The sequence below is a fragment of the Mustela nigripes genome, chromosome 2 (assembly GCF_022355385.1).
Source record: "Mustela nigripes isolate SB6536 chromosome 2, MUSNIG.SB6536, whole genome shotgun sequence".
NCBI classification, from domain to species: Eukaryota; Metazoa; Chordata; class Mammalia; order Carnivora; family Mustelidae; genus Mustela; species Mustela nigripes.
In genome coordinates this window covers 71,274,789-71,418,967 of record NC_081558.1, presented here as the reverse complement: position 1 = coordinate 71,418,967, position 144,179 = coordinate 71,274,789, and the positions used below count along the sequence as shown (strand labels likewise).

Here is a 144,179-nt window from a genome sequence, read left to right as displayed (position 1 = left end):
AAGCAGAATGATGACCCAGTTTGCATAGTAGTCCTAAACTAAGAGCCCAAAGCTGAAGGTAGGCAGCTAAATAGATCAAGGCTCACAGGTGAGGTGGAATTCTTTGTAGTCAAAGTGCTTATTCTCTGATGTTGTGCAGGTCAGTATTTACTTCCCCAGGGGAAGTTACCCATGTGCCGCAGGCGGCATTCCCTACTGCACAAACGCCTCCCGGTTCGGCCAGGAGATGATCAGGACCTACGCAATTATCCAGAATTACTGTAGCCAGTGAGGCAAGTGATTGTTGCTGGGCTGCTAGCGCTTTGGTTGGGGAGTTAGTTAGCTCTCTTAATGTTGGAGAGAGATTTCCGATCTTGCCTTTGTTGCATTTACTCCAATCCATGAGAGAAGGTCTCTGCTTAGGGAGGAAAACCAGAGTCATACATGCCTCATGGAGGCTCAATGGAGTGGACCAGTCGGGAGCTTCTGTCGGGGGCTTCTGACTTGTTATGCATGTTAAGAGGGACAGTGAAATGTTCCAGTAAGCACTGCCCTTCGGTTGGCCAGCTGTCAACATTTGTGTGCCCCCGGGAAATGCTCTCCACAACAAATGCAAATGAAAGCAAGTGGAGCCTGGAGGACTCCAGGTAAGATTACTGATAGATTCATTAGCAGAATGTCCTGATGGACCCTTTCAAGTTATGGGTCAGAGGCACTGAGGTGACCTTCTAGAATGCAGAGATTATCCCTTCCTAAAGGGGTCTTTTCTGAAAACCTCACAAAGGAGTATAGACCTGTTTGTCTTTCCTTTCGGTACAGGGAAACAGATTATATTTTGTTATATTATATTAAGGAAAAGGAGGGGGGCAGAGCGAGGGAAGTAGGATTGACAGAGGTGGAGGTGTTTAGCTGAGCTGGGGGAAAAGTTGAAACAAGCATGGGAACTCCTGGTTGCAACAACCAAAACCCACTAGGTAACCTCCAGAGGCTTGCAGGTAAATCAGCAGTGGCACTGGGGACTAAAGAGAAAATAACAACAGATAAGGCCAAGGGACCTCTGACATCATAAACAGACTGGAGTGCCAGGTGACAGATCCAACATTCAGAGAGGTTTCTTTCTTTTGCACCAGACAGAGAAATGTGGAGAAGAGTACTGTGTTTTCAAGAGAAAGACGGGGGAAAAAACCAAAGTGAGAAACAGCAGTGCCTGGCCAGGCAGTCTTGGGAAAGCTATCTCTTTCCATTGTCATTGGCTTCAGTTTCTGGAAATCTTTCCTTTGAGGTCACCGACTGGTGTGCAGGTCCAGTCGGGTTCGGTGCTTTCTTTAGATATGACAAGTGATTCCAAGGGTCTGTTCCTTGAAGTGTGGTGGCATAAATGTTGGTTAAGAGTAGCTGAGACGGGTCTTTCCAATGGAGTTGAAGAAAGTCTTTCTGGAGATGTCTTTTCTGGTAGCTGACGTCCCTGGGTCATAAGGTGTGAAGTTGAAGGTCTTCATCTCCTGGGAGCGGCTGTGAGGCAACTGCTCGAAGCAAAGCATGGTTATTTTAACAAGCAAGTAGGCCTGTAAAGTATTGAGGTGTATCTCCTGTTATCAGCCGTGGGTCAAAGAAGCAGAGTCCAGGTGCTGTGGGAGTTCTGTTACAAGGAGAACAGATTTTTTTTTTTTTTTTTTTTTAGATTTTATTGGTTTGACAGAGACACAGCAAGAGAGGGAACACAAACAGGGGTGGAGGGAAAGGGAGAAGCAGGCTTCCCACAGAGCAGGGATCCAGATGCATGGCTCGAACCCAGGACCCTGGGTGGGATCATAACCTGAGCCAAAGGCAGACACTTGACGACTGAGCCACCCAGGCGCCCCAGGTGAAAGATTCTTATTGAAATGATGCAAATACATACATTGTCATGAAAAGTGCAGAAGAGTTTCAGAGTTCCAGAGGGATTAGGGAGAAAAAGGTAAGTGTCTCATTCTTTATTGTAAAAGTCCGAGTTTCCAAATTGCCCTAAGTTACAGATAGTTCAAAGGAGAGGTGAATAGCAGTCCTTTAACCCTGGGAAACAGAATACAAAAGCAGCTTACCATTACAGCTTCAGAAATTTTCATGAGTTCAGTGTTATGATCTTCAGTTGATCAAAACCTGTGTTCTAGAGTACTTGTCAAAGTCTTCCTCAGGAATCTCTTTGAAGATGAAACACTTGAAACAACTATTTGTCGCTGACAAATACTTGCAAATAGCAATGGTTAGAGATCTGAGGGGAGTTCTTATGTCATTGATGAAGAAATTTGGCTATTTTTGTGACACACATCTCAAGAAAACTAGAGTTATGACTGATAACACTATATGAGGACATTGAAAATTTTGGAATTTAATTCCCAAAACACTATATGCATCTATAAATACCACATAAAGAAGACTTAGTGTTCTTTATTTTAAAGATTTATTTGTTTCAGGGGGAGAGACAGAGACAGAGTGCACACCTGAGTGGAGGGAGGGGCAGAGGGAGACATTTCAAGCAGACTCCCCGCTGAGCATGAATCGGACACAGGCCGGATCCCATGATCCAGGAGATGATGACCAGAGCCAAAACAAAGAGAGAGACGCTCAACCGACTGCGCCACCAAGATGCCCCTTTTTTAAATTTTATTTTTTTTTAAGATTTATTTATTTGAAAAAGAGAGAAAGGGAGGAGGCTTAATATTCTTATTTAACAATGCTGCCCATGTAATATAATATATCAAATAATGTTCATTACTGTAACATCTCCCCTTTTATATTCTCCAATTTACTTTCAGGTCAAAAAGACTATTTTAGAATTTGATTTTGGGAAGTTCGTCAAAAATATCAAAAGGTTTTGGACACTTAACCAAACAGGATCACATTTTGAAACAATATTTACTTGTCTATTTGATCAAAGTGACAATAAAAGATTTCAAAAGCAAATACAATGGGTTGTTATATCGTTGTAGGTAAACTTAGCTCTCTTAATGTCCAGAGGACTTCGTTTACTTGAGTAATCAAAGACCTGATGATAAAGATTAACGTGGAGTACAAAAAATTATTTTGATAGAACACAAAATATTTGCTTTCTAATTAGATTACTTTAAAAGGTAAAACCTTCACAACTTTTTATTAAAAAAACAAACCCAGTAGTCCAAGAAAACTTTGTCTTTTTAACAGATAAATAATTTTTAGTTTTACATAAGTACATTATTGGTAGTAAGGCTTAATTCCTTAGAATAACAATTTAATTTTTAGCCAACTTGACCATATATAAAATTCCTTTCATGTGATTCTTTTTCTATAAAACTTCCACAACTTTTTATGTCTATTAGGTTTGTCCTAGCTTTCTCCTTATTCTGGAACAATGAATTTGCTTTAGGATAAAATTATCTTTTTTCCTTTCTCTCCCTCCCAAACAGACACACACACACACACACACACACACACACACACACACACACAATGATGTCCTTCATGTCATGTCTTATCCAATCCTATTTTCCCTACTTTTCATATATGACCATCTTCTTTGATCCTTATTATTTCTAGTAGTTCTTTGTTTTTTAAAGTTTTATTTATTTATTTATTAGAGAGAGAGAGTGGGCGTGTGCAAGGAGGGGCAGAGGGAGAGGGAAAAGAGACTCCCCACTAAGCTGGGAGCTGGATGTGGGGCTTCATCCCAGGACTATGAGACCATGACTTGAACTGAAGGCAACCGCCTAACCAACTGAGCCACCCAGGCATCCCTCTAGCCGTTTTGTTAAAAACTTTTTTTGCTGACAGTTTCAACTTGATCAGTTTAAATGTTTTTTTCTAAATTTCAAGAACTTATACAGCTTATCTAGAAATGATGTCCAGTAGTTGTTACCGAGTAATTACAAATTTACTCTTAGAAAATAGCTTAATTGCTTATGCATTATCTTACGTTAATAGAAATTTTTATATAGTTAAAAAAAAAAAAGCGCAGGCTTTTTGGAAGTGACAGTTTGAGATTCACTGGTGTCTGTGGTCTCATCCTGACGGTGCTCTGTTAGAACGGGGATGACAGAACAGGCAAGGACGACAGGATCCCCACATTGTTGCTGAAGAGGCTTCTCTAAGTTACGTAGGCAGAAGAAAGATTTGAAAAATGGGACAACTTCTAAACCGGCGGCAGAGCTATAAATAGTGGGGAAGCTGCTAACAGAATCCCAGCTTTGTAAGTTGTTGTAGGAAATGGGGGAAGTGCCTTTAAACAAAGATTGCTGCCTGGCTGCAAATCTGAAAAGACAGGGCAACAAAGTATGAGGCTCACAGCCTGATGACCTCACAGACCCCTTGTGGCTCAACTTCGGGGATGTAAGAGCAGGGCTTTCGAACATGTTGGGTCGTTCCATAGTGAGAAATGTGTCTATTTTACGGTCTAGCACATTCCTATATAAAGAAAACCATCTAAATAACTGAAATAGGGGTGCCTGGGTAGCTCAGTCGGTTGGACATCTGACTATTGGTTTTGGCTCCCAGGTCATGATCTCAAGGTCGTGGGATTGAGCCCCGTCTGGGACTCCGCACTCAGTGGGGAGTCTGCTTGAGAATTCTCTCTCCCTCTGTCCCTCCCCACTTCCTGTTGCCCCCACACTCACTTGCTCTCCCTCTCGCTCTTTAAAATAAAGAAATAAATATTTAAGTACCTGAACTAAAAGTTTAATAAACCGTATGTATTTCCTATATTCAGTATATGCCACGAATATATTCTGTGTTGCACTTTATGGAATTATATATAATCAATGATATTTATAAATTATAGATAAAATTGAAGATACATTTTCCATTTATCTGCATGGATATACATAATAATACATATATTTCCCACTTAAATAAATTAATCATAATTCATCAATGGCCTGTTTGAAAATGAAGAGGTTGGGGCGCCTGGGTGGCTCAGTCATTAACTGTCTGCCTTCAGCTCAGGTCATAATCCCAGGGTCCTTGTATTGAGCCCTGCACTGGGCTCCCTGCTCAGTGGGGAGCCTGCTTCTCCCTCTCCCACTCCCTCTGCTTGTAATCCTTCTCTCATTGTCTCTCTCTCTTTGTCAAATAAATAAATAACATCTTAAAAAACAACAACGAGACGTTATAATAGACTCTTCCATAGGAGGAGAAAGCTCTCATGGGAACACTGTTGCTTCTCGCCTTCCGAGGGGCACCTGCAGCATTGCCGGCGTTTCCTCAGTACGAATGCACACAGCACAGTTAATTTATGCTTATTACGGTGTGTTCTTTTTGTTGTTCCTTATGTATCCTCAGCTCTTCTTCTGATATTATGCAATATTTGTCATTGTGGTTTTTCAGTGAAAAGTAGGAAACAGGAAATTTTGCACAATCGTAGGTTAGCATCCTGCAGTAGATGAGAAAATCTGTAAATATATTTCCATTTTTTCAAGGTGACATAAAACATGTTTATTAATAGACTCATATTTCTTGTGTCTCTGTAAAAATTAAAGAGCCAAGAGTATAGGTAGTATAGATACTTATGTTTAACATTTAATGTTTACCTTATTTGGAAATGACTTAGCTATTCAATAAATATCTATCGTTCAGTTTAACTTAGTATAATATTTGATCTTATTAACATTTATTGACATTATTTGCTTTCAGCAAATATACTTGGATAAGGCACTAAACAGCTAACCATCATCTTAAATTATTTCTCTTATTGACAAATTCTGTAATAGAAAGATTGCATGAATTTATTTGATTAGTGACCCAGGTAGAAGAAGTTGTTTATCTGCATTATATTTAATCCGGAACTCTGAGTAAGTACCTATTTTTCTTAAACCAACAAATTTAAAGTAGTGTTTATTGATCAGAGATTATCTCAGATCGTATGAACTGAGAAAACATTTGGGTTCACTGCTATATTTTTGAGATGATATTTGACTTATGTAAACACTTAATTTTATTCAAGGCAATGAAATAGAGCTCTGTACTTTAATTTTGGTAGTACTGATACCCGGGTTGGCTAGGAAGCAGTGAGCTAGCTCCATGCACTCTCTGAGTACCAGCTCCTCTGTGCTCACAGGCCTTGGAGCTGTTGGGGGATCTTCTCTGGATCCCGCTTCTCAGACGTCATTTAATATCAACATTAAAGACACAATAGCCAATGATTTTACGAGCAAAATTAATTTCTTCGGGAATACCCAAGGAACTGCAATTCAGGACAAGCAAATTCTGACAAGCCACAGGCAGGTATGAAGCGACAAAGGGAAAGTCAGCTTTTATTAGGATTTAGGAGGAAACAGGGGAGGATTGTTTAAACAGAAGTTCACTGAAGAAGAGTCTTAGATTATGGCAGGTTTTCAGTGGCTATAAGAGCTTATTGCTGTGGCTGGGACAGATCTTCCTTCTTTTTCTTAAAAGCCAGAGATAAAAATCCTATGAGAAAAGCACCCTCCCTTAACAAGAATTTCCTTCTTTCTCTTTGTTGGTTACACGGGATGCAAGGGGTGGTACTTGCATGGGAGCGCCTCCTTCAGGGCTTCCAAACTCTTTAAAATTGTTGTAGTTGTTTTTCTTTAAAGATTTTATCCATTTATCCAGATATCACAAGTAGGCAGAGAGGCAGGCAGAGAGGCAGGCAGGCAGAGAGAGAGGAGGAAGCAGGCTCCCCGCCGAGCAGAGAGGCCGATGTGGGGCTCGATCCCAGAACCCTGAGATCATGACCCGAGCTGAAGGCCCAACCCTCTGAGCCACCCAGGCGCTCCTGTAGTTGTTTTAGATTATATTTATTTGAGGTGGGGGAGTAGCAGAGGGGGAGGGAGAGGGAGAAAGAATCTGAAGCACACAACACACTGAGCCCCACACGGGGCTCCATCCCACGTCCTGGAGATCATGACCTGAGCAGAAAGCAAGAGTCAGACTTAAACAGCTGAGCCACCAGGTGCCCCTCCAGACTCCATTTAAAATGAGATGTCCTTTACTCGTTTTCATACGATGAGATTTTTGCATACTCAAAAGCTCTGACTCACCCAGCAGACAAATTCCTTCTCAACGAAGAGCTTGAGGTGATGCATCTGCCTCAGCAGGGCTTCATCTGAGAAGAAAGCCTTGGGAGGTCGGTTGGCTAAAGAAGCCCCAGAACTCCTCGGGCAGCAAGTCCAGATGGGGAATGGCTGTCCCCCACTGGCAGCTGCCACCTCGGGATGATGCTCAGGGGTTGTCCCCTCCACACTCCATTTAGCAGTTTCTTAGGGCCTGGCCCCAGCTGAGCAGCCAGGTGGTCCCAGGTTCCCTCAAGCTGGCTGAAGTGTTTTGAATGGAGCATGCGCTGGCAGTAGTTTCAGGTGGCCAGGAAATGAAATGAACAAGAGTTGGGAGAGGCCAGGTCTCAGGAACGGAATGATGGGGGTCCGCAGCAGTTGCCTAATTCCAAGATTTACCCTACACAAATGGGTTTATTCCTTCTGAAGGCAAAGCTGGACAAATTTGCGCTTTGTTGCCTGGGACTGGCCTGGGCTAGGCTGACTGACAGGGCATGTTCCAATAAGAGATACCAGGAACTTCAATTACTGATAAATCCGGGACTCCATTAGGCAGCCTATCTACATAGAGACTGACTGTGGCTAGCTTAAAGTGGACACCTCAGAAAGATTTTCAAGGTGGACTTTCTACCCAACCTCCCTCCTGCCCCAACTGCAAAGGTATTAATGGTGTTTTGGAATGGCCTGAGTTCCACAGACCTGCAGGGTGCTGGTAGCCAAGGCCTGGCTGACACAGTATGCTCTGCACATGGGTAAATCCACAGGCTAGGGAAGCCAGAGATCTGGAACAGGGCAAGTGTCAGGACAGGCTGGGTCATGGGTAGGGCCACTGTAGGTCCAAAGGGAGCTGCCTAATTCCAAGCCCTATTCTACGAAAAGAACATAGGGGGCTAAGGGGCAGGGGATGCAAATGGGCCTCATTGGCTGTTTTGAATTAAAATTACTTAAATAGCTTGTGCAAGACAACTCCCTGACCTCCCTTTGTCTCCAAGAAGCAGGAAATAAATCTCCCATGTGGAAGGCACCCTCCCTGTGCCAGGAAGTGAGGAGTCACCCTTATCGCCAGAGAGAGGGAATTCAGTCAAGAAAGCCATAGAAACCAATCTTGTTACTTTTGCTAGTTTACTTCTCCAGCCCAAATTCTGTTAGATTTCCTCACTACTTGAAGCTTCCAAACATAAGTTTTCTTTGGTCTGTCAGACTCCTCACAGGTTGTTTCTTTTCTAAAATGTGAAAAAGCTGCTTGCATTTTGTTTTCAAAGTTAACATTAGGCCTCCATTCACAATAATTAAATTTTGTGTTTTGTCTTCTGTTAATCTGTTTCATATCACTTTAATTCTCAGACCAGCTAGAAGAACCTTGACTAACAGAGGCAAATTTTTCCTCCCCAGCAGTTGGAATAAGCAGCAGGATAAACTTTACTGACTGGACACTGCTGCATCTGAGAAATCCTGTGACATCCGACAAAAGCCGGCACAAAGTAAGAATCTTCACCCCACTTAACACCCCACTCCCCCCAGATCTCTTCCTGCAGGTCTAATAGAAGCAAGAATGGTGAGAGTTGTTTTGGCTCCAAATTTGTAACAGTAAGAGAAACTAATTTGTGGAACTGGTTCCTCGAGCTTAGCAACTCCAGTAAATTTGATAAAGTACTCTAGGCTCTACTGGTCCTGTTCGACCCAGAGACACTCACATTTTCTTTGTAATTGTCTTTTGGGTTGTTTGTCATAAAAAGGAATTACCACATGGGAAGGGCACAGGCATAGGCCGTATTGGCCTGCTGTTGGAGCTGGCCTCACAGACTGGTAAGTTAGTAGTTCTCATCACACTGGACTCTATAACATTTTGCCATGTAGCATTTTATCTTGTTCTATGTCCCACGAGCTTGGCTTTGTGAACAGTAAAACACTCTCTTTGGTGTCCACCATTGGCAGAATGCACTTGCTGGGTGCACCTTGGTGACCTGTAAAGTAAACTAAAAGGACAAGGGTTCAAGTACATGCAGTTACAAGCAAAACTCTCTGTATCCAGCCATGCCACCTCGCAGGAGTTTCTCATAAGAGGCCCCAGGCCAAAAGGACAAAAATCTCTTAGTTGCTTATTAGTGCTAGAAAAGTGTTATTTCATCAGCCCATGTGGCAGGAGCCACGGATTAAAACTGAAGACATTCCATGCTTTTTTGTGAGAACACAGAAACTGTTTTCTCTAAACCAACCTTAACATGTGTCCAATAGAAGCTGTTGCTTTTCGGACTATTTTGGGGAGTGATTTTGGAAATGAGGGCTATAAAAGAATCCCTCCCAGATGGCATATTTTGATCATTCTCTAGGCCCAAAATTGCTGGGGTGGCAGCTTGAAGTCAGCCGTGGGCCTTCCTCATCTCCCTAGGCTGCCTCACCTAGTCTCATTTGGACCAGTTGACCAGGTCCCAGCTGGCGTCTCGTACTGGAGGTGAGCCCCACTTGCCACCCAGGCCAGTCTTGCCAAGGCAGTCCACACTCTTCCACTTCTTTCAGCCCATGGGAAGACGGACGGAGCAAGGGTACATTAGCCCTTGGAAGTGGGCAGCGTCTTTTACGATCCACATACAGATCCCACCACGGGGCTTCTCCACTCATCTGCCAGAGTCCAGGTCCTGGGCTCCCCTGAACCTGCCAGGCCGGTGCAAGTCTGTGTGTACCTCGGCAGCCCCCCTTCGGTCTCCCGGGCCCTCCAGGACCTGGGGGACCCCCAGCAGCTCCCAAAACACCTGCATAGTCTCCGCAAGACAAAACCCACCCCCGAATTTCCCTCTGCCCCACAACTATAATAAGCTGCCACAGTCGGCCTCCGTGCAGACTAGCTCCCCCATAGGGTCCCTGGCTCCTAGAGCAACCAGGATCTCCAGGTGTCACCTGCCTCAGGAAGCCTGGTCCCCTCACCCAGGTCCCACCCTGGCAAGGCAGTCCTCCTTCCTCCTGCCTGGCCTTCAAGGGTAACATAAGCACACTGGTGTCAAACAAGGTTTGAAACTGGACAGACGCCGGCTCCCTGTGGAGCCCTGGCTCCTGGCACCCCACCTTACCCTACAGCTGCCCTGTGCCAGCTCCCAGGTTCCCTGGCTCCCCTGACCTACTGCCAAAGGCCAGAGCCCTGTCCACACCCGGTTCTGCAGGCTTCCGCCGGCAGGGGGCGCCAAAGGCCTCCGAGCAAGGGCCGGGTGGTGGTGGGGAGGCAGGACCCCCAACCGGATTGCTTGGACTCAGGGCACAGGAAGCCCACTGAAGCAGGTGAAATGGACAACAGGTAGTTTCCCTTTGACTCGGCTGACTCATGGGTGTCCCAGCTCTTCCAGCCATCAGAGCTCCCAGGTGTGTGCTATTCCAGGGGCCCTTCCGCCCCCCCCCCCCCAGCCCCCAGCCACAAGCCAATGGGTCCCACCCTGGCAAGGGAGTTTGGGCTCTCCCAGCTGAGAGTCTGAGTCTCTCCCAGCTCTGGCCTCAGGGGGGACACGCGCCCTCCTGAACTGCAGTGTTTGGACTCAGGCACGTGACTTGTACCACACAGCCTGCTCCCTTGACTGGGTCTCACTGCATCATTGTCCTGTGCCAGGTCTCTCACCTGATCCATGTGCTGGGTCTCTCCCTATGCCATCAGCCTGCCTGGGCCAGCTGGGGTCCTCCAGGCCACTGGAGCTCGGGTAGGTCCAGGACCATGTTATCACCTGCGGGGATGTGACAGCCCAACTACCCCCAAAATCCTACTGGGATGACAGCTTGAATTTGGCCATGGGCACACCCCATCTGTAGACTGTCAGATTCTCTGACCAGGTCCCATGCTTACTGGTTACCCAGGGTCCCAGATGGCTTCCCTTGCTGGAGGTGAGCCCCAGTAGCCACCTAGGCTGGTCTTGGCAAGGCAGTCCATACTCCTCCGTCTCTATGTACCTGTAGGGGAAATGGGGCATGTGTGGTTATAATTTAAATTAGGCAGCTGTTTATTTTCCCCAGTTGTCTTCTGCTGAACTGTCCTCTGCAGACTTTGTTAGTTTTTTCATGGCTTCGTGTCCACATATTTCCCACTTATCCTTGGCAATATATGCATTGCTTTTCATATAGGGTCTCAGGTTCTGGGTTAACATGTGATGTTACTGGAAAAGGCATATGTGAGTTACATGGGAAGTTCATAATTGGCAAGATACCTCCTGCCTGATTTTTTTTTTTTTTTTTGAGTTGCTTTCTTTTAAACAGTCATCATAGTGTGAGGAGGCCCAAGTACCTGTCTTTTCTGACATCCCTGGCTCTGTGCCCATTTACTGTCTGGCATCACTCATCTGAAATTAAGTACTTAGTCTTCAACTGTTTTCAAAACATGGCTATCTTGTTACCCCAGTCTTTAGGCCCTCCCAGCCCTCCCAGCTCAGGTCCTAGATATCTTGGATTTGGTATGTTGTGTCTGGTTTTCTTACACACTGAATCCATTGTCATAGGAAAATGAGTATTGTTTTGGGTGCCTGGGTGGCTCAGTTGGTTAGGCGTCTGCCCTCAGCTCAGGTCATGATCCCAGGGTTCTGGTCTCAAGTTCCGCATTGGGCTTCTTGCTCAGGAGGGAGCCTGCTTCTCCCTCTGCCTGCTGCTCTCCCTGCTTGTGGTTTCCCTCTCTCCCTCTGACAAATAAATAAAGGCTTTTTAAAATAAATGAGTATTGTTTTATGTCACTATGTTTGAGGCAGTCTGTAATGCAACAGTAGCAATTGGAAGGAATACTGACTGGTCAGTTTGCTCATTTGATGCTATTTGACCCTGTCCTTGTTCAGACTGTTTCTGTGGCCTGGGCCCTCTTCAGACAGTTATCCTGACACCTCTGTGAGCAGGATTTTCCCCCAGAGAGACTAGCTCTTCTCTCTTACTATCCTGTTTCTCCTGCTCCCAACCATTGATAAAGTATATTTCATTTTAGATTTTGAGTCTAAGCTTCCACTTCTACTGCAGATGAATAATCCATTCCACTGGTTGAAGAATGACCAATGACCAAGGTGCACAGAAAACAGGAATGACAATGAAAGAAAAGGGAGCAACAAGGGATTTATATTAAGTCTTCCAAACAAACTGCCCCCTGGACAACTTCCCTGACCTTTGTACCTATCTCAGGGCTGATACCCAGAGCGGGCGGTTACGACCCCACTTTGCTCGGTCTCAACGTGTCAGAGAATCTGTTTTTTGTTGGACTCTCCCAAAAGGAGACCCTGAGATTAGGATTTGGGCATAAAGAGTTTACTTGGAAAACCATCCCCCAAAAGCATTGTGAAATAGTCCAAGAAAAGAGGAAAGCCAATAGAGAAGATGATCGGATTTTCAGTGGGTACCAGCACTGTGCATAAGTGGGGTAGGTCCTGCCGGGCACCCTCTAAGAAACTGTGCAGAGCCCACTTCCCAAGTGCCCCACCAAGAGGTTGGGAAACTGAGATACTTATGCACCAACTCTTTCTCCTTACTATTGGTAGTTTGCCTGTGGTCAGTGACCCCCTGGAACTTCACTTCTGGTCTGCCCCCCATGCAGACCACACCGTCCTGCAGCCAGAGAATGCCTAGACAGTGGGGTGGGAGCCTCTCAGCATGCCCAAGAACTGTCCGCCCTCCTTTCGGGTGGGCTGAGGAGGCAGGGGCAGGGCACAATCTCACCACGCCCTTGCCTCTACTTAGGAGTTACAGCTTCTGGATTCTTGTGGCTTTTTTTTTTTTTTTTTTTTTAAATAAAGGGTCCATTGACACATCCTTTTTTCCTCTTTGGTAGCCATCATCATTCTACACTATTCTATAGTGCCTCTTGGGGATTTATGAAGTTTATTTCTGAATGGACGAGCATCGCAGCCTCCTGTCCTCACCACCACAGCCAAGTTGGTAGGGGATATAGAAAAACAAACACAGGGGTGCTCCCAGGCCTCGGCAGACATGGTCACTGGACCATCCATCCTTTATTCCTGCTTCCTAAAGTTGCTATAAGAAAGTACCACAATCAGCGTGGCTTAAAACAACAGAAATTTATTTCAAAGCTATGGAAGATGGAATTCCAAAATCAAGATAATAGTAGGGTTTATTTCTTCTGAAGACACTGAGGGACAATCTGCTCCATGCCTCTCTTCTGGTTTCTGGAATGGCTGGCAATCTGTGGTGTTTCCCAGGCATATAGTCGGAGCACTTGAACCTCTGTGACCTTCTTCACCTGGACTTCCTCCCTGTGTGTCTGTGTCTCTGTATCCAAATCTCTTTCTCCATTCTTTTTTTAAAGATAGTGGCCATTGGATTTAGGGCTAACCCTAATCCATTATGGCTTCATTTTAACTCAGTTACATCTCAATAATTTCCAAATAATTTTGCATTCCCTAGCATTGGGTGTTAAGACTTCAACAGATCTTTTGGGGAGACATGATTAAACCCACTACAATCTCTTAGAGGAGTTCATGTCAGCTGTGTTGAGTTCTTGAGGTTGAACCCCCCTGCTCCTTTCTCTTTTGCTAACCCTGTGGATCAAATTGTCCGTACCAGTTAGAGTGCAGTTAGGAAAGCAGCCGAGTACTTAAGTATGGGTTTTAAAGAGATATTTTATTTGTAGGGGATTTGTTGATCAGAGAAAGGATGGAGCGAGAAGCCAAATGCATTGGTGATATAACCCAGAGTGTATCAATAGCAGGAAGCTGTCCACCTTGGGCTGGAAGCAAGTAGAGCCCAGAAGCTGGGTGGCTCCAGGGAAGGTTATCTGGCCAAAGTTGGAGCCATGAGGAATGTCAGTCACTGCTGAAAAGTCCACCTGAGACCGAGAGGGAGAAGGAAGTATTTTCTCCTCCTGCGCCCTTGTCTTCTACCCACTGAGACTGGTTAGAAGCCTGAGAGCAAGAGGGTCTGGAAGATGTGGCCAGCAGGGGAGATACAGAGAAGGTGGAAGGAGGAAGGGCACACAGACCAAGGACCAGCACAACCATTAGCTGGCAGAACAATTGCCTCCTGCTTTTCTTTAAAAATCAAACTTTTTATTTTTATTTTGCGATAATAGATTTTGATGCAGTTGTGAGAAGTTGCACAGAGGGATCCCATGGACGCTTCACCCAGTTTCTCCCAGTGGAACAATCGTCCACTATCACACTATCATAACCTATGAATCATGGTGCAGCTACTGTGGACAATTCTGTCCATTCCAATTGCAGTCTATTGCATTCCTATTTCATGTCCAGTTCCACTTTTAGCCAGTGGGAGACCCTCAAGTTGACACCTAGGTGCCTTTGATAAGATTCCATTAATATTTGACAGCTTCTTCCTTTTCTAGCACAACCACATGTTCGAGGGTCATGTGGTGCCTTTTTTGCTTTGTTGTGCCCAAATTCCGAGACCCCCCCACCCCAAAGACGACCACCAGAGTCCAGAGTCAAAGCCAAACAGCAAGCGTCATTTATTACGAGTTCGAACCCGGACCTCCGCGCGCTCGTTGCCAGTGACGCTAAGAGGTCCTGAGGTCAGGATCACAGCACTTTTTATACTCTATTTTGGGGAAGCAGGGACTTAGCATACATCATAGTATCTTGTAACAAATCACTACATACCGCGGGAAAATAAAAAAGGAACTCTATAATATGACTGGAGCGCTACAGAGCAGGAAAAGGCTAGGAACAGATTATTGGTTAAGTCAAAGGGCTGTCATTCTTCAAACTGCTTGGTTGGCACCACTAGGGTATGTGTCACCTCAGGATTGGCTGGGGTCTCACTGTCAAGCCACGGGATGCCAGATGGTTATTATCTCCCGTACCCAAAGCTGGGTGGGGGTCCAGGGGCAGTCACTTTGTCACATCCAATTCTGGGTGGGGGTTTCCCTGGCACCAGATGGCTGTTATCTCTCGGCCCAGAGCCTGGTGGGGGTCTGGGAGTGGCCACTCTGCTAGGTTCGATTCTGGGCGGGGGTTGTGTGGTTACAGAGGGCCTTTAGAAAGTTTGCTGGTAATTTTCCATCTCCTCATGGGTTAGCAAGCGAAGGTACAGAGCAGAAATAGCGGTTATGGTTATAATTTAGGCATCTCAGCTTCAGGTGTGGATTCAGCCATTTCTCAAGGAGCCCCAATTTCTTTGAGCGGGAAATGGTATTAGAGACTAAAATTCATTGCTACTAGACATTTTCAGCAAACAGCTGGGAAAAACTTCTTTTTAGAAAGAAACATAAGAAATAATAAGTTATTGATATTTCCTATTTAAATGTAAGATTATAGGATTTTTCCATTATTTCTTTGAATGTATCTCTTTCTTCTCATGCCCTCCTAGTTTTTTTCTGTACCCTCCCCCCACTTTGGTTTTATACACCCAAGACCTAAACCCCTAGTAGGTTCAGATTTATCTCTTACGTCCCTCATTTTACTTTCCCATCTGAACACCTTCCAGCTCTGAAATGAGGAGTCTGATATTTCCCCCATTAGAACTAACATTGTGGAAATAAGATGGACTAGTAGGGACATGGTGAAAATCTTCCCAACTCAGGACAGCTCAAGGTCCTATGAGCAATTGGATTCCTTAACACCAACCATTTCCAGGCAAACACTCCCCAGCCTTTCCAGGAAGTTACTCCTGACAGACACACCTCCCCAGGGAATTCACAAGCAACACAATTAAATGAGTATGCTAGTTAAGAGCTGATCACCAGCGATTCTATCTCTGAAAGTCTCCTGAGACAAAGCTGAGTGTTTTTCCATTCTTTCTTTAAAAAAAAAAAAAAAAAAAATCTGATCCAGACTGAATTATGTTCCATGGCAACTTGCACCAGTGAAGTTGTCATGGTTACAGGTGAACCTGAAAGTGAGCTGTGACAGCCTGGGCTCTGAGTTCCCTGAGCTACAGGTCTTAAAGACACATCCATTTGTCTTCTTCTCCAGGCTAGAAACATAGTGAGAATTAGTGAAATTTCCCAGCAAGGTGTAGCCTGCAGACGTATGCATGTTAAGGAAAGGCATAGCCATGGGCCTCTTCATATAAATGTTTCCCTCCATCAGCCAGAGCAGTGTCCAAGGACACATCACACCATTTCCCCATGCTTTCTTCTGCCCACGCATGAGGAACCAGGGAGAATCACCACGTGCCTGCAACTCTCCAAATGAAGAAACCATGAGCCATTCCCAGGAATTCTCGTTAGATGAAAGATAAGAAATAATATCTTCCTTGGTTGTAAGGAGAAATTGTCCTCTAACAATGTCCTGTGCTGCTCTGTGGAGGGTAGACTGGAGGAAAGAAATCAAGGGAAAAGCCAAAAATCTCAGGTAAGAGCTACTGGACCAGCAATTCCTCTCCGTACCACCCATCTGTCACTTGTGGTATCAGCTGAAAGAAACCAGAGTGAACCTGAGAGAAACCAGAGTGGAAACCCAGCAGAGGCCATCCAACCTTTTTTCGATTACCTATGTTAGTGGTCTCCTCTAGCAGCACATTAGAATCACCTGGGAACGTTGGCAGGGAAAATGACACTCGTGATCCCACCCCAAAACAGTTAAATTGATATTTGGGGGTAGGGCCCAGATATGGGTATTTTAGAATGTACAACTCCAGAGGCTGACAACCACTGCGCTGGACCACAGGTCCTCAGACGTAAATGTGCATCAGAATCATCCACTGGGCTGGGTAAAAAAATTAGATTGCTGTTGATCACCGCTTTAGATTCAGTAACTCTGGGATGGCCCCCAAGGACTCAGGTGGTACTGATGTTCCTGGTCAGGGACACATCATCAAGAATCCCTGCTACAGAAAAATACTTCCAGCATCTGGTACCTTTCCCCTTGGCCTTGCCTTGTTCCTCATCTTCCACTGTTTCTGTGGTTACAAGCTCCTGATCACTGGCTTATCCCTGGACCCAACAATCATTTGACTTCTCCATTTTCCCCCTCACTGCAACCTCCTGGAAGTGGTTTTATATTCATCCTCCTCCTGCCCCTTCCTCTAGTCTTACCTCACCAGCCCCCCCCCCACCCGCCCACCCCGCCGCCAGCCTCAGGGGTCCCAATCTGTCATCAGCCCCCATGACCAGAGTTTCCATCGGGGTTGGATGGCTTCCAGTCAAGGGAAGAAGGTTACAGCTGGGGAGGGGGCCTTAAATGGATGTTCACATCAGGAGTCTTTATCTTGTCACAGTGTTACAACACCCTCAGATCTTTCTGGTTATACTATTCCCATGAGATGAAAGCATTTGAAAACTGTACAAGCCATTTCTAGGGTCTTAAGATGTGTCATTTTCCAGACTTATGAATCAAATCCACTTCCATCTATCTTGAACCTCAATTTTCTGACCCATAAGATAAGGGGATTAGACTAAATCATTGCTAGAGTTTCTTTAACTTTAACCTCTATAAAATAATAATTTCTCTAATATCTGAAAGAGTGAGCAATTAGGTCCCATTACTGGCAAAATTAGATTCAGCCCAATGGAATCCAATACATTAAGTAAAAGCATGTACCCATGGAAACAAAGAAAATCATAAGCTTATTAAAAATAGAACATTTTAATTTAAAAATGTCTGCATTAATCTTTAAGACACTTAAAGGAAGATGATTTGGGCCAAGGCAGATGAGTCAGCAACCTCAGAGATTCTTGTGAGAATTGCTGTCATTTCCCGAAGACTCCTCTTATCGAGACACGCTCATGACCTACTAGCAAGTGAAAAAGGGAGGTCACAAAACAGTGTGTACAGTAGGGCTTCACCTTGCATGCTGACATACTCACACAGAGAAAACAGTTTGGAAAGAGATAAAACAAAAGGTGAACTCAAATTAAGGGTAATTTAAATTGCATTGTTTCAGCTTATACTGGTTTTCAGTTTTGCCTGCAGTGAACACGTTATGGCTTCAATAAAGGAAATACAAAAACTTTCACAAAAAACCTTTTACTTCCAAACTTGCACATCCAAAGGAGTATAAGACTCATGGAAGGAGTCTGGGTCACAGATGCGAACTTATCAGCAGAGCTCCCGCATAAGCACATTGGGTTTCCTGGGGACCTGTGTCCAAGCTGTTCTTGCCTGCCCAGACCTCTGCCAACTGCATCTGAAGTCATCAATTTGAAATCTTTCTCTTTTTTTAAGTTTTTATTTATTTATTTGACAGAGATCACAAGTAGGCAGAGAGGCAGGTGGGGGCTATTGGGGGAAGAAGGCTCCCTGCTGAGCAGAGAGCCCGATGTGGGGCTCAATCCCAGGACCTGAGATTATGACCCGAGACGACGAAGGCAGAGACTTAATGCACTGAGCCACCCAGGTGCCCCGAAATCTTTCTTTTTTATTTTATTTTTTATTTTTTTTTTAAATTTTTTATTTTTTATAAACATATATTTTTATCCCCAGGGGTACAGGTCTGTGAATCACCAGGTTTACACACTTCACAGCACTCACCAAATCACATACCCTCCCCAATGTCCATAATCCCACCCCCTTCTCCCAAACCCCCTCCCCCCGGCAACCCTCAGTTTGTTTTGTGAGATTAAGAGTCACTTATGGTTTGTCTCCCTCCCAATCCCATCTTGTTTCATTTATTCTTCTTCTACCCACTTAAGCCTCCATGTTGCATCACCACTTCCTCATATCAGGGAGATCATATGATAGTTGTCTTTCTCTGCTTGACTTATTTCGCTAAGCATGATACGCTCTAGTTCCATCCATGTTGTCGCAAATGGCAAGATTTCATTTCTTTTGATGGCTGCATAGTATTCCATTGTGTATATATACCACATCTTCTTGATCCATTCATCTGTTGATGGACATCTAGGTTCTTTCCATAGTTTGGCTATTGTGGACATTGCTGCTATAAACATTCGGGTGCATGTGTCCCTTTGGATCACTACATTTGTATCTTTAGGGTAAATACCCAATAGTGCAATTGCTGGGTCATAGGGCAGTTCTATTTTCAACATTTTGAGGAACCTCCATGCTGTTTTCCAGAGTGGCTGCACCAGCTTGCATTCCCACCAACAGTGTAGGAGGGTTCCCCTTTCTCCGCATCCTCGCCAGCATCTGTCATTTCCTGACTTGTTGATTTTAGCCATTCTGACTGGTGTGAGGTGATATCTCATTGTGGTTTTGATTTGTATTTCCCTGATGCCGAGTGATATGGAGCACTTTTTCATGTGTCTGTTCGCCATCTGGATGTCTTCTTTGCAGAGATGTCTGTTCATGTCTTCTGCCCATTTCTTGATTGGATTATTTGTTCTTTGGGTGTTGAGTTTGCTAAGTTCTTTATAGATTCTGGACACTAGTCCTTTATCTGATATGTCGTTTGCAAATATCTTCTTCCATTCTGTCAGTTGTCTTTTGATTTTGTGAACTGTTTCCTTTGCTGTGCAAAAGCTTTTGATCTTGATGAAATCCCAGTAGTTCATTTTTTCCCTTGCTTCCCTTGCCTTTTGCGTTGTTCCTAGGAAGATGTTGCTGCGGCAGAGGTCGAAGAGGTTGCTGCCCGTGTTCTCCTCAAGGATTTTGATGGATTCCTTTCGTACATTGAGGTCCTTCATCCATTTTGAGTCTATTTTTGTGTGTGGTGTAAGGAAATGGTCCAATTTCATTTTTCTGCATGTGGCTGTCCAATTTTCCCAGCACCATTTATTGAAAAGGCTGTCTTTTTTCCATTGGACATTCTTTCCTGCTTTGTCAAAGATTAGTTGACCATAGATTTGAGGGTCTATTTCTGGGCTCTCTATTCTGTTCCATTGATCTATGTGTCTGTTTTTGTGCCAGTACCATGCTGTCTTGATGATGACAGCTTTGTAATAGAGCTTGAAGACCGGAATTGTGATGCCACCAACGTTGGCTTTCTTTTTCAATATCCCTTTGGCTATTCGAGGTCTTTTCTGGTTCCATATAAATTTTAGAATTATTTGTTCCATTTCTTTGAAAAAGATGGATGGTACTTTGGTAGGAATTGCATTAAATGTGTAGATTGCTTTAGGTAGCATAGACATTTTCACAATATTTATTCTTCCAATCCAGGAGCATGGAACATTTTTCCATTTCTTTGTGTCTTCCTCAATTTCTTTCATGAGTACTTTATAGTTTTCTGAGTATAGATTCTGTGTCTCTTTGGTTAGGTTTATTCCTAGGTATCTTATGGTTTTGGATGCAATTGTAAATGGGATTGACTCCTTAATATCTCTTTCTTCTGTCTTGCTGTTGGTGTAGAGAAATGCAACTGATTTCTGTGCATTGATTTTATATCCTGACACTTTACTGAATTCCTGTATAAGTTCTAGCAGTTTTGGAGTGGAGTCTTTTGGGTTTTCCACATATAGTATCATATCATCTGCGAAGAGTGATAATTTGACTTCTTCTTTGCCGATTTGGATGCCTTTAATTTCCTTTTGTTGTCTGATTGCTGAGGCTAGGACCTCTAGTACGATGTTGAATAGCAGTGGTGATAATGGACATCCCTGCCGTGTTCCTGACCTTAGCGGAAAAGCTTTCAGTTTTTCTCCATTGAGAATGATATTTGCGGTGGGTTTTTCATAGATGGCTTTGATGATATTGAGGTATGTGCCCTCTATCCCTACACTTTGAAGAGTTTTGATCAGGAAGGGATGTTGTACTTTGTCAAATGCTTTTTCAGCATCTATTGAGAGTATCATATGGTTCTTGTTCTTTCTTTTATTGATTTTAAAATAGTGCTTTTAGTGCTCAAATTTCCCTCTAAGAATTATGTTAGTGACATCTCACAAATTTAGTATGTTGAGTTTTGGATTTCGTTCACTTAATATTTTCTGATTTTCTTTTTGATCCATGAGTTACTTAGAAGGACCTTATTTAGTTTCAAAAAATTGGGGGACTTTCTAGGTATGTTTCCATCATTGATTTTTGATTTAATTGCCCAGAGAACCTACTTTTAATTTGAATCCTTTTAGGTTTATTGAATCGTGTTTTATGTACCATAAGATTGTTTTGGTAAGTGCTCCATGTGCACTTGAAAAAGATTAAACTTATACTATAGTTGGGCAGGGTATTTGAAAAATATCAATTAGGTCAGGTTGGTAGGGTTATTTAAGTCTTCTGTATCTTTACGGATTTTCTGTCCACTTGTCTTATTAATTATTCAGATAGAGGTTTGTGATCTCTCTGCCCTGTGTGAGCTCTGGGCACTCTCTCCTCTAATCCTTTCACATGTTTTTTTCTTTGACCTCTGAGTTTCCTCATACGCCAATCAATACTCAACTGAAAACTTGAGAGGGACCTTATGCAGTGTTCTAGGAACCACACCCCCATCTCTGACTGAGATCCCTCTTTTCTAGTCCTCTGTCCTTTGAACTCTCGCTGCCCTGGCTTCCCAAGTCTTCCAGCCCCGTCTTCTCAACTCAGCTCTCTGCCTGGTTTCCCTCCCCGTGCACTGTGGCCTAGAAGCTCTCCCTATGCAGTAAGCTGGGGTAACTGTAAACTCATTTGTTTTCTTTCTCTCAGGGATCACTCTGCTTTACTGACTGATGTCCAATGTCTTAAAAACACTTGTTTCATGTGCTTTGTCCAATCATATTTCAGGCTGAAGAATAAATCAAGTTCCTGTTACTCTGTTTTGGCCAGAACAGAAATGCTACCATTAACTCTTCTTCCACTCTTACCCACTCTGACCCATTCTCTGCCCAACAGCTATCTTTTCTTCCAAAAAAAAAAAATCTTTTAAAACTGTTAACTCTATCACTTCCTAGCTTAACATTCTTCGATGGGTTCCATTGCTCTAAGAACCCAAAACCTTAAGTATACTTCCAAGGACTGTACACTCTACTTCATGCTTACCTCTTTAACCTTATTTAGCCCCAAATCTTCCTCTTGCTCTCTGAACTCCAATGTCATGACGATGGCCCCTGGTTCCCCAGGGCCTTTGCTCATACTATTTATTCTCTCTTCCCATATCCCCCGAAGCCCTACTTATGTATCTTCCACATCTTCCTCAAACAAGCCCACCATAATTCCTTAAACTAGAGTATGTTTTCCTGCCATCATCTTTCAGAGTTCTCAGTTTTTTTCTTGCACCTTATATGCTCACTGGCTTTATTATATACTGTCATGCTTATTTACTTAACATTGGACTTCTTTGCTAGATTTTAGGCTCCAGAAGATCACAGGTAGTGTCTGTGTTGTTCTCCAGTGCAGCAACAGTATCTGGCTTAGGGCTTCATACAGAGTGATGAATGGTGGATAAAGGAGGGAAACCAGAGCAGAGTCTGTGGTGCTGACTCATATTCCCCTAGTTCCCCCTAATTCCTTTGCACAATAAAGGATTCCTAAAAAAAAGTATCTGGGCTTCTCCATCTGATGGCTTTCTGCACAGGTGTGGGGCAGAAGATGAGACTCTTGGAAATAGTTCCTGCCGGGGCATCTGGATGGCTCAGTTGGTTAATCCTCCCAACTCTTGATTTTAGCTCAGATCATGATCTCAGATTGTGGGATCGAGCCTAGCACCGGGCTCTGTGCTCAGCACTGTTTGTCCCTCTCCTCCTCTGCACCCAGCACCCCCATCATGCACTCTCTATTTCTAATAAATAAATAAAATCATTTTAAAAAAGGAAAAAAGAGAAATACCTCCTGCCACAGTGGATAAGAGCTGGAGCTTGAAATCCTCTGTTTCTCCCCAATTTGGGGACTATAACTCTGAGGAATATTCTATGCAGTCCCCAGATTTCCCCAGTGTGACTGAGCCACTGTTTCTCAATTTGCCCTATATTGGCTTTTTTCCCTTCCCTGTCTTACTTTTCCATTCTCTGGTGGGAACTACCTGGGACCACCTCTGAAATAAATGGCTTGCCCTCAGATTCTTGTTTTGGAGATACCCAGCTTAAGAGAACGATACGATAAATGGGAGTCACAGACAGGTGACAGATCCCTGTGGGTACAGATGAACTGAGTGGTGTTTGTGCAGCATCTTGTGTGTTAATCAGGCTTTGGAGTCCTGGAAATGGGGGAGAATTATGGAGGAAATGCTATGTGCAGACCTTCAAAGGGCAGGTATGGAAAGTGAGCAATCTGTATGGGACTTCCATCCCTCCCCCAGGGAAGGGATGACTCTTCTGCTCTAACAAGCTGTTTTTGGTTTAAGAATTTCCTCCCTCCTCTTCAGGAATAATATTCTTCTTCTGAGCTGGTGAATCTTAATGTGCCAGTGAAATCATTTGTACTTTAGGTCACGTCGCCCAAGTCAGCCTTATTATTATTTCTGCTTTTACAAAATGTCTCTTCCATAAGCCAGGATCAAAGAACAAAATACAGGACACAGCAAGTTCAAGAGTGTGGCTTCCTCCAGCACTCCTCAAAGTCAGGCCAAGGGCTGGCAATTTTTCCAGTGACTAGCAAAGGGGTTATGACAGTCTGATGAGAGTAGGACCAACAGGAGATGTCTTTTTCTTCTAGAATCATCTAGAATGTCTGTCAGATGATTGCCTCCATTCAGCTTGGCTGTGAACCAGGTAGACTCAATCAGACGAGAAGAGTTTTTCCAAAATAAAGGAAGCAAAGCCAGCAAGCCTTCAGTCTTGTCTTTGATAATGTAATTAGGCCCAAATGCCTTCTCTGAAGTTATATAGGCTGAAAATATACATTGAAGATCCCTCAAAATACTGATAAATACCCCCAAATGATATATTGCAAGCAGGGTTTGCTGAATGAAGGAAGCTGTTGAAGCAACAGTATTTCCCCTGTGAAGTAGAAGCCCAGGGCTTCCTCTTGACTTCAGTGGGAGACTTCTAGCAGTGGGCACCGCTGTCCCACACAACATCTGGGGGAATGTCAACTGGCCCACAGCTGGGCCTCCACAAACTAATACCCACAAACTAATACCCTCATAGTGGTACCTAGCAGATTGTTTAGGCTGTGTGAAAAAATAGGTCTCGTTGGGCAACTAAATAACGAAGTATACATTATTATCTCCTAAGCTCATTTAGGGCATCATGGAAGGCAGGGACATTATCCATCTTGCTAACTCTCAGAGATTTCACCTGGATGCAATGCATTCTCTAGTCATGTTGCCTCTGGATAAGAGACCAAAAGCTGGTGAAGGCTGATGGAAATACATGGCAGAAACCAAGTCAGGGACTACAGACAACTCTGGGGTCTTGTGAAGGGGTGGCTGTTCAGAGGTTTCAACAGATAGAGTTGATGCTGAGTGAAGTTCTTATTCTAACAGAATGAAAAGACATTCTGGAAGAAGTGGGATGGGCTATAGGGAGAAAAAAATGTCCAGATCAGTATTTTCCTTAATGGATCTTCCCCCCATCCCAGCCTTTTTGCCTGATCTTCTTAAGCACCGTGAGTTGCAGATCCTCCTCCCACAAACCTTGAAGGGCCAACTGGAAACTACTGATTAGTAGTTAACACACACTGAACACCTACTATGTGACAGATACTGTGCTAATAACTTCAGCCTTATTCTATTCATTTTCACATTGCCATGTAATAAGACAGAGAAAAGGGTCTTAAAAACCTGCCAGTAGAATTCCTCTTACAAAAGGGACTGTCTTTTGGAAAGCAACTACATGAGGTGCTAGGTGAAGATAGCAGACCACAGACTGAAGACCACACTCCTCAGCCAACATCTCCTTCAGCATTGCTCCAGGCCCCTTCTCCCACAGGGTCCACACTGGCTATAGAGAATTATAAATGCCATCTCCCACATGCTTAGGAGCTAGGGATCCATGTGGGACCTGGGGCCCATCAAAAAAACCTTGGAAAAAGGAAAGGCAGCCCATGAGGTTGTACCCCTGCATGGGGAAATGGTGGCAGAGGAGTGTGGTTCTCTGTGGCTGGCCAAGACATTGGTAGGTTCTGGCTCATGGCAGGCAGCATGATCCTGGAGGTGAGGACGCAGCAGTTCCCTTGGCCATTCAGTTCTCAGACACGGTGGTTGTGGGCATTGCTCCTTGGAGCCCAGTTCAGAGTCTCCATCATCCCAGTAAATCTGTGAGTCATCCAATATCCTTTAACAAATCCCATTCTGGGGGTGTCTGGGTGGCTCAGTCGGTTAAGTGTCTGTTTGGCTCAGGTCATGATCCCAGGGTCCTGGGATCAAGTCACCTGTGTCAGGCTCCCTGCTCTGCTGGGAGTTTGCTTCTCCCTCTCCCTCTGCCTGCTGCTCCCTGTGCTTGTGCTCTCTCCCTCTCTCTAAAATAAATAAAATCTTAAAAATCAATCAATCAATCAATCAATCAATCAATCCCATTCTGCCAAAGCCAGCCAGAGTGGATTTCAAAGTCTGCAACCAAGAACCTTTCTTTTTAAAAAGTTTTTATTTTAATTCGAAGGTGGTTAACACACAGTGTGATATTACTTTCAGGTTACAGTACGGTGATTCAACACTTTGGTGTTCATTACAAGTGCCCTCTCCCTCCCCTCTGGTAATCATCAGTTTGTTCTCTATGATGAAGAGTCTGTTACTAGGAACTTCTGATACAGGACAGAAGTTGTGACCTCCAGGTCCTGGGTGCTAACCAGTGCTGAGGCTTCAGAGAGGAGCAGTGACTCCCTTGATTAAGGCAAAGAGAAGAAATGACTGCTTAGAAGTCCAGGGCAGGGGTGGAGGAGGAGGAGAAAAGGAAGAGGGGAGGGGAGAAGAGGCAGGTGGACTGGCGGCAACTGGGGCAGGAGAGGAAAAGCCAAGAGAGGCCCCTGGTGGTTGCAGTCCAAGATCATCTTCTTTGGGTATTGTTTGGATGTGGTGTGTGGCACGTCCTCTTTTATTCTTTTTTTCTTTTTTAAAGATTGATTGATTTTAGAGAGAGAGAGAGAGTGCGTGAGCAAGTGCGGTTGGGGCAGAGGGAAACAGAGAGAGCAACTTCAGCAGACTCAGTCGTGAGCAAGGCGTCCCTCTATCACAGGACCCGAACATCGTGACCTGAGCACAAAACAAGAATCAGAGGCTCAACCGACTATGCCACCCATGTGCCCTGGTGCGTCCTCACTCCTAGTCCTGCTTCTTCAGGAAAGTCCATTCCTCTGTTATGCTTACAAATGCTTTACGTGAGGTGTTATGAGGAGCACTAGGGAAGGGGTGAAATTCCTAGTTTGGACTGACGCAGGAGGGCGTGAGTCCCTCGGTCACATAACAAGCCGATGTTCATGGTTGGGCCTGTCTGATTTCAAAGCCTGAATACCAGCCATTGCCTTCCAACAACTTCACCCATAAACAGCTGCCAGATCGCCACCAAGCTGAATGAGAGCACCAGGAGGGAGCACAGGGTAAACACCAAGCCAGCGATGCTCCCTGAGAAGAGCCCTGTGCCCAGCAGTCCCCACAGGGGGCTCCGCAGAGTTGAAGATTCTCTCCGAGCTGGTTTCCTTGGCCTTCGAGCACACTCTGATATGGCTCTCTGATCTCCTGTCTCATTTTCTCTTGCTCCTCAGGTGAGGGGTCTCTCCTGGTTCTTCCAGAATCTACCAGCAACATTACGGCCCCAGGCATACCCTTGGCTGTGTTCTTTGCTCCCTAGAGCCCTTTGAAGGCAGCTTTTTAAAGGCTGGGAAAGGAGAGAAAGTACCTTTCGGTCCTTTTCCAGTATCCTATCTTTATGGATTACTTCTTTATGGACCATTTCTAACCATAAAGGAAGCCTTACCCTAACTGGATGAAGCAAAAAAGAAAAAAAAGGAGGAAATTGATCGGTTCATGTTTCTGAAAAGCTCAGGACTTGGAGCTTCAAGTCTGGCCCAGGTGGTCAGACCTGGAAAGACTTACTTTCTTTCATTTTTTCCCTCATTTCTTTGCTCCCTCCTTTTTGTCTCCAGTAGCATCCCCCTAATGTACCTTTTGCCATATCCAGGCTTTCCCCCTTAATGACCTCAGAGGAAAGGGCTTCTCTTTCCCAGGAGATACAGCCCAAGTCCTGGAAATGAGGCTCTGTGCTCACTTCTGAACCCAGTCCTGTGGTCAAGGAGTAGACTGTTAGGATTGGTTCATGTGAGTGCCGCCCTTGGCACCCAGGACAAAGCCAGCCGACTGGAACCCCATGAACTGAGTTTCCAGAAGGATATTTTTCCATAAGAACTCCAAGGAGCATATTCAGAGAGAGAGTGGATGCTAGGTGGGCTAAAACAAGAAATGCTCACTGTTCTGTCTTTACTGCCCTCTCCACACCCAGTCTTCTCTTCTCCCTTACCACATATCCTGTTCAAACCATTGCTCCAGTGTTCTGTTGGAGTCTCTCTAAATGCTTGCAGCCTTTCTCCGCAGAACTCTCCAGGCCATAGCTCTGCTGGGGACAATCCAGGGTTTGCTGGCCAGACCTACCCAGCCTTCCCTCATTTTTATCCCCAGTGTTGTGCACAGTGCCTGGCACAAGATATGGTGTTCGGACAGTGTCCATGGTAGGGAAGCGGAGAGGGCAGCAAGCAATTTTGCATAGTTGGAGTGGACCCAGAAAAACCCCACAGTGTTGTCCCCGATACCGCCAGGAGAAAAGCCCCCAGATTCGTCTGACAGAACCATCTGTGTGGGAATTTCACTTGGCTCTGCTTCTTCGAAGTTGTTCAAATTCCTCACCGTAATACATGCCAAAAGATTTCCAAACCATCCCTGCTTCCTTGTAAAGTGTATCCGTCAGCTGAAAAAGAGCCCAGAGCCAGGCCCTAGGGTAGGTGGAGGGAGAGGTCAGAGTGGGTTCTGTCTGAGAGTCAGGTGAAAAGGTAAGGTGGAAAGATGTCCCAGGGGGTGATGTTCTCCCCCACCTGCTGAGGCCTTGGAGGTTCCCATGGAGAGAGGAGGGTGGGGGAAGCACAAGTAATTTTCAGCATGTGTGTTCCCTGCCCCTATGCATAGCGTAGTATGGATTGATAATACTTTATAGGAAGACTCTCCAATGAAAATGTCCAGCCTACAGTGGCTGTTTGAACAGTCGGGGCTATAACAATGACCATTCCTGTCCTCCCGTCCTTCCCTCCTACTGTATCGATAGTATCCCACGTTGAGCCCCTCTTCTTCAAATGCCTCTTTAGTTTGGAGAAAATACAAAGCTGTAGTTAGATGATAACTCGGGCCTTATTCCTCCTTGTAGATGGAGCTGTTCTCGTGCAAATCTCCATCAACTCTTTCCAAGGGTCTTTCAGGTTTTTGCTTAGAAGGAGCCTTTGGTGAAGGGAGCCACCAGGCAAGCCCTTTGCCTTAAGCTACTACTGCTGTGTCTTTACATTTGGGCAGGGCCTCTTCAAGACTCAGCCCAAGTTTCTGGAGGACTGAGCACCCCCATTCATGAAATGCCCACCAGCTGCCCCTCTGAGTGTGGAGTGTGACACTAAGGGATGACTGCTCTTGGTGGAGTAACCGTGATGGCCTCCAAGTGTCTGAGATGATCTCCAAAAAGCAGACCCAGAAGAGTTGCACCCCAAGTGCCCCTGCACCTCCCTCGATCTCAGCTTCCTCCTCTGAAGATGAAGAGCGGACTCAACTGTCTTCAAGAGTCTTGGATGTTAAGAGTCGCCTTCTGAGCCTTGCTTCCCCTGCTTCCTCTACCCAGAAGAGCACAAAAGAAAGACAGTTATTTACAGACACTGAAACAACCCTTTTTAGTCTCAGAGATGATCTGCCTACCCTCTTACTTTCTGTGAAGTGGTTACATTGGGGCATTGCAGGGAGACATCTTTGCTCATCTCCCCACTTTTGTTCCTTGGCTTTAGAGACCCCCGCCCACACTCCTGCTCCCTGTCTCTACCCACTTCCTCCTTGGGAATTGGATGGGTCAGAGCCTGACATTTCCTGAGGCACTGCATTCAGTGAAATGCATTTCCATGAATTGCTTCCTGCTGCAAGTAACGGCTTGTAGTGTGTAAGCATATGCTTGTATGTGAGAACACATCTCCAGGATAAATTACTAGCAGGGGGATTTGAGTCAAGAGGTAATTGCATTTAAATTTTTTTTTAAAGATTTTATTTATTTATTTGACAGAGAGATTACAAGTAGGCAGAGAGGCAGGCAGAGAGAGAGAGGAGGAAGCAGGCTCCCTGCTGAGCAGAGAGCCCGATGCGGGACTCGATCCCAGGACCCTGAGATCATGACCTGAGCTGAAGGCAGCGGCTTAACCCACTGAGCCACCCAGGCGCCCCTGCATTTAAATTTTTTAAAAAGATTTTTTATTTGTTTAAGAGAGAAAGAGACAGTGAGAGAGAGAGAGAGAGAGAGAGAGAGAGAGAGAGAGAACACAAGCAGAGGGAGTAGGAGAGGGAGAAGAAACTTCCCACCAAGCAGGGAACCTGATGCGGGCTTGATCCCAGAACCCTGGGATCATGACTTGAGCCGAAGGCAAACGCTTAATGATTGAACCACCCAGGCACTCTTGCATTTAAATTTTTAATTTTTGATAACTATTTTTAGATTGTCCTCCAAAAAGCTTGAACTTCATGGCAGAGGGTGTTAGTAATCTACCCAATATTCATTATTCCCTTACTCTCTCAATAATGAAAAAGCTTCATTTCTGCAACTCCCTGGCAGATATGGGTGGCCAACAAGACATAAGTGGAAGTTCTGAGTGAGACTTCCAGGAAATTTCCAGTCCTTCCTCCACTTCCTACATGGGTCTCTGTTGTATGGCAAGCGCTGCAGCAGTCTTATTGTGACCTGGAGGATGAAAGCCATGCACTAAGGAGAGGGGAGCAGGAAGGCCAGTTAAGTCTGGGCCATTGAAAGTCCTCTTAGAGCTTTCAAACAGCTCTGGGCTATTTCTCAGACAGGAGCAAACAAAGTCCTAATTGATCTAAGCTACCTCAGGCAGCCTTCTTTTATTTTTTTTCTTTATTAATTTTTAATTTTTAATTTTTTATAAACATATATTTTTATCCCCACGGGTACAGGTCTGTGAATCGCCAGGTTTACACACTTCACAGCACTCACCAAAGCACATACCCTCCCCAATGTCCATAACCCCACCCCCCTTCTACCAACCCCCCTCCCCCCAGCAACCCTCAGTTTGTTTTGTGAGATTAAGAGTCACTTATGGTTTGTCTCCCTCCCAATCCCATCTTGACAGGCAGCCTTCTGATGCTAATAGTCCAACACAGTCCTCCATTCACACTAATCCACATTCTCACCAATAGCACCTTTCCCCTAATATTCTCATCAGCATTACATATCACAAAGTATCTTATGGTTTTTAGCATTTATTTTTTATTGAGGTATAACTGACATATAACATTCATGTGTACATGATTCGATGTTTATAGATATTATGAAACAATCATAATAAGTCTAGTTAATATCCATCATTATGCATAGCTACAGAATTTTTTCTTGCAATGAGAACTTTTGAGATCTGCTCTCTTAGCCACTTTCAATATGTAATACGGTATTATGAACTATAGTCAATGTGCTGTACATTACATACAGTGACTTATTTATTTTATAACTGGAAGTCTGTGCCTTTTGGACTCCACCCATTTGCCCACTCCCTACTCCCAGCCTCCGGCAACCACCAACCTGTTCTCTGTACCTATGATTTATTTTTTTAGATATGATTTTTACCTCCGTAGATATGAGATCATACAGTATTTGTCTTTCTCTTTATAACCTACTTTACTTGGCCATTGTACTCCATTTTTGACCATCAATGTTTCCCATGGAATTATCCTCCAAGAAATTCAAGATGTGAGGCTGCAGAAAGTGAAACAAATACTGAACTGGAGGTTTCAGAAGCAGCTGCATTCAGGAGGTAGTTGCATCTATTTGAGTAAGAGAACCAACAGAGATAGAGAAGCAAGGGACAGAACATGGTCCTGCAGGGTCTGGGGAGCCCAGGTCAGTGTTTTCCATGATATATTTCCCAGGTATGTGTACCATATGCACTATTTTTTTTTTTTTTCGCTGTAACTTGAGCACTTCCACTAAAGGATGTGCCTTACTTTTCTCTCACATTTAGAGTGAAATCATCTTCCACAAGTCTGCATAGGCAGGACAAGCCAAATAATGGTCCCTGGCAGGAGAAAAGGAAAAGGACAGTGTTGGGGTGATGAGATAAGGAATGGGGTGACTTTGAATTATGTAAGTTTTAATCCTTCCTCCAAAAATTAAGGTTTGTTAAAGACAATGCGATCATTTAAGCTTCAGTTTCAGGAAATGAATGTGTCTTTTATAACTATCCTTTTCCCTAGGTAGCATTTAGTTATCTATACAAGCCAATGCATAGTGGGGAGCCTTAAGAAAGCCCTGATGACATCTCCTGCTTATGCTGGCTCTGAGTGCTCACCACAGGAGGAAAAAGGGAGCACCCCCATGGCAAACAGACATGGTAAGCGCAAATGTTAGCAAAACTGCCTATCACACCAACAGGAAGATGGACAAATATAACCTTGAATTAAAAACAGACAATAAAGTCTTACAGACATTAAAGTTTCTTAACAATAATTATTAAGTTTTAGAAAGCATATTTGTAAAGCCCTTCTAAACTTCATTCTGTTGCCATATCTGGAGAAGGCAGCCCTGGACTGATGGCAGGCCAAAAGGGCTCTCATTCTCTGCCTCTTCTCTCAACTCAGCTCTTCTGGGCCTTGCCTCATTTTCTGGTCTGGGCACAGAGGTCACTGAGATTATCTGGCTTCCTGTTTCTCCATTTGAGTTGAGTCTGAGGATTCCTTTTGAAGGTGCTAATAAATGCATAGGGTTCTTTCTTTCTTTTTTTTTTAAGATTCTATTCATTTACTTGACAGCAAAAGATACAGCAAGAGAGGGAACACAAGCGGAGGTAGTAGGAGAGAAAACAGGCTTCCCGCTGACCAGGGAGCCCAATGTGGGGCTCAATCCTGGGACTCTGGGATCATGACCTGAGCCGAAGGCAGACACTTAACGCCTGAGCCACCCAGGCGCCCCAAGTGCATAGGTTTCAAACCAAGTAGTTATACTAGGTTTCTGGAGGACCGGCCTGAATGAGGACAGCGGAAGCAGGGTTAGAAGAGGGTGGGGGTAAGGAGGATAACCACTGCAGGAATTTCTACGACTTGAGGAGAAGAGAGAGGGAGCAGAAGAGGTGAAAGTGGTCTGGGAGAGAATAGAAAGGTTGGTATGGAGTTGCCTCAAGCTAGGTTTCATCTTTCCATTTGCTAGCTCCATGGCCTAGGACAAGATACTTAATGAACACTTCCAAGCTGCAGAGTTTCTAGGCACAGGGCTTGGTGCATACTTTGTTTGGGAATTCCTTGTTTTAAGGAATTGGCCCTGAGGAAACAGTCCTTACAGCTCATGTGGAATTTAAGAAAACAAATGAACAAAGGTAAAAAGAGGGAGAACAAGAGAGACAAACCAAGAAACAGACCCTTAACTATAGAGAACAAGTATGGTCACTAGAAGGCAGGTGGGTGGGAGGGATGGGTAAAAGATGTGTCGGGGATTAAAGAGTACACGCATCATGATGAGTTCTGAGTAACTATAGAATTGTCAAATCATTATATTGTACACTTGAAATTAACATAACACTGTATGTTAACTACACTGGGATTAAAATTTTTAAAAAATGGGTGGAGGACCTCAATAGACATTTTTGCAAAGAAGACATATAGGTGGTCCACAGATACACGGAAAGATGTTCAAAATCACTAATCATCCGGGAAATGCAAATCAAAATCATAGTGAGGTGTCACCTAACACCAGTCTGAGTGGCCAGTGTCAAAAAGACAAGAAACAACAAGTGCTGGTGATGATGTGGAGAAAAAGAAATACTTGTTAGAAATGTAGAAATGTAATTGATGCAACTACTGTGGAAAACAGTGTGAAGACTCCTCAAAAAAATTAAAAATAGAAAAACTGTATAATTCAATAATTCTACTACTGGGTATTTGCCCAAAGAAAATGAAAACACTAATTCAAAAAGATACATGTACTCCTGTTTATTGCAGAAATAAATAAATAAATATATATATATATAATAGTCAAGGTATGGAAGTAACCCAAATATGCACATCCGGGGATGAATGGATAAAGATATGTCATAAATACACACACACACACACAAAATCACACACATAATATACATATACATATATATGAGAGATTTATATATATGTAGTATTGTTCAACCTATATATCTATTTTACATACATACATTACACACACACACACACACACACACAGAATATTACTCAGCCATAAAAAAAGAACGAGATCTTACCATTTATGACAACATGGATGGATCTGGAGGGTACTATGCTAGGTGAAATACGTCAGAGAAAGAAAGGCAAATGCCATATGATTTCTCTTACATGTAGAATCTAAAAAGAAAACAAGTGAACAAACAAACAACAGACTCTTAAATACAGAGGTCAACGTGATGGTTGCCAGAGGGGAGATGGGGGAGAGGGTGATGGACAAAATAGATAAACAGGATTAAGAGGTAAAAATTTCCAGTTATAAAGTAAGTCATGAAGATGAAAAGTACAGCATGGGGAATATAGTTCATAATGTTGTAATAACATTGTATGGTGATAGATAGTGATTACACTTATTGTGAAAATAAAAGGCATCCATAATCTTACCACACAGGGTCTATGCTAAATATCCTTTCTATGCACAAATATACTCTTTTTAGAAAGGGATTATATTGACTATTTTGGTATTTTTCTCATTAAATGATAGTAGTGTGAGCGCCTGAGTGGCTCAGTCAGTTAGGCAACTGCCTTCAGCTCAGGTTATGATTCCAGAGTCCTGGGATGGAGCCCCACTTCAGGCTCCCTGCTCAGCAGGGGAGTCTTCTTCTCCCCTCCCCCTGCTCATGCTCTCTCTTTCATTCACTCTCTCCCTTTCAAATAAACAAATAAAATCTTTAGAAAACATAAATGATATAGTGTGAAAAATCTTTCACAGCATTAAGTATTATTTTGCAACATCCTTTTAGTGATTTTTTTAGATGGTCCATGGCTTTATTTAACCAATTCTGTATGGCTAAGGAATTAAGAAGTTTCCCTGTTTTTGTTTGTTTCTTCTTTTGAGCATTTTTATTTTGGAATAATTATAGATTCACAGGAAGATGCAAAGATGGTACATAGAAGTCATCCTGTTTCCCTTGATGGTATATCTTTCATGATTATAGTAATAGTACATTATCAAAACCAGGTATTTGACACTGGTATAAATTGGTGCATAGTTCTCTATCCTCGCAACACATGTAGGTTCATGTAACCACCACCACATACAAGATACAGAACTATTGCATCCCCTCAAAGGTCTTCAGCTTGCTACCCTTGTACGGTCTACATGCCACTGTCCTCTCCACCCCATCCTGAACTCCTGACAATCACTAATCTATTCTTCATCTCCATAGTTTTGTCATTTCAAGAACGTTAAGTAAATGGAATTATAGCATGTAACCTTTTGTGACTGACTTCTTTTCACTTCTTGTAATGATTTGGATACCCACCCAAGTTGTTGAATATATCATTCCTTTTCATTGTATTCTATGATATGGATATGCTATTCATCCATTCATCTTGTTTAACCATTTACCTATTGAGGGACTTTTTTTCCTTTCAGGTTTTGGGGTACTACAAATAAAACATCTATGAACAATGGATTCAAGTTTCTGTGTGGACAGGAGTTTTCATTTCTCTGGGATAAATACCAAGGAGAGCAATTGTTGAGTCATATGGCAAGTGTGAGTTTAGTTTTTAAGAAACTATCAAACTATTTTCACCAGCAATGTATGAGATCCAGTTCTTTGTATGCTAACCATGGTATTGTCATTATTTTTAAATTTATTCTCATAGGGGTGTAGTAGTATCTAATTTGCATTTTCTAATGGCTAGTGATGTCGAACATCTTTTCATGTGTTTGTTTTTTATGTATATATATGCCTTTCAGTAAAATATCTGTTCATATCTTGCCAATTTTGAAATCTATGGCCCAGGATATAGTTTTTTTAAATGCATATACTCTGGGTGTTCAAAAAGAATGTGTATTCTGTTGTTGTTTAGTGGAGTGTTGTGTAAATGTTGATTAGTTCCAATGGATTTTGCTGTTTTTGAGGCATTTCTTTTATTTAAGATTTATTTATTTGTTTTGGGGGGGTGGGGTAGAGGGAGAGGGAGAGAGAAACTTCAGCAGTCTCCTTGCTGGGCATAGAGCCTGACACAGGGTTCGATTTCATGACCCCGAGATCAGGACCTGAGCTGAAACTAAGAGTCAGTCCCTTAACCAACTGTCACAAAGTTGTTGAGTTTTTCTATATCCTTGCTGACTTTCTGTTTAGTTTTTCTGTCAATTTTTGACAGAAGAATGTTGAATTTTCCACCTAACATTGCAGATTTGTCTATGTCTGCCTTTAGTTCTATCAGTATTTGATCCATTTACTTTAAGGCTATGTTATTGGTACATTCACATTTAGGATTACTGTGTCTTTTTAGTGAATTGATCCTTTTGTGGTTACATAATATACCCTTTTTCTCCCTAGTAATTTTTCTTTTTCTTGATATACTTTATCCGAAATTAATATAGCCACTCCTGCCTTTTATTATTATTACAAACAACACTGTTCAGCCTTTGTACTCCTCTGCAATTATGAGAATTTCTTGGTTAAAAGTCTGCTTGTTTTTTAAAAAGACTTTAGTTATCTTTTTATTTTAGAGAGAGAGCGCGTGTATAAGTGTGTATAAGCAAGTGGTGGGGCTGGAGGGAAGACTGGAGGGAGTGGTAGAGGGAGGGGGAAAGTACCTCAAGCTGAGTGTGGAGCCTCACAGGGTGCTTGAACTTAAGACCGTGAGATCATGATATGAGTCAAAACCAAAAGTCCTACACTTAACTGAGCCACCCAGTGATCCCCAAAGTCTGCGTGTCTTTAAAGGCTTTTGACTGTATCGTCAAATTGCCCTGCATAAATTTACTAAGTTTTACTGCCTAAACACTGAGCATTATCATTTAAAATAATTATAAATGAAAGACAAGGTTTAACCAATTACAACAGAAATGTCTCATAAACTGCAAACCACTGATGAAAGAAATTGAAGATGACACAAATAAATGGAAAAACATTCCATGTTCATGGATTGGAAGAACAAATGTTGTTAAAATGTCTCTGCTGCCCAAAGCAGTCTACACATTTAATGCAATCCCTATCAAAATACCACCAGTGCTTTTCACAGAGCTGGAACAAACCACCCTAAAATTTATATGAAACCAGAAAAGACCCTGAATAGCCAAAGTAATGTTGAAAAAGAAAACCAAAGCTGAAGGTGTCACAATACTTGACTTCAAGCTGTGTTACAGCTTGAAGTAATTGTAAGTGTTAATTGTTAAGACACTATGGTACTGGTACAAAAACAGACACACAGATCAATGGAGTAAAATAGGAAACCCAGAAACAAACCCCCAACTATATGGCCAACTCATCTTCGACAAAGCAGGAAAGAATATCCAGTGGCGGGGGGAAACAGTCTCTTCAACAAATGGTGTTGGGAAACCTGGACAGCAACATGCAAAAGAATGAAACTTGACCGCTTTTTTTTTTTTTAAAGATTATTTGTTTATTTATTTATTTATTTATTAGACACAGAGAGAGAGACCACAAGTAGGCAGAGAGGCAGACAGAGAGGGGGGAAAACAGGCTCCCTGCTGAGCAGAGAGCCTCATGCGGGACTTGATCCCAGGACCTGAGATCATGACCTGAGCCGAAGGCAGAGGCTTAACTCCCTGAGCCACCCAGGTGCCCCAGACCACTTTCTTACATCATGCACAAAAATAAGTTCAAAATGGTTGAAAGACCTAAATGCGAGATAGGAAACCATCAAAGTCCTAGAGAAGAACACAAGCAGGAACCTCTTTGACATCAGCCAAAGCAATTTTTTACTAGATATGTCTCCTGAGGCAAGGGAAACAAAAGCAAAAATAAACTATTGAGACTTCGTCAAAATAACAAGCTTCTGCCAGCAAAGGAAACAAGAAAATTAAAAGGCAACCTATAGAATGGGAGAAGTTATTTGCAAATGACACAACTGATAAAGGATTACATAAAAAACTTATACAACTCAGCACCCAAAATATAAATAATCCAATTTAAAAATGGACAGAAGACATGAATAGACATCTTCCCTAAGAAGACATACAGATGGCTAAAAGACGCATGAAAAGATGCTCAACATCACTTATCATCTGGGGAATACAAATCAAAACTACAATGAGGTATCACCTAACAGCAGTTAGAATGGCTAAAATTAACAACAGAAAACAGCAGGTGTTGGCAAGGATGCAGAGAAAGGGGAAACCCTCTTACACTGTTGGTGGGAATGCAAACTGACAGAGCTACTCTGGAAAACTGTGTGGAGGTTCCTCAAAAAGTTGAAAATAGAATTGCCCTAGGATCCAGCAACTGCACTACTAGGTATTTACCCAAAGGATAAAAAAAAAATACTGATTGGAAGGGATACATACACCCTAATGTTTATTTATAGCAAGTTTAACAATAGCCAAATTATGTTTGAAAAAACCCAAATATCCATCAACTGATGAATGGATAAAGAAGATGTGGTGTGTGTGTGTGTGTAGATATATCTATCTATACAGTGAAATGTTTCTCAGCCATAACAAAGAAGGAAATCTTGTCTTTTGCAATGATGTGGTTGGAACTAGAAACTATCATGCTAAGCAAAGTAAGTCAGTCAGAGAAAGACAAATACCAAATGATTTCACTCATATGTGGAATTTAAGAAAGAAAACAGATGAACATGGAGGCAAAAAAGGAAAACCAAGAAACAGAACTATAAAGAATAAACTGAGCAGTACTCAGGGGTTGAGTGGGGAGATGGGTTAAATAGGTGTCAGGTATCAAGGAGGACACTTGTGATGAGCACTGGGTGTTGTATGTAAGTGATGTATCCCTAAATTCTACTCCTGAAGCTGTATTACACTGTATATTATTACACTGTATATTAACTAACTAGAATTTAAATAAAAATTTGGAGAAAGAAAAAAAGAAATGTCTCATAACTCAGTGGGGATGCAGGTAGTAATGGTTGGTGAACATATTTAAATGAGTTAAATTCTCCTTTATCCTAGTAAAAAGCCATGAGGTCTAAAATTTATAAATCCAGAAATAGGGTCATATGTGTATTTCAGAGTGGGCGGTACTCATGCAGCAGCCATAAGAGCTGGGAATGCTTGCCCCTTTTAGGAAGGTCTGAGCCGTATGGGATGGGATGGGGAACTGGATATGGCTTTTGTATTTATAGATATTTTTAAAAACATGTGGTGTATTTTGAATTTGTAAATGATATCTGACTGTTGGTTTAACTTGAATTTACATTTATTATCAGGACTCCTATAATTGTAAAAATCTAACACCAAGTAAACTGTGACTCTCACGGGAGGAGACTACAACTTCCAGGATTCCGTGGGCTGAAGCGGTGGGGTGTTTTCGGAGACAAACTACAATTCCCAGAATCCCACTAGCCAAGGGGGTGGTTCTGGCCTAGGGTTGGGGCAGCTGAGTCCGCAAGCGTGCGCTCTTGAAAGGCTGCCGCGCCGGGCTCGCCAGCCGAGCTGGCGCACGGCGGGCACCCGCGAGCCCTGCGGCCGCGGACGGGACGGCGCCTCGGGACCTGCACTCCATGCCTGGGCCTCCCGGTCTTGTAGCGGGAACAGGGGGAGGCGGCGGCAGCTGTTTGGGCCAAAGCCGGGTCCGCCGAGGGCCCACCTGGACGCTTGAGCACAGCGGAGCCTGGCCTGCGGGCTGCAGGTGAGACGCGCGCTGGGGTTAGCCGGGGCTCCGCGACACCCCTGGGCTTGGAGTTGAGGGATCGGCCCCGGACCTCCCGCGGGAGGGATCAGCGGGAGCGCCGAGCCCTGGGGTAAAGAGGAGCCCAGGGAAGTTTGCAGAACCAAGAAGTGACGGATGATGCGGAGTGACAGAGGCGCGGCATGGGGGCGGGGGTGAGGATAGGTGGACCCTCGGGGTCCCGCTGCCGCGGGTCCGGGCGGCGCCCCGCAGGCACGCCCGTTGAATCCCTTAGCTCTTGGCTGGCACTGGCAGCAGGTCCTCACGCCCTTCAGCTTGGGAATGGAATAGCACGACTGGCTGGGAGCCAGCGACGTGCGCGGAGGGGCTTGGGCCTCTGGAGCTCCCTTGGAAGGCAGTACCTGTGCAGCCCTGCGGCTGATTCCTGGGCTCTTTGGGGTGATAAGCGCCCGGTGATAAGAGCCTGCCACGGCTTGCTTGACAGTGCCAGGGTAACCTTTGGAGGGACCCACTTGGACTCCTGCCCCCTTGCATGCGGGTAGACCCCATCTCCTGGTCACTGATGAGAATCCTCTGCTAAGATCTAGGGTCCTCAGGCCAGAGCCCTGCACCTGGTGGTGGGCGGCTAGGGTCTGCTTACTTACTCTCAGAGAGTACTCTCGGGGGAAGCAAGGCCCAGCACAGGAAAGGTTACAGGGTGAGCTTGATAGGACTTAGTGGCTAAGAACACAGACAGAATAGAGTTTATTCACCAAATGTTTACTGTTACATGTGCTGGGCATTCAAATCCTGGCTCTCATTTATTAGTTTGAGCTTAAGTGCCCTTGAGCAAGTTACTTATCCTTTCTGAGCCTCTGTTTCTTCCTCTGCAAAATTGGAATGAAAAGTACCTTCATGACAGGCTTGCTGTGACAATTACATGAGATAATGCTGTGCAAGTTCTCTCAGTCCAGTGTTGGTACACAGTGGTTGTGCAGCAGATGGTAGCACTTGTGGTTGCTGAGATAGCAAATGTTAGAGGTGAGGCTGGAACCCAGGTCCGTCTTTGTACTGGAACTAGCTGCTCTCTCTGCCTCTCATGGATCTTGGAGATCTTCCAGTTTATCCTTTTCACATTACAGAGGAAGCATCTGAGTCCCAGTTAGTGCTAGAGCCAGAAAAGGACATGGGTCCCGTTTTCCCCAGGGATGGCCAGCCTTGGGCCCCAGGAGGGTGAGGAGAAAAGCACAGAGTGGAGATCTTCAGCAAAGAGGAGGATGGGGTGCTGGTGACAGAGTTCCCCCAGACCACCCTGTGGCCACGCTCGCATCCTGGTGGCCTGGAAGTGTCAGTGACACAGCAGCTGCAGCAGTGTTCAAAGTTTCCTTCTGGTTGGCGAGTTCTTGCTCTGAGCCAGGCTTTAGAAAATATTGAGCAACAAACAAAGGCTTCTAGTGCATATGGAGCTAATTGGAAAATTAAATTACCAAATGTTCCATTCCCCAAGGGTCTGCGGCAGTCTTTGGTTGTCAGTGGATACTTTCCCCCAGGACCTGCCTAACACCTGATAGGTGTTTTTATTTTTTATTTTTTTTTTAAAGATTTTATTTATTTATTTGACAGAGATCACAAGTAGGGAGAGAGAGGGGGAAGCAGGCTCCTTGCTGAGCAGAGAGCCTGATGCGGGGCTTGATCCCAGGACCCTGAGATCATGACCTGAGCCGAAGGCAGAGGCTTAACCCACTGAGCCACCCAGGTGCCCCTGATAGGTGTTTTTAAATTGGGTAAAATAATGAACATGAAAGGCATAGCCCACAAATGTCAGCATAGGCTTTGGAGTGAGACGTGGGTTCGAATCCCAACCCCACCACTTCACAGCTGTGTGATGTTGGGAAATTCACTTAACAACAATGCATGTACTTCCTCAAATGTGGGATGAAATCGATAGCACTTATTTTAGATTTGTAGGAGGGAATAAATGAGGTTGTTCATCTAAAGCACTTAGTGTGTTTCTGGCATAGAGTAAGAGCCACTGAATGGGCGGTAGAGCGTTATAATAATAATAATACTATAAATACTATAGGCATTGTTTTGCCTATAAAGTAGGTATAATTGTATTGGTTTTTCACGCCAGGAAAAGGAAACTAGCAAGGGTTAAGAATTAGCCCAGCCAGCCACAGAAAGACAAATAATACATGCTATCACTTATGAGTTGAATCTAAAATAGCCGGACTCATAGAAGCAGAGAATGGAATGGTGGTTGCCAGGGACTGGGATGAGGCGGAACAGGGAGGCATTAGTCAAGGCTATAAAGTTTCAGGTATACAAGACGACTAAGTCCCAGAGACCTACTGTATAGCTTAGTGCTTGTGGTTAACATGACTGTACTATTATACTCTAAAATTTGCTAAGATGGTAGGTCTTATGTTCAATATTTTTATCACAAAAAAATAATAAGAGGGTGGGAGGAAACTTTTGGAGGTGATGGACAGGTTTATGGCATAGATTTTTGCGATGGCTTCACAGGTGTATACCTGCTTCTGAACATCAAGTTTTACAGGTTAATTATGTACAACTTTTTGTCTGTCAAAAAGAAGAAGAAGGAGGAGGAGGAGAAGGAGAATTGGTCTAGGATCATGCAGCTGCTAAGTGATGGGACAGGAGCTCACTTCTGGCCTTTCAGCTGGAGAACCAGTGCCATTTACTTCTCTGCAGCCTGTGGTCCTCCCAGTTCTTGAGGCCTGGCTGTGAACGGAGGGGTGGGGCCGGGCCGGGCAGCCAGAGGGCAGCCTCCAGCATCGCAGCAGGGGGTCTTCAAGGTGGGGACCCTACAGTCTGGCTGCTTGTGCTTCCTCTCCATGCCTGAGGTTGGATGAGGCTGGAGGCCACATCCAGTGAGTGAGCCTGGGGGATGAGGTGTTAGGAAGTAGTGTGGCCCTGTGGCCCCTGGACCGCAGGGCTGGTGAAGGACGCCATCTGCGTGAGGCCTGGAGAGCCTGATTCTGAGAAGAAGTGATCTTGTTTAAGGGCCCGGAAGAGTTCTTCTCTGGGCCTGATCTTTGCCTTTGCGAGGAGGGCCACCCAAGAGCCATGGGTGTGAGGACAAGGAGCTCTGGACTGAGAACACCTGCTGTTTTAATCTTGGCAGCCTTTGAGAGCTCAGCTGCCCTGGCCGCTGCCTCTCTCAACCTCTTTTATAAAGTAAAGAGATGGAGCAGATCATTTCTAAGGGCTCTTTCAGTTCTAAAAATAGAAGGTTTTGTCACTTTAAATTAGTGGATTAACCCTCTCAGCCCAGCAACGGGGCAGGTGGGATAATTATCACCCCCCTGTGTTACCCAGACTTTCCTTGGGGCAAGAGAATGGCCACAGCTCCCTTGAGCTGCCTGCCAGCACGGGTGTCTCTGCCTGGCCCAGTGGGGAGGAATTACACAAGGAAGCAGTGGGTTGCTAAGTTACAGTGGTGGGCCTGTGGGTCTGCGTTTCCGCAGTCATCTACACCTGCTCTGCCCTTGAGTGACAAAAACTCATTGCCTTGACGTCTGCCTTGCTCCTCTGTCACTGACTCTACTGCCGAGTCTGAAGCACGGTGAATAAGACCCCTGGTAGTCAGACATGGGTTTGTATCCTGGGGCCCCTGCTTGAGCTCTAAGACCTGGAGCAAGCATCTTAATCTCACTAAACTTTGTGTTTTTTTTTTCATATTAAAAGAAAACAAAGCTAATTCTAGTACCTACATTGGAGGGCTTTTGTGAGCCTTCACGGAAAAGGGGCAGGAAAGGGGCTTAGGATGGTGCCTGTTACACAGGAGGTGCTCAATAAAGGAAGCTGGTGGTAGCATTAACTGCCACCCCCTGCCCAGAAGCCAACATCCTCTTTTCCTGAGCTAGCCAGGACACTGATGGATCCTTCTATTTTTGTCTGGCTTCCCATGTCCTCACTGCTGGCTGTTTAGGGCCTGACCTCTGTCAGAGAATCAGACCTTTCACTGCCATTGGTAGCCTACCATCAGTACGATCTTAATGCTAAGAGTTGTCTCTTTTCTCCATTTTGAAAGCATAACACAGGGCCCCTTCCAGGCTGGACACTGAGTACGCAGCCTTGAGCCAAGCGTCAGGGAGAGGTTGGAGCCTTTGGTCTGCTGAATTGCCTCTATTACCATTATTATTGCAATGATCAGAAAGGCCTGTGTCCAATTATTTTCAAAGGAAAGGGAAAAAAGAAATAAACAAGAGATTAAAAAAAAAAAAAAAGCCCTTTAGAAACTGAGGCAGATAGAAGGGTGCTGCCAATTCGAAGCAGTTTTCAGCTCCTGGAGCAGCCAAATATTATTAGAACCCCATGGCCTTAGTGCTCCCTCCTTTCTAGGACCCCCTCCACTCCAACAGTGCTGGACGCAGGTGTCCATGGTGCTGCCACACCCTCAGGCACAGAGCTGGGCAGCTGGACGAGAGGCTGCCAGCCACGGTGGCTCATCTTCTGTGGCTGGTCACCAGCACTGGGTGCAGGGTCCACTTCTGGGGGGCTCTGGCCAGCTCCAGACCTAGGCCCTGAAAAGCCATTCATTAGAGCCTTGGGGTCTAAGAAGACATAAATGCTCCGGGAGTTCTAGGCCTAGGTCAGGAGGCATGAACTCCCACACTCACTGGAGCTAAGAGCGCATGGGGCGAGCGAAGTGGGGCATTGGCCCTGGGACTGGGAGGCCAGATGCCCAGATGAAAGCTCAAGCTGAGGAAGTCCTGGCAGGAAAGTGGCCTGGTGATACCTCCTCATCTCAGCCAGCTCTGGCTGCCATACCAACGTGCCGCCACTGGGGTGACAAGCAGCAGACATTTATGTCTCCTGGGTCTGGAGGACAGAAATCCGAGCTCGAGGTGCTGGCAGGTGTGGATTCTCCTGAGGCCCCTCGTCTTGGTTTGCAGATGGCTGCCTTCTCACTGTGCTTTGTCACGCTTTTTGTGGCTGAGTCACTATGTGCTCTGTGCCCCACACCAGCTGGGTCCTAAAATCTGGTGCCCAATGTAGAGAAGGCAGAGAACAATAAAGGCGGTGATAATTGCATCCGCTGAGTTTCTGTGCCCTGGCAGGCCAAGGAGATGAGGGCCAAATGGTGTCTGGGCTGTTGGCATAGGCAGTGTTGACATGCTCGGTGTTCAAATCCTGACTTCACTCCACACAGCCTGAGGCCCTTGGGACTCATGTACTTAGCTCCACCTTGCCTCTGTGTCCTGACGTGCAGATGGGGAATACGTGACAGTGCTAGGCTAGCCCCTTAGGGTTGGCGTAAGGATGAAATGAGGAGATGTACAACAGTTTCTAGTACACTGCCGACATACGGTCTTGAAGGTAGCCATGGCTGAAGTGGTTAATTTCATGCTGGGGACTGGCTGCTTGGAGGCTCTCTTCCCAGGGGAAGGGAGGCAAGTCATTAGGAAGACTGAGCGAACCTGGGAGGGATGGTGAATGTACCCCAAAGCCATTGGGGGGTTCAGTCCCTTTAGGAATGATTTGGGGCTGCATGGCTGGCCTGGTACCTGTGTGTCATTCATTATTAATTTGAGGAACCCTGTTGAAATGTGATTCTGGCAGCTGATGTGTTTTGAGGTCTATTCAGGTACTTTCCATGTATTACCCCATTCTCACAGCACCCTATGGAGGTTATTATTCCCATTTCACAGATAAGGGCATTGAGGCTTGAGGTGTTAAAATGGCTTCATACCTAGGGTCTGAAGGAAGGTGAGTGTGAGCCGGGTGGCCCAGGAAGAATTCTTGGCCACGACCATCAGGGAAGAGGGTTGAAATCTCCGCAGTGGTCTTGTGTGCCCCCATGCCTACACTTAGCCCAGATCGGATGCGCTGACGTGGGTGGGAGATCAGCTAGGCCTTTCTGGCTTCCCAAGCAGATCCTCCTGTTACCCACCTGACAGCGCTCTTCCTCTCGGGAGCCCTTCCGGCAAGACCAGTGAAGGCAGGGATTTTTAGGTAAGGTTAAGTGACCGTGCATTGGGATGGTGCAGGGAGTGATCAGACGAGGAGTTGGGTTGGCTGGACCCAGGAAGGGCTGTGGTGTGCACACAGTGCATCCCAGGCTTCCCCGACATTTCTGGGCTGGGAGGAGGTCATCCTGCGGTGACACCCCACCCCAGCCCCGGCAAGGAAGCACACACACGCCCTTCTGCCGCAGCAGTTGTGGCCCATCGGGTTTGAACAACAGTCTCTTGATCCCCCTCGGCCACAGTGGGGGCCTTGAGGACATTTTTTTTTTTTTTCAAGTTTGTGTCTTTTGCACATACCTTAATTTGGGCTGATGCAAAGCCTCACTCCCCCATTCTCTTCCTGTCCTCTTAAGACTTGGGACTGAGGTTCATGAGTAAATATACATACGACTGACGGAGATGCATACAGATCATCTCTCCCCCACAGTACCTGGTACCTTCGCTCAGGCGGAGTCAGTGGGAAGCTAAGGAGGGCCAGGGTGCCCCCGTGCGGGGGTGGGGCTAGGGGACAGGCGGGGTGGGGTCGGCGGTGGCAGCCCTCTTGCTTGGTCAGTGACTCTGCCCTATTGGTCGTTAACTAAGTTCCACGTCATGCCTGTCCACGTCTAAGCAAAGCCTGTTTTTTGGTGTGTGTGTGTGTGTGTGTTTTTAAAGATTTTTATTTATTTATTTATTTGACAGAGAGAGATCACAAGTAGGCAGAGAGGCAGGCAGAGAGAGAGAGAGGGAAGCAGGCTCACTGCTGAGCAGAGATCCCAATGCAGGGCTTGATCCCAGGACCCTGAGATCATGACCCCAGCCGAAGGCAGCTGCTTAACCCACTGAGCCACCCAGGCGCCCCACAAAGCCTGTTTTTGAGAGAATGAAGGAAGGAGTCTAAGAGCCTCCACCAAGAATGACTCCAGGGCACAGCTTTCCAGGGACCCAGGCCTCGGCAGATGTTTCCAGGAGGAGTTTCCTTTGGGGATCTCTTCAGAGCTTGGGTCAGCCAGAAGATGGGAGCTCGGGGCCAGTGCCTCTGTCCCTATGTTGCCCCAGAGCCTTGTTCTGCGTGAACATGTGCAACCTTCCCTGCCTTCTCTTCCTGCTCCTTACTCCTCCTGGGGGGCCCACTGCACCCAACCAGGCTTTGGCTGGGGCAGAGTGATTGATAGGTAATTTGAGACAAGGGTGGTCTGTCCATAATACCCTCCTCGGGGCCTCCCTGCCAGGGAGTAGGCTTGCTGGAAGCAGCGGGATGCAGGCTATTGGTGCCGAACCTTCAGAGTCCAACAGGGACTGCCTTGTCCGCGTAACAAGTTTATTTCCAAAGAACACAGATTAACAATCAGGCTCCGGCCACACAAGTGGAAAAGGTGCCACAGAGGTAATTTCTGTTGAGGAGTAGAATCAAGGTTTGGGTCGGCCTTTGGTTTGTTCCAGCAGCCTTGTGCCTTGTGTGGAAAAGTTGTATCCTCTCAGACAGCAGACAGGACTCAGGAGACTCTGGGGCACTAGAACGACCCGTCTCTTCTTCTAGGAAGATAAGCTTAAAGAGAAGTTGGCTTGTGTTGGGGTGCCCGTTTGCATGGGCAGTGGATTTTTCTTCTGCATGGTCTTTATTATATGTCTGGAGGTCAGAGCGGTGTATATTTGATAGTTGGCAGTCATCTGGGGATCCGTTTCAAGTGCAGGTAGGGTGTTGGAACTGGAGGCACACCACGGGATGTCTGGCTGGGGATCCCGGGGTGATGGAGAAGCCTCGTCGTGTTTACTCAGGGCAGGAATGAGAGGGGTCATGGGCAGCGATGGTTTTTCCAAGTTTCATTTTCTCAGCTTTCTAAAAGAAAAACAAGCACACAAGGCCCGAGGTTGTTGGGTCCTTCAAGTGCATGGAGAGGCACTAAACAGTGGGTCAGACCTCAGGACTGGACACAGCCGTCCTGTCAGCCACAGAGGCCGCAGTCCTGCAGAAGGCAGCAGCTTGGTTGAGTGTTTCTTCTAGTCTCCCAGGCCAGGAATGGCGACCTGAGTTCTCCTTCAACACCCCCATCTCCCTACCACTGCCCTGCTGTCACCAAGACTGGTGGCCTCTCCAGGAGCACTGAAAATTGGCCTGGAGAAAGGGGACATCATGGGATCCGTTGTCCAGGAAGCAACGTGGCCCAATTATTCTTCACCATTTTGAACTTCCTCCTAGAGTTCATTATCCAGAAACATTTTGAAACGGTGATGGAAAAGGCCGCTTTCATCTTCTTCAGTGCTAGTGGTCTGATTAATGAGCTCTTTGCCTCCATCCGTATCTTTTGAAAACTCTTCTGAACGTTTTGCCTGATCCTTGAGCTCTGCTGTCTTACACAGCTGCTGCAGTGCAGTTGGGGGTCAGGGGAAGGGGGAGTACGGGAAATAGACTGAAAAGACTTTATAATAACCATTGGTTGCCCAAGTACCTGTTGGCTTTTTCCTGCTGCACTTTGGCTACTTCACGGCAAGGGAAAATGCAAGGTGGTTTTTCACCTGTCTCCATGTGGCAAAATACAATTATGACCGTGTTAGTTCACTTTCCTCCAGAAGTAAATCCTGAGACAGAGATGCAAGTACAGGAGATTATTAGCACTCCTTCCTAACAGACATGATTAAGGGACTGAAGAACTGAGACCAGAGACGGGGAGGAGGGGACATGCAACAGGCCAGTGCCCACTCCAGGCAGTCACCCCATCTGTTAGGGAGCTCGGGAGCCAGTGTAGAACATGCCTCAGAACTCTCCAACCTGGACAGCATGGGAATGGGGTATTCATTCATTCATTCATTCACTCATTTACTCACACACTTATATTTCAATATCAGGAGAGTGAACTTGCAGTGTTGTAAGTGATTCAGCTGTTCCATGGGAGGGGTAACTGTTCCCACCTGGCGTTGGTTCAGGCTGCCTGGCTGGTACATGGTAAAGTTAGAAACCCAGGCGGTCCCTCCTCTGGGCCCCATGCTCCAACCACCACACAATTTCTAGCGAAATGCTCTGTCTATCCCCAGAAAAATTCCATTCCCATTTTCCCCCTTGGAAGGCAACTTGAGAGCCTCAAGGGCCCTGTGAGCCAGTCTGTATCTGTCCTGCTTTCTGTCTGCATTCTTCTGGCTGTCCTGGGGAGGGGTTGGTAACTTAGCATCTAACTAGAAACAGTGCCCCACCCCCCAACTCCCCAGGCTCAGGCTCAAAGGCTGGCCTCTGTCTGGTTGCCTAGTTGCCCCACAGTGCCCCAGCCCCATGTTTCCTGGTTCCTGTAAGCTTGGCTCCAGCTCCCCACCCCCAACCCCAGCTCTACTCCGAGCCTGCCTGGAGATTGGCTACTGCACACACAGTCCCCCAGGTCCAGAGGAGAGGCCTGGCCCCTTCCTGCTGTGGCCCTATACCACACCCTCACCTGCCTGCTGCCAAGCTTACATTCCAGCACAGGGAGGCCTAGGAGAGGGGCAGGTGGGAGAATGCTCATCAGAGAGGTGCCCACTGAGGTCAGAGGTTGGTTTTTCCTCTCCCTTTTGCTCATTTCCCTGCAGGTCTTGCTTTTTGATGTCCCCAGGGTGTGGCTGTTGTAGCTTTAGCTGCTGCTGGAAGCATTTCTGTCTGTGATGGGAGCAGAACACGCGTCTGCTCAGGCCCTGCTCGTCTGCCTCTCCTCTCTCTGGGGACAGCCATTTATCTTATATTGTCTAAATATTCATTTATTACTCAGCTGCTCTCTGGAACTCTGCCATTTGTAAATAGGGATTTGTTTGCTTCTTTATCCTTAACCTTTTGACTTTTTGTTATGGAAAACGTTAAACAGACACAAGAAAGGATCTTAGAAAGGCCCCCATCACCATTTTTCACAGTGATCTATTTGCTACTGTCTTGTTGCATCTGTTTCCATCCTTTTTTTGCTGAAGTATCTTTATCTTATTATTTATTTATTTATTTAAAGTAGGCTCCGTGCCTAACATAATGCGGGGCTTGAACGCACGACCCCAAGATCAAGCGTTGCACGCTCTTCTGACTGCGCCAGCCAGGAGCCCCTTTGCTAGAGTATCTTAGGACAAACGACATATGTGTCATTTTACCTATAACCACTCTTAATCTCTTCTTTCTTCTTTCTTAAGTTATCTAAATTTTTTAAAGATTTTACGTATCTGAGAGAGGGCGCAAGAGAGTATGAGCAGGGTTGAGTAGGGTTGGCAGGGGAAAAGCAGGGGGAGAGGGAGAAGCAGACTCCCTGCTGAGCAGAGAGCTCAACGCAGGGCTCCATCCCAGGACCCCGAGATCAGGTCATGACCTGAGCTGAAATTAAGAGTCAGACACTTAACTGAGCTGTTCAGGCTCCTGTTATCTATTTTGTTGTGACTTTTTATTTTGAAATAATTTGAGACTTACTGAAAAGTTACCATAAATGCTTCACTCAGCTTCCCCTGATGTTAAATCTTACATAACCACAGTGCCATGATCAAAAGCGGGAAATTAACACAGCACCACTACCTAAACCGCAGACCTTACTCAGATTCTGCCAGTTATGCACTGACATTCTTTTCTGGGTCCAAATTGCCACATTATGTTTCGTTGTTGTGTCTCCTTAGACTTCTTCAGTCTGGGACAGCTTCTCAGTCATTCCTGGTCTTCCGCAACCTTAACTCTTGAAGAGTCCTGGTCAGGTAATTTGTAGAATGTCCTTCTATTTGGGTTTAATGTTTTCTCTACTAGCTTATCTATACACTGTATTCAGAGCTAGCAGGGGAGCTAGACACCTTTTCCCCTTTTGGACATACAGACTAAGGTAGTGTATTTCAGGTAAGAAAATCACAGAAGTCAGGTGCCCTTCTTAGGGCACCATATCAAGGGGTACATGGTGCCAGGAAATTGTTCCCGGTGATATTAACATCAGTTACTTGGTTGAGGGGCTGTCTGCCAGGCCTCTGTATCATGAAGTTTTATCCTTTCTTTTTTCTTTCTTTCTTTCTTTTTTTTTTTTTTTTTTGGTACCATAAACTTTCTGTTTTTGCCTTTGTAACAGATATGTATCTCCCAGGGAGATTGTCAAGAGGATGCAAATATCCTATCTCTCAAACTTCCACCCACTAATTTTAGCATCCAGTAGTGGATCTTGCCTGAGACCATTATTACTGTGATGCTTGCCAAACGGTGATTTTCTATTTCCATCATTGCTTCTGCATGTATTAATTGGAGTTCTACTGTAAGAAAGATCTGTTCCTTCTTCCTTATTTATTCATATCAATATTGACTCATGCATGCTTATTTTATTCTGTGGGTTTTAATCCATAACTATTGCTTTTTAATTTCATTACATTGTCCCAAATTTAGCTCCTTCAGGTTAGATCCTGAGCCTTCTTGATATGTCCTCATCACTTTTTGAGAACTTACAATCTGGTAGTACAAGATGTTCCCAACAACTCTTATATTTTCCCTGCCTGAGCTGTAGAAACAGTGATTTTTCCACAGAGCCCTGGTTCCTGAGAGGGGCCAGTGTTAGAAAGCAAGACCTTTATACCAGGTATGCTGTCCCTGCTCCCAGGTGCTCCCATGGGTCAGAACTAGGAGCTGTATGTATGTGTGTGCACCCCTCACTTCCCCAGCCCTCACAGCTCTTCCTCCTGCTCACACTTTTCCTGTCATGTCAGCCTGGGTCCTTCCTCAGTTCCCTGGCCCAGATCTGAGCTAAGGTCTCCAAGTAGCCTCCCCAGCTTCCCAGTGAGACATGCTGCCCTTCTGGCCTCTCCTGACCTTGAGGATAAATGAACTCTTCCCTCTCCACCACCCCGGGACTTCTTTCTGTGTCTTTTTGTTTCTCGTCAGAACCTGCAGCTGTGGTCATGTCACGCTCAGGATGCAGGTGTTCCCTTCTGAGCAGTCTTGTATTGTCCGTACACGGTTGTGGTAAGGATAGTTGGCGTCCATGGTGGAACCATGGGACATGGTCAGAATTGGTCAGGTATCAGTAATGTACTGTGATTCAACCTAATAGTGAAGTAGTTCTTCGCTGGGGCTGCCTGGAGAATTCCAAGGGGTGGAGGTGGGGGGAGCATATGTTTTTGTAAACATATATGCAGCCATATGATTTTACATATGCAGATATAGATACAAAATACCAACCTCAGAAGGTAAATGTTGATGAAATCTTTCAATCTTGGGGGTGGAGCTTGCAGAAAATTTCTTATGAATGCGGCATGCTTGGGGAAGGAGATGTTGGGCTTTACAGGTTGGTATGGAAAATGAAAGAGTTTCTCTTTTTTATCAGTGGGCCCTTAGGTTTGAAAAGACAGGGAAACACTGATGTTTAAGCACTTTTCTTGGCTGTAAGTTCTGGGCTTGCAAAGACCTTCCCCTGGAGATTAACAGGGCTGATGGGAACACAGGCAAACCCCAGCCAGGAAGGCAGCCACCTGCAGCCTCTCCTCTCATTCCGGAGCAGAAGTTCTCTGCTCTTGTTCTGTGAAGGCCTAGAAGACCTGCGTGAAGGACATGGGGTTCATGGGCTCTCAGGATAGCTGTGACTTTATCCTCTTCCCTGCAGGCCAAGAAGACCCAACGGGACTGGGTGAGTGGGAGTTCTGTTAAAGGACTAGCTTTGAGTTCACGGGAATTTATGTCACATAAGTCATCTGCAGACTTCGGGACTTGACTTGCGATAAGGAACATGCTCCTTGTACCACTTCATGCAGAGCTCCCTCTCTGGGGAACCCCTTCTTCTCTCCCACAGGAGTGGAGAGACACCGAGGCTGAGAGCTTGTCACTGGGTTTTCTACCTCTGTTCTCCCCCCATTTCCATGCTACTCTGCTCAGAGACCTTCAGTAGCTCCCCTTTGCCTAGAGGTTAGAGTTCAGATTTCTTGACCCAGCATCAAGGCCATTGACATTCGGGCCTTAGCTGATTTCTCCAAGTCTCTCTTCTGCTTTTCCTCTGTGTGAACCATCTACCTAACCAGACCAGACTGTGTGGTCTCCTGCATCTTTGGATGCCCCCTCCCCACCACCTTCTTTCTTTCTACTCTGCAGATGACATTTCTGGTTCCTCTGAAAGCTCAAGGGAATGGCCAAACCAGAAGGATTCATTTCTTCCTCAGAAGAAGCCTGCAGGGCTCACCAGAGCCCCACGTACTGCCTATGCTGTGACACTAAGGTTACCTTAGTCCACATTCCCTACCCCATGGAACCCATGTGGAAAGTTGTAGCTCCACTTGGGCCCACAATGAATACACTTGTTTTCTAATTGCTAATACAAGAGTTTCTTGGAGGGCTTTGTTTACCAGAGTCAGAAGGGTTGTGGGGAAACTGATGCCAAATAGCCCCACTACGTTAGAGCAGAGCTCAGAAGCAGAAGGCACAGGCCAGAACCCCATGCGTTTGCTTCCTGCACAACAGCCTGTAAAGACGTTCTCCTCAGGTTTTCTTGGTTTGGAGAAACCAAAACTGAGCTCGATAATCAGGAAAGCTCACAGCCGGAAGTCCAGGCATGTAGGGCTCCGAGACATCAGTGGGGTCCTTTGTCTCTCTCCTCCATCATACTGTCCTTGGCATCCTGGCTTCACCGTCCAGCTGGTCAGCAGATGGCTGGCGGCAGCCCTGGGATAGCTCCTCCTTTCCTCTCCGGTGGGTGGGAACATGGACTGTGACTCCTCCCCCTTTGCTCTGTTCAGTTCTACTCTGGCAGTGGCCTCCCCTGGGCCAGTAACTGGCTCCAGAAGCATGCTCTCTGGTTGTGGGAGGTCGATCTTGGCTTTGTTTGCACCTGGTGGGTATCAAGGAAAGGGCTGGCTCCTGGCCAAACCTGGAATTTTATTAGGCAGGGTAAAGGGGCGGGAAGCCTGGGTAGAAACAATGTCCCCTCTGTCACTTATTAATACATTTGACTTGGGAGCCCAAGGAGCAGAGCTGGTGACCCGTCTGGCCCAAGGTACCAACAGGTGACAGCATATCTTGTCTTGGTCTCCATCTTTGGGAGGAATCTTCTTAGATTTAAAATGCTTTGTTTCAAATGACTGTAATGAAAAGTGACAGATTCCGCCTCGGCGGCGGTTAGCTTTTGCTTCAGGTCAGATGAAGGCAGCCAAGTATGTCCAGAAGGTTTTAAAATGCCAGACCTTATCGTGCATCCCCGTGGCCCTTCATTAACCATCTGATGCCCCAATTTTTTTTTTCTTTTCCCCTCTGCTAGACACTCATTAGTTTGAACCTAATCGTGCGCAGTTGCACGCAGTTGCAGAAGTAGTCGGCTCTCAGTATTCATGAGGTTCAACTGACACCTGATTTCTGACCCACTCCACCACCCTGTGTAGTGGGGGCTGCACATTTACCTTTGCTGACGGGGAACCTGCCTTCAGAAAGGCCACACGGTCAAGTCAGGGAGCTGGGGTTTGAACCCGAGTCTTCTGGCCTTTTCCTTAAACTTTCCTAGACAGCGCACATCCTCTCCCAGGAACTACCAACCACCAGTAATGCAGCGGGCACTCAGAGCCAGGTTGGTCTGGGGAGTGATGTGAGATCTCCTGGTGATCGGGTGTCTCCAGAAGAGCAAACCAGTCGGTCAGACATATGCGAGTAAGGTGGAGTTGGTGCCCTAAGTCCAAGGCGTGTGGACTACCTGTCTCCCTGTTCTAGGGAGAGTTAGCAGAAGGTGTGGCAGCGTTGGCAAGGGGAGGACTCCACAGGAGTTTCCTTGGGCAGAGGAGGCTGCAGGGGATGTTGTGGGCCTACCCTCCTGAGCAGAGCTGTGCCCAAGGGGCTTCAGAGCAGCTCATCCATATCAGATATGGCCCGGCCCTAGAGGGAGGCGGCGGGGTAGAGATGCGGAGAGGCTGGGCTGCACAAGGAGGGTCTACCTTCATTAGACCCTGAGCTCAGAAGCTGCCCAGCCAGGCCTGCACTTGCCCAGTGGCTCTCCCCAGCCTGTCTTCAGGAGGCAGCGCTCACCAGCTCATTAGCACGCCTCCATTTTTAATCCTGGCTGTGTTACAGACTTGCTGGGTGATTTGGGGCAAATTCTTCACCTCTCTAAAATGAGGAGTTGCTTAGTGGTTGTTAACCTGACTAACAGTGGAATTCCTTTCTGCGAGTGAAGAACCCCATTTTAAAATACACTTTTGTGGCACTCCTATGAGTTTCCTAGGGCTGCTGTAGCACATTTAACCCTAGATGTGGAGGCTTAAAAGGCCAGAAATTTATTCTTGCACAATTCTGGAGGCTAGAAGTCTAAGATAAAGATATTGACAGGGCCAGGCCTCTCTGAAAACTCTGGGAAAGAATCCTTTCTTGCTTCTTCTTAGTGTCTGGTGGCTCCTGGTAATCCCGAGCAGTCTTTGGTTTATAGCTACATCATTTGAGTCTCTTGTCTTTGCCCTCATGTGGCCATCTTCTCCGTTCCTCAGTGTCTTTTTCTGCCTCTTACAGGGACACTTTCATTAGATTTAGAGCCTCATTTAGATTACAATCTCGTCTCAAAAACCTTAACTAATTATATGCATAAAGACCCTATTTCCATATAACATCATATTCTGAGGCTCTGGGTAGACATGAATTTGGGGGGCATTATTCAACCCACTATAGTTACCCCTAAATATAAGAAATTAAAGGGACTTGATTTTGTTTGGAGGTAAATGGAGGCCCAAGACCCTGGCCTCATGTCCTTGTTGCCTACCGCCAGCCTTGGCAGCCTCCAAGAATCAGGTCTGCAAGCTACTAGGCACCCAAGGTTCCAGGAAGCCCTAGTTCACCATATCCCATGGTGATGAGACTTTGGACTTAGAATTTTGAATTGATGCTGGAATGAGTTAAGACTTTGGGGGCTGTGGGGACTCATGGCCTGGTTCTTTGGTTAAGAGTCTCTTCTTGGTTTTTCTCAAATGTGGCTGTACCCCAGAATTACCTGGGAGCTTGGTAAAAAAGCTGATACCAATGAGTCTTTGGGTTCTGGTCAAAATGGAGGGGAATATCCCTATCCAGGCACCATGCACTAAAACACAGGACTAAAAACACAGGACATTAGGTATAAAACATGAGAAGACTGAAAGGTAGAAAGAAGAATGTGGAACAACACAATGGTCTGTTCCTTGGGTTTTCTTTTTGCTTCCTGTGTATCCTAGACTGTATGCTAAAGAAACCAACCCAGAAATGTCAGTGAGCATAGACCAGAAAAAGCCCCAGGGAAAGCTCACTGTCACTCATCAAAGGACTGGAAAAGGAGCAGCCTTACAATACCTTTTTGACAATAGTACCATTTTCCTGTAAAACACCAGGGAAAACTGCTTCTCCCCTCCCTTCCAGCTTCAGTAAAGGCTGAATAGAAAGACATCCATCCTTGCTTTGCAGTAACCAACCAGGTACCTCCCATCTTTAGCAAAGCACCCCCACACCCCCCACCATGGGGCTGAATGAGAAGCATGGACTTTTACCACAACCCAAAGGTAAAAAGATCCCTTTTTTACCGCCTTCCCTGCCACCACGGTCCCCTTGAGGTTTCACCAGAGCCTAGACTTGGACCCCCACCCAGTGGTGATGAGACACCCCTACTGAGGCCAGCTGAGGAGTCTAGATTTCCACCCCTTCTCAGTGGTTATGCCGTATCTCTCACTTTCCCTGCCAGAGTGCTGCTGCTGGAGGCCAAGCAAGGGAGCGTGGATTTCCCCCTACCCAACGATAGAGTCAGCACTCTCCCTTCCCCACCAGCATGGTTCTTGCAAAAACCAGCTGAAATGGAAAACCTAATATAAGCTCCAGGATAAGTCTCAGCAAAGAAAGAGAAGATAGAAGGAACTAAATGGAGATTTGAGAATTGAAGAATGTAGTAACCAAAACAAACAAACAAACAAACAAACAAAAAATCACTGGTGGGCCCAGGAGAAGAATGGAGATGACAGAAGAAAGAAGCAGTAAACATGAAAACAAACAGTAGAAATTATCCAGTTTAAACCGTGAAGAGAAAATAGACTGGGAAAACAAATTGAACGGAGCCTTAGACATCTCTAGGACAATACTTTTTTAAAATTTAGCATTCGTGGACCTGGAGGCCTGATGACCAGGCTTCTGAAAAGTAGACAAAAGAACTCTCTTCAGGGCCACGTGAGAGGAAGGACGTACTACATCCAGGGGAAAGGCGCTTCACGTACAGTAGATTCCTCCTCAGACACATGGTGGCCGGAGGGAGGCTGCCCAGCCTAAGCGTTTGTGTGCTGAGAGAAAGCACTGTCACGCCGAAGTTCTCTCCCAGTGAAAATATTCTGTAGGAAAGAAGGTGAAATCAAGACATTTTCTTCACCTGAAGGAACACTGAGAGAATTTGCTCTCAGCAAATTTCCCTAAAATGATGACCAAAGGAAGTTCACCAGAGAAGTGATAACAGAAGAAAACCTGGAACATCAGGGACAAAGAAAGAACAGGAAGAGTAAAAATGTGGGTAAATATAATGAACTCTCCTTTCCCTCTTGAGGAGATTACACTTGACAGTTGAAACAAAAATTAGAGCACTGTCTGACGTGGATTTTGATGCATGTAGAGGAAACATTGAAGATAATTATATTATAAGGGAGGAGGGTGAAAGAGCCCAGATGGAGATCAGGTTTCTGTCCTCAGTCAAGAGGTAGACTGTCACTACCAGTAGACACTGCTAAGTTGCATATACATTGTATGGTGCTTAAAGAAACCACTAAAACCTCTGCACCGAGAAATACACTCAGAAACACTGTACCTAAAAATGGAATTCAGATAATCTGCAAGAAGAAGGGAAAATGAAACAAGGAACAAAAGATGCAGATGCCTAAGCCGTACTCCAGACCTCCTACTGAGTCAGAACCTATAGGATTCCTGCCTGCCAGTATCTGGTTTTAGCAAGGGCCTCTGGGGATTTCAGGAACCAGCCAGGTTTGAGAATCTGTGGTCTAGACCAGTTTTTACTTTTGTTTTTGTTTTAGAGAGAGTGAGTTGAGCACGTGTGTGGGGGTAGGGGGGCAGCTGGGAGGAGCAGGGGGAGAGGGAGAATCTTCTTCATGCTCAGCTTGGAGCCCAATGCGGGACTTGACCTCATGACCCCTTATGACCTGAGTTGAAATCAAGAGTCAGATGCTTAACTGACTAAGCCACCCAGGCACCCCTAGACCTTTTTTAAAAAAATTTTTTAATATATTTTTTATTAACATGTAATGTATTATAGCCCCTATAATAATGTATTATTATAGGTCTGTGAATGGCCAGGTTTACACACTTCACTCAGCATAGCACACACCCTCCCTGATGTCCATAATCCAACCACCCTCTCCCTCCCCGCCCCCGCAACCCTCAGTTTGTTTTGTGAGATTAAGAGTCTCTTATGGTTTGTCTCCCTCCCGACCTCATCTTGTTCCATTTATTCCTTTCCTATCCCCCCAACCCCCCACGTTGCCTCTCAACTTCCTCATACCAGGGAGATCATGTGATAATTTAGACCTTTATTTTTTTTTAACAGCAAATTGCCAACCCTTTTGGTTGTAAATTCAATTAAGAGGAACATGCCCCCCCCCCCACCTTTTTAGAACAAACTTAATATACTGGACTAGAAAAGGAAACACTGGAGTATATTATAGCTGGTCAGAGTAATTCTTCATGAACTTTTGGGGGTGCAGTATAACGTGTGCGTATGTATGAATGTGTGCATCCTGAACTGTTAGATGAGGGCCGCTGGAAGAGATGGTACCCCCAGGAATGGCCTTCAGCTAGTGCCGGAGAGGAATAGGAAGGCGAATAGCCCGGCCTCTTCAGAATAGTGACCTGTCATTAATGTGCCTCTATTGGTGTCACTCCTCCCTCCCACTCTCCTACAGGGATTTCTTTGGATAATGTCTCAAACTATTTTGGCTCAAATCCTTGTCTCCGATCCTGCTTCTGAGGGAAACTAGTCTAAGCCCCTGTCTCTTTCTGGGCAGGATTGCACTTTTGATTTTTGTGATTGCAGGGAGAGAGAAGTTACAAGACCCCAAGAGTCCAACTCGCCCCAGGGGAATAAAGGGGTGGTTCCAGTCCCACCCCAGGGCAGTGCTGGCCGGTCACCAGGGGTTCCCTGGGCAGCTTCTATGAGGGCACAGGGTGAGACACCTCAAATCTGAGCAGTCCTGGGCCTCAGAGCAAGAATGTTAGCTTTCCTGCTAGTGCAGGAAAATGGAGCAAATGCCACCAGCCCAGCCAGGCCTCTCTGCAGGCCTGCGTGTCAGTGGTGCCGTCCAGATACAGTTCCTTCACTGGACCAGGGATGGGGCAAATATCTACCCTTCCTTTCATGGGAATCTAAAAGATAGCAGGCATGATTTCCAAACAGTAGCTTTAAGTAAGAGCAGATGATACCCCACATCCCCTGGGCATATGTGCCATGGGTCCTAAGAAGGGGACACTGGGCTCCTGGTGTACAGCTTGGCCTCTGTGCTCATGTAAGGAAGAGTCCTTACCTCACAGGACCAGGAATGCCAGGCCCCTGGAGGAGACCCTCCCTGTGGCTCTGGTCACAGATGCTCCATTGGTTAGCTCTTCCCGTAGTAGCAGTGCCTCATACCAAACAGCCACAGGATTTCAATGACATCCAACAGTGAGCACTCACCCAGCCCAGCTGTTTGCATGTCAGGGTCACTGGCCAACCAGGGGTCAGCTGGGTTAGACTGGGCTTGGCTGCAGTAGCTCCGCACTGCACTCCTGTCGCTCCTCCTGGAACCAGGAAGTTAGGCTGCGCACATTCTCCCCTCAGCAACGTCCTCGGTGTGAAGGAGGCCGGGCCAGTCACACAAGCTCTCTTCAAGCATCTGATCTTGTTTTCCCTGCTGACATTTCACTGGCCAAAGCAAGTGATGTGGTCAAGTCCCAAGGCAGGGCGCAGAGATGTATACCGCCCCCATGGGAGCGGTGGGGAAGGGAGGGCGAGAATAAGCAGGGACGGTACGGGCACCGCGCCCGACAGGAGCCCAACGTGGCTGCGGACGGACAGATGGACAGATGGGGCCAACATCTTTCCCTTTCCTTGTCTCCCGCAGGCTTGTGCTGGCGCTAGGGGCGCCCGCGGGGATGGGTAGAGCCCGCCAGGCCAGTGGCGCCGCCCGGGGGCTGTGCTGGCGGTAGGGCCCCACCGCGGCGTTAGGATGCACCTGTCGGCCGTGTTCAACGCGCTCCTGGTGTCGGTGCTGGCGGCGGTGCTGTGGAAGCACGTGCGGCTGCGCGAGCATGCGGCGGCGCTGGAGGAGGAGCTGGCCGCCGGCCGCCCCGCCCCGGAGCCCGCCCCCGCGCCCAGGATCGACTACCCCAAGGCCCTGCAGCTCCTGGCCGAGGGCGGCACGCAGATGGTGTGCAGCGGCCGCACGCACACCGACCGTGTGTGCCGCTTCAAGTGGCTCTGCTACTCCAACGAGGCCGAGGAGTTCATCTTCTTCCACGGCAACGCCTCGGTCATGCTGCCCAACCTGGGCTCCCGGCGCTTCCAGCCGGCGCTGCTCGACCTGTCCACCGTGGAGGACCACAACACCCAGTACTTCAACTTCGTGGAGCTGCCGGTCGCCGCCCTGCGCTTCATGCCCAAGCCCGTGTTCGTGCCCGACGTGGCCCTCATCGCCAACCGCTTCAACCCCGACAACCTGATGCACGTCTTCCACGACGACCTACTACCCCTCTTCTACACCCTGAGGCAGTTCCCAGGGCTGGCGCACGAGGCGCGGCTCTTCTTCATGGAGGGCTGGAGCGAGGGCGCTCACTTTGACCTGTACAGGCTGCTCAGTCCCAAGCAGCCGCTCCTGCGGGCGCAGCTGAAGGCGCTGGGCCGGCTGCTGTGCTTCTCCCACGCGTTCGTGGGTCTCTCTAAGATCACCACCTGGTACCAGTACGGCTTCGTCCAGCCCCAGGGCCCCAAGGCTAACATCCTTGTGTCTGGTAATGAGATCCGGCAGTTTGCCCGGTTCATGATGGAAAAGCTGAACGTGAGCCACGCGGGGGCTCCCCTGGGCGAAGAGTACATTTTGGTTTTCAGCCGCACCCAGAACAGACTCATCCTGAATGAGGCAGAGCTGCTGCTGGCGCTGGCCCAGGAGTTCCAGATGAAGACGGTGACGGTGTCCCTAGAGGACCATGCCTTCGCTGACGTTGTGCGGCTGGTCAGCAACGCCTCCATGCTGGTCAGCATGCACGGGGCCCAGCTGGTCACTGCCCTCTTCCTGCCCCGCGGGGCAACCGTGGTCGAGCTCTTCCCCTATGCGGTCAATCCGGACCACTACACCCCCTATAAGACGCTGGCCACGCTGCCTGGCATGGACCTCCAGTACATAGCCTGGCGGAACACGATGCTAGAGAACACGGTCACGCACCCCGAGCGGCCCTGGGATCAGGGGGGCATCACCCACCTGGACCGGGCTGAGCAGGCCCGTATCCTCCAGAGCCGTGAGGTCCCGCGGCATCTCTGTTGCCGGAACCCCGAGTGGCTCTTCCGCATCTACCAGGACACCAAGGTAGATATCCCGTCCCTCATCCAAACTGTGCGGCGTGTGGTGAAGGGCCGGCCTGGGCCGCGGAAACAGAAGTGGACCGTCAGCCTCTACCCAGGCAAGGTTCGGGAGGCGCGGTGCCAGGCGTCTGTGCAGGGTGCCTCCGAGGCCCGCCTCACCGTCTCCTGGCAGATCCCCTGGAACCTCAAGTACCTGAAGGTGAGGGAGGTGAAGTATGAGGTGTGGCTCCAGGAGCAGGGGGAGAACACTTACGTGCCTTATATCCTGGCCCTGCAGAACCACACCTTCACCGAGAACATCAAGCCCTTCACGACCTACCTGGTGTGGGTCCGCTGCATCTTCAACAAGATCCTCCTAGGACCCTTTGCAGATGTGCTGGTGTGCAACACGTAGCGAGCGTTCTGTGGCCAGGCGGTGGTTGGGGGGCGGGGATGGCTCCCCTGGCGCAGTGTCCTGGGGCCCACTGGTGCCCTGCGGTGGCTTCTGGGGGTTATTTATTTATCGAGCAGGCCTGCCCCAGGCATGTGCCTCCGCGTCTTCTTACTGGGTCTAGAGTGTGACATTCCCAGCACGTTTTGCACTGGTTAGTGGGACCCTCCCAACCCCCTTCTCCTGTCCTGAGCCTCCGTGCCCTGGAGAAGGTCCTCAGTGGGAGGAGAAAGAAGGAAAGTGAAAATCCGAAGGAGCCTCTGGCTGGGAGATCCTGCTGTACCCTACTGAATCTCTCTGGTTGATATCCAAATGTCTGGAAACTGTGAGTAAATCATGTGGTTGCCTGGGTGGGTCGTTCATCAGCTTCCATCATCATGAAATTCACCTGTAGCACAGTGAAGGTGTGTTTGGAACATTCATTAAATGATTATAAACGTCTTGGTCAAGTCTTTTTTTTTTTAAATATTTTATTTATTTATGTTTAGAGAGAGAGCGAGAGAGCAAGAGAGAGCATGAGCAGGGATCCCGATGCTGGACTCAATCCCAGGACCCTGGGATCATGACCGGAGTGGAAGGTCGATGCTTAACCGACTGACCTATCTAGGCACACCTTGGGCAAGTCTTTTTATTATTGGGTAGTTGGAAGCAGGGCTGGTAGTCGGTGCCCATGTGCTCTTTCATTCTAGCTATCAACCGAGGAGATGTGGCAATGGGCAAGTGGCGAGGACCGCGAAGTGGGACAGTCTGGTTGCATTGCGTCTTGCAACTTGCCAGGTGAATGTCACATTTCCAATCTAAGTGGGGTCCAAGTCTGGAAGCCTAGGATCGGGTCTTCGGTGAAGAAGAGCACTTCCCACCAGGGGGCGCTCTTATGCTAAAGAGGACATCCAGCCAAGACCACGGTGGACCAAACTGGGCATCCAGTTCGCTTAAGACAGAGGGCAGGGAATTCAGCAAGATAGCATGGAGCACTTTTCTTCAGCAGGAGGATTCTCACGACAGCCCAGGGGCCGTTCTCCCCCTGTTCTGCGAATTGCTGCTCGAGGGTGAGGAGGAAAGACCGAGGGTGAGGAGGAAAGACCGCTGTCAGTACTTGGGGCCACCAGCTTAGATACCCATGGGAGCCATTGTCTTCCAAACAATAGACACGGTTCCCAGCCTACCCCCCCCCCCCCCCCCACCCCCCCACCCCCCTCCACCTCCCGACACTGTGCTCGGTGGAGCCTGCTGCTCTGGTGCCTGACCAGACACTAGTACCCACAGAGCGCTTCCAGTGTGGACATAGCTCATCTGTTGTAGGTCATTTGTATTGTTAGCTTTGCTGAATGGCACACCTGTCATTCCACTGTTCTCTGGCTTCTGCAGAAACAGCTAGAACGTTAATCCAAGATCAGCAGGGACCCTTCTCCAAGTCTGACTCCTGGGAAGGAGAGCAGGAAAGGCGGTCCAGGAGGGAGGGCCACTGGCTGTAGCTCAGCTGGAAGGTTGTCGCACCAAGCTAGACAGTTCTCAAGCTGAAGTGGTCTGTTAGATGAGTAGCGGGTCCCTGACCAGGGCAGTCTGGGAAGAATGGCCTCGGTGCCTGTCGGTGGTGGATTCAGAGCAGGAGAACTGAGTGGCATGTTTTCATGGTCACCAGGGGCCTCTGTGACCTTCCCTTTACCCAGAATATCTTTGTCCCTAACTGGACTCTCCATCGACCGCCTTCTCAGACTGCCACATTGATGCACATGTGAAGATTCAGTTCAGTTGGAAGTCTCTAACACTGAGATGTGAGGGTAAAACTACTTGGAAACCCCTTGGTGGTTTTTGCTAAGGCTGAACACAGCTGCCCTGGGTCTTAGCGATTCCACTGCTAAATGTATACCCCAGAGAAAGGAGTACCAATGCCATCGAAAGACATGTATCAAATACAGCTCTAAATAGCCAGAAGAGAAACCAGACCAGTTTCCACCAATAGGTATATTCATGCAAAAGACACACACTTTTTTTTTAAGATTTTATTTTTTTAGAGAGCATGAAATAGTTGGGGGGGAGGAAGATGGGAGAGAGAAAAAATCCCAAGCAGACTCTGTGCTGAGCGCAGAGTCCCACACGGGGCTCAATCTCATGATCCTGAGAGCATGACCTGAGCTGAAAGCAAGAGTCAGATGCTTAATCAGCTGAGCCACCCAGGCGCCCCAAGACACAACAATTAAAAAAAAAAGGAATGAAATATGGGTACACACAACTGTAAATCTCACAGAGTATTAAATATATACCGAGTGACAATATATACTGTACGATTCCATTTACACAAAGCGCTGGAATAAGTAAACCAACCTATGGCGGGAGACGTCCGAATTGCTCCTGGGAGGGATGGAGACTGAGCTGGACAGGAGAGAACTTGGGCCGGGGATGTCTTGATCTGGCTGGTGGTTGCACAGCGACCCTCCATGTCACAGGCATTCGCTTACACTTGAGATCAGTGCCCTTTATGTACGTCACTATTGACCTCAGTTAAACAGAAACAAAAACTCGCCCAAGGGGCAACTCTCTGGAAAGCAGTGTGTGTCTTCTCCAGCTCCCTAGTCATGAGGCCTGCCGCATCCCCCAAACCCCAGCTCTGCTGCCCTGTCGTGTTGTGGAAGGTACTGTGCTCCCACAAGGGATTGCCCACCGGCTAGAGGCTCAACGTGGTTATTTGTGTGTGCGGACCCTGATGCCGAGGAGCTCCACGAATGGTTTGTTCCATGAAACAATGGATCTCTGCCTGTGGCCATATTGCTTTTGCAAATTTGTGATCCTTTGAAATTTTGTCCTGTTTTTTTTGGTTTTGTTTTGTTTTTGCCTCTTAACGTCATAACATGAATGCTTTACCGTGTCACTGAAAATTATTTTTTGAAAACAAGATTCTAGCTGACTGTAAAACGTTCCACTGCATGGGCTCACAAAGAAGTTGCTACCCTTTCCCCAGGTCATAGCATTTGTTAAGGGGCAGGAACCTGGATCCATAACCAGCAGCCCAGCTCAGGCCCTTTGACACCTGTTTCTGCTTTTGCTGCTGCTTTGTTACCATGTTTCTTCTATTGATGTTTAGTTAATTTCTAGTGACTTGCACAGATCTTCACTATACAGTCTCATGGGTTTCACACATACATACTTCTTTGTACCCCACACCTTTGCAAGGTGTACATTATTGCTATTATCCCCATATTTGCAGGTTTTTGCCCTTTGGAAATTTAGCAGGCAAGAATTATTTTTTGTTATCATAGAGGGGTTACAAGAGCTGCATTTAATATTAAGGGTATGCCATTTTGTTGATACTCTTTGTTTTAAATATTGTCCTCACACAGCTGCATCAAAGAATCACGGGGACGATGATGGCAGGAGAGCCCGGGAGCTGGGATCTAGGGTGCCCAGGAGCATCTCCGACAGAAGCGCATCCCAATAGACAGTGGAAACCTCTGCACCCCATGAGTCAGCTCTGAGAGTACCTCATTGGCCGTGGGTGGGGGGGCAGCGGGCCAGTGCAAGGCCTGGGAAGGGAGCACACACGGAACCCCCAGTCCAAAGCAAACCCCTCAGAGGTGTCCCTCAGCCCTTGGCTGTGTAGCCTCTGTCCACCCTGCTTGGCCATCCCTGTGTGGTCAGGCGCTCCGGGAGTACTGCCCCCACCCCAGGCGCTACCCAACAGCGTGTACTCCTGAGCTGATGGGGGCCCTCCTCCATCTGGGCCCCCACCCTCCAGCACAGGAGGGCAGTGTCAGGTCTGCAAATAGTCCTCCTCAGATGTGGGGAGGGTGGAAGGGAGGCAGTGGCATGCTGCCTTCCTCTTTGCAGGGGTGTGGCCCTGCGCTCTCCCAGCCCAGTGTGGAAGACGGTGACAGCCTGGCCAGGTCACTCTGGTCAGCGCCAGAGGCAGAGCCCAGGGCTGCCTCCCCATGCAGAAAGGCACTGTGGGGTCTCCCTCAGGAGTCCTGCTGGCTGTGGGAACTCCAGGGCCCTTACAAAAAGAAGTTTCATGTCTCAGAGAAAACCTTGTGAAGCCACACAGTGTATTAGAATTTGAGACACTCCTGTTCTGTTTGGAGAATAAAAAGCACAAAAAGATGTAGTTGCTTTCTGGCCACTTACATCTAGTGGAAATAATCCAATAATCTCTTTTGGAATGTTGTACTGTTGGGACTTCCCAGGTTCAGGTAGGGCAGCCTTTTTCTAGGATTGCTAAGCTTTAGAAAAACACTCCAACTTGAATTTCATGTAGCAGGTTTTTGGGTGCTGTATTTGCTGTATTGCTGTAATCTCGTGCTATGTTTGGCAACACTACCTTTTTCCCACTAGGGGAAAATGTGAGGTGGGGAGGTTTGTTGTATAACCACGAAGTTAATAATCCCTCGTACTCCCATTTTCCCAGTGGAAATGCAGAGGCGCTGGTGGGAGGAAGGCCTCACTCCTGCCTCAGCTACAATAAGAAATAGGAACGATACCAAATGCCTGAAAAGATACAGGGAAACCAGTTCACTCATCTACATTGCTGAGAAGAGTGAAATGTTAGCCTGGGAATAGTTGGGCAGTTTCTTAAGAAATTAAACATATTACCATGAAACTGTACTCCTGGGCATTTGCCCCAGAAAAAAAAAAAAAAAGAATATTCTGTTCACACAAAAACAAGTACGAGAATGTTCAGAGCAGCTTTCATTGTATTAGCCAAAAATGAGAAATGACCCAGATGTCCTTCAGTAAACAGTAAACAAACTGTGGTCTCTCTGGACCATGGGGTACTAACTAATAAAAAGGAACAGTAATAAATAAGGAACAGACTCTTGGTAAAAGCAACAATTTGGCTGGATCTCAGGGGCGTGGTGCGGAGGGAAGAGAAAAAAGTAACTCTCAAAAATTTACATGCTGTGCGATTCCATTTAGATACCATTCTCAAAATGATAAAAATTGTAGAGATGGAGACCAGATGTGCGGCTGCCGCGGATGAGGGTGGGAGTGAGTGAAGGGGTGGGTGTGTCAGGAGGGGTGGCAGGAAGGAAAGCATCCCTGTGCTGGGGCAGTTCTGTGTCTTGATTGCCGTGGGGGTTAATGAACCCATGGGTGCTCAAATGAGACACAGTACACCAAGGTCAAGTTCATGGTTTTGGAACTGTACTGTAATTACGGAAGGTGCAACCACTGGGGGAAACTGGATGAAGAGTACACAGGACCTCCCAGTACTGTCTTTGCAACTACTATGAATTCATAATTATGTCATAATGAAAAGTTGAGAAAAAAAAATAATCCTTGGGAGGATGCGAGGTCTGGGCTCCAGGCTTACAATGTGTCACAGTCACTGTCATAGTTCCTGCCACTGTTACAACCACCATGACAGAGCTGGTAACTTTGAGAATAGCTGAGAGGTGCAAGACGTCCTACACATCACTCCTTCCAACAGACCCTTGAGTGCACCTAAATCATGGAATCTAATTTGTGTACTGAGCCCAGCTGGGCCTCGAGGGAGTCTGGGTAATGGCAGCTGCAGCTTTCCTGCTTGGGTCCTGCAGGAAGCCTTCGTAGGGTGGGTGGGCGGAAGTCAGATGACCCCACACCAATCCCGCACCCACCCCAACACCCACCAGGACTAGGCATGTCTTTGTAGGGCGCCAGAGCTTCCAGGTATGCAGGGCAGGGAAGGAATGCCTCCAGTTCTTCCCAGCACGAGAGTCCGCGAGGTGCCTGGGGTCCCACCGGCCCTGCGTCTGTTTTCCACGAAGGCAGCTGTCACCAGAACAAGGCAATCTGATGCACAGAAAGCAGTCACCGCTGGATATGCCTTATGCACTAGCCTCAAGGGTCATGCTCAGCGTCCCTCCCCCAGGCACATGGAGGGGAGGCCCTTGCTGCCTGGTGTGATGCAGGGTCTGTAGAAATGATCCTTTGGCAAATGATCCTTCACTGGGGGGACAGACACACAAGAAACTTGACAAAAATCCCTATTCTCACACCCATCAGCTGGAAATGAGTTACTTCACTCATCTTGTCTCCTGGGCCTCCCACCAGCTGGTGTCCTTGACCTGTACTTCCTCCACAGCCTGCACTGGAAACCCTCCAGAGATCACCCTACCTCTGCCTGCCCTCTGGGGTGGGGTGTGCTGCTCCTGACGGCTGCCCCTCAGAAAGCCAGATGCTCCTGAGAAATCTTCCAGTAGGAGCTAAGTTGTGCTGTGGAACTGTAGACACTAACAGAAGCATTCCTCAGATCATACCTCACGTGGGCTGCCTTCTCTATTAACAAGCCTGGTTCACCCTGGAGGCCCGGCTCCTCCCAGGCCTGCTGCAACCCTGTGATCAAAGCCCACCACCTCTGCGGCTCAATGCCCAGGGCTTCCCTGTCTGTGTCTCCTGGCTGGGTGCTGACTCCTCCCCGCTGAGGCCTCCCCGAGTGGACCTGCCATCCAGCATGCCCTAGCCCATCACCTGCCATGTCCCCGGACTGACCCACGACCCCCCATGCTATTTTCCTACCGAACTCAGCCTCTGCTGTTGTTTGAACTGCATGGAATCTCACCTTCTACCTTGAAATGCCTTCCGCTCTGGTCTGCTTCCTTGGAGGTTCAGTGACTCCTCTCCTCGGTTGGACAATGCCAGGGGTGGCAGAGGTCACCCCACCTCTTGCCCCAAAGGCCTCCAGCCCCTATAATACCCCAATGCCCTGCCAGACCCCACTCCCCAAAAAGGCATCCCCTGAGCCGTGCTAACCAGAACCCTAGGTGGCCCAGGAGTGGCAGTGCGGGAAGTGTCTTGCGGGAGCTGGCGGGTGAGCCTCAGAGGTTGGGGGGGGGCCTGCCCACTCATCTGAAGGGCTTGGCTGAGGGGGAACCGTCTCGAAATATTCACAGAGGTCTCGCCTCCTGCATCTCCTTGTGCTGCCCCCCACACCATCAGGCAGAGCTCTTGTGAGCCCCTCTTGCCCACATGCTGCCCCCAATCTTCCTATATCCTCAGCCATGGGGACCTTGCTCACCCAGCAGAACGCCAGGACACATGCTCGATGGCCTGACAACATTATCTCCAAACATCTGGGACACGTGGCCACCACAACGTGCCACACACACGGACTCTTTCCAAATTCTATATTCTGTGTGGAACATCTGAACGAATGAAGAAGGAAGGATGCTATAGTGGGGGAGGGGGCAGGGGCTCTGGAGTTAAAGGGGCCTGGGTTCAAATCCAAGCTCCACTAGCTACCTGCTCTGTGACCTTGGGCAAGTGACTCAACCTCTCTGGGCCTCTGTTTCCTGTTCAGTTGAATGGGAGCAGTAATGCCTTCCTCCTGGAGTTACTCCAAAGGTTTGCGATGAGGAACACAGTAAAGCTCGAGGCACAGTGTGGGCCACCTTCTGCATTCACCTCATGCGAGGTGGTGCTCCCCAGGATCAGGGCAGCTGTACAGCCTCAGGCAATGCCCTCCCTCCCCAGTTGACATTCTTTACCTGTAGAGTGACAATCATGCAGCTGGGATTTTCATGAGACATTCACAAAATCACCTGTAGAAACCCTCAGCACCATGGCTGATTTGTAATAAGTTATTACAGATCTGGAATTCCATAGCCACACCTTGGAGGCCAGAAGTCATTCCGAATTCTGGATTTTTCAGCTATAGAGAGGTAACATGGTACCTATTTGTGTTTTATGCTACACTCTCGGTGGAATCTGAGGTTACAAAACACAATGACCAAGCACAGTGGTATTTCTAAGGTATAGGAATAGTGTGTGAATATTCAAGCTGAGCGGGACATGAGTTTTGGCTCTGGACATAGGAAAAGGATTTTGATTTTCAGGGCTTGGGAATCCCCAAGGAATTGGGAATTGCATTTAGAGAGCTGTGAACCTCTGTTACTATCACCAGCAGCTCCCCTTTGGGGGAACACCTTCATTCTCCTTGGAACAACCCTTCTGGAATGAAGTATAAAGAAACAGGGTTGGGCCTGGGATAGGTGACTGGGATGGCCTTACCAGACCCTGTGGCCAGCTGGTTTCTCAAGGACTGCTGTGCAGGTGGGCAGACGCCCCCACACCGCAGACCCCTCATGGCTCTCACCTCCCGAAGCCTTAGCTGTTTGCTTCGCTGGGCACATCCTTCTTATTCCAGAGGCAAGGGCTGGGGGAGGCAGAGGGCATGCAGGACGCCCTGTGGCTGAGAGTATTTTCTGGAAAGGATGCAAAGTGGCAGAAGCCTCAGGTTCGTAGGAAAGATACAGTTCAGAGCCTCAACCAACATTAAGGAGCAAAGAGCAATGGTTAGGGAGCCAGATGCCTGTGACCATGCTTGGCCCAGGGGTTGAAGTGTGCATCTTCATATTCCAGGCAATCGGCCCCGCCTCATCAGTGGCGCTGAATCCAAAAGGACTAGAGGAGACGCTGTCCCAGTGATCGGGCAGGGCAGGGGAGCCCTTTCGTGATGATTATGGGCTCAAGACAAGTCCTGCCTGGGTTCAAATTCTGACCCTTCCAACTCTGAGCTGGGTACCCTTGAACAAATTCCTTAACCCTTCTGTGCCTCATCTGTACAGCGGAGGTGCTAATAATCACACGTACCCATCGGCAAACCACAGTCACAGTGCCTGGTGCACAGTCATTGCCCAGGAAATGTTACTAGTCATTACGGCTGGTGCCCAATAAACCTTTGTCTTTTGCCAGCTATGAAGTGGCCCCAGCCAGATCTGAAACCAGAGCTCCCTCATTCAAGTCCAGTCCTCTGAAAATCAAAAAAGAAGAAAACCGTAAGGGCGCCTACATTTCAAAAGGTCTTCAGAGGCAGAAGGGTGGGAGGGCAGGGCTACCCATGGAGGAACAGCCCCTCGAAGAGACCTGCACCCCGACCAGAGCCACTCTTGGCTGAGAAGCAGCCCGGGAGGTATGAGGCCCAGCCCTGGAGTTCAGAGGAGGCAGGCGAACTAGGCTTGGAGCCTCCCTCGACCCTCTAACACCCCCAAGGGAGGAAGAGCCCTGTGCTGAGGGCTGCGCTGGAGACAGGTCTCTGCTGAGTGGGCTGAGCAGAGCTCTGGACCCTGTGTGCCCGCCGTGCCCTGGGTGGTCGATGTGCACTGGGCAAGCCGGGCAGGGCCACACACTGTTTATAGGTTTGCCTTTTTGTGCTGAGCACACCTCTTCACATCAGGACACAGAAGGGCTTGCTGGCAGCTTCGGGCCTTGCCTACTGACAAGCTTCTGGCTCAGTGTCTTTAGAGGGAAACTTCACACGCGCACACACATGCGCGCACATGTGTCCACCCTCCATATGCATGTGGGAGGCACAATTTTATAGTATCTGGAGCAGTTATTAGAACATTCTTGAACATATTTATTGGCGCAAGGGAGTAAACAGCCAGAGCCAAAAAGGCTGAAAGGAAGGCGGTAAGATGGAACCCCCCCACCCTGCACCACCTTCACCATCCCGAGCAGGTGGGACATCTGGGACACCCACGGTATCCCCTGGTTTCTTCAGGTTTTTCCAATTTGTCTTCAGGTTGGGGGAACCCAAGAGAACGTGGCCACGAGGATGGAAGCTCATCCGGTCAGGGGGTGCTGCCAGCGGGACAAGAGCCTTGCCTGGGCAGCGGGGAAGCTCACGGGGCCTCGTCCCTGAAGAGCGTCAGGTTATGTTTCCGGATGTGCTCCAGCAGCACCTGGCCTCGCCGCTCCAGGGTCTGGAGTACCTGCTTCAGCCCCTGCCTCCCACCCTGACTCTCCCAGAACACGGGGTCCATCCGCAGGGACAGGAGCAGCAGCTTCTGCAGACATCCTGAGGCAAGAACCTGCACGGCCGACTCAGGAAACCTGGAGGCAGGTGTCCCGGGCCAGGACAGAAAGGAAAAGCAAAAGTGATCTCAGAAAATGTCCGGGACCAGTGAAGCCAGTTGGCCAGGAATTGCATGGCTGGCCAGCCTGGCACAGGTGTCCTGCAGAATGCCTGGGGCCCACCTGCTGACTCGTCCTCAGAGAACCCTTTTACCAAATCTGCTGTGAAAACAGGCAGGGGACAGGGCTTCTGGAGGGGTCCCCCATTCCACAAAGAAGCTGGGGAAACCAGCTCTGCTATCCCATGTGAATACCAGCTGCTGTGCTTGGCAAGTGCCAAGAGAAGCCCGAAGAAGGCTGAGCTGCCTGCAGTGAGTGAGCAGGGAAGGCGGGCTCCTCCTCTGGGACCAAGGAGGCCCTCTGGAAATGGGGGTGCCTGCTGACTGTGTCCTCCCAGCTCCCCACCTCCTCCTGGGGCTCAGATCCAGCAGCTTTTGTCTAATAAGCTGCAGAGCACTCAGGACCATGGGTCAAGGTCCCACAGTCCACAACAGGGCTATTGGGCCTCCGCCTCCAAACTTCCAACCAATCCCACAGACCCTCACCCAGTGATGCCCTCCAGCAGCCGGAAGTTCAGCTTGTCCTCGGGATGCTGAAGGTTGCCAGCATTATCGATGTAGACCAGATGGGATGGATCACTGCCTCGGACCTCAGGGAAGAAGACAGACAGGGACAGGGGTGGGTGAGGTTGCAGCCTAGCTGGTACCCATGGCTTCTGTCAGTGTTCAGGGTCTTGGGGGCCCCTGAACTGACAATCCCACAATGCACCCTGCTACCTGCCCGGAAGGTTCCCCTGCACTGAGCTGTAATCTGACTTTATGGTAGTGCTGTGCTCAGTGATTCCAGGCACCGTCTCAGTGAACCCTCCCAGCAATCTTAGAAGGAAGCCTTTAGCATCAGCTCTATTTTACAGAATCAGGGGCACAGAGAAGTTAAGTAATTTGCGCACAGTCACACAGCTAAGTAGCTGGTTAGGTCCAACCTGGACCAGTAGTGCGAAGACACACCCTGAGAAACTGCAAGGCAGAGGGACTGACTCCTTCTCTGGTAGCTGAGGGGGTGAGGAGCACGGGTGAGAACCAGCAGGTGCTGAGGGAGCCCACCATCAGGTTGTGGCTTCAGGGCATATTGCGTATGCGCATGCTCACACACCCTCACCCATTCTGGGCCACTGTTGGCTGCTCTGTGCCTGTGTGTTCCCCTGAGTGTCACCAAGGACGCACACACCTTCCAGCCTTGGGCGCCATACTCCCTCTATCCCCAGAGAGGAGTTTAGTGACTCCTACTCCCTTTGAAAACTAAAACCAGCAAAAGGGAATACCTTAGCACTTTAAAAAATATGGTGTGGCTCGGAATGAGAGGCCCGGTCTTCCCTTCTCCCACCCTCATCTGCCCCATTCTTAGACATTCTCCAGGATTCCATGGTATTTTCCCATAATTCTCCCTATCACCCTCGCCTTAACTTACGAACTTTTGCCTCCAGGACCCTAGCTTTCCCTCCCTCTGTCTCTTCCCCCTCGCCCCTCTCTGTACATCAGGGATCATCTATTTTTTGAAGCCTGATGACTCCTTCCTCCAAAATCTGCTGTCCTAGGGGATCTGTGAAATGGCTGCCTCCCGGAGTGTGGATGATAGTTATAAAAGCCTTACTTCTCCCCGTGTGAGTGCCTTTTACCAGGGAAGAGGGGAGCGGGCTCTAAGGACAGAAGTTGGAGACTTCCTACCACCCAGCGGTTTCATGAGGCAGCCCAAGCCTCCGGCTGGTGTGGCCTGCCTGATGCTCAGCCAGGACACCATGCTGACAACCCTCCACAAACAACTGGCCAGGGGAAGACATCGAGGACAAAAGATAGAGTAGCCCTTCCTTAGGGTGGCCCCTTGCTCCTTGGGCAGAAGTGGCTGCTCTGCCATTCCTGTCCCTGTCTCTGACGGCCTTGGCACACTACTTCCCACCCTGGGCTCTACTCTTCACAGGAGGCAGCCCAGGGTTCCTCAGATTGTCACGAGCCTGTGAGCTGTAGAGTGAGCCCGTCACTGCCACTGCCCAGCCCTGCGGCCTTGGAACCTGCCCTCCCTTTTCAATGCCACAGATCCTACGATGGCTGGGATGGCGGGGGGCAGCTCTCCAGACACACAGTTCCCACACCTGCTTCCAGGGGCCCTCGGATTCCCCTGTAGTCTCTCAAGGGGATGGTGGAGTGGTCCCATCTCAACCGTATTGGCGAAGGCCCACTGGGGTCAGTTTTATATATGGTGGCTTCCCAGAAACATTGTTCAGACAAAGGCTCCTGCTGCTGAAAAGAGCAGTGTTGGGAACGTCCTGTGTCATGTGATCTCTGCAACTCAGGAGCCGAATCTTCCAAAGGAGACAGGAAGACAGGAGTCAGGGTGACAGGGGGCGTACCAGGATGTGGACCAACCGCAGCTCCTCTGGGTTCCGGCATTTCTCTCGGAGCCTCTCTTCCACACAGGGGTCCGACGGCTCAGGCTCAAAGCCGCAGCAGTAGCGGTCTAGGCGGTCGTGTACCTGCGAGGACACCCAGCCTGTGAGGGGTGCGGTTCAGGGTCTGCCTGCCCCAAGGGCCCAGCACTCAGGCGGCCTGGCCCAGGGGACCTTGTGCTGGGGGCAGTCTTTGGTGGCCGTCAGTGCCGGTCAGCCCATTGCTGGCCCCTGGCCAGAGAGGGAGCTTCTGCTCTGCTCCTCCAGCCAGCTCGCCCTGCACCCCAGGAGCTGCTGGCTCACGCCTCAGGCCAGCACGGCTTTCCACCGAACCCTGGCCTGAGGCCACTGGGCTTCCCAGCACTGACCATCCCTGTACTGGGGGAAATCCTCATGGGACTCCACTCCTTGTTTAAGCAGCCAGTGCTGCAGCAGGGCTCCCTCCCTTCCATGGAGCTAAACGTGCTTTAATGACCATCCAGACAGCTCCGGAGTGGACACCTCTCCCACCCTGCGGGGAGGCCGGAATCAAATCAAGGGGGGAGGAGGGCATTCCCCTCACAGGCTTGCTTGGTTTCCACTGGATGCCTCGAGTGGGAATTCTCAAGCATGATGTGGGGTCAATTCCAAGGAGCTCTGCCTCCCACCCCCTACGTACACACGTATAAATGACATTTCAGAGTGTCACAGGATTCTCATAATAGTCCCACTCACCTGCTTCCAGGAGTTCTCTTCAGAAGGAATGAGTTGCAGCCTGCAAGTCAGGAATTAAACAGAAACAGGGATCCGCCCCCGCCCTGACCTACTTGAAGAAGTTATCTGCCATGGGCAGCAAGCGCAAAGGGGTCCAGAACGGAGAGGCCTAAAAAGAGAAGTGGCGGAGTCCTCTTGGGTGGGAGAGGCAGGGTCTGGCTGTAGGGAGAGAGACAGGAAAGGGGGAGGTGAAGGGGGAGGTGGTGTGGAAAAGGTTGGGGTGTGCTAGGAAGTGGATGAGAGAGAGGGTGAGGTTGGGGACAGCAGGGAGTGCCTGTCACAGGGTGGGTGCACTGGAGGAGATGCACCTTTTTTCCTCATAGGGAGGAAATTCCGTTTGATACAATACCTTGAGGAGTGCTAACGACAGAAGGTGAGATCTCCAGAGGTCTGGGTGTGGGAGGACTTGCTTTGCTTGGGGCAAGAGGACAAATCCATTTGTTGCTGTGGGAGGGGGAGGAGAGAGAGGAGAGGAAGAGAGAAGTGAAGCAGGGAGCAGCAGGAGGCTGAGGGTGTGAGATGTGCCCTCCCTGATCCCTCCTCCCCCCCAGCCAAGTGTCCACCCTTGTGAAATGCTTGCTGGCCTTGGGGAAAGGGCTAAGCTCTGAGTTCAGGTCTAGTGTGGGGTAAATCGAGGCAGGCGAAGCAGCAGTCAGCTTCCTGGGATTTGCCCAAATCCTAGGAAGGTCTACCAGATCCTCCTGCGTTGTGGGGCCCGGGGTTTGAGTGATCTTAAGTGCCCAGGTAGTGTCAGGAGAGGGAGGACTCCGGGACCCCCCAAGGAGGATGATGAATCACACAGGAGCTAACTCTCAGGATGCGAAGGAAATGCAATTCCTGAGAGAGCCTGGTGTGTGCAAGACCCAGCAGTAAGACCCAGATCCCACCTTTGCAGAATGGCTGGTCTAGTTCAGGAAGCCTGGGAACACCCCTGGAGAGGCAGGTGCCAGCCTGGGAATCTAGAAATCAGCTCCAGGTAACATACTCTGGTTGGGGCAACTGTCCAGGCCAAGGGCACAGAGGAGACAGAGTCAGGGTGGAGGTGAGTGAGAGGGAGAGGGAAGCAGGAAGCCAGAGGGCAGCAATCGGGTGATGAACCCCACAGAGAGAGAGTTTGCTTCCTCTCTCAGTCCTCGGGAACCTTCTGTGATTCTGCTCTCCCACATCGTTCAGCTCTTGGGGGAATCTGGGGCACCTGCCTCCCCCGTGGTGGTGGTGACGGTGCAAGGACAGTCACAGGTTTACAGCAAATGCAGGGGCCATTTTAATCTGACACAGCAATGACAGGGTCTCCCTCCGAGGTGATGATGATGTGGTCTAGTAAGAAACATATTTGGTCACAGTCTCCTGATCCTGGTGCAGAGCTCCTAAAACCTTTGGAATTTCCTGAGAGATTCATAAAGAGCCCCTTTGAACACATCTGTGTTTATGCTGATGAGATGATGCAGGGGAACCCCAGATAACTTCAGAACGGGAGCTGGTCACTGGAAAGACAAGTGAAGAGAGGATAGGAACATTTAGCCCCATACTCCAACCCCTAGGAAGAGTAGAAGAGCTGGAGATGGGGTTATAAAAACTTGAACAATGAGATTTGGAGCACTTCCAACCCAGAAGTGGTTGGAAGTGCTCCATGAGTCAGGAGGGTAGCCCATCCCAGCTCCACGGGGACATAAAGCTCCTGGGCATGGGACCCTTCTGGACTCACCCAATATACCTCTTCATCAGGTCGTTCATTTGTATCCTTTATAATAAACATGTAAACGTAAGTAAAGTGTATTCCTGAGCTCTGTTGTGCCATTCTATCAAACTATCCAACCTGGGGCAGAGGGCTGTCATGAGAACCCTCATGGTTTATAGCCAGTTGGTCAGAATTGTGGGTAGCCCAGGACTTTTGACTGGGACCTGAAGTGGGACAATCTTGTAGGACTGAGCCCCTTAGCTTGTCTGGGATCTGACACGGACTCCAGGTGGACAGTGTCAGAATTGAATTGCATTGTGGGACACCAGTTGGTGGTGGAGAATTGGTGTCAAAACAAAACATTAGGGCGCCTGGGTGGCTCAGGTCATGATCCCAGGGTCCTGAGATCGAGTCCCACATCGGGCTTTCTTCTCAGCGGGGAGGCTGCTTTCCTTCCACTCTCTCTGCCTGCCTCTCTGCCTACTTGTGATCTCTGTCTGTCAAATAAATAAATAAAATCTTTAAAAACAACAACAATAACAACAAAAAAACCACAAAACATCATTCTGGTGACCACCACCATGAAAACCACCATCCATCCCCAGCTCCTTCACTCTTCACTGCAGATGTGCTAGGGAGATGCTATGAGCCCATTTTACATATGAGGACACTGACCCCAGACATACCCAAGGTCATAAATGTAAAAGTCATGTAGCTAGGATTTGAGCCAAGGTCTGCCTGGCTCGAAGGCTAGCTCTTGGCACTATCCTGCCCTGCCTCCCTGAAAATCAGGAAATGGGAGCCGGTTACAGAGGTCAAATGAGGTCTCCATCATTACTCTTCATAAGATTAATTAATTAATATGGTCTCACCCTTGCTAATTAAGGCTACAGAAGAGCTTTCAAAACTATGAAGGAGGAAGGGGAAGAATGAGAAAACACAGAGCCTGTCATCCTCCATGACAGCAACTGAGGCAGCCGCCGACATGGTGGGGTTCGGACAGCCCATGTCTCTCATCTGTGATCACTGGGGGTGACCAACCCAGGCCAGCACTACCATCCTGCCTCCCTCTGCCCACTGGCACAGCCACCCCTCTCCACAAATGGGGCAGAGGGGGGACAGTCTGTCACCTGAAAGGCAGTACTCCTCAAAGCTACCCCCCAGTCCACTGGCTCAGCTCTGGCCAGTCAAAGGTCTTGCTTTGTTTCCATATCCCTGGACAGGAAAACTCACGTATGTTCTGAAAAAATGCAGAATCAATCTCCTCCAACACAAACAACATAGCTATGGTTCAATCAATGTCCCAAAACTAGACGTCCAGGAATGAGAGCGTTAGAGTCCCAACTGCTGTCTCAAAACATGTTCTGTTCTGCAATAGTTCAGCATGGAGAAGTCGCACGTCGGGGCCTAGACCAGTCACCTAAACAGGCTGAGGGCAATTCTGTGAGGGCCCATTAGGGAGTATTTCTAGGGGCGGTGGGCCAAAGACACCCACAGGCGCTGCTCAGAGGACTGGTTCAGTCTGTCCAGGGTGGCATGAAGTGAGCCCATTAACAAGACCCCTGACATGGGCCATCACTGCTTTGGCTGCCTGGGCTTCGGATAACGACAGCCACAAGTCACAGAAAAACTTAATTCAAAATGTTTTTAACCATAAGGAAAATTAAGATCTTCAGTGGCAGCAATCAGCCCCAAGATCGGGCAGGCTAGAGGTACGGCTGCTCCTTATTGTCGTGGTCAGGACTCTTCCTGCTTTCCACTCCCCACCCACGAGGTTAACATCACAGTGTTGTCTCTGGAAGCCTGCAGGTGGCTGCTGTGGGCATGTGATTCCTTGTTCAAGTCCAGAGAGAAGGAGAGGACAAATGAGAGAAACAGAGACAGAGTGACAGACAGAAGCGAAAGGAACCTCTCTTCCAACAACCTTCCCTTTAACCTGACTGGACCAAATTGGGTCACACACATCCCTGGACCAAGGGTGGCTAGTGGAAGATGGCGATGCACTGATCCCCAGACCTGGGAATGGGCAGAAGGTGAATCACATTAGGGCTCTGTGTGAAAGTCTACTTTATCTGCAGTGTCCTCACTCAGGCTACTAATAAATGCATTGACCAGGACAGGGCTGAGGATAGAGCCCTGCAGCTTGCCTCCAGACCACCCCACCTCCCAGGTAGCTTTAAAGCCATTTGAAGCCTGTATCATGTTCCCTTATGCTGTGTTCTCACTATAGGACCTGAGGAAGTTATTTAAACTCGATACTCCTCAGTTTTCTCGTCAACAAAATGGGGGAAGCAATACTCCCCTCCCACGGACCTGCCCTGAGGCTCACATCCAATAATGATACCTGTGAGGCAGGGGGTGGTTGTTGAGGAAGAGCCTTCTGTTGTGTCTGTCCTAGGAGGACAGGCCCAAAGACCTCCAGGGATCTCAGGGGTCTCCCCCAAACCCCCCCCCCCCCCGCCACACACACACCAGGAAGCCCCAGCTTCACCCAGTGCTACAGACCAGAGAACCAGAATCTGAAATAAAGTAAGTTACAACGGGGTAGCCATGCTCTTGTGGGTACACCCAGTTTCTGGACCGATCTGTCCAACACACACCACCTGCTGGGTTCTCTTTTGCTGGGAGAGTAAAGGCCAGGACAGTTTTGGCAAGACTGACACAGTAACTGCTCTGGATTTCATATTATGCCTGATGCCCAGCCAGCCAAGCCCCCTTCTTCCCGCCAAGTCCTTCCTAGCCCCGTTTCCCGGCCATTCTGTGCAGATCTCAATTTACAGTATCTATTTCCAGAGGAAGCCACAAGGAACATGGGCCCATCCAATATTCCTGGCTTCTCAACTCAGTACCCATCTGAATGTTTAACGGGAAGGGCCTGGCCAGGCCCCGTTGCCAGTTTGATTATTTTGCCATACTGTCTGGTTATTTTTTTTCCACCAAAGAGAAATTCAATTTCAACAGCAGTGGGCTAGCAGCCAAATGGGACCAAGATTAAGTTTCATTCTCACATTCCTTCAGGATTTAATTTTTTTCCCCGTTTTGAAAAAATGAGCAAGTTACCAAGAAAAAATGATAAACCTTTGCAGTGTTGCTTTTCTGACCCGCCCAGCAACGTTGCATGCTCATGACGGGGACTGAAGTCTGTTCACCTTTACTTAAGCCATTGTAAAGCTCACTCAGTGCTTTCATGCGACAACCCATTTACTCCTTCCCGTAGCCAAGGGGTAAATGCCATTATTATTCCCACTTCAAAGATGTGGAAACTGAGTCCCGCTGATGTGCCGAAGTCTCACGGCAAGGAAGTGGAGGTGCCGGGACTCGAACCCGAGTGGTCCGTCTGACCAGTAAGGGGGAGTGGGGTGTGGCCACACGCGCTTTGTGGCACCAGAGCTTCCAAGTTCCCTGCTGGCAAAGATGAAGACATGGTTTGGTCCTGTCCCCATCACCCACACTTGTTTTTACAACCAGAACCTTAGCTGAGGTTCTTCTGAGTGAAAGAGTGAGTGAATGACATGTGTGGCTGGCTGACAACACGGGGACTATGATCACTTAAAAAGTCTACCATTCTGGCCAAGATGCCAACACCAGAAGTGCCCGGCGGGAGGCCTGGCTTTGTGGCCGCCACATAGGACATCTGGGTGAGAGAAGACACTGCAGTCTGCCAGCAAGGGACAGCGGGTCTGGCTATGGGAGAAGGGAGGTCTGGAGGGAGCCAGCACAGGGTAGGTAAGGTGGCCAGAGTCCCTTAACCGACCCATCAGGCTCCTGGGCCAAGAAGAGTTCCTCAGCCTGTGCCTGATCTGGGTCTGATGGATTCTAGGACGACCGCTTGCTGTTCCTGGCGGCCCATGACCCCTGTTCAGGGACCTTCTCCCCAGCTGGGAGTAGTGACAGGCCTGGGTCTTTCTGGGTGGAAAGGGTGGCTCTTGGCAGGGCCGACTCACTGCCTGGCGATCAGATTGCCATGAGGTGGCAGCATCTCTCTCCACAGAGGGCAAGGATCTGGTCCCACCCTGCCCAGCGGGCGGACAGAGAATTCTGGAGGCTTCTTTGGGGGAGGTCAGAGAGGGAGAGGAGTGGGTTAATGGGTATTGCTCCCACTTCCCTCTGAAGACTCACCTTGGAGTGTTCCCCATGTGTCCTGACAAAGGGCAATCATTCCTGGAAGCTTCGGGAAGGAACATCTGGATGCTGCATCTGTCCCAAGCCTGAGGTCAGAGGTTGTGGCCCCCGCTTGGGATGTGGGTGAACAGACTGGCTAACAGGCTTTGAGGAGATGCACTGAGAAGAAATAGATCTTATCTAAAAAGACATATGTAGATTGGTCTAAAACTCTAACAGCAACACAAACACCACAGCCATGAAAAGATAAATCCACCACAGCAAAGAAGTTTCCAACCGAGAAAGCTAGGGTGAGTCAGCATTAGAACACCTTCCACAAGAGTCCTCACAAAATAAAGAGTCCCCACATCAGAAGGGAAATGCTGTGATCTCTTCCACGGATACTTGGAAGACATTTGATAAAATTTTGCATCCATTCCTGACAAGAGAAATTCTTAATAAAGCAAAGATAATGAATAGTTCCTCATTATATCTTCAGTCAAAAACTACTGTGATGTTTAATGGCAAAACAGCAGAAACTGTCCCAAATGTGTAGCAATAGCTTGTGTCTCTCAGGCCATTAAAATTTCCCGGGGCACCTAGGTGGCTCAGTGAGTTAAGCCTCTGCCTTCGGCTCAGTTCATGATCCCAGGGGCCTGGGTTCGAGTCCCGCATCGGGCTCTCTGCTCAGCAGGGAGCCTGCTTCTCATCTCTCTCTGTCTCTCTGCCTACTTGTGATCTCTCTCTCTGTCAAATAAATAAATAAAATCTTAAAAAAAAATAAATTCCCAATCACCCCGGAGCCACCAGCGAATGTAATGAGGCAAGAGGCAACAAGAAGACCAAGGGCATTCATTGCAGATGAAACGCTGGGTTACTTGGAAAACCCAGAGGATTAACTGAGCAGCTTTTAGACGCCACATTAAAACACAAAAATAATAGCCTTCGTGCAGCCTGGAGGCTACTGGCCAGAACATCTAATGGAAGAAAAGATCCCATTTTCAGTGGCCACAGGAAGATGAACTCCCTGGGAATGAACAGAAGACATCTAGATGCTTCTGAGGAACATGAATAAAGGGAGAGATATAGCTGCTGGAGAACGTCATTGAAGAGACATGACTGCTGGTTGACCTGAGAGCTGGACCTGGGCACTCGGAGGCCTCTTGCCCCCTCCCTGGTCCTCCCGGGAAAGTGAGATTCGCTTGCCTTTCCTGCTCCCAGAGACTGCTCCGAGGACATGGCCTTGAGATGTTGATGTGGTGTTGAGAACACCTGCATGGTGTACATGAGTGAACCTGGTTAAGGCCTTCTATAAATTTCTAAGGTTTGGTAGGTGGGCACAGAGATCCTCTGTCTGGCTGCTGTTAAGGGCAAGGTTGGTATATAAATTCACTTTGTTGATTACACCCACCACCTATCAACCTGGAGTGGTCTGCCTCTTTGGTCTCTCACAGCCCTCCATGTAGAGGGTCCGCTTTCAGATTACACCTGGGAAGGTCCAGAGTGGGTTGTGAACCAACAATATCCAAATCTTGGCTAGAATGACTTCATGTTTTAGGATATAAATTCTCTCTACAGTCCACACAAATTTAATTTGATCCCAGTAAAATCCCAAAAGGACTTGCGAAGGAGAAGGAGTTACAAGCTGACTCTAAATTTCTTACGAGAATAGTATGCAAGACTATCAGGAAAATTCTAAGAAAGAGCAATGAGGAAGACCAAGCCCTACTGGTTTGGTTATCAACATAAACTACGAAGCACAGTAATTAAAACTGTGATTCTGGCATAAAAATAGACAGAACCTTTACTGGGACAGAAATAGACCTACATACATATGGAAATTGACTATATGGTAAAGGCAACATTTCTGATGGAGGAAAAGGTTGATGATTCAACAAATGCACTGAGACATTTGGGTTGCCATCTGAAAAAAAAATCGTTGTTTTGCATCTTATCTCTTGCTCCAAAATAACTTCCAGATGGATCAAAGATAGATGAAAACACATGGGGGAGTTTTAAAAATAACCTTGAAGTGAGGATGGCCTTTTAAAATACATACTAACCCAGAAGTCATAAAAGAAAAGCTGGATAATTTTAACAACATAACATCTTTTACATTTCTGCATAGCAGAAAGACTATAAACAATGTTTAATGACAACCGAACCTGAAATATTACCATACAGTAAAACGAAAGACTAATTGCCTTCATCTATAAAAAGCTCTTGAAACCATTAAGAAAAAGACCGACAACCCAAAAGATAATGGGGCAAAGACTATGGACAGACAAAGAAGGGAAAAAGTTAGAAAAATCCGAACAGAGACAGGACTCAGGTGGGGCTGAAGAAACAGGGAGGCGACCACGGTCCCTGTCACGCGGGACAGGTGCTGTATCTCCTTAAGACGTTTGGACCCTGGGCTCATAAATTCATTTTCTACTGCTGCATCGCAAATGACCAGGGGCTTAGTGGCTTCAAAGAACCCACTTATTATGTCACAGTTTCTGTGGGTCAGGAGTCCACCACATTTTCGCCAGATTCTCCACTCAGAGTCTCACCACATTGAACTCCAAGGTGTTGGCCAGGTGCCGTGTCTCTTCGTAGCTCAGGGTCATCCCCTAAGCTCGTTCAGGTTGTTGGCAGAGACCATTCCTTGTGGTTGCAGGACTAGGTCCCGAGGATCTCAGGGTCCTCCTAGAGGCCTTTTCTTCCACCACGTAGTTCATAGCATAGCTGTTTGCTTTCTGAAGCCAGCAGGACACTCTTTAAACACTTCATCTCTTTTGAAAGACTCCCCTGATTAGGTCGGACCCATCCAGGATAATCTTCCCTTTGATCAACTCAAAGTTAAATGATTGGTAACCTAATCATTGAAGTGCTGGTCCATCATATTCGCAGGTCTCACCCAAACTCAAGGGCAGGGGCTAATGCGAGTGGGGTGGGAACTGTGAGGATCATCTTAGAAGTCTGTCCCTCATACCTCATCCTGGTTGAGGTCCTGCTTTTAAATATATGTAAAGATACTCAATGTCAGCCTTGTCCAGATAGGTGTTTCTATCCTCTGTAGTTGGCTGCACCATCTGTGAAATGGGGTGGAACACAGCTCCCATCTCTTTGCCTGTTGTCGGACTTAAATGGGTTTTTGTGTGTGGTTTGGTCAGACATTGCCAGACAGCCGTAGGTCCTTCATGAATGGCTACTCTGATATGTCACGTCTCTGGTTGGAAGCCTGAAACGTCAGCGGTCGGAACCGATCTGAGGTCCTTTCTAACTGACAGAATACCTGATGTCCCAGGAAGACTAAACCAGAGGAGATACACATGAACTGAAGCCACAGATTCGAACTCAACAGAAGGAATGCACACAGGATCACAAATAACTGAAAACAGGCTCCTTGGGAAGGAAATGGGCCAGTCCTATCCAGAAGAGGCTCAATAAATACTTTTTCTAGAGCCAGTTTGGTATAGCAAAGAGGGCAAGACCATGCACTCTGGGGCCAGGTGGCACTGGATGAAACAAGGCTTTGACTGTGGGCAAGTTCCTTGGCTCTTTTATTTTTTATATATTTTTTAATTCTTTTTTTTTTTAAAGATTTATTTATTTATTTGACAGATAGAGATCACAAGTAGACAGAGAGGCAGGCAGAGAGAGAGAGAGAGAGAGAGAGGAGGAAACAGACTCCCTGCTGAGCAGAGAACCAGACTCGGGGCTCGATCCCAGAACCCTGGGATCATAACCTGAGCCGAAGGCAGAGGCTTTAACCCACTGAGCCACCCAGGCACCCCTCCTTGGCTCTTTTAAACCTCAGTTTCCCCATCTGTAGAATGAAGCTAAGAATATTTTCTTCCTCCAAGGCTGTTATGCATTAACACAGGCAAAGTGCTGAAACACTTTGGCATTGGCATCTGTCCTGGGAGTGTAAGTTAATTAACGGCCAGAAGGCAGGAGCATGAAAAATGTTGTCTTCTACCTCTATGATTCTATACAGACCCTATATGAGAGACCTACAGAAAGCTTTGGGATTCTTTCTGGTCTAAAGGAAGAAGTGGAGTTTGAGGAATCAAAACACGGTAACACCTAGACAGGAATTCATACAGAGACCCTGGAAGTTCATTCATCATCCGTTCATTCATTCATTCATTTATTCAACAAGTTCTTATCGAGGAGACTGAGCCAAGAGTTTGGCTCTGTGCTAGGTTCTGAGGCTGTGGTGATGAACAAAACAGAGACATATGATAAACACATGAACAAATAAATAAAATACTTATATACTGTGCTGGGAATCAGAAAGGGACTAGACAGGATGCCATGAAAGAGAAAGAGAGTAACAATGAGGAGTGGTCAGACTTGCTGAAGCCTGGGGAGGAGGAGTCAGAAGCAAGTCCAAGTCAGACGCCCTGCACCAGAAGGAGCTGGGTGTGTTTAGAAACTCATCAAGGCCAAGTGCCAAGAGATGGGGCTGCGGACAGATCCTTGAAGGTCCTTGAAGAATATGGGGCCTTGGAAAACCTGATCTTAAGGGCACTGAGAAGGCCTTACATTGTTTTAATGGGGAAGTGGGACATGATCTGATTTATGATCCTAGAAGTGTGCTCTCTGCATCTGAACACTTCCGTGTGAACTTCAGAGCTCACCCTCCAACTTGCAGCTGCTCTATGGTTTTGTCTGGGGCCTTTCTCCAAATTCCAGGGAGAATTTGGAGAAAGGCCACCAGGAGCAGCCCTCAACCAAAGATTGATGGGATATTTGGCTATAAATACCTGAGTCCCTCACCTCTTGGTAGGCAAATTCTGAGCATGTATTTTATACTATTTCTCAGAAATTTTCCTGTGGAACTAAGCCCCAGTCACCCATGTGGTCACCTGCTTGATACCATGCCCTTTATCAGCTGCCTGTTCCGTCATCTCACTTCCCACCTCCCTTCAGGTATTTCCTGAGATTGTCCCAAAGATAAAAGACCTCCCTGGAATCTTGGGCTCAGGGTCTGCCTGGAGAAGACTTCTATAAGGCCACTGGATTGGAGGGGACATAAGTGGAGGCAGGGAAACACATCAGAGGGCTGTCGTGTTAGTCCAGGTAAGGAATGATGATGACCTGGGCCAAGATGATGGCAGGTGAGGCTTCCTGGGATCTCCACTCTTGGGGACCTGTAGGCCCTTCACAACAGGGGCTGTAGAAAAGCTCTCATGAGCCCAAATTACCAACTCCCAGTCTGTCTGAATTCTCCACATCTCACCCACCATCTAGCCAATCACACGCCCTCTAAGAGGAAGCACAGTGTGAGAAAAGAGGTCCCTTTAAAAAAGAAAAAAATAGAAATGAGCCCAACTCCCCTAGCACTTCCTGCCCTCACTCTGGCCTCTGGGTCAAGGCCCCCTTGGGTACCAGGCACAACTCCTCTCAGGCTGGATTTACGAAAGCCCATTGTGAAGGCTCACAATGAATGTGATGGTCATTATCTCTTCCTGACCAGGGCCTGGCTGTGCCATCATCACAGGCCCAAGAGGAGAAGGCCTTTCTACATTTTACCAGAGTGAATACAACTCTGCTTGCAGGGCACCCCCATGCCCCCCGACCTTGAGTCCCACCCAACGAACACACCGACACACTCTCCCACCCGTTTTGTCCACCTGAGTTGAACCAGCTTCGCACTGATCTGTTCAGAAGTGGCGGACTCTCTCTCGGTCCTGCTTCTTTACATGACACAGCCTGGAGTGGGTGGGCTGCTACCTACTCACAACTAGTCCTTTATCTCTTGTAGCCAAACAGCTGATTAGCTGAGAGCGCCATCCCAGTCATACCACCTGCCAGAACTTGCTCTTGATTTTTTCATTAGGAGTTTCAGATGTTGTGAGTGTCCTCCCACTAGTCCCCTGGGACCCACCCTTCCCGTATGTACTGATGGCTTTCTAGGACAAGGGCGGCAGTTCTCTGCCATGGCCCCTTTCTGGCTGAGGGATCCGGTTTGGCTGGCCAGCACACGGGCCAGACCACAGGAGCCAGGAGGTCAATGCCCTTACGAGCTGTCTCAGCCGCTGACAGTTGAGAGTTAGTGTGTAAATAACCTAGCTCTAGCCCCCACGTGAGACAACTTTGGTGTGTGTTGTACACCCTCCCTCAATGGAAATAAAGAGCTGGTATCTTAAGACACTGAGTTCTGGATAGGTTTCTTAGCATCTCTGCAATCACTAATACGAGGTGTTAGATGGGGTTTACAGAGCATGGAGTATTATTTGTGGGAGTACAAGGAATGTGGATGTGTACGCTGGTTGTGTATTTTGTTGGGGAAATGGTATTTGTGATACACAAACACAAAAAAGCGAGTGTTTATATGGGATAACACCAAACCAAACCAATGAGGGGGCAGTATACGGAGTTTGTACTCAGTTCCCAGTCAGAAGTCACCTCGGGTTCCTGTGCTGGGAAACCCACATCCTGAAACCTTCCTCTCTCTGACTTGCTAGTGGCTTGTAGGAAGGCAGCCCCAGCCAGACAGGGGTGTTGGACTGGACTGGTGTTCAGCAAACCAAGGAAGAGGTGGCACAAGGCCAGCCAAGTAGCATCTGACCACACACCGAACCTGAGTGTGCCTTGGCTGCTGAGGTTTCTGTCCCCATGACAGGGCTTGGCAGCCGAGGAAGGGTCCATACAGCGACTCTGGGAGATGCACACAGGGGCTCTGTGTGGAGCAGAAAAACTGTGCTGTGCACATTAGCTAGACTGGGGCTTTGCAAGGAGGTGCCTCTAATCTCAAGGCTGTGAGACACAGAGGGTGAGCAGTGACCACTGTGAGTAATCAGGGCTCAGTCCTGGTAAGGACGCACGTGGCACGCACACAGCCACCCTCACCAGGGAGGTGGGGTTTTATACCCTGGCTCCCATCAGTGCCCGGAGGCTGCTCCTGGAAGCAGACTAGCAGCCCACCCTGTTTGCCCAGGACCGTAGGTCCTGTGGTCTAAGAAACTTCTTCCTAACCTGGATGTTTGGTCACACCACCTGGAGAGCCTTAGTTCCCCAGCATCCAGCCTGTCACTTGTCACCCCAAGCAAGCCCACTGACACAGGTGCTGGCAATTAGAAGCTACCACACATTTTAACGGTCAGACCCAAGGGGGTGAGGTCAAGGCATCCAGTCCCATTTTCGATGTAAGAAAAGTGAATCTCCAAGGAAAAGTAATCGGCTCAGGGTCATTCAACAGAAGGGGCCTGTGAGTGGGGGGCTTGAGCCCAGCTCTGTCTGATGCCAAACCCATGCTGACCACGAGGCTACACACTCCTCTCTGTTCACAAAGCAATCTTTGTGGACACAGGCTGGAGAAGCCAGAAGTACCTCAGGAGAGCAGCGAAGCCCACGGACTGGAAACCAACACCCACCAGCCGACAGGTAGCATCCATGGTTCCGGAGATGGGGCGGTAGGCAGGTGTCAGAAAATAAGGGGTAGGGCCTATGCCCAAAAGGAGAGCAAGGCAGCCCCTGAAGCAGGTGTCCCTCCTCGGCTCAGGCTGATCACTGCCATATGGAATAGACGCCCAATGTTACTAAACTATCCAATGTTTCAAAGGAAGTCGGAATTTTATGGGCAATCTCCAAAGTATTACACGTCGTCTAAGAATTTTCTAAAAACACAAGGGGAACCAACCCCGGATGGACCAAATACAGTGGGCCTGTGGCTGCCCGAACCCTGTCCTGTGGCTCATCCACTCACCCCAGCCCGTGAATCTGAGGGCTCATGTGGGTGTCTTTCCTCAGTAGGCATCCCTGGAGAAACGGGGGCGGGCTCAGTCTGCATTTAGCACACAATTCCACCTGTCGTGAGCTTTTTTCTTTTTGGTCTTAATTTCTGGACACATTTCTGCACATGTGTCTCCACAGCTGACATGCGACCAGCCCCAGCACAGCCACACTGTTCATCGTTGGTAAACAGCCAGAGCCTGTAGTCCCCCCGTTAACCCTGTGCCCCGACCACCCGATCCTTCCCTAGAATCCCCAGAAACTCCAGGGTTAACTTCTGGCACGGCAGGGACCTCAGCTGACCTTGCGGGGCCAGAATTCTTTCTCATACTTCCCCACCCCAGAATCGTCCCTTTATCCTCCTGGGTCTCTGCGTCTCCCCACAATCACTTTCTTTTTTGAATTAGGTAATAGTCTTGAATCCTTGTTGATTCAAGGATATCATGTCATCAACAGGGATGTGCTGATAAATGTTTGACACCTAGCTCTCAGAAGTAGTGAGGAGTCCTGATTAGCAGCATTCACTGGCAACCTTGGTGGCAATACTCCCACCCCCGGCCAATTTCAAGCCACCAACATGACTGGATATGGAGTTGACAGGGGATGAGTAGCAGCTCACCATTATATAATACTTACTATATAGATGCAAATAACCTAAAAAGTACAGAGAGCAGTAAAATATAGTGAAATCATTAGGAATTAATGAGTTCTGAGTATTTATCACCTTTTTTCTAATATAACTGATTATATTATTACTTGATATCACCTCACTTTTAGTAATGCCTGTGTTTCTCAACCAGGTCACACAATTCCTGAAAATTCTGGCATTCGGCTCTTGGAAGCCCACATGAGCAGAGTCCAGGACACCACTTGAAGGATAAACACAGAGGCAGAAAAATAACAAGCACAGGGGCTTGGTGGTCAAAAGACAAGGACTGGAGGGGGCGTCCCCCAGACCATCCTCAGGAGGGCAACTCCAGGGTCTCAATTCACCCCAAATCCCATTATCTGTCCCCCCAACACTCCCCACCACCGCTTTCCACCCTCACCTTGCCCAGCCCTGCGTACCTGCAGCAGGAAGTCGAAGAGCGCCAGGCGGGCCCACTCAGTGTGGTGGATGGGCGGGCAGGGGGCCTGGCTCGGCCAGCTACAGCCGTGTGCCAGCAAGGCCTGGTACTGCAGCCAGCCCAAGGACAGAGAGTTCTGGTCATTGTCTGGGTCCCCCAGGTGCTGCACATCCGGCGCCCACCAGACGACAGGCCTGGGGCTGCCATCCGTGTATCGGTAGGGCAGCAGGGAGCTGCGGAAGCTCCGGGCCACGGCAGGTAGGCTCCGGCGCAGCCCCAGCACCCGGTCCATGTGGAAGGACAGGACCTCTGGCAGGTCCCCTGGCCTCTTGATCAGGCCACAGAGCCCCTGGGAGCAGAGATGGCTGAGCCCAGAGGACATGTTCGGAAGGGCACCCTCACTGGAGAAGCCGACCTGCAGCACCTGCCCGTGGCCGGGGACCCTGGCTTTGCCCACCACCTGCCCCTGGGCCAACAGCTGGAGCGCTTGCACATCATGCTCTGTGAGCCATGGGGGAATCTGCCCACTGGCCCTCAAGCTACGCCACAGCTCAGGGGGCTCGGCATCACACCAGACAGATTCTTGCAGCTCCCCAACAGAGACAGGCCACCGACGAGCCCCTGTAGCCGGGGTAGGATGCCCTGCTGGTTGCCTACCCGTCAAGGCTCTGTTCCTCGCTCCTGGCAGATTCCTGCCTGCCGCTGGGTAGGGCCGTGGGGTTAGTCCAGCAGCAGCTCTCCAAGCCTGTAAAGCTGTCATGCCGCGTCCTGTGACAGGGCCAGTTGGGGTGCCAGTCGCATTCTGTGCCTCTCCGATGGGATCGTCATGCCAGGGGGGACTCAAGTCTTTGGCTCTTGGACTCTTGTCCTCATCATCCCTCAGGAGCACAAGACGTGAGCTACTGAATCTCATATCTCCTAGAGAGGCCAAAGTCATGTCCCTCCTGACCCTCCCTGGATGCCTGCTATCCCCTCTCAGGGACCTTCTGCTTCTGTCCACTGTCCCTCTATGGCCTTGCTCCTTAGCACACACAGGGATGGAATTCCTAGGCGAGGGCCAACCCCTCCAGACCTCTAGGTCTCTGGCCTGCTGCCTCCAGCTGGAACTCAGAGCCTGCCATCTGTGGGGGCCAGGGGCTCCAGTGACATCCTGGGGCTCCATGGGACCCGCATCTGGACCAGTGGCTGGATGCTGTGGGGGGAAGCGGGTGACAGTCACCACAGTCAGAGTCATCAAGAGGCAGAATGCCATCACCAACCGCCTCTTGCCACGCAGCCTTCTCCAGAGCCAAGATGCCTGGGGGACAGGACAGAAGAAGAAATTTTGAGACCTGGGAAAATGTCAGACCCAATCCACAGCACAACAGGGACAGTGAATGCAACAGCTTGGGTGTATGAAGAGGAAAGAGATGGCACAGTACGCTTAATTGCCTTCAAGGGAGGAATGGCAACCATAGCCAAGTCAGCCTCTGCTTCAAAGCTGAGCTTGCTTTGCCTTCCAGGGTAGACTTTGCTGATCCTCGCAGTTGGATCCAGGCTTCTCCCACCTCGGAGAAGCCACCATCATGACACCAGTCACCAAGCGCCCTAAGCATCTCTTATTCACACCTGTCCCTCACCCCTCTTTTCATCTCCAGGTGAGACCTTGAGCCCACTCCAAAGATCCCTAATGGTTTCCCAGATGTGCTTTTCCCTTTTCCTGGGCACGAGGCTGCCCAGCTGCACATGACCTTGCCCAGCTTCTCTGTGGCCATGTGGCTCAGTCCTTGCCTGGAATCTTGCTCCCATGGAAGTTAGGTGCCCTGGCCTTTCTTAGCACACAGATGTGGTAGCACCAGCTCCTTGTGTGTCAGCAAGGACACACTCTGGGGCAGTGATTGTTAAACATGTTGTTCCTGGACCAGTAGCATCCACATCACCTGGAAACCTGTTGGAAAAGCGAATTCTCAGGCCCCACCCCTCGTCACCTCACTCTGAGGTGCCTAGGCTGCTGGGAGCCGACAGGTGGGTCTATGTCCCAAGGTCGGGCTATCCCGATCCTGAACACCCTGCTTCAGGCAGGGCAGGGTGGGGGCTGGCATGCTGAATAGCAATGGGGGATCAGAGGAAGGCAGGGTTCGGATTTCCTCCCTCTCCAGGCAAGGCCCCCAGAGCCACAGGGCAGCCTAGAGGAGATCTTCCTCATCAGTGTCGGCTGGATTCTCACATTCAATCCCACAAACCTGGATTCCATCTGGAATCTCTCCTGCTTGCTGGAGATGCGCTCGAACAATGGTTTTCAAACCTGTCTAGAGGGTTCTTTCATGGTCTAAGGTGGAGTAAAGGTTTAGGAGAGGACTTTTGTGTGCTCTGTATCTCCCCCTCCCCCGCCACATACACACAAATGCATACACATATATACGCAGACACACACATGTATATGTACAAACACGTTCCCACCAGAACAGCTCTGTGTTCTTTCCCTAGGTAGGTTTAGCCCATTTATGTTACTTGATATGCTAGACGTGTTTAGTCTGTTTGTCATTAAACTTTACGGCATAGTTTTTCTATTTATAATTTGGAATTCTTTCACTCTGTTTTCAGTTACCTTTATTTTGTTTTGTGGTGTATACTTTGCTGCTTGTATGCCCTTGGTTGTCTAGCTCTTTAAACAGTCACTTTAAATCCCTATAAGAACAATCATAAAATTAGCACCTTTCCTCTTCCCCGCCCCCTACCATTCTTCTGCTATTCAATATTAACCACCTGCATTATCATTTTAATGTTTGCCTTTGTACAAGTAAATATGCCTACATTTCTACTATATTTGGTGTCTTTCAATGATATTCTTTGGTTCTCTACTCTTATTAATGAATAGTTGTTTATTCTTCCTCCCTGATTCCCCTTCCAAATTGGTATACTTGTATCATTTTTATGTTGCTAGAATATAAAACTTGTACATTCTATCCCTTTTGTCCAATACTCGCATTTGTTCAGGTTTTAGTGAAGTACATTCTTTTCATACTCTTGTCCCTTTTGCCCTAGTTTTTCATTATTTCTTGGTTGACAGAAGCCCCAAATCCATAATTTCCTCAAGAAGTGCTCATGGGAACAAAATTCTCTGAGTTCCTGCCTTCCCAAAACTATTTTTCTGCAGCATTCACACCCGAAGGAAAGTTTGGCTAGAAAGAAAATATTTTGGCCCAGTTTCTCTGAATAGCTTGTGGGTCCTGCTCCACTGAACAGAGGCAACTGTTCATCCTGCCTGGTTGCTGTAAGAATTCTTTCTTTTTCTTTACATTTTTTTCCAGCTTTGTTGAAGTGCGATTTACAGATAAAACTGCATATATTTGAAGTATAGAATGGGATGATTTGATCTGCATATACATTGTGAAATGATCACCACAATCAAGTTTTGAAGCACACCCATCACTTCACCTAGTTGCCTTTGTGGGTGGGTGTTGAAAATGCTTAAGATTTACTCTCTACAAATTTCAAGTGTACAATATGGTATTCTTAACTACAGTCACCTGCCGTCATTAGATCCTCAGAACTTACTCACCTAATAAACTCTCTGTATTCTTTGACAAACGTCTCCCCATTCCCCTTGCCCCCTCCCAGGCCCTGGCAACCACCGTTCTACTCTTTTCTTTTCTTTCTTTCTTTCTTTCTTTCTTTCTTTCTTTCTTTCTCTTTCTTTCTTTTTTTTTTTAGATTCCACATACAAATGATTCCATCTAGTACCATATAGTATTTCTCCACTTGCTTTATTTCACTTGCCTAATGCCCTCCCAGTTTATCCATGTTGTCACAAATGGCAGGATTTCCTTCTCTCTCTCTCTCTTTTTTATGGCCGAATAATACTGTGTTGCGTATGTATACATTTTCTTTACCCATTCATCGATCAGTGGACACAGGTTGTTTCCAAATCCTGGCTATTTTGAATAATGCTGCAATGAGCATAGAAGTAGAGATGTCTCTTCAAGACACTGATTTCATCTTGCCATTCCATCCAATGACGTGGATGGAACTAGAGGGTATTATGTGGAGCGAAATAAGTCAATCAGAGAAAAGACAATTATCATATGATCTTCCTGATATGAGGAAGCTGAGATGCACCGTGGGGGGGTTGGGGGGTAGGAAAAGAATAAATGAAACAAGATGGGATCAGGAGGGAGGCAAACCATAAGAGACTCTTAATCTCACAAAACAAACTGAGGGTTGCTGGAGGGTGGGGGGTAGGGAGAGGGGGTGGGGTTATGGACATTGGGGAGAGTATGTGCTATGGTGAGTGCTGTGAAATGTGTAAACCTGGAGATTCACAGACCCGTACCCTGGGGGCTAATAATACATTATATGTTAATAAAAATAATTTTTAAAAAGACACTGATTTCAAGTCCCTCGGATAAATACATCCAAATGGGATTGATGGAGCATCTGATAGTTCTATCTTGTAGTTTTCTGAGGAACCTCAGTGCACAAGGGTTCCCTCTTCCTCACATCGTGCCAACACTTGTTATCTCTTGTCTTTTTGATAAAAGCCATTCTGACAGGTGTGAGGTGATCTTTTGTTTACTTTGAAGTCCCTGTGTTAACAGAACATATCTCAGTGTTGACTTTCCTAAGTCAGTTTTGCTGGGCGTAATATACCTTGTTAGAAAAGGTAGATTTAGATGTTTTATTTCACCGAAGTTTTCTTAGACTAAATATTAAATGTTTTCCACTCCACTATTTTATTTTTATTTTTATTTTTTTAGGCTCTCGAATTACATATGTGTCGGACCTCCTTTGTCTGTCCTGTGTTTATCTTTCATTTTCTCTCTTTCCTTTCTAACTATTTCATTTCCGTTTGTTCATTTTTCTTATTCCTATATTCTATTTAGCTGATTGTGCTTTCCCCAATATTCATTCATCCTTGTGTACTTTTTAATTTCTACCAAATTCCTATTAATTTCTATTTTCTCCTATTTCTTTCCAGCTCATATTTCACTTCTTCCTGCTATCTTACTGTCTTACCATTTTTTCTTGAGTTCTTGCATTTCTCTTTGTAATGCTTCTTCATAGAGGGCATTTTTCCATTAAGCTTTAAAAATTGATAATGAAGCAGTTGCTCAAAATTTTCACCTATTTCAGGGTGACCTTAATCTGTTCATAAACTTTGCTATTCATTGTTCCCTTTTTTTCTCACAGTGTCTCTATATGGAGGTTGAATTCCTTTCATAAGTTGGATGAGTCAGTTGAAAGAGGCTCCTATAGCGGAGCCTGAGCTGAATTTGAAATCGTGACCAGAGCACTTCCTGCAAATCTGGCTTGTGAGCAGGTTCTTCATGTATCCTCTCCTCTGCTTCAAAAAAAGGAAAAAGAAATGTGCATTTTGTCTTCCATTCTCTTTGCTACTTTCAGATGGTTTCCAGGAGACAGTGGCAAGAATGCAGAGTTTATGTTCATAGTAACAGGCCTTAGTGGCACATTTTTAAGAAAAAAGTAATATGCCCTCACAGAATGCAGTGACCGGGCCAGGCCTCAGAACAACCAACTTCTTCCAACTTCTGTGGTCCGGAGCCACAGCACCCAAACAGCTCTGCGAAGTCCAAGAGTTTGGCTCCCTCTGTACATGTTCACAGGATCGAATCACTAGCCTTGTGGGAATGGACTGCAGCCCCCAGGTACACTGGCCATTTACCACCCCCAAGAGACCACCCTTCGAGTGTCATGGAGCAGGAAGAGAGGTGGCCCACCTATCACAGTGGGATTTCTCAGAGTCACAGAGAGGGGAAGGGATCACTAGGTCAACCAGATGTTCCCTACTTCATGTGATTTCTACCATCTCCCCCCACCTCTAAAGTGCTGCTGCCCCTCAGAACAATTTGTTACTTAAACTGTAACCCCTGGAGGATTTTACTAGTTACCTAAACTGTAATCCCTGGAGGATTTTACTAGTTACCAAGCACATTTAGATATGGCCTTAAGAAATACATATACTGGCAACGGGTCTTTGGGGAGAAGGACGATGTACGACCGTGAAGCTGGGCAGCTGGGGATGCCTGGCTCGCTCGGGGCAGAAGGCCGCCCCTTCACAGAAGCTGGGCAGCCAGGAACACCTGGCCCGCCCAGGGCGGAACGCCGCCTGCTTCAGGGAAGCCGAGCACCCGGGAACGCCCGGTCAGCTCAGGGTGGAGCGAAAACCGCCTGCTTCCCTTTTCCGTGATCGTTCCTTTCTCTTCCCAGAAGCGCCCGTTGTTTAGATGAGTCCTTTGAATGTGCTTGGTTAACTATAAACATTATCCTCCTCCTTGCTGACCTGCAAGACGGGACTAACGTGCGACCTTCATCAGTCCTTCTGTTGGCTATTGTTTCTATCTAATAAAAGTGAGACTGTGGAGTTGCTCGCGGCAGCAGTCACGACTGACTGTTGTCCCCTGCTCCCAGTCTCTTGCCGCTGACTTGTTTGTGCCTAATTCTTCTCCCATCGCTGACTGGAAGCGGCACTAAAGTGCTCTTCCTGTTTCCAATCTGCTGAAAGGTAGTGCCATCCACCCAGATATCCAAGCCAAAAATCTGGGCCTGATCTCCATTCCAACTTTCCCTCTGGCCCATACATCCAAGTCTTGCAATTTTTCCTCCTACATATCTCTGGCATCAGTTCATTTCTCATTGGCCACTCTGTGTCTACCTGGGCTGAGGCACCCCCTTCTTTATTAGGACACCTAATTGGTCTCTCCCTCCACTCCTGCTCCTCTACATTCCACTCTCCACACACTTGATCATATCCCTCAAAGCCTCTTTGGAGAAAGTCTAAATGCCTGAAGTGCTTGAGCCTTGCTCAACTTCTTTGAATTCCTGATCAGCGCCAGACCCTCTCTATCTCCACTTCACACATGCTGTTTCCTCTGTCTGGAACATCCCTCTCTCCCCATTCTTGTTCTTTAGGTCCTCCCCGGGAAGCCCCTCCATGGGCCGGATGCCCTAGCTATGTGCTCCCATAACATGCTGCTCCTCCCTGAGCACAGCCTTTCACTACTCTATTTGATCATTTAAAGCCTGTTGATCCACACAGGTGGGACTCTGGCTCCCTTGCTGTTATGTCTTGGGACTATCACAGTGTCTGTCACACAGGAAGCTCCATATGAAATGAGTCCTCAAGATAAGAGGGGTTTTCAAAGAGGGACAAATACCATTCCATGGCCTAGGGCACTGCAAGTCTGCTGGCAAGAAGGGCACCTTCGATTCTGGGGTTCTTCCCTGTTTGGGGCTCCAGGAACTTCCTCTCTGTAGAAGATGCTTTTGGTGTCCCACGTTGTGGTCCTCTTGGACGCCAACAGATTCCAGCAGCCCCCACAGTGGACAGTCCCCTTGCATACTTCCAGCTTCCCACTCAAGTGCCTGATTCACTTTACTTTCTTGCCTGCTCTGCAGGGAGGCACAGGGCAAGTTAATATCCTTGGTGACAACCCTCAGCCCAAAGGGGACAAAAGTCAGTGGATAAATGCTCAGTGACTATCCTTCAGAGGGACAAATCTGAGAGGCAGGGAAATGAGCCTCTTTTCTGTAAAACAGATGATTCTTGTCACCTCATAAGATGTCTTTACCTCTTGTCTCCTGAAGTGAAATTCTAAATTTTGTCCTGATTAGATAGATTTTTAATTTGGTCTTTATTACTATTTAAAAGATAGATAGGCAGACAGACAGACAGACACACACACACACACACACACACTACATGCATTAATAAGCACAGTGAAAAACCCAAATAATGTTAAGAAAATCAAACAGAATGTGAAATCTTTTCCCCTCTCTGGAGGGAACCACAGTCATAATTTGGATATGCATCTTTGTCAGCCTGTTTCTTTCCTTTGCATTAAGACACGCAGGCCTGTCATGAAGCAGTAATTGCCTGTGACTGCCATAATAAACATCCACAGACCTGATGGCTTAAAATAACAAAAATATGTTCAATATCAGTTTCACTAAGCCAAAATCAAGGTACCAGCTCCCTGTGGAGGCTCTAGGGGCAATCTTCCAGCTCTGGTGGCTGCTGGCATTCCTTGACTGGAGGCCGCAATCTGTGGTCACTATGCCTCCTTTTTTTTTTAAACTGTTTAAGTTAAGGAATATATATATTTATTTATTTATTTAAAGATTTTTTTGAAAGATTTTTTTGTTTATTTGACAGAGACATAGTGAGAGAGGGAGTACAAGCAGGAGGAATGGGAGAGGCAAAAGCAGGCTTCCTGGTGAGCAGGGCTCCATCCCAGGACCCTGGGATCATGACCTGAGCTGAAGGCCCTGGCTTAATGACTGAACTACCCAGGTGTCTCTATTTTTTAAGATTTTATTTATTTATTTGAGAGAGAGAGAGCATGAGTGGTAGGAGGGACAAAGGGAGAAGCAGACTCTCCACTGAGCAGGGAACCTGACTTGGGGCTTGATCCCAGAACCCTGGAATCATGACCTGAGCTGAAGGCAGATGCTTAACCTAATGAGCCCCCCAGGTGCCCCAATGCCTATGTGCATCAGAACTCTCTTTGTCTCCCTCTTATAAGAACACGCATGATGGCATTTAGGGCTCACTTGTGGACAATCCAGGAAAGCAGCCCATCTCAAGATCCTTAACTTAGATATTCAAAGACCGTTTTTTTCCAAATAAGGTAACATCCATAGGTTTCAGGGATTAATACATGGATGTCTTTTGGGGGATTACTTTTTCATCTCTACACATGGTAATTACTTTTAGCATAAAAAAGAGGACCATTCCACAACTTGCTTGTTGGACATAATAAGATGTCCTGAAGCTTTTTCCCTATTTGTCTATATAGAGTTACTTAATTATTGCTTAATAGTTCACAATGTGAATATTCCATAATTTCTTTAACCATTCCTCTACAGGGAGAATTTTTATTACAGCAAACAGTGCTGCATGGAACACACAGAACATGCATCTCTGGGGGGAAACTGAGCATTTCTGTACAGAAGACACCGGGAGATGAAGTCGTTGGGTCCCACTCCTTACTGATATTAACTTCATCGTATATCAGTTATTATCTCATTAAATCCTCACGCATACAAGGGAAATAGAAATGATTTCCTTCCTGCTTTACAGCTGAGAGAACAGAAAGGTCCAGAGTGCTAACAATTGCCCAGGGTCCCACAGCTGGCAAGAATACCAATATTTTGAATTAAAACTATAAAGAGAAATGGCTATAGGAAAAGAAACCTGGTTGGGTGTTTTTTTTTCCTTCTAAAAAGAAAAATATGTTTTCATGTTGGATTTGTAATCTGTATTCTCTAACTTTTGGATACCACTAAGGAAAAATAAATCATCTTTTCAAACATGTTTGAAGAAGACAGACTGTTTTGATCCTCTTCTCGGTCTTACTTGGCTTCAGACAACCTGGAGAAAGTTGGCAATTGTGCAGTTGTGCAGAGAGAGAAAGGTTCAAAACAGTCATGGGCAGATGTCCGCACAGGGCCACCCAAGTAAAGCTTTGGGAAAAGAATAGCAGCTTTGATCAAATTGAAAAAACATCCTCTGAAGAGAAATATTCAGCTGAATAACAAAGAGGACATCAGAGAAGGGGAAAGGGGAATGATGCATGATATACTAGAAAGTTGGGGATGGGACCCAACAGACCCCATCGCTTCATGTTTGCCAGCTGAACCCGCCCCAGAACTCCCAGCCAACACACACACACTATCTTTCCTGCCCTGCGTTGAAAGAGGACTGGTGTGACCTTCACTATTTCTCCAGCTGCTCGCTTTCTCCTGCCCTCCTCAACCCCCACATCCACCCTTTCTCCAAGACGCCCTCCTTCCTCTTAATTCTCAAAGAAAATACCCACTGGCCTGGCAGTCACATCCACCCACAGCTGCAGAGGAAGAGGACTGAAAAAGGGGGTAGCTAGAGAAAAAGGGCATTTGAGGAAAACATAGCTGAGTTCTAGATCAGCTTCTGCTCTTTTGAGCTGTGTGACCATGGGCAAGTTACACAACCTCTCTGGCTCATTTCCTCGGTCATAAAATGGGGGAGAATGAGGTAATTCCCTCCTCCAAGGATTGCCATAAGAAGCAAATGAGTCAAAATATGGGGAGTGTCTACCACATGGTTTGGTACATTTAGATGAGTAGTGGGATCAATGTTTCTGCCTCCTCTTTTTAAGCTACCTTTACCTTTTTGGGATCTGAAAAATCCCCTCCCCCTTCTTGCATTGGGCATATTGTAATATCAGAGTAAAAAATAGGATATTTGGGAATAGAGCTCAAGTTTCTCAAGAATGAGAAACTCTTTCATCATAGAACTACAAGTGTAAGCTAAGAAATGGCCACCTTGGCAGTGGGGGAGGTCTTGTCCTACAGAGGTTCCATCCAAAGATATCAAGGATGGCACAGGAAGGAATCACTGGGCCTAGAAGTAAGTTGGAAGGTGAGGAGAGAAAGGGTAGGAGCCAGAAAGGAAATCTGTGCAGGGACTAAAGGAAAAGACCGAGATTTTGACAGGACTGGGGTTTGGGTTCCCTAGCCACCGTGGAAAGGAAAGCCGAGAGAGTTGAAAAGAGCCCAGCCCACTGAGAACCTGGGGACCTGGGCTGGGCTGGGGACAGGAGCCGCCACCAAACTCCCTATCACTGCCTCCATAGAGGGTGGGAGACTGCTGTTCAACAAGAAGTGAAGGACAGGGTCAGGTGGTATTACTTGTTCACTATTCTTCCTTCTTCCTCGCCTTGCCATGGCTTCACTGAAGACAGAGAATACCTCCCCACCCACTGTCTCTGATCTTAGCCACGTGATGTGCTTCTGCCAATGGAATGTTTGTGGACATCACATAGGCCACATCCTACCAGAGGCTTTGAAAGTGCTTTGTATGGTTTGACTTGCCTCCTTGCATGCTCGTCCTCCACCACCAGAGGCATATGCCCCAGGTGAGGCACCTGGAAGGGACCTGAATCCAATCCCTGGACTGCATCCAAACCGGCCACGCCCACTGGGCCACCCTACACAGACATTGGTGAATATCATAAGCCATTTAGATTGGGAGGTTGTTTATTATGCAGCATTATTACAGCAGAACTAAATTAATACAGATCCTATGGTAGTTTCTGTTGGGCTTAGTGTGTGCCCTTGGTCAGATAACAGAAAGGCAGTTTAGTAATGAAATACAGTGTCCTTCCCTTGACTAATAAGGGCATAGTGCTGTCATTACAGATGGGCTTAGGCTATGATGAAGATAATAATAGAGGGCTCTGGTCACAAATATATCCCATGAACAAGTTACTTTTATAAACTGGGTAGATGGCATTGAGAGAAATTTCAGTTAAATGGAAATCAGAGAGGTCTTTTGAAAAGGCCCCTTTTGAAGAATTCCAAAACAAACCTGGTGGCCTTTGTACCGAGACAGTTTTAGAAACAAGGACACTTGGAGGAAAGGACTCGAATACAGTTTGTATTATAACAGCCAGCAGGAGACCTTTTTTTCATTTCTAAAGGGTCACAGGGGAAGAAATGCTCTTCTATTTCGGGAAAATCCAGCCAGGACTGAATTTTGGGCTCTAGCTCTCCCTTCCCCAAATCACTTCCCAGAATGCCCTGCTCTGAGATTCCCACTGGCTGCTGAGCAGGAACCAAGTGGCAGAAACAGAGGCATAGCCATCTTTTCTCAATTCCCAGGTGTCAAAAAGAGATGACAAAACCCTGGACCTCCACTAACGTGCCATGAATAATGGGATAACATGCTGGGCAGGGGAGGTGGAGAGAAGACAGAGGTCACAGGTTCCTCTCCCCATCAAATCAGAGAAAATTAAAAAAAAAAATCAGAGAAAATTATAGAGCATTTGTAAAGTGTTTCTTGGTGGGAGTTCTCTGGGTAGGAGAATGGGCAGAGGGAAGCCATGTGATGTGTGTGTGTGTGTAACAAAACCTAGGTTTGGCCTTGGTTCTGGAGTCATCACTGAAGATGTCAAAGGCCCTTCCATTCTGTCCCCCGACCTCTGCTCTCTTTTATTTTTATTTTTATTTTTTAAAAGATTTTATTTATTTATTTGACAGAGATCACAAGTAGGCAGAGAGGCAGGCAGAGAGAGAGGGAGAAGCAGGCTCCCCACGGAGAGAGAGCCCGATGCGGGGCTTGGTCCCAGGACCCTGGGATCATGACCTGAGCCGAGGGCAGAGGCCCAACCCACTGAGCCACCCAGGCGCCCCCTCTGCTCTCTTTTAAACTGAATAATCCGCACTGGCTGATCATGGATTCATTACTACTCAGACTCTCGGGCTGGCAGAGATTTTGAACTCAGAGTTTCTGTTCCATTTTTTAAAGATCAGTTAAATAATTTTCATAACAAAACCATGACTCGCATGAAAGGGAATACATAAGCATATTTTCAGAGGGCTGGATTAAAACCACATGTCAGTCCTGGGAGCAACACTGCATGCTAGACCTGGTCAATCTCTGCTTTCCTTGGCTGAACCCAGAGTCAGGCTCCAGGCAAGGAAAATTTGTCTAACATATGCCTGGGGGCAAAGGCAACAGTTACAGCCCATTGTAACTTCCAGGCACACAGTGTCCCTCTCCCAGTAAGATCTGTTGGGTCTCAGGAGGTTGGAGCTGTTTGTTCCACTGTGGGCAGAATCCCAGGCTGCCTGTCTCCCAAACCACCACCTAGCCAGGCCCCCTTGCTCAGCTTCATTGGAGAGTTGTGATTTTTCCTTCCATGTTAGCAACCCCAAGACAAGAAAGGACTTTTGCCCCTGTAATTTCTAACCCAGACAATTTCCAGGGAAAATAAACACACACACACACACACACACACACACACACATATGAACAATAACTAACACTTATTCAGTGTTCACTATATAAAGTATATATATATATATATATATATATATATATATATACACACACACACTTATACAGTGTACTTAGGACTGTTTGAAGAATTTTACTTCTCTTAACTCATTTAATCTATATGCCAGTCTTATAAGATAGGTATTAGTATTATTATTAAGTTTTAAAGGTAAGAGAAACAAAGCACAGAGAATGTAAGGACAGAACAAAGACATGAACCCAGACAGTCTGGCTCCAGGACCCTGGGAAGGGGCTGCCACCTCAAGTCCTTGCTCCAGCCCTGATGGCAAAAGACTGCACTTGGGTCTCAAGGAGAGGCCCTGCCTTCAAAGGAGGCTTACCTCTTTGGGACTGCTCAGTTTATCTGGAAAATGGAGCTTGCATGAGGTCAAGGGTAGGTGGCAGCCTTTTTTGCAACGAGGGAAAAAAAAGTGTTTGGGGGCTACATTTATTTTTCTTTCAAAATGAAAATAACTGTTTTCTTTCATATCCTACTTCATTAAATAAAAGAAGAGCAATGAGAGAATCCTGCCATTTGACCCAGTCAAATCTGGGCATATTTGAGAGGTAACTTCAGAAGCAGTTTCTTATGATCTGTTATCCTCAAATTAGGTCTAGGGCTTGATCTCAAAACCAGATAGGTTGCTATGCCTCCTGCTCCTTCCAGAACCAGATGGTACCCAAGTTCCTTTCAGCTCAAGCGTCCTTAAGAGAGAAGCCAGAAGGGCGCCTGGGTGGCTCAGTGGGTTAAGCCGCTGCCTTCGGCTCAGGTCATGATCTCAGGATCCTGGGATGGAGTCCCACATCAGGCTCTCTGCTCGGCAGGGAGCCTGCTTCCTCCTCTCTCTCTGCCTGCCTCTCTGCCTACTTGTGATCTCTCTTTGTCAAATAAATAATAAAATCTATAAAATAAAAAAAAGAAAGAGAGAGAAGCCAGGAATAGACTTGTGGTGAGTAAAGCATAAAGTATAAACTTGTTGAATCACAATGTTGTACACCTAAAACTAATGTAACACTGTGTGTCAACTACATTTCAAGTAAAAAAATAAAAGACTTTAGCCAGGAAATTGAACACACCTGACTTAAGAGATGGATAGAGCAGATCTTTATTAATAATAGCCACTTACTTACCAAGCACATAGCATGTGCTAGGCAGGCAGTCTCAAAACCCCACGATGTATGTACTAAGATGACAATTTCTACAACTATAGTTATTGTATAGCATTGAGAGGGATTTAGAAAGGTACCTTACTCAAGGTCACAAAGCTGGTCGGTGGCAGGCAGGATTTGAATTTTTCCCAAAGCCCACGTACTTTTTCACTCTACCACAGAATAATGAAGGAAGCCTTGAGAGATCAAGGTGAGTTTTGGGAGGGGCTAAACATGGCAAAGGGACCATGTGATGTGCTGTTGGACCATAAAGGGTGTTATATCCAAGAAGCCAGCTTACTCTTGCAAATGGTGGTCTGCACAATGGGTTCTTAAGGAAGGAGAAAAATCCTTCTTGAAAATGAAAATCTCTTTTCATTCCCCTCCCCCCACCCCTCCTTAACCTGCCCAAGTAAATGCTCTCCTTGGCACATCTGAAGGGAAGTATTTTGAAGAGGTAAAAGCACTTATAGCTATTGGATTTGGGGGATTTATGGCAGAGATGGAGACTGAAGTTCATGGCAGGGGGTAATTTGAAATTCTCCTGAGGCTCAGATTTTAATCTCATCTACCCCAAGCAAATGATTCCATGAATGTCTGGCCAGGTTCTGCTGTGTAGCTTCCATAGTCTAACTTCAGGGATGTGGTCACCTTGTGATGGGACAGAAACTTCCTGGTTCAACAAATGGCAATAACTAGTGCATGAGATGGGAATGAAGACCAGAGAAGTCTTAAAAAGTGATGGTTCTCAGTCTAGGAAGAGAACTGAATCAGGGAGAAGAGCCCCCGAAAATACAAGTTTTAAAAACAATAAGGAGAAGAATGTTAAATCTAGAGACATCCTCAGTGAAGACATGCTAAGTCCTAAAAGCTATCTTGGCAAGCCCAAGAAAAAGGCCGCCATCACTCATTTTTCTACCCCCAAACACCTCAAGGTTGCTGAAACTTCTTCCAGCCACGAGGCAGGCAGGAAAACAACAGATTCCAAATACAGGCTCCCAGAGGTCAGGTAAATGTCAGCAAAGCAACGACAACCTAGTAGATCCTTAATAATGAATGAGTGAGTGAATGAATGAATGAATGAATGAATGAATTGCATATATTCAAAAGAGTAACTAACACAGTGGTGGGAGTCAATTTACACAAGGAGGGAAAATTACCTTCTATGAACCAGTAGTCTCAAAATTTTTTGATGACATACCCTTACTAGTAAAAATTTTGAGCACATCCCTCTAATACTTACACCTCATCTTTCCCAATATTTACAAATTATTATAAATGAATATGTTCATTAGAAAACATGAACAAGAAACAAAGAGTTAGAAAAAGATTGGGTAAAACAAATATAAACAGTTCTAAGGGTGACAGAGTGGCTCAGTCCATTAAGAGTCTGACTGCAGCTCAGGTCATGATCCTGGAGTCCCAGGATCAGAGTCCCAGGATGGAGCCCTAAATCTGGCTTCCCATTCAGCAGGGAGTCTGCTTCTCCCTCTGACCCTCCCTACTTCTTGTGCTCTCTCTCTCACTCTCTCTCTCAAATAAATACAATCTTAAAAAAAAAAAAAAAATAGTTCTCAGGGCACCTGGGTGGCTCAGTGGATTAAGCCGCTGCCTTTAGCTCAGGTCATGATCTCAGGGTCCTGGGATCGAGCCCCACATCGGGCTCTCTGCTCAGCAGGGAGGTTGCTTCCCCCTCTCTTTCTGCCTGATTATCTGCCTACTTGTGATCTCTATCTCTGTCAAATAAATAAATCAAATATTTTTTTTAAAAAAGAGGAAGTTCTAATATCTTTTTTTATACTGTAACCCAGTGGATTGTCTAGGTTACCTCTGAGGCCAGTGAGCCCTACTTTGCAGACTTTTAACTTAGAAACAGTCTGCTTCCTCATACACCAAATGACTCTGGAAAAAAGTAATCGGAGTTTGTGCTCATATGTTATTTTTAAAAAATGCATTGTAGGTAACCACAATGTGCTAAAGATGATTTGAAGGGGATATGGGACCAAATAAAATATTTTCTTTTGTAAATTAGGAGAATCATCAAAATTGAGGTCAGCAGTTTAGAGACTCTTCTCAGAAATAAATGAATCAAATAAAGTCCAGGTACATTAGAATGAGAAAATCAGAGCCTAATGAATACCTATAGTCCCCAAATGTCCAGAAACAAAAATCAGAACAAAGGTCAGGAAGCAAGAAATGGGGAATTGTTGAGCTTGACTATTAAGGATAAAAGAACTGAAGAATGAGGTTCTGATCTGAGCCACTGTTTATCTAACTCAGCACTGACTAATAAGAATATAATGCTGACTACATATGAAATTTTAAATTTTCTAGAGGCCACATTTTAAAAAGGGGAAAAATCTAGGTGAAATGGACTTTAATAATATTTTTTATTTGGCCAAATATATCCACAGCAGTATCAATTCAACATCATTCATGTAACAATTATTGAGATATTTTACATTTTTTGTAATCAGTCTTTGAAATCCAGTGTGTATTTCACACATACAGCACATCACAGCTCAGACCAGCCACGTTTCAGTATGTGGCTGGTGGCTACCACTCTGAATGGCTCAGATCTAAACTGAGGCACAGATCCTTGAAACCTCAGGAGTCTACAGCATTTGAGAAGTGTTATACTAAAGGATAAAAGGCACCAACAAACCCAAAGGCAAGCATAACAATTATAGTTCAGAGGAAGGTTAGATTCTAATAGAGCAAATTAGGAAAAAACTAAGTCTTGATCAACATTACCCCTGAAAATCCCTTTAGAAGGAAACTAATACACATTGGTTTTTCCTCCAACCTCAGAACAGCCGTTGCCTTTTGTCTCCAGTTGTAAAATTCTTCTGGAACACTCAGCCTCTGAAACTGATCGGTCTGAAGAAACCCATCAGACCATCTAACAGGGGATTTGGGGAAAGGAAGGTTTGAACACAGATCTACCTAGCTCTATTAACATTTAGAAGGAGATTAGTTATAATTAACACCAGATTTCTAATCAGCAAAGTTTCTAGTAGTAAAAAGAATCCAAAAGGGAAAGGAGGGTATGTGTAACAAGAGAAAAGGAGGTCAGGGAGCTACATCAAGGGCAGTAGGGAACACAATTCAGGTGGGAAAGGGGATGGGAGAGGGGAGAGGCAGCAGGCGTCATCCCTGGATCCCCCAAGGTAAGGGAAGAAGGGATTTCATTAAGATAAAAAGCTTCTGCACAGCAAAGGAAACAATCAACAGAACAAAGAGGCAACCCACAGAATGGGAGAAGATATTGACACTACAAACAATGGGCTGCTGTCCAAGATTAAAGAACTTCTCAAACTCAACACCCCCACAAAAAATGTCAAAAAATGGGCAAAAGACATGAATAGACACTTGTCCAAAGAAGACATACAAATGGCTAATAGACACCTGAAAAAACGTGCATCATCATTAGCCATCAGGGAAATTCTAATCAAAACCACACTGAGATTCCACCTTACACCAGTTAGAATGGCAAACATTGACAAGGCAAAGAAACAACAAATGTTGGAGAGGATGTGGAGAAAGGGGAGCCCCCTTACACTATTGGAGGGAATGCAAGTTGGTGCAGCTACTTTGGAAAATGGTGTGGAGAGTCCTCAAAAAATTAAAGATGGAGCTACCCTATGACCCAGCAATTGCACTACTGAGTATTTACCCCCAAAGATATAGATATAGTGAAAAGAAGGGTGATATGCACCCCAATGTTCATAGCAGCAATGTCTGCAACAGCCAAACTGTGGAAAGACCCAGGATGCCCTTCAACAGACAAATGGATAAAGATGTGGTCCATTTATACAATGGAATATTACTCAGCCATCAGGAAGGATGAATACCCAACTTTTGTATCAACGTGGACGGGACTGGAGGAGATTATGCTGAGTGAAATAAGTCAAGAAGAGAAAGTCAATTATCATATGGTTTCACTTACTTGTGGAGCACAGGAAGGGAAAAATGAAGGGAGGGAAATCAGAGGGGGAGATGAACCATGAGAGACTGTGGACTCCAGGAAACAAACTGAGGGTTTTAGGGGGAGAGGGCTGGGGGGATGAGTGAGCCCATGATGGGTATTAAGGAGGGCACGTATGGCATGGAGCACTGGGTGTTATATGCAAACAATGAAACATGGAACAGTACATCAAAAACTAATGACATACTCTATGGTGACTAACATAACATAATAATAAGAAGAAAATTATCCTAAAAAAAAAAAGAAAAAGAAGTGAGTCAAGCATCCAGTGAGCAGAAGTCTCCCTATCTCTCAGAAATTCTTTCTCCAAAGAGTTTGATTGCCTTCCCTTCATCACACAAAATTTTTAAAGTACATGCATTGTTGCCTCAGAGATGTCCACTGCCAGTGCTCTAGTTATACCTCCAGAAGCTCACCCGCCCCCACCCTCACCCCTACCTTCCTCACTTCCTGCAATTCCTCACCGAGGTTCTTGGCAAAATTAGGTGTTCCTGGAAGTCAGTAGCTATAGCCACCCCCCAACCTTGAATCTTAGTTCTTCACTTTTGAAAGGGATCAAGCCAATCAACATTTCCCCATCTTCTGCTTTGTGTTCAGGAATAAATAAGCAAGAACTGCATCCCTGTCCACATTCTTGTTAAGGCCTTTGTGAGCTCTCTGAGCACAGAGGAATATTTCATAACATTTGGCTCCTTTTCCTGTGTTCTGGCCTCTTGCCCTGGTCTGGCTGGGCCAAACCCATTCCAGGCTGGATGTGACCACATGCTGTTTGGATTAAGTTGCACTGAGTGTTAGAAGGATGATTTCTTATTCTGGACTATGTATCACCAAGTTCCACCAAGAGAAGAAGCCAGAAGAGTTCTTCTTTTCTTCTATGTCATGAAGTGCTCCTTCTTTCTATATAGGACCCAGGGCAGGCTTTCTGGACTAGTCCCATAATGTCAGTGCTCTCGTTGGAGTTCTCCCAAAGTGAAGATCTGGTGCTGGGTGTTACCCATACTAGGGCATCTGGAATGGTGTATCTGGTGCACAGGGGAGCGGCAGAGGTGGAAAAGGGGAAGAAGAGCCAAGGAGAGAATTCGCCCAGGCAGGGAAATGGGAGGTAAATTCCATTTGCCTCCCAAGATAGACATCCAGTGGGTACCTCTACGGGTGCACTGTGGTGCTATGGAGGCCCAAAAGAATGAAAATCTCGTCTTCAAGAAAACATAAAAAAGAAAATGTAAAAAAGGCAAAACTAGGAAGTAGAAGAAAGTAGTCTTTAGTGTCCTCCATGATCCATCTTGCCCCCCAGTACAACTAAAAACTAAATTGTCCATAACCCCAGCCACTTTTGTACAATGATATGGTTAATCTCATGGGAGGAGCAGCGTAAAACAACAAAAGCAGTAGGAGTAGAATTTACAAACTTGGTTTTCTTTTGTTTGTTTGTTTAGAATTTCCAAAGTATTAATGTGCTTTTCCTATCTGTACTCCTAAGAACCAGATAAGCTGAAGCTCATCTACCTACTGGAAGTGTTACAGATGAATGTTTCAAAAGAGATGCAAAGGGTTAAACCAATGTTCACCTTCTGACATGCAAAATAGAGTTATGGAAATTCATGGACTTGTATGCATAGCTGCATAGAGAGATTTCCCAGACTCCTTCCTCTCTCCCTTTAGCATCAGAAGCCAAGTCTGGAGAATAGCTGATTTGGCCCCAGTTTGATACCCTTGGTTTATGTGAGCTCTAAGTTCCTCCCAATTATGAAATTCTGCAGCCCCCAGTACTTCCACAGACCCTAAAGGAACTTATTGATGAGCTGTAAACCTAATGTTGGATGTGGTCGAACACAGTAGTTATTTCTTAAGTAATTGATAACTCTTGATTTGTTTGTTTCACTAGATGGGAGTGGAGAAGCATTTGAAGGTCATGCTGGTCTGACTCAAACCTTAGGAGCACACAACTCCAGCCTGACCTCACAGAACTAGGTTCACTGAGGAGGGCCAGTAACTCACGGTGCTCAAAGCAGGGCCTGGATGATTCCTGTGGCCTCTGAAGATATCTAGGACCTAATCCCTCAAAGCTGTGAAATTTATGTAGAAAGAGGGACTTTGCTGGTGTCATTAAGTTAAGGCTCCTGAGATGGAGAGATTATCCTGGATTGCTTGGTGGGTGCTATATACAATGGCAAGTGTCTTTTTAACAGGGAGGCAGAGGGAGATCTCACTGCAAGAGAAGGTGCAGTGATGAGGGAAGCAGTTTGGAGTGATGCTATTTGAAGTTATAGGAAGGGACCACAAGCCAAGAGATGCAGTGGCTACTAGAAGCTGGAAAAGTATTCTCTCCTAGAGCCTCCAGAAGGAACCAGCCCTGCTGACACCTTGCCTTTAGCCCAGTGAAACTGATTTCAGACTTCTTTTTGTTGTTGTTTTGTTTTTTTGTTTTTTTTTTTGATTTCAGACTTCTGACCAGAACTGTAGGAGAACATATTGGTGTTTTCAGTCACCAAATTTGTGATAGATTGTGACAGCAGCAAGAGGAAACTAATCAAACCCTTCCCTCGGCTGCTGCAGAGATCGGCCACAGGGCCTCCTTTTAGATGTCTTCCCACCATGGGCAGCAAGGGTTCTAAGAAGCCCATGTCCAGCACGCCTACCTTGGGAATCTGAATGTGTGTGTCAAGGTGGGCAGTCAGTGGAGACAGCCCGAAGAGTCAAAGACCACCTCCTCCCCTGAAGCCTACCCCAGCTGAGACAGTAGGGAGGCAGCCTTGGGGCTGACACCTGGTCAAGATCAGGGGCATCTGAGCACCTTCACCCTGGAGCTGGCGGGCTGGGGAGGACAGCAGCCCATGGAGAAGCACCAGTGTGCCCAGCTCAGCCCAGAAAGTAGAATATATGTTGGCAGGGTGGGGCAGTGATTTGAAAATGCAACAACAGGCACATTGCCTCCAAAACTCCAAAATGGCCTCATTCCCAGGAAAAGGAACCAAGCTCAAGAAGGGAGAACAGCTCTATGAAAATGAGGGGAGAGTTCAGTCAGATTGTCACCTTGTGGGTTGAAAACCCGTTAGCTGTGACTGGATCACTCTCAGATTTTTTAAGGAAAGGAAAGGAATAAAAGAGAAAAGTACCTGTACCTCATACAGGTAAGTATCATTTCGTGAAACCTTTATCTGAGTTACACGCACACGCATATTTAGTCGTCATGCAAAATGCATTACTAAGCTCATCGGTACAACATTTGAAAGCCAGTGGGTTAAATGAAATAGGTGTGGCAGTCAGGACCTGATAAGAAACCAGAGGTTTTTCCCTGACTGTGCATCCTGAGAAAGCTGACACTGAGGGAAGAGTCCTCTCCCCACAAATCTGGACACCATCAATGGCCACAGAGACCACATAAGTGCCAGTCATGGCCAGATTGCTGGTATCAGGTAAACTCGCACCAGCAAACCCCAGGTTAGCACAAAGGTCACGATGGGCAAGGTGTAGTGAACCAGTAGAGAGAAAGAGCTGTTAAGTAGAAGGGCTACCCTATAGGGCCATGCCCATAACACCAGCCCTCAGGCCCAGCACCCTAGCTCTTCACTTGTTTCTACAGTGGTAGAAATAATGGCACCAACTTCCCAGGATTGATGCGAGTGTTAATGAGTTAATGTGCTTAAAACTCATAAAGAAGTTGCAGGGACATAGCAATTCTATAAAGTCGGTAGCTGCGGGGGCGCCTGGGTGGCTCAGTCAGTTACGCGTCTGCACTGGACTCAGGTCATGATCCTAGGATCCTGGAATGGAGCCCTGCTTCAGGCTCCTGCTCAGCGGGGAGCCTGCTTCTCCCTCTCTCTGTTGCGCCCCCCACCCTTGGCTTGCTCTCTTTCAAATAAACAGATAATAAAATCTTAAAAAACACCACCACCACCACCACCACCACGATGGTCGCCGCCATTATTGTTATCCCATGAAGAGTGATCTACAACAAAGGACAAACTGGGCTGAGTCTCTGTCTGCAGAGCCAACCCCTAGACGCCATGTACCAGCCATTACCCCCTTCAGGAGGGCTGGTTTGGAGCATGCCCGCCCTGCTGTCCCTGCCCCGCCCCACGCCCACTCCAACTTCTTCCCCTTCAGCCTCCTCTGGTTCTGAGGTTGAGGTCCCTTGGATGGTCCAAGGCTGGATCTTCATCCAGCCAGCCCTGGGGTAGGGTAGGGACCCCTTACATTTTGCTCTTCCAGGTCTTCCTTCTACAGAGTTTTGCTGACAACTGGCATCCTCCCATACAGTTGAACAGCCAGGAGATGACGTGAACCGCTTAAAGGACTTCAGAAGTGGTCAACGAACAGCGCAGAAGTTTAGCACAGAGTCTCTAGAGTCAGGGTTCAAATCCCAGCAGTACTATCTACTTGCTGTGTGATCCTGGGCGAGTTACTTACCCTCTTTGCTTCTAACCAAATCCAGACTGCCGCAGCTATGTCATTTAACCGCTGGCTTTCAAACTTTCTTTTGACCAATATGCACAGGAATGCAGTTGACACTGTGACTCGATGTGTGTGCGTGTGTATGTAACTGAAGTTAAAGTTTCATGAAATGATACCCTTAACAGATGGAATGACTCATGTTTTCTCTCTCCCTTCTCTTTCCTTCTCTTCCTTTCCCTTCTCTTAAAAAAACAATCTGGTAGTGACCCACTAATATAGAATGTGCTTCAAGGGGCGCATGGGTGGCTCAGTGGGTTAAGCCGCTGCCTTCGGCTCAGGTCATGATCTCAGAGTCCTGGGATTGAGTCCCACATCGGGCTCTCTGCTCAGCAGGGAGCTTGGGCTTCCCCCTCTCTCTCTGCCTGCCTCTCCATCTACTTGTGATTTCTCTCTGTCAAATAAATAAATAAAATCTTTAAAAAAAAAAAAAAAAAAGAATGTGCTTCAATTTCCTCACCTGTAAACCAGGGGAAAGAGACACACCCACCTACTAGGGTGGGGCTATTTGTGCCCCAACCCATATCTCCTCCCACAGGTGGCTTTGGCTCCCTGACTTCAGGCTCTCTTTGATGCTGGCATATGCCTGCTGGGAAGTTAATACCCCCAGCACCAGCCCTTGACCTCAGACAGACATGGAACCAGTGGGACAGGTTCCATCTGCTTTACCAACCTCAGGTAGGCCACTTCTGAGGCTTGATCTGCATAGTCCCCTGGAAGGTCCCAGCAGGAATGAGCTCCAGCCTGCAGGGAAAGCTGCTCCTTCAAGCACGCTGCTAGCATCAGCTGCCTTCTTGGTCTCACTTTCTATTCCACCAACCCCACCCCAACCCCTCCCGCTGCTGTCTTCTAGTGACATCTTCCAAAAAAATTACTCACGCTGGAATCCTTGTCTCAAGGTCTGCTTTTGGGAAAAGCCAACCTAAGACACAGCCTTATAAGGCAGTTAGGCCCATTAAATGAGACAATGTCAAATGCTTACAAGGATTCCAGTCTCCTAGTAGATGTTCAATAAATGTTAGCTAGGAGGCGGTTTCCACAGCCAATGTCATGTGAAGTTCAGCTGGAGAGGGAAGAGTCGGCACAGTCAGGGTCGGAGCAGCCCATGGATGAAAAGCCTGAGGGAGGTATATTTTTGGAAGAGAATGTTTTGTTTTTCAATCTGAAGTTTCTCCCATTTCTGAAGATCCCATACAAAACCACCTTTCTGTGGTTTTCCCAAGGGGACTTGCAAGTGTCACCCACGGTATTGGTCTCAGAGGGTGGAGGGAGTTTTTGTCCCTTACAGAAAGGAAAACTTCTGTGCTTCCTGCCCCAAGTAAGGAACCCTGGCTCATGCAGTTGCCCATCACAGGGCCCTTCACCACGGCCCCAGAGGTGACAGGATTCTAGCCCAAGTTCCAACCTCAGCTCCAACTCACTGTTCAGCAAATGAACGGAGTGTAGAATGTGTGGTTCTACACAGGCTTCCAACTCATGTAGCCAACAGGCCTCTGCTCTAGGGACAGAGCCACCTCTCTGTCACCAGCAAGACAAACCATTTCTCAGGGTTTGTACACCTTCTCCAGGGAAGCCACAAGTCCTAAAGCTTGGTATGGATGGCCACAGCCCACAGGCATAGGCTAAGTAAGGGACTAAGCACCGCACACCCAAATGGCCCCTGAAAACCCCACTTAGCTCCTGACCACAGGATCAGCCCCCAGCACAAATCTGCTCACCACAACCTTTCTCTAGGCCCCAAGCTGTTTGACAAGCTTCATCTCTGGGCCTGGAGGGAGGCAGCAGCCTGTCAGGCTTGCCTACCATCACTGGCCCACGAGTAACCTGTGGGCTCAGAGTCAGGCTGCCTGGATCTTGAGTCCAGCTCCGTGTGTCTTTGCTGTGTGAACTTGGGCCTCAACTTCCTCATCGGTACAATGGCAGTAAGAATAGTACCTCCTTCGTAAGGTGGAGCATTCATGCCTCATTTAGCAGATATTCCCGAGTCAAGCGCTCACTCCTCCAGACAGAAGAGCTACCTCATGAACAAAACAGACAAATCACTACCCTTGTGATGGTGACCCTCTGGGGGTGGGGGGAGGGAGAATGTGACTTGTCATTTATAAAAATAAAAACACTCCACTAAGGAGAAGAATCAATGAAACAAGATGGGATTGGGAGGGAGACAAACCATAAGTGACTCTTAATCTCAGAAAACAAACTGAGGGTTGCTGGGGGGAGGGGGGTTGGGAGAAGGGGAGTGGGGTTATGGACATTGGGGAGGGTATGTGCTTTGGTGAGTGCTGTGAAGTGTGTAAACCTGGCGATTCACAGACCTACCTGTACCCCTGGGGATAAAAATATATGTTTATAAAAAATTAAAAATTAAAAAAAAAACCACTCCACTAAGTACTGCAAGAGTTATACGAGTCATTGTAGGCAAAGCATTCGAAACAGAGCCTGACACAGCTACGTTCAGTGAGCATCAGTATTCTTAATATTTTTCTAGCAAGGCCCATGGGATTACCTCCATAGTCAGGCTCCCAGAATCTGCACTGAGAATGCAGACCCTATCGGTGGGCCTCCTACTCCTAAGACGGGAGGGAGTTAAGCATATGTCCCTTATCTCTCCCTCCCGGCTTGCGGGTTGTGCTGCTGCCATCTCTACACTGATTGTACATTGGGGCTTTTGCAGCCCTGCTGGCCCCAGGAGCCCTTTCTATACCCACCACTGAATTACCATTTTGTTCCAGTTCACAAGAGCACCAGTGTAGGAACACCGCGGGCCAGATGGAATTTTGGAGACCCTGTCATTTGTTGGAAATTTTCTCTGGCTGCCCTTGTATTAACAGCCATATATTTGGCTCTCAGGCCTAGGACTGGGGCTGGGGTGGGAGAGGAATAGGTTTTGCTGCTTAAAAACTACAGCAAGTTTCTCTCCGGACCATTCTGTTCCAGCCTTCCAGAACATTCTACTCCCTGGCCGCTCAGAGGACAAGACACAACCCCAGAGAAAAGGGGGTGGTTGGTCTTCCAGACACACTCTTCCCCTCTTGTGACCAAACCTGTAATAACAGGGGAAACTGAGCTAATGAAGACATGAAGGGAAGAGTCCCCCTCACTCTTGCCTTAAGGTTGTATGGACTTCTCTAGGATAAGGCCTAGAGGAAAGTTGGTAAACTGGGATCACGGGCCAAACCTGGCCTACAGATGTGTTTTGCTTGGCCTGAAGTATTTTTAATAAATTTAAGCCAATCTTTAAAAACCAGGATATTTCGCATAAAAAATCCAGATTTCTGGCTTCCTGCAAAAAAAACCCCAGAAGTTCTAGCCACAGCTTGGGCCCATGTTCTCACATGGCTCGAGGAGAGTTCAGCTCTCTCTCAATGACATGCTCTCTACAGTTGACCACAGGCCCCAGCACTCCCTATTGTTTCCCAAAGCTGAGGAGGAAAGACATTTGCCTCTGGGATCTCACTAGCATAATGGTTTTTTCATAGAAGATAAACATTTCTTTGACCACAGCTCAACAAAATGTGAGAAAACACAGAGTCATTTTTCTTTCCCCACCATATCCAGCTTCTCCACTCACTATGCCAAAGGTCCAGGTTCCATCAACACTTTGGTTTGTACTTTTTGATCCAGAGCTGTACCATTCCATATAAGCACCACTGTCCGCATGTGACCGTTTATATTTAAATTAGTGGCAATTTGAAATTTCCATTCCTGATCCACTAGCCACATTTCAAGTGCTCAGGAACCTCCTGTGAGTAGTGGCTGTTATGATGGACAGCACGACATAGAGTATTTTCATCATCTTGGAAAGTTATATTGGACAGCTCTGGAAAGATTTAAATATAAGTTACAAGAGTACACCAGCCAGTCAAAACACCTCTTCAGGGGCGCCGGGGTGGCTCAGTGGGTTAAAGCCTCTGCCCAGGGTCCTGGGATCAAGCCCCTCATCGGGCTCGCTGCTCAGTGGGGAGAATGCTTCCCTCTCTCTCTGCCTGCCTCTCTGCCTACTTGTGATCTCTGTCTGTCAAATGAATAAATAAAATCTTTATTAAAAAAAAAAACAAACCTGTTGTGCTCATCCTCTGCATCTGCACTGGACACTGTGGGGAAGCTGCTGTCTTCCAGGTGTTCACAAACAAGGCAGAAAGCCGTAGGCAAGGACAAGAGACAGTGGGAAGTGCCCAGTTTTGCTACAAGAACCTGCTGAGGGCCCAAGAACGGGAGCAGGTCTCTGTTTCCGTGATACAAAGAAAATGCTCTGCTTGTCCATCACAGTGTGCTCTGGGCCCAGTTCCAGGCAGTCCTGTCAGAGGCTACCTGAAATGGGGACCCCCTGTTGCCCCAGAGATGCTGCTTTAGATATCTGGGACTGAGTCCCACATTTTTGAGGCTCCTTAAGCAAAACACACTCTGAAAGTCAAGTTGAGGGGCACCTGGGTGGTTCAGTGGGTTAAGCCTCTGCCTTCTGCTCAGGTCAGGATCCCAGAGTCCTGGGATTGAGCCCGCATGGGGCTCTCTGCTCAGCGGGGAGCCTGCTTCCCCCTCTCTCTCTGCCTGCCTCTCTGCCTAATTGTGATCTCTCTCTCCCTGTGTCTAATAGATGAATAAAACCTTTTAAAAAATTTTAAAAAGGGGTGCCTGGGTGGCTCAGTGGGTTAAAGCCTCTGCCTTCAGCTCAGGTCATGCTCAGAGTCCTGGGATTGAGCCCCCGCATCGGGCTCTCTGCTCAACAGGGAGCCTGCCTCCTCCTCTCTCTCTCTGCCTGCTTCTTTGCCTACTTGTGATCTCTGTTTGTCAAATAAATTAAAAAAATAATAATTAAAAAAAAAAAGAAAGGGCTACCTCTAAGTTGTGAACATTCTTCAGGAGGACCCTCCTTGAAGTCCTTCATGTCTATCAGTGTGTGACCCGGCCATCACTCAGCAGCAGTAATCTCTAAATTACTCTATTACTGATCTCTAAAACGGGTTTACACTAGCCTCAACAGTGTGAAGGGTGCCAAGGGTGAAGGATTCAATGAGGTAATAGACAAGAAAGCCACAAAGCCCAGTGCAAATGCATGTGGGTATAATATTAAGGGGAAATTATATTCTGACACCCAGCACACACTAGAAGTTTGTTGAAAACTATTTTTTAAGTGATCCTGGAGTAGAGGCTGAGGAAAGACCCTTTAGGTAAAGGGGGCTTTTGGCAAGCTCTCAAGATCAAATCACAGAGATGAATACCTACAGAGAAGCAGAGGTATTTTTAGTACCAAAGACTATTCGAGCCACCTAGTGAAGCCACGGATTCTTCTCAGGATGTTTTTTTAAAAATGTATAAAATAAAAAACATAGCTTTCCAAAGACAATTAATTATATTGAATACATTGTATTGTATCAGATATATTATATACTGAAATACAGTTATGAAAATACCCTAAAAAATAAATTTATGGTATAATAATTATAAGGACCTATTTTATATTTTTATATTTTAGCAAGAGGCTTTCACTGAGGTTAAACAAAAACCTTGTTGTTTAACCCTTAAACTGTCCCTGCTCCCCTTCCCCCAGGGGATTCACTTAAAAACAAGTCCCGGAAACCAGCTCCAGGTAACAAAGCCCAGATACAAGGGTGGGTCAGGCCAGGTGGAAACAGATCAGTGGGGGGTTGCATACTGTCTCCCTAGCTACCAAGGAGTATGGGCCCCCGCCCTTTGGGAGCCTTTTTGGCGCCAATCCTAATCAAGGTGTAATAGGCTGGGTCAAATGTCTACTAGGGTCAATTGTAACTCAATTGGTCACCTAGCATCACTGTGGAGTTTCCTGTGTGTGTTAAAATCTCATTGGTCACCTGTGCGTGGCCAGGCCCGACCGCATGGCCTTTGCCCTTAAAAGCCAGACTGTGAACCAGAAAGGTTGCCCTCTCTTGTAAGAAGTTCGTCCCCGAACATTCCGTTAGACTCTTGATGCTTGGCGCGAAATAAAGCTTTGCTTGACCTTCACTTTATATCAGTCTCGCTCCTTTAATCATGGACCCATTATTGGGGCATAACAATAATAATGTTTCTTCATTAATACACTAAATAATAAGATCTAACAATACCTCTAATAACAAATGGGACTTTCAAAGTCGAAGGAGTAAAGATTGTATTTCAAACTCTGTGTTTCCACTGTTATGATATAAAATACCTGTGATTCCTGGGGTGCCTGGGGGGCATAGTCAGTTAAGTGTTTTGGTTTCGGCTCAGGTTGTGATCTGGGGGTCATGAAATCAAGCCCCATATCAGGTTCCTTGGTCAGTGCAGAGTCTGCCTAAGACTCCCTGTCCTTCTCCCTCTGCCCCTCCCCACCGCCCTCACTCTCTTTTACTCTGAAATAAATAAATAAATCTTTAAAAAAATAAAATGAGGGGCGCCTGGGTGGTTCAGTAGGTGAAGCGTCTGTTTTCAGCTCAGGTCATGATCCCAGAGTCCTGGGATCGAGACTGGCATCAGGCTTTGTGAACAGTGGGGAACCTGCTTCTCCCTCTTCCTCTGCTCCTCCCCCTGCTTGTGCTCCCTTTCTCACTAACAAATAAAGAAAATCTTAAAAATAAATAAATAAATAAATAAATAAATAAATAAAAATAAAATGAAATATCTATGATATTTCATTCATTATTTCATTCATATGATATGTCATTCATTATTAAAGAAACACCGAATTTCCATGAGAGATGAGTGAAAATAAAAATATAAATTTTCGGGCGCCTGGGTAGCTCAGTGGGTTAAGCCGCTGCCTTCAGCTCAGGTCATGATCTCAGGGTCCTGGGATCGAGTCCCACATCGGGCTCTCTGCTCAGCAGGGAGACTGCTTCCCTTCCTCTCTCTCTGCCTGCCTCTCTGCCTACTTGTGATCTCTCTCTCTCTGTCAAATAAATAAATAAATAAATCTTAAAAAAAAAAAAAAAAAGATATAACTTTTCTTCAACCAAGCTGAAGTCTCCCCTGAATTTTACATATGGACTCCAGGTCAAGTGCCCTTGAATGGGCTCGTTTTTACCTCCACCATTCAGCTGTGTTTTTCTCTAGCTCACCAGTATTCAGATGGATCCACGTGACTGATAATGTAAGGGCCTACTTAGCCAGAGCGAGCGGTTTTGTTGTTTATGCAGTAAACTTAGATTGAACCTGCCCCTTCCCCCAAGAGGAAAGCACTTAGAAACAGAACTGGTGAAATACGGCCAAATAGCCCCCAATAACGGAGCACAGATACCAGGACATGTCAGGCTGGGCAGAGATAATGGAGCCCAGATACAAGGACGTGTCCGGCCAAGTGGAAACGTCCAATCAGTGAAAGCGCATGTATTACCTCCCTTGCCGCCAAGGATGAGCCATCCAGGTGGAGACATCCAATCAGGAAATCACCTCCCTAACCACCCAAAATTGTGGGCCCTGCCTTTTGGGCACCAATTCTGACCAGAGTGATAGGCTAGTTGAAATAACTACTATAGGGTGAATTGTAATTCAATTGGCCACCTGTGTGTGGCCAGGCTCAACCACATGACCTTTGCTCTATATGTTAGTCTGTGAGACTGGGAGGGGTCACCTCGTTGCAAGAGACGGCCCTGGCCGGTCAGTTTCATTCTCTATGCTTGGCGTGAAATAAAGCTTTGTTTGACCTTCGCTTTGTATCAGTCTCGTCCTTTTGTCCACGGACCCTTTCAATACCATGGAAGCCCCTTTAGAGCACATGTTCTCCAATTCTAAAACACCTTATGCATAGGAGCTAGGGTCCAAGGCTACCCCCAACTCCCGTTCCCCTTGATGCACTGAAGGGTCCTACTAACAATCTTAGAGGCTCAGCCTTGATGCATCTGTAGCCCTGTCTGTTGTCTGGGGACAGGTCCCATTAACTGAACACTTAGCACATGCTTATGACTACTGTACGAGTTGCTTTATGCTCAATAAAACATCGAACACACAACTTCAGAAGAGGACAGTGTTATCTTCGGGAGGAAACTGAGGCTGAGGGGTTAAAGTTTCAGTGACTTGCCCAAGGTTTGAATTTAGTTCTGATTCCAAACGGCCTTTTGAATGCTTCATGCTTTAAAACTATACCAAGGAAGCTACTGTGACAATTACACTTTAAGCCCATTCTCCCTGGGAGAGAGCACCAGTGCCCAGGACTGAACGCAGGTGAACAAGGAGCCAGGAGTCTTTCCTGACCCTCAGTGAGGTGACTACACAGAGAGGCATTGCCCATGCAGCCATCCACACCCCCTCCCCAACAGGAAATGAAGGGATTTTAACTAGCATTTCAAGAGAGAATGTTCTGGGGAAAAAGGGAATACAATAGCATCTTTGTAATTGCAATGGGATCTCTAGAGTGCCAGGAGAAGTGAGCATAGCTGGGGGGAGGAAGGGGAGGGACAGAACTTGGTGGCTGGCTGACTGAGCTGACTGGGACCAGGGCCTGCAGACAGTGGCCGGGTGTACGGGGAGGCCGAGAGGGAGGGCTCGTGCTGTCCAGGAGGCCACCCCTGCCGCCAGCCAGTCCCTGAGCTGGGGTCCAGCTCCCCCAGGAGGCACACTGGGCCTCTGTGTGGACAGACAACAGAGCCACTCTGTCCTAGAGAAAGAAGCCTGTGTGTCCTGCCCACCTAACTCAGAGCACAGGGATGGACATCTAGACAGCCCATTCAGTAGGCAGCCGGCCTCCAGTCCTCACACTGCCTGCAGTCTCCACCGCCAATGCATTCAGGCATCCCAGGCAGCACCACCCGGAGCCCCATCCCAACCTGGGTACAGCTTGAGCCCTTCAGTCCTCCCCGCCCCACCCCCCACCATGCTTCTTCCCTGTGGGTGGTTGTGGGTTATCACATTATCCTTGGGACTGGAGTTCACTCATCTCCTCTGGGGAAAAGAGTGAAGGGGGTTGTAGGTCCCATCTTTTTTGAGATTATGACCCTCTGATATTACAGATTTGACTATCGTTGGGTCTTCCATTCCCATCTCAAGCACGGCACCAAGCATGCTTCAAAGCAATTGTTTAAATTGTTTCCAGAACAACGAGGAGAGGCATGGCCTCTGCCCTCCCTTTATAGTCCAGATGGGAAGATGGCCCTGGACAACACTGCCCATCTTAGTACTTAGATGGATCATAGAAATGAGTGAAGGGGGTATATGCTGTTTGTTTATCTATATGAAGGAGTAGATTCATCTGGACAATCTCCTAGGAAATGCAAAAAATGAGAAAGGAGAAACAGAACTTCATAACAATCCTGCAATGCCTGGTGCATTGGAAGTGACCTCATAGCACTGGTGCAAAACCAGTCTGCACACAGGCAAGGCCAGTCGCTGGGTAAGCCGAGTCTGTTCTCAGCGGGAGCACAGGACTGACACAGGGCATCCGAAGCACTGAGAGGCAGCGGCAGGGGAAAACATCACGGCTCTGCCAGAGGGCAACTCACAGCTGACACCAGCTTGGGACACTGCACCTGCTAGTCCCAGAGCCCTGTGTCCCCCAAGTGCCATGATCACAGGCTGTGAGGAGCTCCTGTCTGGTCCTTCGCCAGTGCCCCTGCAAGGGGAAAGGGCCTCCATGGGGCTGGTCCTGTTTAGTCTCTGAACCTCCGTCCCCTTCTCTCGCATCCGTACATCTCTGGCTCTGACTCTTCTCCCTTTCTCTCACTTTCTCTCTCCCCTCTGATGTCTTCCACCATGCCGATAACATTTCTGAAAAAATCCCTACTCCACTTGGCTCTTACACATGGAACCATGAACCTGTTGCCTGAGCCAAGATGAAAGGATCTGAATTCTCCATGTGGTTCTGGAAGAGGTTGTTAGCTCATTGCAAGCAAACACCCTCGAAAGCCAAACAAAACCTGCCCACAAGTAAACAGCATGTGACACAGCCCCTTCCTACAGCCACTTAGCAGAAACCCAAACTAAAGCACATGGCAGGCGGGGAACTTGGAGGTAGAGCTGGGGGAACCACAGGCTGGCTGGCAGAGTGCACCAGCGACCACGGGCAAGGTGGCTGGGTAACATTAACACCACCCTACTCCTCTCTTATTGAGATTATCCCTAATCTATTGTTATGATAATAAGGGCAAAACCAATGTAGAAGATTAAGGGAAAAACATCAAACCCTTCCCTGTGACTCTTAAAAATATAACATAATAATCGATTTTATAGAATTAAAATGATTGGTATCATTTTTAAATAAGTCACTGCTATAGCATGATTACTTCTAAGTGTAAATAAAGGACACAGTAGGAGAAATAAAAATGAAAAGGAAGACAGACAGAGGTCTGTATACTCACATGCCTGAACAAGAAACAAGTCAATTTTGACCTGCCTAGATTCCCTATCTGAGGTTACTAAGAACTAGAGGTTCTCCTGCTCAATTACATGCCTCCCACCTGCTGCCTTCGGCCAGGCCAGTCACCAGGCCCATTCCCCCAACGCCATCATTTCCCAGATGCTCCCCTCCAGTCCTGCAGCCTCCCGCCCTGGAAAGCTGCTCTCTGAAATGCACACTCGCCCTAAGCCCTAACTCCCCCCCTAACTCCCCCGTGCTCAAAGGCAGTGTGAGGCTCCTAATGTTTGCTCACCCACCACTTCCCCTCCTCCCTCCCTTTCACTCCTAACACCACTGAATTCAAAACACCTCCTGGCTTCTATTAGTAGGCAACTCTAGGGCCACCAGGCTGGGCCTTGGGAATATAGCCAGATCCCACGCCACTTCGAAGAATACGTGTCTGTATCTGTCTGTGTGTGTTGGAGGTGGGGATCCCCACAGAGAAAGGCAGCCTGGGGATCACCCACAAACCACTGTTCTGTCCTCTCTTGTGGGCCAGATGGTCCTTAGGTGCAGACCTGGGTAGACACACCCAGATGATACAGAGGGGGGTATCCCCAAATGCCCCAGAAGGAAACACTTCCACAGTCGCATCAAAAAGGGATCCAAGCAAAGATAGCCCAGGTTGCTCACAGCAACTCGGGGCCTCAAGGAATCCTGATGTACTCTGGTGGGGAGAGAAAGCTGGGTCTCCTAGGTCTGTCCCGAGGGGGTTGTCAGCCTCTTGGGAGGCCCATGTGAAGCACATTTCTTTCACCAGCCCCTGAAACAGCTAAGGAACTCATTTCTTTGTGAGGCTTATTTCTCACACTCCCTCCCTACTGCTTTTTTGAACAAACCTCTGCTAGGGCTGGATAGGGCCAGTAGATTATTAAAAACCCTCTGCTCCCTGGCCAGCCCCATGCAGAGCCTGGCTCCTGTATGCAGCAGGTCAAGGGGGGTGCCCACAAGAGAGAGGGTATCAAATGCCCCACGGGCTCCAAGGGCTGGATGTCGTGGTTCCCAGTTCTGATTTCAAAACCAGTTTAACCTCTTTTCTTCAGCTGAGCCTGAGGAGCTTGGGCAAGGTGATCAGCTGGAGCACCCCAGCTTTAGACCTCCAGGGTCTGTGACTGAGTGGGGGCTGTCTTCTCACCCAGTGTTCAACAAGGGGGCCCAGAGCACACAAACAGGGCAAGTATCTCCCGCTGGCTGGGCACTTCCTTCTTAGTGAGAAGAAAGATTTAAAGGAGCAAGAGAACCATTTTAGAATACAATCTTTCTGCATGTGATCCATACTTCAAGGAGAGGCCCAGGAGCTCCCCACCCCCACCATTGGTAGTGAATGAAAAAATGCATCAGTGACTTCTTTACCATTGGTTTTAGGTTCTTACAAAAAGAAAACTTATTTTATGGGTCTTCTGCAAAGCCCTCATTCTTATAGCAACTTTGGGGTACCAAGTGTTATCACTTCCATGATGACATTTGCTCCTGATAATGGTCTATTATTACAACCCCAGGTTACAGAGGGGTCCAAAGCTCAGAGTACTGGAGTGCTTACCCAGAGCCATGCGGTGGGTAAGCATGGCACATGTCTGGCACAAACCTCCTTCTGATTTCAAACCCCATGCTTCTCCTTCACTCCAAGCTGTACCAAATGCCTCAAGGAGGGTACAGTGTCTATGATGAGACCTGTGTGGGGCAGGGGGTACAGTGTCCATGATGGGACCTGTGTGGGGCAGGTGGAAAGACTTAGGAGACCTGGGCTCTAACCCAGCTCTGAGTCACCGTGAGAAGATCACATCCTTCTCCGATTTTAGCTCCTTCTCCCCAAGATTCCCCTCTGTCTTAACTACCCGGGAATTTAGCTCTTGGTTTTTTTGAGAATAACTGACCCAATGTGGGTTCTCCTGGGATCCCCTTCCCTCCCTGTCTGCCTGTCTGCTGACATTCCCACAGCACAGAGTGAAGACAGACAAGAGGAAACACCTCCCACACCCACACTTTGGGCCATCGAAGGTAACTGCAGTAAAATCTATTATAAAGGGGCTGAAGCAATTTGTTCTTGTGAGCTTGTCTGATTTCCACTTAGCCAGGCACTCAAATCCCCATTTCTGTGGGTAATCAGAAGCTGGCCACATGCCACTGAACACAGCTCCCAAGTGGGAACCACATAAAGTCCACAAGCAGAGAGATGATTATTAAAATCATGGTACTGAGCATGAAAAGTGCGGCTATGAATATTTTTTGGAAATGCAGACATGGAACATACTTCGACAAAAAGTGAAGTAAAACAAATTGTACTATAAAATTGCATGTTCGGTATAATATCAACTCTTTACAATAATACTCAGAGACAGTAGGAGATATGCCAAAATGATACCCCATGGTTATGGACAGAGGTTGGCAGTATGATACACGATCAGGAAGAAAACTTTGTGTTTTTTAAAGAATCAGGAAGGAAACATTTTTTTTAAAAGTTGGCAATAATAGGGGCGCCTGGGTGGCTCAGTGGGTTAAGCCACTGCCTTCGGCTCAGGTCATGATCCCAGGGTCCTGGGATCGAGTCCCGCATCGGGCTCTCTGCTCAGCAGGGAGCCTGCTTCCTTCTCTCTCTCTCTGCCTGCCTCTCAGTGTACTTGTAATTTCTCTCTGTCAAATAAATAAATAAAATCTTTAAAAAAAAAAAAAAAAAAAGTTGGCAATAATAGTCTTAACTTCTTCTATCAATATTCTTTTTTTTTTTTTTAAGATTTTTTAATTGATTTGTTTGGGGGAGAGAGAGAGAGAGAGAATGAGCAGGGGGGAGGCACAGAAGGAGAGGGAGAAGCCAGCTCCCATCTGAGCAAGGAGCGCCACATGGGGCCCCATCCCAGGACCCTCAGCTCATGACCCAAGCCTTAGGCAGATGCTTAACTGACTGAGCCACCCAGGCTCTTTATCCAGGTTCTGAGTCTTGGCACACACCAAGTCTCCTGCCATGATTCTAAGTTATGGGCAAGTGTCCCAATCTTAGCTTCAGAAATGCACACACCAAGCCCTCTCAGAGAACCACATCCACTTAGGATGATCAAAAATACCCTCATGGGTCCTGAAGCTCAGTGTTCACTTTCGCAAAGTGACATCTAAGGATTCCAGATTTTTTAGCTTTATATTTCTAAGCCCGGGTTTCCCCGTTAATGTGCCTCGGATCAGTAACATGACAGTGTTAAGGAATTACTGGACGAAGACCATATTCAGACAAGCTGGGGTTCACGTCTCCATTTCAATGAATTAAGAGCGGTTTCTCTGTGGAATGATCCTGCAAGAGGGGCATATAGGATGTATCCTTTGCAGATCAAGTTCACCGACACCTTCTATTTTCTGACTATCTAAGGGGACAGGAGCTCGACAGATTGAGGAGCATCCAGGGAAGTGCAGTCCCTGTTCCCTCCGCCTTCTAACCCTGTGGTTCTCAGTCCCGGCTGCACACTGGGATCACCTGTGCAGCCTGAAAAACAAACCCCTCGGCCTGGGTCTGGTCTGGGGAGCAGTGAGAGCCAGGGTTGAGAACCACATCTTCCTTTCACTATCCTGAGGGCACCAGGAAGTCAACAACACCAGATTGGGCTCCAACCTCAGAATCATTCATGTATCATCCATTTTTGAAGCTAAATGGAACTTCTAAGGACATCTAGTTCAATCTCTCATTTTACAGAGGAAGAAACTGAAGTCCTCAATGATTCCCAGCCCCCCACCTCCTCTTATGCTGGTTCCAGTCGGTGCCCCGCAGTCCCTTGGGCCCCCCAGGCCTCTGGACCACAGGACCCTTCATTCAGCGGGAGTATCAAAGGAAACCTTCGGATCTCCAAGGCCATTTTGCTGCCAGAGGTTGCTTAACAGGCTGCCCCTCTCTCTGGCAAATGGACCCTGACACAAGTGAAATTCTGACTCAAGTCCTCTTCCTAACACCCCAGGACTGAGAACGAGAAGCCAGGAGACTGCAGGCTCATGAGGACAGAAAGCCCACACTGGCAGCAGAGCAAACACATCCATACACCCTTAGGCTGCTAGAGCAGGAGGCGGGCGCTTTTATCCCCTGTGCATTCCATCGCTATTGCAGGAGGGCTGAGATGCCGTCAGAGACATTTTTAAACTCAAGAGTGAAAAGAAGGGGCACCTGCACCCCAATGTTCATAGCAGCAGTGTCCACAATAGCCAAACTATGGAAGGAGCTGAGATGCCCTTCAACAGATGAATGTATAAAGAAGATATGGTCCATATACACAATGGAACATTACTCAGCCAGCAGAAAGGATGAATACCTACTATTCGCTTCGACATGGATGGAACTTTATGGGATTATGGTGAATGAAATAAGTCAAGCAGAGAAAGACAACTATCATATGGTTTCACTCATACGTGGAAACATAAGGAATATCGAGGAGGACCACAGGGGAAGGGAGGGAAAATCAGAGAAGAATGGGAAGAAATCAGAAAGGGAGACAAACCAGGACAGACTCTGGACTCCAGGAAACAAACTGAGGGTTACAGAAAGGAGGGAGTGGGGGATGGGGTAACCAGGTGATGGGTATTAAGGAGGGCACCTGTTGGGATGAGCACTGAGATTTAAACGCAACTAATGACTCACTGAACACTGCAACAAAAACTTATGTTGTACTATATGCTGGCTAACTGAACATAAAATAAATAAATAAATAAATAAATAAATAAATAAATAATAAAATCAGGAGACCCCTGCATACCCACTAAGGACCCTCTGGTTGATGGCTTTGGCCCCTATCCTCTTCTGACAATATTCTTGCTCCTGAACATGGAATTTTGTAGTTAAAAAAAAAAAATCACCATACTTTTCAGTTTCACATCCTGTACCTCTGATCACTCCCCTTTTTCAACCCTAAGATTCCATTATCTCTTTCTCTTTAGCAGCACTGAGAAAGACACACTATGAGAGAGGGTCCTAAGAAGGGAGGGTGAAACACACATAGCCTCTTGGTACCCTTCCTGCGCCCCCAGCTTGTGACCTCTGGTCCCCACAAGACCAGAATGAACACCTTTGCGCCCAAGGAACTATTCTCCTAGACACTCTCCATCCTACAGGAGAATCTCTACACATCCTTCTAAACTCCAGGCTCACAGCTAAGCTCCCAGAGAAGAATCTCAGTGAGCCCCAATCTGGCCTCTGTGACTTTCAGAGTGGGGAGAGGGAGCAGGTCACAGAAGCAGATGGAAGAGTCCTATAGGCTCCTTCAGAGTTCAAACTCATTCTGGTGTCTGACACCCTCCCCCTACACCACCCACCCAGCTTGGGACAGGGAACTGTAGGAACAGTGGGTGAGGGCTGCAGGTAACTTCTACCAGAAGCAGAGCTCAGCAGCAGCCAGTCCAGAGACAAGCCCCCTTTCTGAGGCTACATATAAGCCTGGTTCGTGCTCAAATGATCTAGCTTCCCTGCGTGTTGGTATCTTTGAGTTTTATCCATAAAAAGGCAACGGTTGGCAAGTTTTCCAACTTCCTGAAGAACGTCCCAGACCAACCAGCACTCCCACACCTGCCCGACGGTCCAGGAGATGGAGCCAGGCACTGGACCTTTTCCAGACCCAATTTATTTCTTTGTGAATTAAGGTTCAGCCAGGGTGTACAGGTCCATAATGAAAGCGCCCTCGGTCATCTCCTCCAAGGGAAGCAGCAAAGCTGATTGACCACTTCTTGCCCCCCACACTTCGTCCCAGGTGCAAAAATTAAGAGCCCCTGCGACCCCAAGCAAACTGTCAGAACAATTCTGGCTCCTGGAGGCTCTGTGCAGGCTCTGTACACCCAGAGCTGCGAGCACTTTCTGTGGCCACCTGTCTGGGTGCCCACCCGATCTGCCCACCCTACTGTCCCCTCTCGAGATTCCTACCATGTCCCCTGTGGTGGCTGGACCCGCTCCTCGGCGACCTCAGCTGGCTCTCCAGCTCATCCCACAGCCCCGGTGTCTGCCCCGTGCTCCGTGACTCTCCAAGGCTTCCCTGGACGCGGATTTCCCAGACCCAAGGTTCACAGCTCCCCAGCGGCCAAGTGGCCCCACAATTCCCGGGTATGCGGTGCGCTCAGGGATGCTCTGCAGGTGGGGTTGTTAGAGAACCACGGGGAATCTGCGTGTATAAGGTCTGCGGTTCTGCCAGAGCCTTCCCACAGCCTCAAGCCTCCCCGATCAGCCAGGGACTTCTGCACAGTTTGCGAAGTCCCTGCTGCGTGTCCCAGCCCAGCCTCCCCACTTCCCCGAAAGCGAAGGAGGGGGGGAACTCCTTTCACAATAAAAGCCCTGCCCCAGGCTTAGGCGGGCAGAGCCGCCTGGAGTAGTGGCCCAGGTGCTAGGAAGGAATGGGTCCCGCCTGCCAGGAGATGATCTGAGGTTGGGCCGCCAGCGCCGAGCTGGGTCTGGGCAGATCGCTCCGATCCCGCCTCTGAGGTGTGAGGGTGTTCGGTGAGTCCTGGGCAGTCGTGGGCGGGAGGAGGGATGGAGAAAGGGAAGGATGGGCCCTGGCTGGCCTGCTGAGGGTCGCCAAAACTGTTGCCCTCCCAAGCAAAGCCATAGAAAGATAAGTCTTTTCGCTGGCATCTCCTAACCTTATTTGGGCTCTGTCTCCAAGGGCGGTTGGGGAGAAAAATCCTTTTACCACTTAAGGTCAATCACAATGGACAAATTTTCCCCCACTGAGAATTAACCAGTGTTTAAGTCATTGGAGTAAGTGGCTGATACCGACCCCTCTGCTACGGATGCACAGAGTGTCTGTGTCCCCTGGGTCACCTATAGTAGGCAGGACCTGAGGATCTGTATGCTCCTTGCTGGAGAGAAGTCTGGGCTTAGAGTCTATAGTCCTGTAATTGGGGGCTGGCCCCTCTGTTCACAGCTGAGTGACATTTAATAGCTGAGTCACCTTCAACCAGTGCCTGGATGTCTTTGAGACCTATATCCCTCAGGATTCTTAATAGCCTATAGGCATGAAGGTAGAGGTGAGGGTAGTCAGAAGTAGCGTACCCTGAGAGAATCTGGGAACCAGGCTGACAAATTACTCTCTGAGGTTGAAATTAACAAGAATTGTCACTAGATGGACAGAAACCATCTCTCAGGAGTCACCTGCAAGAGAGTGCTTTGAGGTTGTCACTGATGACAGTACTTCTAAAGGAGAACAAATATCCAGAGATCTCTTTAAAGTGTGTAGGGGGATGGGGAGACAGACGGAAGGGAAAGTATTCCTTCAGTCATTATGTTCTGGATGCTTTCTGCAGGTGATTTCATTTCATCATTACAAACAATCCTAAGAGAGAAAATTTATTACCATCATTTTACAAACAAGGAAACTGAGGCATAGGGAGTGCAAGTGACTTTCCTAAAGCCAGAGAGTAAGTAGTTTTTAGCAAAACAAAAAGCCTATTCATTAGAACAGAAGAGGAAAAGGAAGAAATTGATAAACCAGGAACTGGAGGCAGGATGCTCCTTAGGAGCTCCTTAGGATATACTTAGTGCAAAAAATTGCAGCTTGCCTGGGATTAGGGTGTAAGAGAGTACAGAAGAATCTGAGCAAGTGATCATCGATCATCAATCATCGATCATCAATCATCGATCATCGAGCAAGTGCTGGATGAGGACGGGGTGGGGGGGGGGGGTGATCCTGCAGACTGGTTCATTCAGACATCAGTGTGGTCTTTTGGGTCCACTTTTCTGACTGCGACCCACATAAGATGTACATTTTATGCCGTGACCCTTCACACAAACATATATGTCTAAATGTCCCTAAAACCAAGTTTTATAAAACATTATTACATGTAACGCACTTTGATATCTTCTATTCTGTTACATTTCAATTATTCGTAATGGTAGTCTCAAATCATTATGTTTATTTCAGTAATATCCACGAGTAATTATGGTTTGAAAAACCACAACCCTGGAGAGTGGAGCAGACTTTTTTTTTTAAAATTAATGTTTTCAGAGGGTTTTGTGGTATTCTGCAGAATCTATCTGTTATGTATAAAAGGAATTTAAGAGACAGGGATTCTGTTGGCCAAGACTGAGAACACTGAACACAGTTAAATGGACTGTCCCTCCCCCGCTCTTTTTAGCAGTAGGACTCATCAGAAACGTCAATGCTAATGTGCATTGAGATTTCCTGAGAAAGTTGGAAAGTGCTCAGTTTTTTCCATGTTCACCGGGTGCTGAACTCTTTTTCTGGGGTCTCACAGGACATACTTGAGAAAAGCTGCTCTGGGACCTGGCCCAGGTTTCTGAATTGTCACCATAAGAACAGGAATCAAAGTCCTACGTTCTGAAGCCAGACTCCCAACATCAGCATCATTTTGTTCACAGGATACTCGGCTCAGCTAAGGAGGTGCCCAGACCGGAGTGTAGGAACTCCATTTTTAAGTGAACAACTGCAACTTTGTAACCCAGATTGAATGTGAGCACACATTTTCCAGGAATGACCACAGCTGGGTAAGCCGGTAAAACAGTTCTGGAACTGCCAAACTAGGACACACCTGGATCTGCAGTGCCTCCACCGGCCCTTCACGAGTCCTGCCTAGAAAAAGCAACTCCCCCTTCTCTACTACCTCCTGCTTCCTTCCGGGTCTGCAGGGCTATAATTAAGACCACTGGTCCACAATATCTTAGACTTAAACATTGACTTCCCTGATAACTTCCTCTTGCACACGGCCATGACCATGGCTGTGGCTCTGTAACTCAACAGGTCTGCAGGCCGACAATCTTTGACATGCACCTTTTTGTTTCCTGTCCCCCTGCTTCCTCACTCTCCATGCATTTTTTGCTGCATACTCTGTGTTTGGTGTTAATATCAAGAACAAGTAAGAGGTAGCACTGCATTGGAAAACTGGCTTTCTACTAAAACTAAATATACTTGTGCCCTGCAAAAGCAAATCCTAGACCTTGACCCAACAGAGGTACCTACACATATCAAATGCCATGTACATACAAGGAAGTTCATTAGCAGCAAATTGTTTGCAATGGTCACAAATAAGAAACAACCCAAATATCCATTCATAGTAGAAACAAGAAGATTGTGGTGTATTCACACAATGGAGTGTTTAACAGAAATGGCAATTCATGAACTACAGCCACGCACGAACATTCTGTAGAGGGAGAGAAGCCAGCCACAAAAATAGGCCTACATATGCTTTCATTTGTATGCAGCGCACAAACAGGCCATGCTGATTTCTGCTGTTAGAGGCCAGGTGAATGGTTACCCAGGGGAAAGTCATGACTGGGAAGAAGACCCGAAGAGGGCTTTTGTGGTGCTGTGAGTGTTTTGTCTGTCAATCTGGCTACTAATTTGAATACCAATTTCATCAATGCAGATGAAAACGAACTGAGCCGTTAATATACTTAGGATATGTGCACCTTTTTGTATGTATGTTAACCTTCAATGAAAAGCTATATGGAACAAAAAACTAGCACATCGGGCGCCTGGGTGGCTCAGTGGGTTGAAGCCTCTGCCTTCAGCTCCGGTAATGATCCCGTGGTCCTGGGATCGGTGCATCTGCATCGGGCTCTCTGCTCAGCAGGGAGCCTGCTTCCTCCTCTCTGGGTGCCTCCCTCTCTGCCTACTTGTGATCTCTATCTGTCAAATAAATAAATAAAATCTTAAAAAAAACAAAAAACAAAAACCGAGCACATCCTGTCTCTAGCTTCAAAGGACTCACAATCTAGCCCAAAATACTCCAAACATTTTTAAGTTACTTGCCTCGGTAGCAGTAAGTTTTTGAGTGTATTCCCCAATATGTACATTACATATTTATAAGTTACTTAAGTGTACCTCCTTATTTTATAAAAATGTTTCTTTCCACACACTCACACACACTGTACCCACATGTATGTAACAATGGCGCTCTTGGTCATGCAGAGCTCGCTAATGAAAGGAAGATTTTGCAAGGCTGTGTTTTGAAGAAGCTGAATTATGGTAGCTACTAGAGCTATTTACAAGCATATAGAACCCCATCTTTCAGACAATGAATAGGATGTATGTCCCTGCCCTTTGAGGTTTGCTGGGGTCTTGTGACCAGCTTTGGCCAATGAGATTAAGTAGAAGAGCCATCGCTTCTGGGTGGAGGCTATAAAATCCAGCCCATGACTGGCCATGCTCCTTCTCTTTTGCAGTGACTTAAAATCTTCTGTCAAGAAGGAGCCTCCAGGGGTGCCTGGGTGGCTCAGTGGGTTAAGCTTCTGCCTTGGCTCAGGGTGCTGGGATGGAGCCCCACATCAGGCTCTCTGCCCAGTGGGGAACCTTTCTCTGCTGTCTCTCTGCCTACTTGTGATCTCTGTCTGTCAAATAAATAAGTAATATCTTAAAAAAATAAAGAAGGAGCCTCCATCAGACTGGACTTCTGGGGACCATGATGAGCAAAGCCTCCACAAGACCTCACTGGATGTGAGAGTGAATGAGAACAACTTTGTGTGTTTAACCATCAAGATTCAAAAACTGTTCCTATAGCATAACTCAATCCATCCTAATCACGTGAATAAAATTACTTTTGAGAAGGCTTGCTTGAGAATAACCATAAATTGTCCTCTGTTCAGAATCTTCCAGAAGCTTCACATCCCTTTCAGAGTAAAAAAAAATCCCAAGTCTTGCAGGAGCCTTACAAGTCCTTCCACACTCCTCTTGTCTGTCTTCACCACCTGCACTCTCTCACTGCCTATGCTCCAGGAGACACTCTTTCTTACTATTTCTTGCATACTCCAGGCACTACGGCACCTCAGGACATTTGCACTTACCATTCCCTCTGACTGAAATACCCTGTGTTGATGCTGGCGAGGATGCAGAGAAAGGGGAACACTCCCACGCTATTGGTGGGAATGCAAGTTGGTGCAACCACTCTTGGAAAACAGCGTGGAGGTTCCTCAAAAAGTTGAAAATAGAGCTACTCTATGACCCAGCAATTGCACTACTGGGTATTTACCCTAAAGATACAAATGTAGTGATCCGAAGGGGCGCGTGCACCCGAATGTTTATAGCAGCAATGTCCACAATAGCCAAACTATGGAAAGAACCTAGATGTCCATCAACAGATGAATGGATAAAGAAGATGTGGTATATATACACAATGGAATACTATGCAGCCATCAAAAGAAATGAAATCTTGCCATTTGCGACAATGTGGATGGAACTAGAGGGTATTATGCTTAATGAAATAAGTCAATCGGAGAAAGACAACTATCATATGATCTCCCTGATATGAGGAAGTAGAAATGCAATGTGGGGGGTTTGGGGGATAGGAAAAGAATAAATGAAACAAGATGGGATCAGGAGGGAGACAAACCTTAAGAGACTCTTAATCTCACAAAACAAACTGAGGGTTGCTGGGGGGAGGGGTGTAGGGAGAGGGTGGTAGGGTTATGGACATTGGGGAGGGTATGTGCTATGGTGAGTGCTGTGAAGTGTGTAAACCTGGCGATTCACAGACCTGTGCCCCTGGGGCTAATAATACATTATATGTTAATTTTAAAAATCTTAAAAAAAAAAAAAAAAGAAATACCCTGTGTTTTCCTTCATCTCCTTCATGTCTTTGCTCAAGCGTCACCACCTCAGTGAAGCCTTCCCTGACTGCTGTATTTAAGACTGACTACATACTTCACCCCACTTTGGTTTTATCTTGTGATTCTTTTTCTGAGCTTGACACCTGTTGGATGCTATGTTAAGAGAGTTTTTAAATTTAGATAGTCAATAAACTCCTCTTCTCTAGAAAAGAGTACTACTCTTTACTTTCTTTCGGAATTTAAGTCGCTTGGCAGTTGACTGCTCCCAGGATGCTGGCAGGGCCTCTGATTACACAGTGGACCTTGCAAGTAGTAAACATTCAGCTGTGACAGGTTGGCGTTAGTGAGGAATATTTTACTATTTCTACGGGAGTCTATCTTTCCCTTCACCAGTTCTAAGGAATCAGATTTCCAATTTGCCCTAATGATGTTTTAGGTTTCTTGTAAATTTGTAACCCAGGCAGTTGCCCAACTGGTTCATTCTTTATTCTCGTTCCTTGTCTGGCTCTATCCCAGACTTATTAAATCAAAATTTCCAAGGCTTGAGAATCTGGTTTTTTGTTTGTTTGTATGTTTGTTTAAAGCACCATACCTAATTCTAAAGCACAGTTAGGGCCGAGAACTGCTAAGCTAACAGTTCCTCCTCCTTGGTTCTCATGTCCAAATGGCCATTTGAAATGACCCTGGAACTTCTTTCCTTCTACCCATTCTCACTGCAACTTCTTGGCCCAAACTTTTGTCTCATTCACGATACTCTTGGAGGGACCCCTGAACCAGTGTCCCAGGCTCTCCTTTTACTTCCTCTAATCTATCCTGCACATCCTAGCTGAAATGTGGACTTGCCACTGGCTTGTTCCATAACTGTCAGGATTAAATGCAAATTCCTCAGCATGGCTTTCAACGTCCTTCAAAGCTTGACTCCTAAATACCTCTAGAGGCATCTTACACATTTCTTAACCTTCTAAGTGGTCTCCTCCTCTCAAAGCCTTTTCTGACATGACATACCTCCAACTGTGACCCCTTCATTCCCACCCCTACATCTTCTCTATCCTGAAGACTCAATACAGCATGACTCCTGAAGTTACTCTATTGCAAATATGATCTTGTTAGTCTCTCTCATGGACCTTGAGCTCCCTAGAGGAAGGGTCCATCCTGGGGCCTTCTGCCTCCATTTGCCTAGGAGTAAGTAACTATTCAATAATGCTTCTAAATGAAAGAATAAGAGAGAAGACCTGGGCTCAATTCTGAAGCTACTGCTCACAAAGCCTGGGTACCCAGGAAAGCAACTTCCTCCTGCTGGCTTCCAGGTTCCTTCTTTGACAAATAAGGACCCTCATCCCTGTCCAGCCCCACTTCCTGGGCTCCTGCAACCATGTAACATGTCCACATAAGTTACATTATCCAAACATTACCTGTCTCATGGTAAACTCTGAAAAACATTTGTTTAATCCATGAATGAATAAATGAGAAACTTCCTTTGCAGCAGAAAATGTTAGCATCCAATTTACCTTCTCTCTTTTCATTCATGGAATCCCTAGCTTTTAGGGGGCAGCAGTGTACTCAGCCCCTCAAAATTATGTTTCATATCCTCCCTTGCAGAAGGGGACAGCCACTGAGAAATAAATGGAAGTCAGTGAGTGGGGTCCCTTAGGTTACTATTTAGCAAATGTTCATTTCACTTCCTTCTACTGTGAGCAGAGCATGTATATTTGCTCCAGTGTTGCTGGCCTTGGCCATGGACGTACTTTGACCACTAAAATGTAAGCAAACAGAGGCACTGTATATAGTATGCAATATCACATGGCTTTCATTCTGGTGATTCACCATATAAAGAACAAGCCCTGGGTAGCCCCTACCCTCCAGTCTCAGCCCCAAAACAAGACACGTGGGACAGACCCAAGGCTCACTCACTGCCTGGAACCAAGCCCAGCCAACCCACAGGCATGAGAACAAATGCTTATGGTTGGAAGCCACTGAGTTTTGGATAGGTTTGTTCCAGAGCATTATTGTGATAAAATTTGAGTGATATAGGTAGGATGGTTAAGCTTTTAGAGAGCCAAACCAGGACAAAAGGGTTGCCAGCCACCCCCCCCCAAAAAGAAAAAAAAGTGCCATGTTATACTCTCCAAATCCCATAATAATAAAATATATAACAAATTATTATAAATGTGTTATCACTTCAGCATAAAAATATGGAAATTGTTGTTCTTTAAAAATTATGTATTATTCTGTATCATTTACTTTTGTTTCATCAATGCTATTTTTTCTGACATTTAATATCTCACTTTTGCATATAACAATAAAAAATGATACCCCAATTTGCATAGCCAAAGCCAATCTCTGTCTGCAAGCTCTTACGATCATGAGAGAACTGCTGCTTTGTGAACTTCTTTTCGAATCTGCAGTCAATGTCTTTAACATGGTGGAGAATTCTTTGCCAAACTCAAGCAGAATAAAAATCTTGGCACTGTGGGCTCAGACAGAGCATCTGTGATGCTTGGCAACACAGCTGGTTTTGCTGGTTTCATGAAGAAACATGCTTCTCATCTCAACATCCAGTGGTGTCACCTGGTATCAATGACTCTGCCAGCCATCCTGAAAACATTCTGTCTGTTTCTATGAATGTTGTTAAACCTCCTGAGAGTCTTTCAAGAGGTTTTGTCAAGAAACGGAAGTATAAGAGTAAGTTCATTGCTGCAGTAGACATTAACTAGCTCTCCAGAGGAACTGTCTGAAACATTTGGTTGACTTTCAAATGCAAGTTCTTCCCAAAGAAAACAAAAACATTGATTGAAAGAGATATCTACACCCCTCCGTTTACTGCAGCATTATTTGTAATAGTCGTGATATGGAAGCAACCCAAGTGTCTATCCACAGATGGATGGATAAGTAAGATATGTATACACACACACAGAGGAATACTCTCAGCCATACAAAAGAATGTAATCTTGCCATTTGCAACAACATGGATGGACCTAGAGGGTATTACGCTAAGTGAAATAAGTCAGACTGAGAAAGACAAATATCATATGCTTGCTTTCACTCATATGTAGAATTTAAGAAACAAAACAAACAAAGGAAAACAGAGACAAATAAAAAACTAGATTCTTAAATACAGAGAACAAATTGGTGGTTGCCAGAGGGGAGTGAGATAGGGCATGGGTAAAATGTATAAAGGGAGGAGCACTTATTGTATAGAATTGCTGAATCATTATGTTGTAGAGCTGAAGCTAATATAACACTGTGAACTATACTTCAATTTTTTTTTTAAAAGATTTTATTTATTTATTTGACAGAGAGAAATCACAAGTAGATGGAGAGGCAGGCAGAGAGAGAGAGAGGGAAGCAGGCTCTCTGCTGAGCAGAGAGCCCGATGCGGGACTCGATCCCAGGACTCCGAGACCATGACCTGAGCCGAAGGCAGCGGCTTAACCCACTGAGCCACCCAGGCACCCTATACTTCAATTTAAACAATTAAATGGAGGGGCGCCTGGGTGGCTCAGTGGGTTGAAACCTCCACCTTTGGCTCGAGTCATGATCTCAGGGTCTTGGGATCGAGTCCTGTGTCGGGCTCTCTGCTCAGCAGGGAGCCTGCTTCCTCCTCTCTCTCTGCCTGCCTCGCTGCCTACTTGTGATCTCTGTGTCAAATAAATAAATAAAAATCTTTAAAAAAATTTTTAAAAAATTAAATGGAAGACTTATCTAGATAATTTGGTAAGAATATCCATCAAGTAAAGCAAACTATGAATGGACTCTTTCTTGTTAGGTTAGCCTAATAATTAAATTTTCTTTGCTTCACAATTGCTTTTATTTAAACAAAACAATAATAGGACTAGTTAGCAAGAGTAACTTGTAGTAATGAAAATTATGTGTGAGAAAAATGTAATAGTATTTTATATATCTCCTTTTCTCTTTTGATATAGCTACTTATTTAAAATCTTTATGGCTACTTACATAGACTATATTATTATATATTCTTAAGCTACATAAGTGTAAGACTTTAAGAGAACATAAATGCAATAGGACTAGTTAAATAGATACATATATTTAATAAAAAATAACAATACATGTCTTTCTGTCCCATGATAAAATAGGATATTTTTTACTTTTCCTGTCTCCTTTCTCAATGGCAGCCCAAAGAGTTAAGATCATCAGTATCACATTTTCATCCTTATTTATCTAGTGTTCCAGGTACATGCAACAAGGTAAGTATTGATTATTTCAGCAGATATTAAGGTTTATTGCCTTCTCACCATGACAGATCTTTGAGAGAATGTAATAACAAGTATCACTCCATTATTGATGTTTGATTGCTGACAGCTTTTAAGCCCCATCCTTTCCTCTTCTCCTATTGCCCCATACCTGGACAGACCTACAGACCCTGCAGGCTCCCTTCTTGGTACCCGTGAGAAGTCCATTCTATGCAAAACAAGATGAAGTAAGCGGACTACATACCCTCACCCCAACTCTACTCCCCACACAAAAAAGAATATCCAAATGGCCAATAAGCATATGAAAATCGTACTCCACCTCATTAGTCATTAGAGAAACATAAATTAAAACCACTGAGCTACCTCTACACTGCCACCAGTGTATGGCTACTATTTAAAAACACTAAGGAGGAAGAGAACACAGAACAAAGACTCTCAAACATTGCTGGAAACAGTATAAATCATTCTGACTCTTGTAAGCTTTTGGCAGTACCCACTAAAGCTAAACATATGCCCAACCTAAGAGGCTACAATCCCACCCATATAGTAATTAATTAATTAATACAAATTTATATAAATATTGATCAATCGGTTGATCTATAGATAGGTATTCAAGAGACATGAGGGAATAGGGCAACCAAAAACATCTAAAACAATGTTCCTAGTAGGTTTATTCACAATAGCACCAAATCTGAGACCACCTAAATATCCATCAACCTGTGGTATAGTCAGTTAATTGAATAATACTCAGCAATTTTAAAAGCCTCTGGTATATGCAACAAGGATAAAATCTCACAGACAAAATGTGGTGAAGACATCTAAACATTAAAACATTAAAAAGTACATACTAAATGATTTTACTTGTATGGAGAACAGAGAACCCCGACTTAAAGTCATAGAAACCATTAGAATGGTTAACCCTTGGGAGGAGGTTGACCAATAAGAACTACAAGGCAGCCTCTGTGCCATCCGAATCTGGGTGGTGGGCATAATCTGTCTCATGGTTTGTGTCCACTGAAGATTACCTTGCTATTCTCAAGCCTGCTTTTCCTCACTTAGCATGTCAACAAAAGTAGCTCTGTTTTATCTGTTTTAAGTTGCTGTCACCTTTTTTTAATGAATCATAATTTTAGGAATCTTATCTCTCTAAGTAAATTACAAATATTACAGGTGTGGGAACTTTGTCTCACAAATCACATGAAGAAAGAGAACTTGGACCTGTGGAGATAGTCAAACCTAGGTTTAAAGCTGAATTTTGTCACTGATGGCTGTGTAACCTTGGACCAAAAAATGAACCCATCTGGCCTCAGTTTTCCCATCTTTCAAATGGGGATAATGCTTCCCCATTGTCTGTGAAGTTTGTTAGCCAATCTTAAACAATGAATGGAAGGAACTTAATCCTAATAGGTGCTCATCAAAAGACAGATTCTCTTTTCCCCCCAGATTTATTCATTTATTTTAGAAAGAGAGAGAGCATGCAAGCGGTAGGGGGAGAGGGAGAGAGAGAGAGAGAGAGAATCTCAAGCAGACTTCCTGATGAGAATGAAGTATGAGGCCGGGCTCAACCTCACAACACTGAGATCATGACCTGGGTGGAAATCCAGCTCTTGGTTTAACTGGTGGAGCCACCAGGCGCCCCTCCAATGATAGCTTTCTTCTCTTCCACACTCACTAAGGCCAAGCTCAGAGAGCCCTCAGTCACACAACAATGATTCTCTTACCTTGTTCTTGTACCCAAGCGGCAATGTAGAGAATGAATGAAGGGCAGCATCAGCTCAACATACTTCCTAATGCCAACACTTCTTTCAAGTTCAGGAGGTACTGTTTAGTTGAACACGCCATTTAAGATCTGAAGATGAATTCTGAGGACTCATAGTAATGGGTATCCCGAATTTCTCTCATCAGTCATGGACAGCAATCCCCTCAAAAGGAATGAAAAGGAGGCAATGCACTGAGCCTCAAGGCAGGCAGGCAGGATTTGACACATCCAGGCTAGTTCCTAAATCAAAAGTAAGAGAGATATGTTTTAAGTAATGAGGATCTGAAGAAGTGAAATAGTTCTAGTCTATGCTTAATTTTCCATGTGGAAGCTGTTCTATGCCCTGGTTCAGTCTTGGTGTTTTCCTAGCTACGGTGTAATATCCTAGTCTCACAAGGGTGGAGACAGAACTCAGACAAATACAGGGCAATGAGTACAACTGATCCTACAATCTGTACTTCACTGAGGAGACTTGTAGCTGTGTGCTCAAGGTGTCTTTGGGGCCTCCTACCTTCTAACAGACTCTAATTCAACCAACCCCTTGCCATGGGCATCTCACAAATCTTATCCTGAGCAAGACCCACCCCACTGTTTTTCACCACCAGCCAATCTTCCAGTATGATATTCACGAAACTACATTTCTTACCAGAGTCCTTGCTTTCCCCCAAAGATGGTTGCCTTTCTTCTTGTGGTTTTCCTGAGCAATATGAGGGCAGGTGCCATGACTAACTCATTCACAGGTGTAATCCTAGTACGGAGAATGAGCTTAGTAAATGTTTCCTGGGTGAACTAATGTTAAAGTGATAGAACTGTCCAATATATACCATATATACTGATTGCTGAAATCTCTTCACTCACTCACTCCTTGATTCAATATTTATTAAGTATCTCCTATGTGCCAAAAACTGTGTAAGGGGCCAGGGTGACATGGCCTTTGCCCACGAGGATCTCCAGAGGAGAGAGAGGGTGTGTGGAAGTGAGTAATATGACTAGAGCTATGAAAATAAATGAGCGGGCTGCTCTGGACACCTGGAGGAGGAAGAATTAAAACTGCTTGAATAGATGAGCTAATGCTTCCAGGGCTTGCGGCCAGCTGAGTGTTTTAGATGAGTAGCAGTTCTCCAGGTAAGCAATGGGGGAAGGGGAGGCATTCTTGTCAAAGGGAACTGAGTGATGTGCATGGGGTTGGATCTGGACTTCGCAGAGCAGAAAATAGGGTGTGTGTTAGATCTGAAGGACACAAAAGGCCCATCTGCACATGGGCACCATTGGGAGGCATGGCAGGAAGTGATAGGGAGAGGCCTTCAAAACTTTCTGCCCAAAGTAATTTCTTTCTTGGCAATTGAGAATATTTGAAAACATTGTCAAAATAACGGCCTCTTTTCCTCCTCCTGGCCATCTTTTGGCAACTATGCCTTCCTGACCCTTCCTCTATCTCCTCTAATTTCTAACCAACTTGCAACTTTCCCTTCCTCAGTCTCAGATTCCCAGCAAGAGGCAACAGGAAAGTATTGCTGCCCCAGGTTAAGAGGGGGAAAAAAGACCCAGAGCACACTATTTCAGGACTATTTCAGGAACACAGCAGTGTGTGGGGTCTGCCCACCCATCTAAACATAATACTGCCTATCCAGACCCACGAGGCCCTAGACACACCTGGAAATAAAGCCTCAAAGTTTAGTAAGCAAATAAGCAAAAATGGACAAGTCCAAAAACACAGTATGAAATTTTAAAATATGCAATCTCGATAACTGGCAAAACAGACAAATAATAGTCATGGTATGCTCTACATCTGAAACTAATGATGTACTATATGTTAGCTAATTGAATTTAAATAAAATTTTTAAAAGTAAATAAAAGTTAGAATGGCCAAAATTAACAAGACAGGAAACAACATGTGTTGGAGAGGATGTGGAGAAAGGGGAACCCTCCTACACTGTTGGTGGGAATGCAAGTTGGTGCAGCCACTTTGGAAAATTGTGTGGAGATTCCTCAAGAAATTAAAAATAGAGCTTCCCTATGACTCTGCCATTGCACTACTGGGTATTTACCCCAAAGATACAGATGTAGTGAAAAGAAGGGCCATATGTACCCCAATGTTTATAGCAGCAATGGCCACAGTCTCCAAACTGTGGAAAGAACCAAGATGCCCTTCAACGGACGAATGGATAAGGAAGATGTGGTCCATATACACTATGGAGTATTATGCCTCCATCAGAAAGGACGAATACCCAACTTTTGTAGCAACATGGACGGGACTGGAAGAGATTATGCTGAGTGAAATAAGTCAACCAGAGAGAGTCAAGTATCATATGGTTTCACTTATTTGAGGAGCATAACAAATAGCATGGAGGACATGGGGAATTAGAGAGGAGAAGGGAGTTGGGGGAAATTGGAAGGGGAGGTGAACCATGAGAGACTATGGACTCTGAAAAACAATCTGAGAGGTTTGAAGTGGCAGGGGGGTGGGAGGTTGGGGGAACCAGGTTGTGGGTATTAGAGAGGGCACGGATTGCATGGAGCACTGGGTGTGGTGCAAAAAACAATGAATACTGTTACGCTGAAAAAAATAAATAAATTTTTTAAAAAAGTAAATAAAATACTTGAAGAACACAAAAACAAATTTGGCCTAATGGATCTCTATATAAAACTGCACCTAGTAATCATAAAATGAATGTTCATTTAAAGTCCAGAACATTTCCCAAAATTGGGTACCCATCACGCACTATCAACGTATTTCAAAGGACTGAAATCATACAGATATAATCTTTGACAACTATTCAACCAAGCTAGCAATCAGTAACAAAAAATAACTTAAAAATCCTCATGTGTTTGGAAATTAAGGAATGTACTTTTAAATAATTCACGAGCCAAAGAATATATCACAATATAAATTGGAAGCATATTTTGAACTTAATAAAGTAGAAATGAAAGTAGAGAAATCTCTAGAGGTTGAATAACAATGAGTTTTCATATACTGCTTTAAAGATCTTAAATTCTTAGCAAAACATTAGAACTCAGGGGATTGAAAGGCACATTGTGTAAAAACAAACTTTTCACAATAGGAATTAAAATTAGCAAACCTATACAGAAATACATGCAGCCTTACTTATTATAGTAACAAAATACAGAAAATATAAATAAAAAGGAAACAAGTCACATTTTATGTCAATTAAATTTAAAGTATTTTAAAAATTATAATACCTACTGCTGGTAATTATTTTTTATAATTTGCATATTATAAATATGCGAGTTTTATGTTTATACATTTCTATTAGCACAGTAAATTAGTACAATCTTTTAAAGAATATGAAAAAATGTTTTTAAAACATAAAAATGATTATATCCTTGGGTTTAGCTAATCTCATTCCTGAGAATTTATTCCATGGAAATCATTCAAAAGAAGGAAGGAAAAAACCTATATTCATGGCACTGTTGAGAGTAACACCACTTACAAAGCTCACAAATAGAAATTTCTTAATGCTCATTAATGAATTTTAATAAAAATGAACCACCACCTACTGGATGGATGCTAGAGAGGGAAATATGATTAAGACATTGTCTCTACCCTAAAAACATTCACAACTTGGAGAGCGGAATAAGAAGGGTACACTCACTAAATGACAAACAGTAATTATGAAGAGTATATATACCTGGGAAAGAGAAAAGTGCTTAAGACAACAATCATGGAAGAAAAGCACAGCATAATCTTCTACTTGTTTTGTTCAATTATATATGCATATGGACAAGGGCTAATGATGAATATAGATAAATAAAAATGAGATCGGGAGGTACATTTTTCTTTACATTTCACTTAAAATAGTTATAATGCATTTGCACAGCAGTGTATTAACTTTTTAAACTCTCCTATGGTAATACTCATAATGCATGAACAAACCTTTATGTAGGCTCAGCCTACATAATAACAGTCTCATAATCAAACGGAAGTGAGACCCAAGTGTATCGTTTACAATTAATGCAATTTTTAGCTAGTGCAGTCCTTTACTACAGGTTGTCTGAGAAGCACTAGTTTAACCTCTTAACTAAAATTTTCCAGAGCTGACCCAGAAAAACTTATAATACGGGTTAGCTATCTCTTTGACTTTGGCTATCATCTCCTTGGCACATTTGCCTATTTCAACAGTTGGCTTTGCTACATACACAGTCAGATCCTTACATATATTTTCATTTATGTACCATCGGTTTCCAACCAACACTGTTCTCCATAACCTTCCTCCTCATCCCCAGGCTATGATCAAGGCTGCAGCTGCTTTCCCCAATCCTTCTTTCTCTTACTCCCATTATTTTCTGTAATTGTTCAACTCTGCACCAGAAATGCCCTTGAGCAAGATCTTCAGCTGCTCCCAGGGAAGGTAGACAGAGACTGTGATTGGCCCTGCCGTAGGATCAAGGAAGTTCTTTCAGTGGCATGAGTCCAGAAGTAGGGAAAAGAGAGAAGTTTGGGGACCCTGACTTCAAAGATCCTAGCTTGGGGCACAAAGAACCAACAGGGGTAGATGAATAAAGGAGATGGTACCACCACGATCATATGCAAGGGTTCTGGAGTCTCACTTTCTGGGTTTCAATTCCAACTTATCAATAAATCCCAATGCATTCACCTATGAACTGGTGGCAATAATAACCCTTTACCTCACAGAACAATTATAAAATTGAGATCAAGCCTACAAATCCATAACATAGTACCTGGTTCTTGGTAAGTGCTCAATAAATGGAAGTATAACTATTATTATTTCAGTTATTGCTGAGAAGAGGACTTCCTGCATAGCCCTATTCTCCAGAAAAGGCCCTCTACTCACATAAGTATCATATCATCATATGGGTCTCAATAGGAAAGGGTAGGGCATGCTAGCAATTTGTTCTGAGCATTCCCCAAACATGTCCTCTCACCTGCCCTTCGCCTGTTACGCACTACACCCCACAACGATACTCAGGTCTACCAATGGCAGGCAGAGTTGCTGATTCCATCACAAATGGACACCTGATATGTCAGCCATATAACCAAAGGGGCCACTCCAAGGAAGCTCCCAAACTTAACCCCAGTTCAGCCACCTCTGCCTTGACTCAATCTCTAAAGTAGCCTTTCTTCACAGCACCCCCTTCACAACACACTCACAGCTCATTTAAGAGCATATCTTTACCGACAATGTGGGAGATGCAAATTACACAGCTCAAATAAAACACAATAACATGATCGCAATCAGCACACGTGTTATACAAGAAGAGCCCTCAATGGTTGCAATCATCCCTCTGAAAATTGTACTCTGCGGCCCAGCTTCTAACTCCTGACTCTCTATCTAGTTACACTTCTTCCCTTTCCAAGGTCTCAGAGATTTCCCATTAGACTCCAGGGTCCCAGGAGAAGTAATGACTTTCCCTTAAGGTATTCTGACCACAGGATTGACAATTTTCCTCACTGCTTGGCCCACTAACCTGACAGGCTCTTGATTTTATCCATAAAGATACAGTCTAACACCTTGCAACCAGTTTGTGGACTGGTGGTCAACCATGAACTGTTTCTTACAGGCCCACAAGTGCGGAAATTGAGAATAAATGTTTTAAAAAGAATATAGCAATCTGGGTGCCTGGGTGGCTCAGTGGGTTAAGCTGCTGCCTTCAATCTCAGGTCGTGATCTCAGGATCCTGGGATCTAGTCCCGCGTCGGGCTCTCTGCTCAAGAGGGAGCCTGCTTCCCTCTCTCTCTCTCTGCCTGCCTCTCTGTCTACTGTGATCTCTCTCTTGTCAAATAAATAAAATCTTAAAAAAAAAAAAAGAATATAGCAATCTGACAGAGCCAAGATATCCAAGCATATGATCAGTCATCTCATACAGAATTTATACCAGATC

At 46.6% G+C, this 144,179-nt stretch overlaps 2 protein-coding genes across 2 annotated transcripts; one reads left to right on the top strand and one right to left on the bottom strand.

Annotated features, from left to right (window-relative positions):
* The first annotated feature begins 38,398 nt into the window (after positions 1-38,398).
* POMGNT2 (protein O-linked mannose N-acetylglucosaminyltransferase 2 (beta 1,4-)) lies at positions 38,399-60,570 on the top strand. The gene is made up of 2 exons (XM_059390777.1): positions 38,399-38,650; positions 58,630-60,570. The coding sequence occupies exon 2, from the start codon at positions 58,735-58,737 to the stop codon at positions 60,475-60,477; it is 1,743 nt and encodes a 580-aa protein (XP_059246760.1). The 5' UTR covers positions 38,399-38,650; positions 58,630-58,734; the 3' UTR covers positions 60,478-60,570.
* Positions 60,571-69,839: 9,269 nt separating this feature from the next.
* On the bottom strand, positions 69,840-127,045 carry GASK1A (golgi associated kinase 1A). The gene is made up of 5 exons (XM_059390776.1): positions 126,717-127,045; positions 88,110-89,405; positions 72,746-72,868; positions 70,887-70,990; positions 69,840-70,320 (listed from the first exon to the last, which is right to left on the bottom strand). Exons 1-5 carry the CDS (start codon positions 126,717-126,719, stop codon positions 70,110-70,112), a joined length of 1,737 nt encoding a protein of 578 aa, XP_059246759.1. The 5' UTR covers positions 126,720-127,045; the 3' UTR covers positions 69,840-70,109.
* Between the last annotated feature and the right edge of the window lie 17,134 nt (positions 127,046-144,179).

Coding starts and splice junctions, on each gene's coding strand:
- POMGNT2 (XM_059390777.1), top strand. CDS start 58,735: ATGCACCTGTCGGCCGTGTTCAACGCGCTCCTGGTGTCGGTGCTGGCG.
- GASK1A (XM_059390776.1), bottom strand. Junction 72,869..88,109: donor TCTTCGACTTCCTGCTGCAG/GTACGCAGGGCT, acceptor GTGTCCTCGCAG/GTACACGACCGCCTAGACCG. Junction 70,321..70,886: donor CTGCTGGAGGGCATCACTGG/GTGAGGGTCTGT, acceptor ACCTGCCTCCAG/GTTTCCTGAGTCGGCCGTGC.